This window comes from Lynx rufus, unplaced genomic scaffold (genome assembly GCF_022079265.1).
Source record: "Lynx rufus isolate CCGP_SWC_20201006 ecotype Redwood Valley unplaced genomic scaffold, mLynRuf1.p SCAF_10, whole genome shotgun sequence".
Lineage (NCBI taxonomy): Eukaryota > Metazoa > Chordata > Mammalia > Carnivora > Felidae > Lynx > Lynx rufus.
Window position 1 is genome coordinate 6217052 of NW_025814824.1, and position 144179 is coordinate 6361230.

At 40.1% G+C, this 144179-nt stretch overlaps 3 protein-coding genes across 4 annotated transcripts; 2 read left to right on the forward strand and 1 right to left on the reverse strand.

The window, feature by feature from the left end:
• Positions 1-34858: 34858 nt before the first annotated feature.
• Positions 34859-56273, reverse strand: CD274 (CD274 molecule). Its single transcript, XM_047101252.1, has 7 exons — positions 56146-56273; positions 51015-51070; positions 49793-50134; positions 41203-41490; positions 38951-39061; positions 37195-37254; positions 34859-35530 (listed from the first exon to the last, which is right to left on the reverse strand). The coding sequence occupies exons 2-7, from the start codon at positions 51064-51066 to the stop codon at positions 35508-35510; spliced, it is 876 nt and encodes a 291-aa protein (XP_046957208.1). The 5' UTR covers positions 51067-51070; positions 56146-56273; the 3' UTR covers positions 34859-35507.
• An 11742-nt stretch (positions 56274-68015) lies between these two features.
• PLGRKT (plasminogen receptor with a C-terminal lysine) lies at positions 68016-113258 on the forward strand. 2 transcript variants are annotated; one of them, XM_047101274.1, is made up of 6 exons: positions 68016-68109; positions 69283-69382; positions 71228-71314; positions 108349-108479; positions 109057-109166; positions 112867-113258. In XM_047101274.1, exons 3-6 carry the CDS (start codon positions 71234-71236, stop codon positions 112986-112988), a joined length of 444 nt encoding a protein of 147 aa, XP_046957230.1. In that variant the 5' UTR covers positions 68016-68109; positions 69283-69382; positions 71228-71233; the 3' UTR covers positions 112989-113258. The 2 variants fall into 2 exon arrangements, with proteins under 2 accessions (XP_046957230.1, XP_046957239.1); XM_047101283.1 differs by lacking the exon at positions 68016-68109 and adding an exon at positions 68850-69007.
• An 18661-nt stretch (positions 113259-131919) lies between these two features.
• On the forward strand, positions 131920-137409 carry LOC124527966 (prorelaxin). Its single transcript, XM_047101263.1, has 2 exons — positions 131920-132188; positions 136985-137409. Exons 1-2 carry the CDS (start codon positions 131981-131983, stop codon positions 137320-137322), a joined length of 546 nt encoding a protein of 181 aa, XP_046957219.1. The 5' UTR covers positions 131920-131980; the 3' UTR covers positions 137323-137409.
• Positions 137410-144179: the final 6770 nt, after the last annotated feature.

A 144179-nucleotide genomic window follows, 5' to 3' on the forward strand; every position in this document is an offset into this window, starting at 1 on the left:
GCATTTATCTAATATTTTCTCGTACTCTCTCCATGACGTGCCTTAATTGGTTTTCTTCTGAAAAAGCAGCCTTCTTCTTTCTTCCTTGTTCTTTCAACTGCATCCGTTAAACAAGAAGGAATAAAACTTGTATTGGCTACAAATGGGACTGGCTGTCTGTGGAGCGCGCAGCCAGTCCCATTTGTAGCCAATACAAGTTTTATTCCTTCTTGTTTAACGGATGCAGTTGAAAGAACAAGGAAGAAAGAAGAAGGAAGACATCCAGATGGCCAACAGGCACATGAAAAGATGTTCAGCGTCGCTCCTTATCAGGGAAATACAAATCAAAACCACACTCAGGTATCACCTCACGCCAGTCAGAGTGGCCAAAATGAACAAATCAGGAGACTATAGATGCTGGAGAGGATGTGGAGAAACGGGAACCCTCTTGCACTGTTGGTGGGAATGCAAATTGGTGCAGCCGCTCTGGAAAGCAGTGTGGAGGTTCCTCAGAAAATTAAAAATAGACCTACCCTATGACCCAGCAATAGCACTGCTAGGAATCTACCCAAGGGATACAGGAGTACTGATGCATAGGGGCACTTGTACCCCAATGTTCATAGCAGCACTCTCAACAATAGCCAAATTATGGAAAGAGCCTAAATGTCCATCAACTGATGAATGGATAAAGAAATTGTGGTATATATACACAATGGAATACTACGTGGCAATGAGAAAAAATGAAATATGGCCTTTTGTAGCAACGTGGATGGAACTGGAGAGTGTGATGCTAAGTGAAATAAGCCATACAGAGAAAGACAGATACCATATGGTTTCACTCTTATGTGGATCCTGAGAAACTTAACAGGAACCCATGGGGGAGGGGAAGGAAAAAAAAAAAAAAAAAAAAAGGACGTTAGAGTGGGAGAGAGCCAAAGCATAAGAGACTCTTAAAAACTGAGAACAAACTGAGGGTTGATGGGGGGTGGGAGGGAGGGGCGGGTGGGTGATGGGTATTGAGGAGGGCACCTTTTGGGATGAGCACTGGGTGTTGTATGGAAACCAATTTGTCAATAAACTTCATATAAAAAAAAAAACAAAAACAAAAACAAATGGGACTGGCTGCCTATTCCTCAAGGATGGGGCTGTGTCTGTGGGAAGCCAGACTTCCTCTGGGGACCTGCTTCTCCACCCACAGCTCTGGGTGTGTGGTTTCAGGGGAGATGCCTGCTCTTACCTGACCTTCTCCAGTTACCGTGATAGTCTAAAGAAAGGGCATAGGTCCCCCGTGTGGCTCTCAGAGTTTAGTGTCTTCAAGATCCCCACACCATCCATCAGAGTTCTGCCTGTGTTGAAGGGGGAGACCCACTCCCCGCTGTATCTCTCCCTCTGTGCTCTAAGCCCCCTCCCTCTCTGTCCACCTCTTCCCTCCACTCTTTCCTCTGGGCTCTTGCTGAGCAACTGAGGTTTGGGGGGACAAAAAGACTCATCTCAAACCCAGAGAAGGGCTGGGAGTTTTGACAAAGTTCCCAAACGAAACTCAAACTGGAATCTCAGCACACTTTACTGCCTCAGAAATCCATATGCCTCAACGAAACACCGGAGGGGTAGATACCAGTGTTAACAGCACATTTCTGGGTGGAGGACTTGCAGGTGATGTTTTAGTTTCTTCTTGTGACTTCTATTTTATTTCCTAAATAACTTGCCATGGACACAGATGACTTTTGTAAAGATGTGGAAATAATCATCAAAAATCAGTAATGGACAGTACAGTTCAATTGCTAACCAACAGCAACAAGAAATCAGTTTAAGAACTTGGCCAAGGGTTTATGTTTGTTTCCAATTTATTTAATTTAGTGTCGTTCTCTTTATCACAAAAGATCCCTGAGGCATAGCTGACATGCAGAATACAGACCCCTCCATGTTGCATTGATACTTACTAATGGAAAATTAGAACGTAGGTCACAAATACTGCAATATGATAAGCATAATAATGACCTCACCAGTGTCTACCACCAGTCTCCAAGGCCTCCAAGGTCCATTTCATAGAAGGGAAAATTGAGGCAAAGAGAGATTGTTCTGCTTTACCAGGATCACTTTGTAAATGCAGGGCAGAATTCACTTCTATTTTCTTCCCCAGATATTTTCCTCCAGATGCAGTGTATATAATGTAATGTGATGTAAATGTTCATGTAAAGCATCTAGAAGAGTCCTTGTCCAATAGCAGGAGATAAATCAGTGTTAACTGTTCGAGATCCAAACAACAAGTCCAACCTTTCCCACCCTGCTCGACCTTATAGAGAAAAAATAAAAGAATCCAGCCTAAGAATGAGAAAAAAAGTGCACCCAGGGTTTTGGAGAAATGAACAAAGACCAAGAGCTTGGGAAGGGGTGAGAATTTCAAGGAGTCAGGAGTTTATCTGGAACTAGCCTTAGCAACCTCCCCAAAGTCAGAAACCAAGGTTTTATTTTATTTTTTTAAATATAATTTATTGTCAAGTTAGCTAACATACAGTGTATGTTACAATGTGCTCTTGGCTTTGGGAGTAGATTCCCATGATTCATTGCTTACATACCACACCCAGTGCTCATCGCAACAAGTGCCCTCCTCAATGCCCATCTCCCATTTTCCCTTCCCCACCCTGCCCACCATCAACCCTCAATTTGTTCTCTGTATTTAAGAGTCTCTTATGGTTTGCTTCCCTCTGTTTGAAACTATTTTTTCCCCTTCCCTTCTCCCATGGTCTTCTGTTAAGTTTCTTAAATTCCACATATGAGTGAAAATATATGATATCTTTCTCTTACTTATTTCACTTAGCATAATACCCTCTGGTTCCATCCATGTTGTTGCAAACGGCAAGATTTCATTCTTTCTCATTTCTGAGTAGTATCCGTGTGTGAGTGTGTGTGTGTGTGTGTGTGTGTGAGTGTATACATCTTTATCCATTCATCAGCTGATGGATGTTTGGGCTCTTTCCATAATTTGGCTATTGTTGAAAGTGCTGCTATAAACATTGGGGTACATGTGCCCCTCTGAATTGGCACTCCTGTATCCTTTGGATAAATTCCTAGTAGTGCTCTTGCTAGGTCGTAGGGTAGTTCCATTTTTAATTTTTTGAGGAAACTCCACACTGTTTTCCAGAGTAGCTGCACCATTTTGCATTCCCACCAACAGTGCAAGAAGGTTCCGGTTTCTCCGCATCCTCGCCAACATCTGTTGTTTCCTGAGTTGTTAATTTTAGCCACTCTGACCAATGTAAGGTGGTATCTCATTGTGGTTTTGATGTGTATTTCCCTGATGTTGAGTGATGTTGAGCATCTTTTGGTGTGTCTGTTGGCCATCTGGATGTCTTCTTTGGAAAAGTGCCTATTCATGTCTTCTGCCCATTTCTTCACTGGATTATTTGTTTCTCAGGTGTTGAGTTTGGTAAGTTCTTTAAAGATTTTGGATACTAACCCTTTATCCAATATATTTGCAAATATCTTTCCCCATTCCGTCAGTTACCTCTTGGTTTTGTTGACTATTTCCTTTTCAGTGCAGAAGCTTTTTATCTTGATGAGGTCCCAATAGTTCATTTTTGCTTTTAATTCCCTTGCCTTTGGAGATGTGTCGAGCAAGAAATTGCTGAGGCTGAGGTCAAAGAAGTTGTTGCCTGCTTCCTCCTCTAGGGTTTTGATGGTTTCCTGTCTCACATTTAGGTCTTTCATCCATTTTGAATTTATTTTTGTGTATGGTGTGAGAAAGTGGTCTAGTTTCATTCTTCTGCATGTTGCTGTCCAATTCTCCCAGCACCATTTGCTAAAGAGAATTTTTTCCATTGGATAATCTTTCCTGCTTTGTTAAAGATTAGTTGGCCATACATTTGTGGGTCCGGTTCTGGTTCTCTATTTTATTCCATTGGTCTATGTGTCTGTTTTTGTGCCAATATCATACTGTCTTGATGATTGCTGCTTTGTAGTACAGGCTAAAATCCGGGATTGTGATGCCTTCAGCTTTGGTTTTCTTTTCAACATTACTTTGACTATTCTGGGTCTTTTGTGGTCCCATATAAATTTTAGGTTGTTTGTTCTAGCTCTGAGGAGGATGCTGATGCTATTTCAATTGGGATTGCAGTGAATGTGTAGATTGTGTTGGGTAGTATCGACATTTTAACAGTATTTGTTCTTCCAATCCATGAGCATGGAATGTTTTTCCATTTCTTTGTGTCTTCTTCAATTTATTTCATAGGTTTTCTATGGTTTTCAGCATACAGTTCTTTTACCTCTTTGAGCAACTAAGGCTTTGATGTGTGTTGATGTGGAATGTGATGAATGGCAATGATGGCTAGCCCCCTCTCTTGAAGATGGAGAAGGTCACAGGCAACTGGAGGCAGAGAGAGAGGGGAGGAGACCACCTGGGGCCTCCCTGGAAACCAGTCTTCCTTGACTCATGATGAGTCCAGGGACTGGAGGTCGGCCTCTAGTGACCCACCTGATCTCTACCTGCTAAGGAAGACCTTGCCTTAATATGAGGGAAGGGAAGGTGGGGAAGGGTGTTCTGGCCAAAGCAACAGAGATGGGTGTTTATTTTTAGAAGGAACGAGGTCAAAGTTTGGCTCATTCTCTGAAAGCAACTCAGATAAAAGGGAGGTTTATTTTAAGTTGAATGGGTTCATGGAAGCTACTGATGAAGTACTTCCCCAGGCCATCTCCCCTCAGTTGACTAGTAGGGAAGAAGTTCCTTTGAGATAGCTCCTTGTGGAGAATAAAGTTACTGAAGTCACAACTGTCAGACCTCAGTAAGGGGAGTCTCTGAGGCATAGGGCTGAGAAATGAGGGTGGAAAAGGCAGAGGTGGGAGAGGTTGAACTGGTCAACTTTTCTTTTCTTTTCTTTTCTTTTCTTTTCTTTTCTTTTCTTTTCTTTCTTTCCTTCTTTCTTTTCTTCCTTCCTTCCTTTTTCTTTTTTTCTTTTTAAGTTTATTTATTTATTTATTTTGAGAAAAAAGGAGAGAAAGAGGTCATGCAAGCAGGGGAGGAGCACAGAGAGGGGGAGAGAAAGAGAATCCCAAGCAGGCTCAGGCACTGTCAGTGCACAGCCTGATGTGGGGCTTGAACTCACAAACCCTGAGATTAGGACCTGAGCCAAAATCAAGAGTCAGAAGCTTAACTTGCTGAACACCCAGGCACCCCTTCCACCAGCCTTTCAAATTTAAAACACAAGAGAGGGATTCCAGAGACCAGAAGGACCTTCTGGGGTCCTGGAGGGGATATGTACTGTTCTCTTCTCCTCTCATCTTTGGGAGGGAAGAAAGGGATGCTGGACATCCTGAAGTTTGAAAGTGCTCTTCATAAAATGTAACACCTGCTGCTTGCCTGGGGTTTCTGAAGGTGAGAGGTTCCCTAAAGTACCCCATTTCTGGGATGTCAGAAGGGCTGTGGGGTTGTTTTCAGGGATGATGAAAATGGAGGCACCCCTCATCCCAGGCCTTCCTGCCCTCAGTGGCCATTAAAAACTCCATGGTTCCTGTGGCCTCAAGGGACACAGAAGGGGGATAAGCCACAGGCACAGGGGTCCTTGGCCTTTATTAGAGTACCATCACTGGCCTGACCCAGACCCATCCTGGGGATATTTGCCTCTCTCACTCCAAGAGAGCTGACCCACATGTTTACCCTGTTCCTGGAGTAGGGGGAGATTGAAAAGGATGTGAGACTGGAATTTCAAGTGGAACTGGGCTCTGGCAGTTCCCCTAAATGTTAATCGTAGAGTTACCATATGACCCAGCATTCTACTCCTAGGCATATAACCAAGAGAAAATGAAAATGTATGTCCATACAAAAAGTGTACCCCAATGTTCCTAGCAGCATTATTCATAATAGCCCCCAGTGGAAAGAGCTCAACTGCCCAGTAGCTGATGAATGGATAAATACACTTTTGTGTATCCATCCAGTGGAAAAGAATTCAGCCTTACAAGGGAATGAAGTACTGATTCAGTCTATAGTGTGGCTGAACCTTGACAACATCATGCTCAGTGAAAGAAGCCAGTCACAAAAGACCACATACTGTATAAGTCCACAGATATGAACTGTCTTTAACAGACAACCCCTAGAGACAGACGGTAGTTAGTGGTTGCTGAGGACTCGGACTAGGAGGGGATATAGAGGTGTGACTGCTAAAGGGTATGGGGTTTCATTACAGGATGATGAAAATGTTTTAAAATTTATTGTACTGATTGTTGCACAACTCTGTTTATATACAAAAAACCGTTGAATGGTATATTTTAAAGGGGTGGATTGTATGGTATGTGAATTATATATCAGAAAGTTGTTAAAAGAGCTGGAACTGAGCTGAGTCATAAGTGACCTGTGAGGTATGAGATTGGACTGAGATACGATGAAGGTTTCTCTCTACCCATCAGGCAGGGGGATGGGCAGGAAGGCAGAAGGCCTCTTCACCATGTAGCCTAGGCAAGCTCTTCAGAGGGAAACCAAAGAAGGGAAGGGAGAGACAGCCCTGACTAGAATTCTGGTCCTCATTCCAGTCCCTTCTGCAGACTGGCCTGTGGTTTCAGTGTCAGGTCTGCCTAGGTAGCTGGTAGAATTACCATTTTTGCTCAAGTGGCCTCCATTACATCAGACAGTTCTAATAACACAGAGGAGCAGCGGAGCTTGAGATCCCCTTACTGCTACATGCTGACATAGGCATGGCGTCATTTCTAGGGTGGTTTTGGGGGAAGGACAAGGTAGAGACAGTTAAGGAACTAAATTGTCTACGTGCATCCCAACATTCCTCCATTTTCCTGGTCTTGGCTCATCTCTTGAGGGACAGAGGGAGGCAAGAGTGTTGGCCCCAGACATTGAGGCCTGCTCTGAGATGAACCTGGTGTGGTCCCAGGAACTCAGGACTGAAGGATCCCCAGAACCAGCTTAAAATTGTGTACCCATTTCAGTGTGTGTGTTGGGGGTGAGTTTTTTCCCACACCAACAAGCAGTTCTTGGATACCAGCTGGGTGTCCTACAATTCAACTCAATTCTGACACTATCTACCCAGAGGTAGTATCAGATTCTACAGGTAGAGGGGTCAGTGATACAAGGCTGTCCCCACTTCACATACCAGTCACAAGTGCAGACTGTCACCTGTGCTTCTGACTGACCAGCTACTGATCAGAGGTTCCCACCACCCCTCCTTGGGTCTGAGTAATTTCCTAGACAGGCTCACAGACCTCAGGAAACCAATTTACTCGCTAGATTACTAATTTATTACAAAGGATATTAAAAACACTAATCAACATCCAGATGAAGAGATACAAAGGGTGAGATCTGAACAAAGGCCCTCCTGTCCTGAGAGAGTTTGAGCCCAGCACAGTGGCATATAGAAGCATTCTGACGCCACAACCTGGAAGCTCTTTGAACCTTTTCCTTTTTTTTTTTTTTTTTTGATTTTTAAAAAATGTTTATTTATTTTTGAGAGAGAGACAGACAGAGTGTGAGCAGGGGGAGGGGCAGAGAGAGGGGGAAACACAGAATCCGAAGCATGCTCCAGACTCTGAGCTGTCAGCACAGAGCCTGACATGGGACTTGAACCCCTTGAACCGCAAGATCATGACCTGAGCCAAAGTCAGACACTTACCCGAATGAGTCACACAGGTGCCCCTCTTTTGGGATTTTAGTGGCTTCATTCCATAGGCATGATTGTTGGTTGGAATCATTGGGCACTGGTGATTGATTTAACCTCTGACACCTCTCTATTGTCAGGAGGTCAGGGCGTTAAAACTCCAAAGTTCCGTGTCTCTAATCACTGGTTGGTTCTCCTGGAAACCAGCCCCAAACTTAGGTGCATCCATAAGTCACCTCACTAACATAACAGAAACACATTTACAGTCCTTATCACTTAGGAAATTCCAAGGTATTGAGGAGCTCTGTGCCAGAAACAGAAACCAAAGGCCAAATGTGTATTTCTTTTAGAAATCATAGCATCACATAGCCCTTTCGTCCAGGAATTCCCTAACCACGGTTCACCACAACTACAACAAGGTCCCAGAGTGGAATGGAGGAGGGAATCTTTCTCCTGAAGTCTAGATTGGCATCCTTTGCCCTTAGAGATCTTTAGGAGGAGACGCAGTGCCTGGTCAAGTGGAGGGGACACCTAAACTCAACCTCAGATAAAGGAAATAAGAAGTTCTCACATTGACTCTTGGTTTCAACTCCATTTAAAAAAAGAAAAAAGAAAGTGAAATGATTCATATTTTCATCTTTTCAAATACAGTCAGAGACAGGAGAAGACAGCTGACTCACGTTTTGAGGAGACTGACCCATATCAGTTTTTCCCAAACCTGGCTGCACATCAGAATCCCCTGGGGAACTTTAAAAACATAGAGGTGCCTGGACACTCCCCCAGACCTTTTGATTGAAAATCTCCATGGTTGAGGTGCAGAGATATGCATGTTTTTGAAACTTTGAAAACAGCTGATTTTGATGTCATCAGCATGCCCTAATTGATGGCTCAGCATTAGAGAATCCCTAGGTTTGATTACTTTGTTCACCACCACCCTTGTGAAGAAAAGTGAGTAAAAAGGAGGAAGAGAAAGGGAGAACTCCCCGGCCAAAAGTGGCTATTTCAATATGTGCCTTGTATCTGTCTATGTTTCTTGGATTTTCTTTTGTAAGAAAAGCAGATATCAGGATCCTCGGTTTACCCTTGGGGGGGGTAATATGTAAGCATTCAGACATGAGTTACTCACCTAACTCGTGGCATGTGGGGATTTAGAAGCCATAGTAATCGCAGAGAGGTGAGACTATGTGTAAAGTAGACATTAGTTGACACAGAGGGCAGAAACGTTGAATCAGCCTCTACTCCCCACTAGCTGCTCTGAGGGATTGTGGTAAAATGCCTGAAGAACGAGATGGAGTTTTGTAATATTTTCTAACTTAGATAGAAAGCCTAGTATTTCTTGGAGCACCTGGGTGGCTCAGTCAGTTGAGCATCCAACTCTTGATTTCAGTTCATGATCTCACATTTCGTGAGTTCGAGCCCCATATTGGGCTCTGTGCTGACAGTGCAGAGCCTACTTGGAATTCTCTGTCTCCCTCTCTCTCCCTGCCCTTCCCCCACTTGCTCTCTCTGTCTCTCTCTCTCTCCCAAAATAAATAAATAAACATTAAAAATTAAAAAAAAAGAAAGCCTAGTATTTCTTGAATTAGGTAATTCATATAAAACAGGGCCTGCTGGTGCCTTTTGCATAAGTGGCATGTTAAAAATTAGTGACTTCTTTATTTAATGAACATTTCTATTCTGATTGTGGTGCCAGACAAGGTAGAAAACAGAACACTAAAAATAAATTCAGATGCAAGCATTGCTTTCCCAGACTGTTACTCTGATAGCATAAGGCCACATGGCCATAATTTCTAGTTATTCACTCTTATGGTCCTGGCACTGGGGATGCAGAGGTGCTCAAGACATTGTCTTTGCTTTGAGGAGCCATGTCCAGTGGGGAGAATGACACATGAACAGAATTACTGTAGAGAGTGGTAAATGCAGGCACAGAGAACGCCCAACTCAGCTGTCTTCTAGCCTGTCTTGACGACTTGCCCATTGAGGGACCCAGGGGCCTCTCAGCCTGAGATAGGATGTTGGTGATGACAGTGGGGGACAGTGTAAGTGCCACAACAGAAGTAGCTCCTAGGTCCATACATGGTACAGAGGGGAGTAATGCATTGTAAGTCAGGAGGTCTAAGAAGTCTTTCTTATTTCACGAAAGAGGAAATTGAAGTTGAGAGGAGGTAAGTGAACAGGTAGCCAATGGGAGGCTGAAGACCCTTCAGAACAATAGAGGAAGAGGATGGAGTGCTACTCCTATCACCCACTCACCCATTCTCAGACCTCCCTGCAGATGAAGAGCAGGTGAACTGTCCATGGAGCCGCACACGGGTCATGATCAGAGACCTCTGCCCAACTCTCTGTTTCATCTTGTACCAGCCCTGAGACCTTGAACAAAGGACTTTCTCTCTTGGTATCGCTTCATTATCTGTAAAACAGGGGTAAATGTCAAATGTAGAATGTTGTGTAGATTAAATGGTTTGAGACATGGAGAGTGCTTAGAACAGAGCCTATTAACACGTAGTAAGTTCTCAATAAATGTTATTTATATTATTCTTATGCTGTTACCTGGTTGGTATGGTCAACCCAAGATTGTATTCATAAAAATATGATTAAAACCTAGCTCTTTCTTTTCCCCTCAGAATTAAAATGTAAAAAGTTTAGTTTGTTTTTTCAGATTGCAAAATGACACATTATATCATTGCTAAATATATTTTTTTAAAGAAAAGAGTAAAGATTACCCAAATAGTGTGCCTGAGTGGCTCAGGTGGTTGAGCATGGGACTCTTGATTTTGGCTCAGGTCATAATTCCAGGGTCATGGGACTCTGCGCTGAGTATGGAGCCTGCTTGAGATTCTCCTTCTCTCTCCCTCTGCTCCTCTCTCCTGCTCATGCACTCTCTCTCTCTCTCTCCCTCTAAAAACAATAATAATAACAATAAATTAAATAAATAAATAAATAAGATTACCCAAATACACCTGAGATAATCACTAGTATTTTGGTGAACATAATTTTCTATAGCTCTCTGGACACACATGTATGTATGAATGCAATTTTAATAAATGCCATTATATTAAGATGCTGTTTGTTCACTGAACTTCTTTTATCACTCATCAGAATTGCCATGGGCATCTTTCCATGTCAACAATTATAGGTCCCATGATTACTTGTAATGACTCATGAGTATTTCATTGCATCACTACACCATAATTTATTTAAGGCATCACTACTGAGAACCACTTAGGTGATTTCCAGTATTTCTGATATTATAAAACAATGGAACCACAAATGACCTCACCTATGTGTATATATGACATGGGTCCTTGTCTGATTATTTCCTTGGAAAAACCTGCTGTAAGTAGTCTGTCTGCATCAAAAGGTATATACCTGAAGACATGTGTCCCAGGAGAGTAACACATATTGTGGAAAAACAGACTGGCTGGTCATCTGTCTTGACAGTACTTACATGAATGTGGCTTTTGCCGCAATTCAGGACCTAGTTGTGGGAGTTGAAGTGGGCCAGTGGTGAGTTTGTGGGAGGGCAAATATTCGGAGGCAGTCCCCGCCCACAAGTTTCAAACATGTTCCTGTGCCAGCAGGTAATTTTTCAAGCCTGAGAAGGGGCTCAGTGGGAGAATTTACTGACCTCGTTTGGCCACCAGGGCCATACAATTTCTTTGAATATCTGGCTTTTCCAGGAAATCAGACTAGGAAAGTTCATTTGTCTGAAAAATGTCACTTAAATTTTGAGGAACTTGCTGAGGGTATAATGTCCAAGGGTATTTTGCTCCAATCATGTTTGGGGAAGATTTTTCCCCAGCCCCACACTTTCTTTATCACCTGGCCAGCAATCCTGGGCCTTTTCCCTAGCAAACAGAGCTGAGACGTACAGTAAGAAGGATGAGAGGTGGCCATGAGATTCAGCACCTTCTACTGGCCAGAGAGTAATAAAAGATGAGTTGAGTATGGGAAGGAATTGGACATGGGCTGGACTGAACAAGACTTGGGCAGTCAGATGGGCTCTTCTAACAGGTGGGTGAAGGGAAAGAAACACCTGGCACTTCACCTTAAACCCAAGGTCCACCACTCCACACACTGCGCTCCAGCCTCTTTTCCTGACATCCTCAGATCCTGCTCTAGGGTGGGGCATTCCATCACACAGGCTTGGTGTGGGAGAGGAGTGATCAGGAAGAACTGGTGGGATGAGCAGTCTACTCCTACTTGTAGTAATTCCTAGCTGAAGAGGAAAGCAGCGATACAAGCTAACCTTCACGGCGTTCTAAATGTTGTTAGGGCAGTTCCAAGTGCTTTATGTGTATTAACCCAATTAACTCTTACAACAACCCTAGAAGGTAGGTATGCTCATTGGTATCATTTTATAAATAGGGAAACTGAGGCACTGAGAGGGCAGACAATTTTGCTGAAGGACATATATTGAGTAAAATGGGAGAACTGAGATTTAGCCCCCATAGTCTAGCTCCAAGTTCTTTTATTTATTATTGCTCTCCTTTGTGTTTGTAATAGTGAGCATCTCTGATTCTATCTGCAACCAGACACTCCTGAAATAATCAGAAATATATATATATGTATATATATATATTTATATTTATATTTATAAGAGATAACCTTAAGAGAAACCAATGGGAGCTCTCGAGCCTGTTTAAAGTGAGACCTCTTAAGAGTATCAAACCTGGCAAATAAAAGGGGATTGAATGGAGCCCCTCCTGGCCTGGGATTATAAAAGAGAACAAGATCTTTAGGGACAGAACCATGGATTCTAGTGGCAGGAATTGTGACATTATCTGACAGTGGCATGCTTTGCATTAAAAGTAGGGGGTATGTTGACATTTTTGCTTCTACTCTTTGTCAGCTCTAGTTCCTTTACTCTTCCCCTCCTGTTCTCTCTGTCCCTTTCTTCATAGGCGGCAGCTACTTTGTGTCCAATAGACATACGCGTTATACGCGTTATCGATCTCTCTTGCAGGCAAACACTCTGTGTGTGTGTCTATATATCTTTATATCACCTATGTATACACACATATGTTTCATACATACAAATTTATCTCTACAAATTGTTAGTTTTCTAAAAATATTAAGCAATCAAATTCAACAAACCATTTACTCTATATACTGTATGCCTAAGGTAGTTAAATTATTACCTTAATGCTCAATAGAACAGGAAAATAGTTGAGTCAAAATGAGGTACCAAAGGCTGCTAAAGGCCCAGCCAGACATGATACTAAGGATGAAGAGACATATATTCTGGGAATATAGGAGTGGACCTAGTGGACTGAGTTAGCAAGCTGTGGTGTGCTGGCTGGGAAGGAAGGAAACTGGGCTAGCCAGGAGGGCTGAAGAGAGGGAGAAATGCATGTTCATTATGGATACAATGGCCAGGATATTCACTCCCTGTCCGTACCCACACTGGGACAGTCAATGCCTCTTGTCCCCTAGCAAATTGAAGGATCATCATGGTACTTTAATTTGCCAAAAGCTGACTTGCAACAGACATTTGCTATATCTTTTCAATAGATGTCTGTGTGTGTGTGTGTGTGTGTGTGTGTGTGTGACATTATTCATTTCCAGTAACTTCTTGAAGTTCAAACCAGAGCATTCTCATAACCATCCTGACTTTGAGGAAGTAGTCTCCTGTCTTACTTCCCTCTCTCCACGTTCACCCCTTTGTTCCCCAATTTTAACTCCTCTCTTTATAGCCACCAAAGTTGAAGCTTCCCTGACTGTCCACAGAATTCCCCAGTGACTCTCTTTCATGTAATCTAGGAGAAATATCAGAGAGAAACTTCTTTCTGAGCTCCATAATCTACATTTATAAATTGTTCTCAAGTAGCAGTTTGGGTCCTCTGGACCCACTTTCTCTAGAAGTCCCAACTGTCTTCCCAATTGACTACCCAGAAATACCAAACCTCTTGAGAAATAATATTTATTCTTTTTTTCCTAATGTTTATTTACTTTTGAAAGAGAGAGAGAGAGAGAGAGAGACAGCACGAGTGGGGGAGGGGCAGCGAGAGAGGGAGACACAGAATCTAAAGCAGGCTCCAGGCTCTGGCTGTCAGCACAAAGCCCAACGTGGGGCTTGAACTCAAGAACCTCAAGATCATGACCTGAGCCAAAGTCAGATGCTTAACCAACTGAGCCACCCAGGCGCCCCAACAATATTTATTCTTTCTAAGCAATATAATGAATCACTTTTGGAACAAAGAAGGATCTATATCCCAGGATTGTAGAATTATACAGAACATCCAGAAAGAATTTCAAGCTGTTCACAAGGCTCTCTAACATACAACAAACAAGCACAAATGGAAAGTGGGTCAAGAAAGGGTAGGGAAAGAAGAATAAAGCCCAAACCACGGAGTCTCCTCTTCTTCCTGGGCACAAGCCAGGAATGCATGCTTCCTGTCAGAATACACAGGCTTGCTGTGGTTGAGCTACCATCTGCTTTTTTCCAGACCTTGACACCCATCACCTGATTGTTCTCCCTGCTTCCATGTCCCTACATTGTAGCAAAAGTGATCTCATAACACAAGCAGGATCAATCATTCTCCTGCTTAAAGCCTTCAGCAATTTCCCATTGCATTTAGAATGGAAACCAAACTCTTGACCATGCACTCAAAGTCCTATATGGCTAGCTTTCCAATTTCATCTTGTGCTTTTCTCCCTCTTTCATTTGCTACTCTCCTGTCACTCTGGCCTCCCTTCTATCCCTTGATCATGTCAAGCTCAATCCCACCTTAAAGCTTTTGTGCAAATTGTACATCCTGCTGGAAGTACAACAACTTTTGTGTGGCTCAGTTTAAATGTTACCTTTTCAGAGAAATTCCTTCCCTATTCATTGTCTGTAAAGTCATTTCATGACTCTTAAATTTTATCTTGGTCTTTTTATTATTTTTTTTTAAGTTTATCCATCTATTTTGAATGGGGAGAGAGGGGCAGAGAGAGAAGGAGAAAGAGAATCCCAAGCAGGCTCTGCGCTGTCAGTGTGGAACCCAATGTGGGGCTCAAACCCACGAACTGTGAGATCATGACCTGAGCCAAGATCGAGTCATTCTCCTGCTTAAAGCCTTCAGCAATTTCCCATTGCATTTAGAATGGAAACCAAACTCTTGACCATGCACTCAAAGTCCTATATGGCTAGCTTTCCAATTTCATCTTGTGCTTTTCTCCCTCTTTCATTTGCTACTCTCCTGTCACTCTGGCCTCCCTTCTATCCCTTGATCATGTCAAGCTCAATCCCACCTTAAAGCTTTTGTGCAAATTGTACATCCTGCTGGAAGTACAACAACTTTTGTGTGGCTCAGTTTAAATGTTACCTTTTCAGAGAAATTCCTTCCCTATTCATTGTCTGTAAAGTCATTTCATGACTCTTAAATTTTATCTTGGTCTTTTTATTATTTTTTTTTAAGTTTATCCATCTATTTTGAATGGGGAGAGAGGGGCAGAGAGAGAAGGAGAAAGAGAATCCCAAGCAGGCTCTGCGCTGTCAGTGTGGAACCCAATGTGGGGCTCAAACCCACGAACTGTGAGATCATGACCTGAGCCAAGATCGAGTCAGATGTTTAACTGACTGAGCCACCCAGGTGCCCCTACCTTGGTCTCTTATTTATTGGTATTGTTGCACTTATGTAGTCATTTATTTGTTTATTATGTATCTCCACCTTCACTCCCAGACCCTCATCCAGATTGTGAGTTCCACCAGGCAGGATCCAACCCATGTATGTTTTGTTCTTTCCTATATCTTCAGTATCTAGCTCAAAGCTTGCCAGGCAGTAAATACTCATTAAATATCAGTTGAATTAAAAAGTTAAATTTGCTATAAGTTTTCCAATCCAATGTTGGACAGTTAAACAATTACTAATACTTCTAAGGTTGATGGTAAAACAAAAAAACTTCTCACTTGAGGAAACACAATTACTTTGGCATTAAGATCAAAGGGAAATTTTTCCTAGAGTTCCTTAGAAAGCACATTATGTAATGACGTGAACAATGTCCTCATCCATATTTTTAGAGTATATTCAATGACCAGTTTCAAAAAGTGCTTTGTTAAAACAACCTCAATAGAGGCCAATGACATTATAGCTATTTTAATTCAATGTAGTCTTTTCTTGCTGGGATACCAATACTAATTTGGTCTTGATGTTCAGCTGTAGCCAACACTGATAGCTCTCCCTCCAAATTCATAAACTCCTTTTTCCAGCTAGATTATATGTCCCAGCCTCCCTTGCAATTGGGTATGATCTTGTGACTGAATACTAACCAATGAAATTCTAACCAATGAAATTCTAACCAATGAAACCAATTCATAAAAACTTTCCACTGAGCTCCTCTATATTCTCCTAGTTTAGCAAGCTGTATGGAGGCCCCCTAAGGAAACCTCAGAAACCACATACTGAATATAACAGGGCCATTATCCATCTGAGTCCTTGATTGACTACACAGAGCAGACTGCCTACCCAGTCAGTATCTACTGACTCTGTCCTTTTCTTATAGAAATTTTACCCCATGCCTATGGACAGAACATACATATTCTTCTACCAGCTCATGTTCAGCATTTACAATGTGCTTGAGTTTTCTTACACGTATTAGCTCATGTAATTATCCTAACAGCTCTCTTGATTCAGGTACTATCATTGGCTCCATTACACACATCAAGAAAGAAAGAAGTACAGCAACTTAACTAAGGTCAAAGAAACAGGAAGCAGCAAACCCAGAATTCAAACCCAAACAGCCTAATTCTACAGTCCCTGCTCTCAATCACTCTCCTACCCTATTTTCTAACAGAGTTTTATTAAACTCTTTGTTGACATAGGTGCCAACTAATTAACTAAAGCCAAACGTTAGTCTTCAGCCATGCTTGTGATCCCTATGTCCATTGGAAATACGTTAATACTTGGCATGAATTATTGTGAGTCAATAAAACACTCTCCCAACCACTGTCCGGTACATATAAGTGTAATCCTGGATGCAAACTATGTCTGGGTTTCTTCCTTTTGTTTCTTCAGTCTCTTACAGGGAGGCAGAGGCAGTGATAAGACTGTGTGAGTCAGCAGGGGAAAGACGATGGAGTAGAAAAGCATCAGGAGTTTGTTTTCCCACCTGGACAATAATTACAGTCACAGAATCTGTCTGATACAACTATTTTGGAACTCTGGAATCTATTGAAGACTTGCAATTTCCAGGGGAAGGCATGGTAAATTGCAGTTAATTTTGATACATTTCAGCTCATAGCACAATAGCAGCTGCCTATTTCCTACCCCTACTCCTATGGCAGGAGGCTAGCTATGCACATATTCCTGGAATAGCCCACACACAGCTTGTGGGAGCCAGGGCAGGCAAAAAAGGCCCTATTCTCCAAATATTGAGGATTTTTGCTCTTATCACTGATTGCTGCATCTAACCACAGAGGTGCAGACAAAGAGGCAGTGGCCATTTTTGTTGCACCTCCTCTCATTGCTGCAATCCCCTCCCCCTCCAGCTGACATGACTTCCAGGGGACTTAAAGGGTCAAAGCCCTTTTTCTTACTATCCCCTAAAACTTCACATTTTTCTCTTTTTTCCCTTTGCGGAGCCAGACAACAAAGACTAGGACATTTGTAACTGCAGATATGGGGAAATTTTTAAAGTGACTGCATATGGCCAGAGAAAGGAATAGGTTCATAACAGACCTGAGAAGACCTTAAGTTTACACCTTGGTAAAATTGGCACAGATTCTTGGCACAGAGACAGACTACAACAATAACAACAACAGCAACAACAACAAAATAAAAACAATATACAAAAACCACAACAAAACAGCAAACTCTAGGGAACATGGAGAATCTTATTTCTAGAGTTAACACATTATTAGATTCAAATGTCTTATTTTCTACCAGAACAACAACAACAAAAATAAGGCATACAAAGAAACAGGAAAGTATGGTGCATTCAAAGGAAAAAATAAATCAACAGAAACTGTCCCTGATAAAGACCTGATGGCAGATCTACTAGAAAAATACTCTGAAACAAGTGTGTTAAAGGTGCACAAAGAACTAAAGGATGATATGGAGGAAGTCAAGAAAATGATATATGAACAAAATAGGAAGACTGATAAGGAGATAGAAAACCTAAAAAGAAACCCAAAAGAAATTCTGGAGCACAAAAGTACAATACCTGAAATGAAAAATTCACTAGAGAGATTCAATGGCAGATTTGAAAGGGCAGAAGAAAGAACCAGTGAACTTGAAGATAAGACAATGGAAATTATCAAGTTCGAGGAACAGAAAGGAAAGACTCTGAAGAAAAGTAAACAGAGCCAAAGTGACCTGTAGGACACCACCAAGTGAGCCAGAACATGCATCACATGAATTCCAGAATGAGAAGAGACAGAGAAAGGGGCAAAGAGAATATCTGAAGAAATAATGGCTGAAAACTTCCCAAATTTGATTAAAGACATGAACATAAACATCCAGGAAGCTCAATGAACTTTCAGTTCTGAACTCCACTGAGACACATTATAATCAAACTTTTGAAAGACAAAGACAAAGAGGGAAACTTGAAAGCAGCAAGAGAGAAGCAACTCATCACATACAAGTGATCCTCAGATAAGATTATCAGCAGATTTCTTATCAGAAATTTTGGAGGCCAGAAGGCAGTGAGCCGATAATTATTACTACTAGACTTGCTCTGCAAAGAAATGCTCAAAGGAGTCCTGCAGGGTGAAATGAGACAACAACAGACAGTAACTCAAAGCCATACGAAGAAATAAAAATCTTGATAAAGATAAATACACAGGCAATTATAGAAGCCAGTATTATGGTAACAACATTTTGTACTTCCACTTTTTGTTTTCTAAATGATTTAAGAAATTAATGCACTTAAAAGAATTATTAGTTTATGTTTTGGGGGATACAGTATATAAAGATATAATTTTGTGACTTCAATAGTCAAAACGGATGGGGACAAAGTTGTAAAGGAGCAGAATTTTTGTATGTTACTGAAGTTAAGGTAGCATAAATTCAAATTAGAGTGTTAGAACTTTAAGATGTTAAATGTAATCCCATGGGAATCATGAAGAAAATAGCTATAGAATATACACGAGAGAGAGAGAGAGAGAGTAACTTAAGCATTTCCCTACAAAAAATTAAACACAAAAGAAGAGAGTAATGCAGTAAATGAGGGACAAAAAAAGCTATAGGTTATATAGGATATAGAAAAATGACAAAATTAAGTCCCATCTTATCCATAATTACTTTAAATTTCAATGACTAAAACTATCCAATCAAAATACAAAGATTGACAGAATGGATCAAAACACATGATACAACTGTATACTGTCTATAGGATACTTACTTTAGTTCCAAAGGTACAAACAGATGGAAAGTAAAAGGTTGGAAAATATATTCCATGCAACTAGTAATGCAAAGAAAGCAGGGGTAGCTATATTAATATCAGACAAACGGACTTTAAAACCAAAAAGTTTGCAAGAGACAAAGAAGGACATTACATATTAATAAAAAATTAATACAGCAAGAAGATATAACATCCCATTTACAATAGCATCAAAAAGAAAAAAATACTTAGGAGTTAACCAAGGAGGTTTAAGACTCACAAAATGAAAACCACAAAACATTGCTGAAAGAAATTAAATAAGACACAAATGGAAACACACCCCATGTTCATGGGTTGGAAAGCTTAATATTGTTAAGATGTCAGTGCTACCCAAAGCAATCTACAGATTCAGTGAATCTCTATTAAAATCCCAATGGTATTTTTTGCATAAATAAATAAAATGCATCCTGAAATTCATATGGAATCTCAAGGGACCTCAATTAGCCAGAGCAATCTTAAGAAAGACCAAAGCTAGAGGACTCACACTTCCTAATTACAAAACTTACTACAAAGCTGTAGTAATCAAAACAGTACAATATTGGGGAAAAGGCAGACATATAGGTCAGTGGGATAGAATAGAGAACCCAGAAATAAACCCCTCAACATATATGATGAAATAATTTCTGGCAAGCTTGCCAAGACCACTCAGTAAGTAAAGGACAGTCTTTGTAATAAATGATACTGGGAAAACTGGATATCCACAGGCAAAATAATGAATTTGAACCCTTATCTAACACCATATACAAAAATTAACTTAAAATGTATCAAAGACTCAAATGTAAGAGCTAAAATAATAAAACTTCTAGAAGAAAACATAGAGCAAAAACTTGATGAGATTGGATTTGTCTTGAATATGACATGAAAGGCACAGGCAACAAAAGAAGATGTAGACAAATTGACTTCATGAAAAATTTTAAATTTTGCACATCAAAAGACAATGTAAACATTGCAATAAGGCAACCAATAGAATGGGAGAAGCTATTTGCAAATCATATATCTGATACGGGATTGATATCCAGAACTCCTAAAAGTCAACAACAATAAAAGCCTGATTAAAAACTGGCAAAGGGTTTGAACTGACATTTCTACAAAGAAGATAAATGAATGGCCAGCAAGCACATGAAAAGATGTTCAACATCACTAATCATTGGGGAAATGCAAATCAAAACCATAATGAGATACCACCTTACACCCTAGAGTGGCTACTGCCAAAAAAACAAACAAACAAACAAACAAAAAAAAAAACAAAAAAAAAAAAAACAGAAAATAACACGTTGGTGAGGATGTGTAGAAATTGCCCTTGCATACTGTTAATGGGAATGTAAAATGAAATGGTGCAATCACTGTGGGAAACAATATATCAATTCCTCAAAAAAATCACCGTATGACCCAGCAATTCTAGTTTTGAGTATATGCACAGAAAATAATTGAAAACAGGGTCTCAAAGAGGTGTACCCATGTTTATGACAGCATTATTCACAATACCTGAAACTTGCAAGCAACCTAGGTGTCCCATCAACAGATTGATGGATAATCATAATATAGTGTATACATTCAATGGAATATTATTCAACCTTAAAGAGAAAAGAAATTCTGACATATGCTGCAACCTGGATAAACCTTAAAAACATTATGCTAAGTGGGTGCCTAGATGAGTTAGTCGGTTAAGCATCCAACTCTTTTTTTATTTTTATAGAAATAGAACATTGAACTTCTTTTTAAAAAAATTTTCTTAACATTTATTTATTTTTGAGAGAGAGAGAGAGAGAACGAGCAGGGGAGGGGCAGAGAGACGGAGACACAGACTCCGAAGCAGGCTCTAGGCTCTGATCTGTCAGCACAGAACCTGACATGGGGCTCAAACTCACGAACCGTGAGATCATGACCTGAGCCGAAGTTGGACGCCTAACGACTGAGCCACCCAGGCACCCCGTAGCACCCAACTCTTTATCTCAGCTCAGATCATGATCTCACATTTCATGGGCTTGAGCCCCACATTGGGCTCTGTGCTGAGCATGGAGACTACTTGGGATTCTCTCTCTCTCTCTCTCTCTCTCTCTTTCTCCCTCTCTCGCCCTCCCTGCTTGTGCTCATGCTCTCTTTCTCAAAACAAATATTAAAAAAAACCCCAAAAACATTATGCTAAGTGAAATAAGCCTACCACAAAAAGACAAATAGTGTATGATTCCACATATACGAAATATTTTACAGTAATCAAAATCATAGAGACAGAAAATAGATTGGTGGTTGCCGGGGGCAAGGGCAAGTGGGGAATAGGGAGTTACTGTTTCATGGGTACAGAATGTCAATTTTTACGATGAAAAGGGCTATGGTGATGGATGGTGGTGACAGTTGCACATGAATGCATTTAAAAATGTATACTTAAAAATGGTTAAGATGGTAAATTTTGTTATGTATATTTTACAATAAAAAAAAGCAATAGCATGATCAGAAAAAAAAAAAAGATTGTAGGAGTTAGGGTGAGTATCTGCTGGTGAGGGTAGGAAGATGAGCTTGAACTGATGACTCACCAAGAGGTTATCTGCACAGGAGAGAAATAAACCCATTTATTTGCCTCAGTCCAGCAAATCCGTGTGCCACAGCTTGGAGAAGATTTGAAACACAGCCCTATAGGATCTTTTGATCTTTGAATCACTATAATGATCTCGCTGAATTAATACATTTACAGAAAGTCTTGCTGCTATTGCAAATTTTGATGATGTATCAGACATGAAGCCTGGACCCTGCCAGATATCCTGCATATGTAGCACTGCCTCAAACCATTACCTTGTCATCATTATGACTCTAATGGGATGCTGCTTGTTCAGTGGAGTAAGGGGTTTCTTAAAAGGCAGAGATTGTCAAAGTGTGACCTGGGGGCTAACTCTTGTCTACTGTTTTTGTAAATAAAGTTTTATTAGAACACAGCCATGTTAGTTTGTTTGCATATTAATTATAGCTGCTCTTGCACTCTAATGGCAGAGTTGAGTAGTTGCAACAGAGATCACATGGCTCACGAAGCCTGAAATATTTACTATCTGGCCCTTTACAGAAAATTTAAAAATGCCTACCCTGTTATAATGGAGTAGGGAGAAGAAAGGATAAAGGGATAGGTTGGAGGCTCATTGTGGGGATCTTGAGTGGGGAGGCCAAGGTGTTCAGACCTTATCCTTCACTCAGGGAGGAGCCACCATAATACTAAGAAAGTGCTGTGATGACAGAAATATGTTTAAGGAGAATTCTGGTGACTTTATTATAAATGCTGAGAAAATGGGGGCTGAAACAAAAGGCAGGGAGCATGGTTAGGAGGAAGCTTACAATTACCTAAATTGAGGTGATTAGGGTCTGGGGCAGACACTGTTGGTTGTCTACCACCATTCAAACCCCCATCTTCCACTGTGGCAAGGCCCCGACTTTGTTAAGGTATCTATCCTCATGTGACCCAGAAAAAGATGGTCTCATCCCTGGCTCCTGGGTAAATCCTTGCCAACAATTGGTTTGGGGGATGGGCATGGGGCCTGGTCGTGGCCAGTGAGACACACGAGGTGTGGCTGCTCAGTGTGGAATGTGGGACTACCACAGCTGTCTTGCTACAAGCTTGCGTATAGAGTCAACCCGCCACCCCCACCACAGAGTGAGGCCAAGAGAATTGCAGAGAAATAGAGACAGAGCCATTCTACATGTATATTTCTTGCTGAGATAATGATCTTCCTTTTGTTTAAGTCAATATGAACATCCTAATAGAAGGGCCAAGAGAGGGCAGTAATTGTGAATTCACAAAAGAAGAAGTTGGAAGAAGAAATTCTGTGAAAGGAGATTAGGTCAATATTGAAGCTGAGCTATGAGAAAACGGAAGAGTAAATATGGCCCAAAGGTTTTAGCTCTGATGACTGGGAACCTTAATAAACCATTAACAGAAAGGCACAAATGATGGGCATGGCCCACCGTTTCTGTTTTAGTCTATTTCCCTGTGAGGCCAACAGACATCCCAACAGAGGATCTGCTTTGCATATTGCTACATGACTCTACCCAAACATGTGAGTATGAGATAAAGTTCATTTGACCCTACAATATTGTAGCTGTCAGCAAACATTCTAGGAATGCAGTTATATACACTATTTATTTTTTATTATAGATGTTTAAATTATAACAGAAAGGATGTATTGTTTTGTAGTAGTTGTTAGGTTGGGACAAAATCATTTCCTTGTAGAATTCAAATACCCATTTTTTTAGGGTGAGAGTGCAAAATATTTTTCTAAAATTAGGGTGCAATAAATTTATAGTAGGAAAAATTCATTTAAGTATACATAGATAAGTGTACCTTAATTTCTTTATTATAAAAAAATACATTAAATCCTATATTCGTCTGCTTTTAAAATATTGCCCAAAGAAGAGAAGATATCCAATAAAAAAGTCAACGATGAGTTGCTTTTATACTTACAAAGAGACAAACACATGCAGAGAGAAAGAGTCTGAATAAAGATTTGGGGGGAAGGGGGAAGGGAAAACAGTAGGAGAAACAGATGCATTGTCTTTTCATCATATAAATACCCACAGGATGAAAACCTTGGTGGGTGCCATGGCCTGGCTAGAGCTACAGATGAAAACCCACAACTCAAGTGTTGCCCTAATACAAAGAGGCAAATTTCAAACTCATTAATACTGCTTTAACAAAATTTTCTAGACAAAAAATGAGTTGATCAATGTACTAGAATAGAGTCTATGAACAGATAAATAGATATGTAGACAGAGATACAGTCAATTGGTTTATGATAAAGGTGACACTGCTATACAGCAAGGGGAAAGACAGTCTTTTCAGTAAATAGTGTAGGGACAATTGGTTATCCATATGATTTTTAAAAATGTGGGGTGTCTGGGTGGCTCGGTCAGTTAAGTGTCTGACTTTTGACTTTGGCTCATGTCATGATCTCATGGTTGGTGAGTTTGGGCCCCACATTCGGCTCTGTGCTAAGAGCACAGAGCCTACTTGGGATTCTCTATCTCCCTTCCTCCCTCACTCTCTCTCTCTCTCAAAATAAACATAATAATAAAAAAAAATTTTAAGTGTTTTTTACTCGACTGAATGCGAGTGGGGGAGGGGCAGAGAGAGAGGGAGACACAGAATCCGAAGCAAGGCTCCAGGCTCTGAGCTGTCAGCACAGAGCCCGACGTGGGGCTCGAACCCATGAGTGTGAGATCACGACCGGAGTCGAAATCGGATGCTCAACCGACTGAGCCACCCAGGCGCCCCAATAAACACTTTTTTAAAAAGTAGAAATACTTTTTATGACGTGATATGCAAAAAATTAATTCCAGAAGGACTGAAGATCTAAATGTGAAAAGTAACAGTAGATATTTTAAAAGAAAACGTGGAAAGAGGTCTTCATGACCTTGGAGTAGGCAAACTTTGCTTAAATGGGACCCACAAAAAAGTAAAGGGAAAATTGGTAAATAGGACTATGTAAAATTAAGAGCTTTTTGAATATCAAAAGACCCCACTAAGAGAAAGAATAGGAAACACACAGGGTGAGAAAATATCTGACAAAGGACTTATATGTAGAATCTGATAAGAATTCCTACAAATCAATCATAGACAACCTAATAAAAAATGAACACAACACTTGAAAAGCCCCTTCATGGAAGCTGATTGCCACATAGCTCATAAACATGAAAAAGAGCTCAATTCCATCAGCCATCAGGACAATGCAAATGAAAACCATATTTGATGTGTCTACAGATTTACCAGAATGCCTAAAATAGAAGCAACAAAATGCCAGATGTTGGTGAGAAAGTGGAATAACTAGAGTTCTCACACACTGAGGCTGGAAATGCGAATTGGTACATTTCCCAACATGTCCGCACTACGCCCCAGAAATCCCACTCTTACGTATGTCTATATCTTGATGGCCCGGCAGTTGAACTTACCAGTTATACACTGAATAGAAATGAGCTCAAGGATTCATCAAAGACATACACTAGAATATCTAGAACAACACTAGTCAGATTATCCCCCATTGCCTGGAAAAACAAAACTATACAGGCAAACAGACATCTGACTGCTTCTGGAGTTGTCCAACCCAGGTAGGTCCCAGTGGTTATAAACTCTGAAACCTCTTCATTAACATGCCTCCAGGCAGTCTTTGGCTGCAGCACAGCAGGGAGTGTAAGAGCATGGGATCTGAAGCCACACTATGTTTGCATCCTGCAGCCAGAGTTTACTGGACATCTGATTTTGGTTCCGTTATCTAAACTTTCTGTTCCTTCATTTCTCCATCTGTCAAGAAAAGATGATAACGGTAGTTTCCTCGTAGAGATTTTAGGTAGACTAAATGAGTCAATACACACAAAGCACGGAGAATATTGCCCAACATATAGTAAATGTTTTATAAATCTTAACACTATTGGGGTGCCTGGGCGGCTCAGTCGGTTAAGCGTCCGACTTTGGCTCAGGTCATGATCTCACAGCTTGTGGGTTCCAGCCCCTCATCGAGCTCTGTGCTGACAGCTCAGAGCCTGGAGCCTGCTTCGGATTCTGTCTCCGTCTCTCTCTGCCCCTCCCCCGCTCATGTTCTGTCTGTCTGTCCTTCTCTCTCAAAATATAAACGTTTTAAAAAAAATTGTTTTTAAGTCTTAATACTATTTATTAAACCTCTGTCATATGTCCCAGTGCTCTGATATGGCAGAACTCATACAACTACAAAAATACCACATTTGGGTTAGAATCAATGAGGCCACAAAATTCACAAACTCTCCAAGGATTGAGAAAATATAACTTACGTGGTAGAGAGGATAAAGATTGAGTTCAAACTGCTTTAATTATTTTCTGGCGATTCAGTGGTTTCTCTAACACTGTTATTTGTGTCTTTTGTTTTGGGAGGAGGAGGCGGCTCTATGCCCATAACTAATGATAATATGCTTCAATCGTGGTGTTTTTAAGGGTAGTGTGGATATCGGGCTCATCTCTATATTCTTCATGAAGCCAAGTAGATACAGTAGGCACTAAATGCGTGTTTGTTCAAACAAAGAGGGCAAGTTCTCATTGATGGTGTATTTGTTTCTCTTTAGTTAGAAACCAACAAGGGTCATTGTTTTGCTATATTTTGTTTTCAGTTTGACTGAAGGATAGACAGAAATATTTAACTTGAGGTGTAAAAAGAGGAATTACTTTCCACTAGAAAACAGCTTGTTCTGAAATTACCAAGAAGTGAAGCATCTTTCTTTAAAAACAAAACACGGGTATCCAAATAAACATTTTCTAAACTGTCCCTAAATAAGTTACATTATCCTATGCAAGTAATTTCTGCTTTACGGTAGAGTTCAGCATTTACTGACGTGAGAGATTCAGATGCATCGAAAAGGGATCAATGCCAGAATTTTAAATGGGCAAATTGAAAAAGAAAAGAAATTGTAGTCAATTGTAACATAATGAAAAACTCCAAAATTATTACGATGACCATCAACCCAACACAACTTTAATTCAGTTATTTTACTTTATAGAAAGAAAAATGAAACATTTTAACTTTAATTTTTTTTAATTTTTAAAAATAAGTTTTAGTAATATATACAAAATTAATTTTGATTTAAAAATGGTTTTTGAAGTTGTCCATTACCAATACCAGTCTGGTTGGATTTATAGCTCCTGGACTTTAAAATAATTTAATAAGTAATTTCTTGGTATTGATACTATCAATACACAAACTGACTAGACCATCCATCATGCATTAGATACGCTGTTGCATTTAGACCTCACTCTGTTTTACCCATAAGGAAACAAGACTCATGAAATTAAATCACATACCCAAGTCACAGAGTTACTAAGAGTGGAACTTGGGTCTGACTCCAGGTTTCTACACAATCTCTCACTTTTCCTAAGTATATGTACATTTCTCAGTACAGCTAGATTTTTTTTTTTTTCAGTTTTTTACCTTCCACAGTCACCCAGGATGAAGCAACTTTTAGAACAGTGGTAAAACAACAAAACGTGTTTGTTGTTTTTGTCTTTGTTTTTGTTTTTCAGTTTTCTCCTACATGCCTGAATCACTTTAATCAAGTTTTGAAGTCCCCAAGCATCTTCTGTGTCCTAGAAAGAGGCCACTTTGTTGGATCTCATACATGTTAGCATTGACAACTTGTTTCTGTCTTGCTGAGAGAGGTAGTTGACGGATGAAGCTTGCTCTCAGACATTTGTTGTTGCTGATTTAAATTTTTTTCATTATTCATGCTTGATGTGGCATTTTCTTTAATTCTCACAACAAAAAAAGATTCTTCTAGTCAGTTTCAGTTATGCAAGTTTTGTTGTCTACTGAGTAACTTCTCCATAATCTTTCATTTTTCACAACTGCAAAGCACTGAGGTGGAAACAGCTTTTTGTGTCTTGTGAAAGTCTGGGTGCTTGGTCTTGGGGCAGACGGCCAAACCTTCCCAAGGAGAAGCCAAGATCTGAAAGGGGAAACCTAGGTTTGGGGGATTTTGATAGTCACCAATAACCCCCCAAATGCTGGCCAAAAGTTTTACCTTGCAGTTATGCAGAAACTTCGCTTGTGTTAAACTCAGTTCTTAGACTGGATACATATACTGGAATCTTTCTTGCAAATTTCCCCAAGATCCAAATGTTTTAGTGATTTCATATCAAAAGAAACATATTTCATATCTATAACACCATAAACAATGGGTTGATTTGTTCTACTCATTTTTTTTTTTAACAGTATCATATGGATCTAAACCCACAGTCAGAGCCCATAAGTAAACTGATCATGCTTTTCCATAGTCAAGCCATACTGGGAGTGAAACCAGTGAAAACTGGGGAAAAGGTAAATGAAAGAAAATAATTCAGTCCGGATTGAAAATCCATTGGTGGTTCAATTTAGTTGTTTAAACTCCCTCACCTCTGATGTTTGTATTTAGTCTTACACATTAAGGAGAGTTATCATTTCTTACAAGTAGTACTTGAAAGTTCCTAGAAGGCAAATAATTGAGCTCAGATTTTAAAAATTATAATTTATTTGGAATAGGTAATATGTTCACATGATTCAAAGTCAAAAGGTCCTACCAGTAAGATTCTCCCACTAGGAACCCACTATGCCACTCCAAAAACAACCAGTCTTATCAGCCTCTTATGCATTCTTTCAGATATACATTTTTTGCATATACATGTAAATATGTATCTCCATTTTTTCCCTTTCAAATAATACAAAATTTATATCTGCAAGGATACATAGTGTACATAATATACAAACTAAGTGTACCCAGTATACATACTAAGTACCTGGTGTACAAAGTGTTCATAGTATAAATGCACACATAATACAATGTACAAAGTGCTCATACTATACTGTTCTATATCTTCTTTTTTCAATTTAACAATAACTATATGTCAGAGATATGTTTCATATCAGTACAGAAAGAACTTCCTCATCTGTTGATGTGGCCGTCTAATATTCTCGTTTGGATGTGACACCCCATTCATTTAACCAGTTCCCAAATGATGAACATTTGGGTTATTTCCAATGTTTTGCTATCACAAACAAAGCTGAAATCCTTTCAGCTTTAAAACCCTTTTTTAAATCAAAATTAATCTCATATTTATTAATTCACATATCCTTCACAGTAAGGATACGTGAATATCCTGACACATATGTCATTTTTCACATACGAGAATAGAACTGTAGGGTAAATTTCTATAAGGGGAATTCCTGGGTCATTTATCATTTTGATAGATATTGCCAAATTATCCTTTTCAGAGATTGTAGCAATTTACATTCCCACTAAAGTGTAAGGGATCACAGATTTTCTTCCATTGTTAAATTTATCTAAAGGGGAAAGGGGAGGGAGATAGGGGAGGAAGAGGAGGATGACGATGACGACAAGGAGGGGCAGCAGCTGCCCTCACTGCTATGGCCTGGATATTTGTGTCTCCTCAAATTCACATGTTGAAATTCTAACCCCCAAAGATGATGGTCTGAAGATGATGGAGCCTATGGAGGGTTCTTGGGTCATCAGGGTGAAGTTCTCATGAGTGGGATTAGTGTTCCTATGAAGGAGACACCACAGGGATCCTCTGCCCCTTCCACCATGTGAAGAGACCACTAGAAGGTGCTGGGTACAAGCCAAGCGGAGGATCCTGACCAGAAGACAACCATGCTGGCCTTGGCTTTGGTCCCACCTTGACCTGGGACTTCACAGTCGCCAGAAAGGTCAGAAATAAATTTGTTTACCAGTCAGCTGCTCTGTGGTATTTTGCTATAGCAGCCTGAACGGACTAGAAACACACACCATCAGACACAGGCATCTTCTCCATTCTCCAGGGTCCAAGTTGAATCTGGCCTCATTGGTGAAAGTTTCTGGCACCAATGATTTCCTCCTTCTTCTCCTTTATAATGTTTGCTGTCCTCTCTTCTCACTGTCCTGAGACATTTTCTTCAATCTCATATTCTCCAACATTTGAATTATGACTTAATTCTTCTTGAATTTATGTATTATGTCTTCAGTTAGACTGTAAGCTTCTTGAAAGCAGTGGCCACATATCACATCTTTGATTCCTTTGCTATGCCTTGTAAATGCCTGGCCTAGAGAAGTTGGCCAATGAGTAGTTGTGACCCACAGATATGGTTGTAATGGAACTGTGAAGAAACGTGAGTGGAATTTCAAGTATTAAAGTGGCACTTGCGGGGTGCCTGGGTGGCTCAGTAGGTTAGGTGTCCGACTTCGGCTTGGGTCATGGTTTGTGAGTTCGAGCCCCGCATCAGGTCTGACAGAACGGAGCCTAGAGCCTACTTTGGATTCTATGTCTCTCTCTCTCTCTCTGCCCCTCTCCCACTTGCATGCATGCTCTCTCTCTCTCTCAAAAATAAAGAAATATTAAAAAAAATTTTTTTTAAAGTGGCACTATATCTCATCTTTGGCATGGGCTGGAGAAGGGAAATCAACCCCTAGACTACAAAGAGGGAGAACAGAGGTAGAGGGAAATACAGGAAGCAAAATCAGATTAATATGTTAAGATTTGCCACAATCCTGACACAAAGCCTTCTTCTGGTAAACCCATTTACTTCTTGAGAACTTTCCTTCCCCAAAATGGAGGCACCAGAACACCGTCCTAACTCGGTTTTGCCACCATCGTAGTCATCCCCAGGAGTCTCAAGGCACTGGATCTGAGAGTGTGATCCTTCAGCTGGTCTCCAGCCCGGAGATGATGCAAGATCAGATTCACCTCCCTTTACCTTCCCTCCAGCCAGGATGTGGCTGCCTATTGTTTGAGGCGTAGCCTTGAAGGCGGTGTCCCTTCTGCAGTGCCTAGGGTCTTAACATCTCATCTCCTCTCCCTATCTGGATCATCCCCAGATTTGCCACCTGGCCTGAAAGGCCCTACTGAGGGGCTGAATCCTGAGGCCTGCATGAGACTTAACTCCACACCAGACTGCTGCCCATCTCCCCAGCCTTGACTCTCATTTTCTGCAAGAGATCTAGAAAGATCCAGAAAGATCACACTGACTAGGAGGAGGAAGATGGGGATCTGTTTTTTCTTCAATGGAGACAGAGGTTCTGAACTTCTGCTCCATTTAATTCCATTCTTCTATACTACAGAATCTGCAATCAGATCATAAATTGATGAAAAATGGAGCTAAAATATAATAACGTCACAATTAAGAAACCAAGAAGTGTAGGGGCACCTGGGTGGCTCAGTGGGTTAAATGTCTCTCTCTTTTTTTATTTTGAGAGAGAGAGAGAGAGCAGGGGAGGGGCAGAGAGAGAGAGCAGGGGAGGGGCAGAGAGAGAGAGGGAGAGAGAGAATCCCAAGCAGGCTCCATGCTGTCAGCACAGAGCCCGATGAGGCTCGATCCCACAAACCGTGAGATCATGACCTGAGCTAAGATCAAGAGTTGGATGCTTAACCGACTGAGCCACCCAGGCGCCCCAAGCATCTGACTCTTGAGCTGGGCTCAGGTCACGATCTCACGGTTCGCGAGGGCAAGCCCTGCATCGGGCTCCACGCTGACAGTGAGGAGTCTGCCTGGGATTCTCTCTCTCTCTCCCCTCCCCTACTTGCACACTCGTTCACACTCTCTCTTTCTCTCTTACTCAAAATAAATAAATTAAATGAGAAAAAAAGAAACCAAGAAATGTACATTTCAGCCAATTTGGCCACTTATTCTCCATTCGAAATTATGTCATAGTAGTCTTATATACACTACTTTTAAATGACCACTTTATATTTTTCTGTTGAGGGAAAAGACATAAGTAAATAATCAGCAAGAATTACAATAAAAACTGTTGCTTGGTATATCTCATCACCAGCCCATGGCATTAGATGAGCTAATATAATCCCAGTGTCTAGCCTGAAGTACGTGCCCAATAAACGGTAATTATCATGACTTTTAATGACAAAACCTCACCACTAACAATTGTTTCAGTTTCCTCAAACTTTAATTTCTTTTAAAATATAAGTAATTCTGAGAATATTTAAATTATAATAAGGGTAAGTTGGTTTACTGATTTCCTTGAAACTCTGGAGGCCTGGAGCAGGGAAAAGTCATAAAAATGGAATGCATCTGTCTTCACAAATATGGCCAGGGATAGCAATTGTGCAAAAGTTAACTCTGAATTCTAACTTTTAAAATAGTAATAATCTAAGTTTTCTAAAATATTTAGATAAAAATATATTTGGTTGGGGCACCTAGGTGGCTCAGTCGGTTAAGCTTCCGACTTTAGCTCAGGTCATGATCTCACAGTTCGTGGGTTCCAGCCCCACGTTGGGCTCTGCGCTGACAGTGTGGAGCCTGCTTGGTATTCTCTCTCTCTCTCTCTCTCTCTCTCTCTCTCTCCACCGCCCCCCCGCCCCGCTGATGCAGTCTCTCTCTCAAAATAAATAAATAAACTTAAATACTACTAATAATAAATAAAATAAAACTACAAATCTTTTTATGGCCGCATCCTAGACCAGGCTTTAATCCTCCACTTGACTTCACGCTAAGATGTCTCACTTCCTTTTCAGAATGTGAAGACTGGAATACATCCAGCTTTACAGGCATTGGCCTTCATGCCCATGTTTACTGTCCTGAGAAGAGGACTCTCTGAGAGGAAAGCCCCTTCAGTTTCCTTATAGCTGTCTGTTTTGTTTTTTTAGAGAGAGTAAGCACAGGCAGGGGAGGGGCAGAGAGAAGGAGAGACGGAATCCCAAGCAGGCTCTGTGCCATTAGCACAGAGCCCAACGCAAGGCTTAAACTCACAAACCTTGAGATCATGACCTGAGCCAAGATAAAGAGTCTCAGAAGCTTAACCCACTGAGCCACCCAGGCGCCCCTCCTCATAGTTGTCTTGAGGACCACTCCCTCCCTCTCATCCTCCCTCCTCTCCTCCCTCCCTCAGATCTTCAATTTGTGTGACACAACTTTGACTCTTTTCTTGGTATTGTCCTAAAAGAAGCTATCGGGTAAGAGAGAATGAAAACTTTCAATACATCCTTTTTAAACAAATAATTCTCTTGATCGATTTCATCACACAGAACTCAAGAGTATGCAACATAAATGGCAGCTATGAAAAAAATTACTAGGAAGGTAGCTGCAGATATTCTAAGCAACTTTTCCCACCAGGATATTAAACTGGATGTGGTTTTATAAAACCTAGAAAACAAGAAAATGGACAGGCTGGTGCACCGAGGAACAAAATAAATATTTTATTAAATTAATGCAGGTGTAAATAATGACAATTAAAACGCAGAACTAAGTATCATCTCTGCCTATGTCTTTTACAGTGAAACACAAGACAAAGATATAAAGTGCCTTACAAATCTAACACCACAAGAAGGCATTAACATTTAGGAATGGAGTGAACAGACTGTCCTCCAACTCAGCCAGAACCCTCTCGTGTACCTCACACAGAGGATACAGTCACGCAAACAACGGATGCTGTACAAATGAACGTGTACAACAAGAGAACAGAAGGAGTTCTGTTCTGTTGGAGATTCTGTTTCTTCAGCCTTGACATGTGGCAAAGCAAAGGTTTTCCTTGTTGATTACACAGGTAGATGGCGAAGACAGAAGGAATACGCTGGCGCCTCCAGAGAGGGCATGTAAATTCAAAGTTTTGAAAAGCAGTATCTTGGATCTGTGTAGTGATGAGAACTGGTAGGACTCAAGGGTTCAGGCACAGCTCATGGGCCTTTTCTAGCACAGGTGAGAGTCAAAGTACACTACTGGAATTTCAAAAAAACAAAAACAAAACAAAAAACAAAACACAATAAAACCCACTCATGTAGTTTTGCAACTGCAACATCAAAATCTAGTTTATACTCAAGAGAAAACAGAGAGGAAAAACCAAGTTCCACACATGATTCGGTCGTAGAGAATTAGTATTAAAGTCAGCCCTTAGGACTAGGTTGACCCAGTGTACCCTGGAGAACCCAAGGGTTTCACTTTGAGAAACACAACATAAACCAAATCCAAACTCAGTCACAGAGCACTCAACAAATGCTGTTGTCTAAATGTGGATGAAGTAATATTTAGGATGTACTAAGTCTTAGAAAAGATACTAACAGGCTATGGAAGAGATGATCTAGAAGCAAAGAAGACATGACGCCCGGCCTCTGGGAAGTTCACATTGGTTCCAGCCGCTACATGAGGAATAATATATTCAATAAAAATAGCAAAGTGCACAGCAAGTGAATAGTGTGTTACCACTTATGTGAAAAAGAGAAAGAAATAAAAGACATGCTTTTCATACATATTTCTACATATATTCAGAGATGGTCTTTAGAAGACCACATAAATAAAAGGCAGGGATGGTTGCTTCTGCAAAGGAAAACTCGACGGCGAGAATGGAATGAAGACTTCTTAATGTCTTCTCTTAGATCTGAATTCTGAATCACGGAAAGATATGAATTCAAAATTCAACAGCACTTAAGTAAAAAGAAAGAACTGCTAAAAATAATACCAACACGATATATATCGACATCAGACTGCAGGGCAAAGGTAAGTAAATCAGAGGTAAATACAATGACAGAAAAGAGATTCAAGAGTTATCGTCCACAATTTTTAAAAATGCTGACTTCTCCTCATAAACTAAAATCACTTGGATTATGAAAATGTATTTTCAGCTTCTGAGGAACACACTGACTGGCATCCCTCCTTTTGGCGGCTTTTCCAGACTCTCCACACCGTCGCGGTCTTCCGGTACCTTATACTATGACGCTGCACTAAGTTGTAATAATATATTCTCTGACCCATCTCTCCTCGATGCCACGAGCTCCTTGAGGAGAGCTACTTTGTCCGCTTCAGTCACGGCCTGGCAAAGTGCTGGACGTGCAAGGGCACTTCCTAAATGTCTCTGCTGAATGAATGAAGTGCTTAAAGCAAAACACAGCCCTCAACTGTCTTCTAAAAGGCCAGTGAGTGACAGCTGTGGAAACCTCAGCTGTGATATTTACTGGCTCGGGCCAGTTACTTTATCCCTCCTCTCCCTCCACCGTGAAATGGGGGTAGCAACGGTGCCTAGCACAATACAGTTGTCACAAGCATTACGTGACATTGTGTGTGAGGATGCCACATGGCTGTAACGCTGAGAGGTAAAATGGAACAGACACTGCAGTAACATACCTCACCTTAAGGTGTGAGAGTAAGAGTTTTCAAGTCAACCAAAGTACTGGGGGGCTAAATAAGGTAATATCCTATACAAACCATCAGTCCATTCTCTATGCTTCCTACGTCCTGGTAGCTGTGGTGGATACCAAGCACTTTATAAATACTACACGCCTTGGGGCACCTGGGTGGCTCAGTCAGTTAAGTGTCCGACTTCGGCTCAGGTCATGACCTCATGGTTCATGGGTTCCAGCCCTGAGATGCGTCCTGTGCTGACAGCTCGGAGCCTGGAGCCCGCTTCGGATTCTGTGTCTCCCCCTCTCTCTGCCCCACCCCTGCTCACCCACTGTCTGTCTGTCTGTCTCTCTCTCTCTCTCTCTCTTTCTCTCTCAAAAATAAAGAAACATTACCAAAAAATTTAAAAACACTACACATCTTATTGAACACACCCAAGTCACTAAGCAGTTTAGTTCCATGGCAAAATTTTAACTTCCACCATAGTATTCCTTCAAAAGAAATCACTCACAACCACAACCACACTCACATGACAAGACTCCACACACTCAAAATAAATAGAAATAACATACTTAAATATTGCTGCAACACTGGGGCTCTCAATAACACAGACGACAAATAGAGATGCTGGTGAAGCCAACGGGCACTTCTGTAGGAACTGACCACTAAATCAGGGAATCTCAACTTGTTTTCCTAGGATGAGCGATGGACAGTTTGGAAGTGTCCTCTCTCTTTCTCAGGTGTCCGTAAGTCTGAGGCCCCAGTCATGCTGAGGCCACAGGGTTTCCTGGCAGGTGACCCCTGCTTACACCTTGCTTTGTTCTCCTCTTCTCTCCTGGCTTCCACTTTTCAGTGCTTGGGCCTCTCACATCCGACATCATCTGCAGTTCGCCTGGCCCTCCGCATTCCTCTGGTCATGCTTACCCCTGACGAGCCCAAACCACAGGCTGAGAATCCCTGCTTTAAGATCAGGAATTTCAATGCTGGATTACGTCTCCTCAAATTGTAGATCTGGAAAGTGATCGTGAGAAACATAACTCATGGTTGCTAGATGATATAATAAATTTGCAGTAAGAGAAAGAGGCAAATTATGTTTATGTCCAGTTACCTCTGCAGTATAAAGGGTGATCAACCATCTGGTTTGCCTAGGTTTGTTCTAGTTTTAAAACTGAAAGTCCATGTCCTGAAAAAGCCCTTAATTCTGGGCAAATTGAGAGGGATGGCTGGTCACCCTAAGATGCTCCAAAAGTTCACTAGTTTTACAAAACAATTGAGTGGGATGGACAGCATAATGAGACCTGCCTGGGCTTATCCAAACTAATTTAAATTCCTTTAAATTTGGGTTTGTCATGAAGTTTCATTTCTATCTGAATTAGAAACAATTAGAGGGGTGCCTAGGTGGCTCAGACAGTTAAGCATTAGACTTTGGCTCAGGTCATGATCTCGTGATTCATGGGTTCGAGTTCTGCATCGGGATCTGTGGTAACAGCTCAGAGCGTGGAGCCTGCTTTGGATTCTGTGTCTCCCTCTCTCTGCCCCTCCTCCACTCGCACTCTGTCTCTGTCTCTCTCCCTCTCAAAAATAAACATTAAAAAAAATTTTTAGAAAGAATTAGAAATCTTAATATAACTTTCTTCTTAGTTCAGGGATGCCTGGGTGGCTCAGTTGGTTAAGCTTCCAACTCTTTTTTTTTTTTTTAGTTTTTTTTTTTCAAAGTTTATTTATTTTTGGGACAGAGAGAGACAGAGCATGAACGGGGGAGGAGCAGAGAGAGAGGGAGACACAGAATCGGAAACAGGCTCCAGGCTCTGAGCCATCAGCCCAGAGCCTGACGCGGGGCTCAAACTCCCGGACCGCGAGATCGTGACCTGGCTGAAGTCGGACGCTTAACCGACTGCGCCACCCAGGCGCCCCAAAGCTTCCAACTCTTGATTCTGGCTCAGGTCATGATCTCAAGGTTCATGAGCTTGAGCCTGGGCTCTGGGCTACAGTGTGGAGCCTGCTAGGATTCTCTCTCTCAAAATAAATAAAATAAACTTGAAAAAAATAAACCTTTCTTCTTAGTTCAATCAGCTGGGTGAGGTCTTTCTACCTTTTGTCAATGCAGACATTTGTGGTGAAATGAATGTTAGTGGACAGGTTAAGAGTAAGGATCAATGGTCAGGCTAGCAGTCTCCAAAGCCTGATTTTTGTCAGGTATGTGTTCTTGGGCAATTTACATGATCTTCTTAACCCTATGTTTTCTCTACTATAAAATGGGGAATATTCCAGTCTTTATCTCTTTGATTTTGTGGGGGAGAGATTAAGGAACTGCCTATGCAGTTAACACAGTGACTGCTACTCAAGTTCTCTATCATCTATCCATCTGTCATCCATCCATGTAACTCAACTTGGTCCCCTTTTGCAGGGAGGTGTTAGGATCCAGAGCAATAAAAATTCAGCAGAGAGAAGTTACGTCCTCCTGCCATCCCCAAAGCTGTGGACCAGGGCTGTTCCTCAGTCTCCTGGCTGACAGTGAGAGGAGGCCCCTTATCGCAGGTGGAGGTAAGGAGGAGCCCGTTGCTCTAACAGCCAGCATTCTTTACAGTGAGGGGAGATTATAGCTGATGGCTTTCTTCTTGTTAACTTTTTGTTTCTTTTTCCTTCAGCTTCCTCACCCCTGCTAATATTCTTACCATTTTGTTTCTTTGAGTTCATATCTGTGGCGTCACATTTTTCCACATCCATCGTTCGCACTTCAAAAAAAAAAAAAAAAAGAAAACAACAAATCACATTTATCCCCATATAACATAACTCTACATCCCATGCAGTGACTCAAGTTTAAATTCCAGGTTCTTAGGAAACATTTTTAATCCCCTAGGAAATCTGGTAGACTTCCAAATTTATTCCATGGGTTCCAACCCCTGAGGTCAATTCAACAGTTTAGGGCATATTCTTTTGCTGCTAGATTTCTTTCTTTTTTTTTTTAAGTTTGTTTGTTTGTTTGTTTAGTTGTCATCTCTATGCCCAGTGTGAGGCTCAAACTCACAGCACTGAGATCAAGAGTCATATTCTCTCCTGACTGAGCCAGCCAGGTGCCCTGCTCCGAGATTTTTTTTTTTAGGAGTATATACTTTTATTCTCCATCCTTCCCTCAGAGATGGACCATATTCCAAGGTACTTTATTATACACTAGTTTTCTAGTCATTCCTAATGCCAAAAATTATTTTTCATGGGGAAATATTCAAAATGCAAGGTGGCAATAGTCACTTCCTTGGACAAATCAACTCCATTTCAGGGTCATCATATCATTGAAACTTCATCCTTACATTCTGGCTCATTGTCTCAGTTCTGTTAAATACGTATTCTTTAGAAACAGCTGACCTCCACTCAATTACACCACTTTCCCGTATCCACTCACCCTATTAAGGGGTTGTGGGGAATTTCTCAACCACCATTGGAATTCCCTTCCATCCTCCACTTCCCTATTTGACCTCAGATAATTCTACACACAGATCATCATTGGATCCCCTGGTATACTTCTCAAAGTATTGGGGAAATGTCTACTTTGAATCATCTTAAAATGGGAGGAAATTATTTGAATAGATTCAATTTCCTGGATTTTAATTGTTCCCATGGGCAAATAGAGAAACACATGCAAATTATTTCAAAAACTATATAGCACCCTCAGCCAGAAATCTTATAAAATACTCTATGGTAGGAGTATCACAGCTCTACAGGAAAAACTATCTTTATTCCTTAGGGTGCCCAGAAACCAACTCAATACAGCAGTACAACTAATGCAAGACTTAAATTCAACCGAAACCGACAGGTATTTTAGCTTTTCCTCTCCTACTCTAAGTCTGTGGTTATTTGCATGATGGAAAGAAATTGTATGATGCGTGGTCTTCTTCACCCTGTGTACACACCCATTCTCCCGCCCTCACCCCCATACACACGCTCTTCACCCAGCAATCCTGCTCGGCCTCACTGCCATCTCTACTCAACAGTGGAATGTCTTTGGGACACGCTGCAAAGGCAAATCAGGTTTCCCTGCAGCCGTGATCCAACTGTCACCCCCTTGGAAATGCTACTTCAAGGGCTCACTGCCATCCTCAATGTAAGCAATGGTGCAGAACAGCGAAAGGAGCAGGACTGGAGTAACGCATGACACACAGGTTCGCACGCTAGCCCAGCTAAGACCTACTTTGCATAACTGAAAGCTGGCCTTAGAAGTGAACGCTAATAGAAAGGCAGCATTTTAAAAATCATTGTTTCCTAGTGGGGCCACCACTAACATTTGGGGCGGGAGGGCCCCCTGCTACATGGGACTATCCTGCACATTACACAAGACTTAGCAGCCCTGGCTCTGCCTACAAGAGCCACTGTGACAACAGCCCCCCATACGCTTGCCCATATGCCCGGTGGGCACCACTGCAATAAAAGATATACCATCTTGTTTCTTCAGACAGAAAGTGACAGCCGGGACCACGACAAGAAACAACAGGATGGCTCCCAGAGTCATGAAGTGAGTCCTCTCATTTGCTGGAACCAGAAATGGTTCTGAAAAACAAAAGAGAAAGAGAAACTAAAGATAACATTTTGACGGGAAGGGGTCGAGAGAATAATTATCCTTGAAGTTTAATTCAGATTAGCTTGAGGTGGCCAAAAGTGCCAGGCCAGCGAGTGGCCAGGACAGCGAGATGCCTTCGACATGAGAATGGGAACAGCACGGAAAAGAGAAAGAAGCCCAGGCTTTGGACAGACGGGCCTGGAGTTCAATTCTGCTGCCACTCCCTAGCTTTGAGGTCTCAGGCAAATCCTTTAACCTGCCCACAAAATGGAAATGATAATAAATTTATTGCGAGGCTAGCGTTTGTGAAGTGCTCACCACAGCAGCTCAGTACCACCTGGGAGCCTCATTATTCTCCTCGCATTCTTTAATGCAGAAGCCAATGGCTTGCTGTACATGGAGATGGGACATGAAGGCTACCTGGTCCTGGCAGAGAGCTCCTGCCTCCCCGTACATGTGGCCGCCACCAAAGGCCATTTCAGGCTACCTTTTATTTCTCAGTTTGAACATCTCGGGCCATCCAATCACTGGTACCTGTCACCAATCTGTCTGGGGTTCTGTGCAGGAGGAAAAGGGGTTCCCTCAGCACATGATGCTCAGATACTGCTAATTCCCATCTCCTAACCATTAGGCATGATCCCTGACGGCCTAATTCAAGCTTTAAACCACACAGTGGTCAACCTTTCTTTAAGAGCTTACAGTTTACAACCTGTTTATATCTATTTTATTTCAATCTCAAAGTAAGTTGAGTTAGGCATGTAAGATATTAAAATAAAATCACAGGTTATAGATGAGGAAACAAACACCAGCAATTAGGCGAGTTACTGTAAGCCTTCCCACAAATAAGCTGTCATAAAACAACTTTTAAATGGCAGGAGCCCATGAGAGCAGCCCCTACCAAAGTGACTCATAACCCAGTAAGAGCATCTTTTTAAGTTTCTAAACTTTTTTTGCTCTTTTCATTCATAGGACCAATCCGGTATTAATTACCTTTTCCTATTGTTTGACCTTTCCACCTAATTTCTTAGTTTTTTTTTTTTAAGTTTATTTATTTACTTTGAGAGAGAGAGAGAGAGAGAGAGAGTGAGCGCGCGCAAACTGGGGAAGGAAGGGTAGAGAGAGGGAGAGAGAATCCCAAGGAGGCTCCACAATACCAGTGCAGAGCCCAAGTGGGGCTCGAACTCACAAATCATGAGGTCATGACCTGAGCCAAAACCACGAGTCAGACGCTTAACCAACTGAGCCACCCAGGCACCCCTCTTAGTTGTTTTTTCTTAAGTAACTGAAGCTTTACTGATAACATCTAGTAGAAGAGGGGGCGTTGAGAAGTGCTTCTCAGAACACCTCTGGGGTTACGTTAACATCGTACTCTCCTGTCTCTCTCTAAAGGTCTGAGCCTCTCACCTATATCCCACCTTACCCACTTCTGTAGGGTAGTAAGGAAAACAATAACGGAGTCTGTGCAGGCAAGAGTCTCAAATCCCTCTCACACGCTGTAGCTTATTTACCCCTAGGATAACCCTGCCTGACAGGTTATTGCTGTAGAGGGAGCGTGACACATGCAGAAATTGAGTCTCTTATGTCTTACGTGCTCAGCAGACTGCTTTGAGTTGGAATGTCATAGACTATATCTGGGGTTGGGGGACAGATGGGGAGAAATGACCTGTACCATTTAGAATAGGATAGATTTCCATTTGCTTGCTACCAGAGAAACCCTGGAAAGAAAGGAGCAGCTCTGATGTGCTCAGATCTGGACTCCTGAAACCCTGCCTGTGTTGAGTCTTCCTTTCAGATACTCCCCCAGACCCCCTCAGCCACAAGAGCATTTCCTACATGGAATGGGGTTGCCTTATCTGTTTAACTTTTCCTTTTCCTGGAGAGCCTGAATGGTGTCTTACTTTTCTATGAACCCTTGATAACTAGAACATAGGGCGTATTCAATAATATTTGCTGAATGCTTATTAAATAGCAATAGACTCAGATGAGTGGAGGTGAGGAAGCATTTTTTAAATATAGTGTAATACATGCATTCATCTATTTAACACATGAATGCCTACAGTGAACACGCATCGTGCTAGAGGCCAGGGGACAGCAATAGGCACATTTTAGTTGAGACATTTCAGAATATTACCTGGGATGACCAACTCAGCAGTACTGTTTCCCTCGGGATTTGATCTTTGAAGAAAAGTGCAGTAGAAAATCTCGTTAGCCGTTGTGTTGATTCTCAGCGTGCTGGTCACATTGAAAAGCTTTGTCTCCATGTTGGAAACAGAGATGATGGTTTTGCCATTCAGGACTTGATGGGCACTGTTTGTCCAGATGACTTCAGCGGTCGGGTAACCCTCAGCCTGACACATTAGTTCATGTTCAGAGGTGACAGGATCCACAGAAATTCTTTGGTTGATTTTTCGATATGGGGCTAGGTCATGAGCAAAAAGAAGGCAGGGCTTTTATTTAGGACAAAACTATGTATGTAGCTTGGTGCTGTCTACATTAGAAAAAGTATCAATTCTGGCTGGTTCTCAGAGAAATAAGCTTAATGTTCAGATGTCTCAGCAGTGGGGAACCCTGTTAGTTCTGTTTCAACTCTTTTTTTAAAATTTTTTGAACATTTATTTATTTTTGAGAGAGAGACAGAGAGACAGAGTGTGAGTGGGGGAAGGGCAGAGAGAGAGGGAGACTCAGGATCTGAAGCAGGCTCCAGGCTCCGAGCTGTCAGCACAGAGCCCAATACGGGGTTTGAACCCATGAACTGTGAGACCGTGACCTGAGCTGGAGTTGGATGTTTAATCGACTGAGCCACCCAGGCGCCCCTCCTTCAACTCTTCTATTCACAACTGGGCTAAGTTTGAACTTACAGGAACAACTACCTTGCCATAAAAATTATATTGCTTTTATTTAGACTTCAAGTAAATGTACAGGTTAATTTAAAGAGAAATGTCTTCCTGAAACCAATAGTCTTTCTATCCAAATATAAAGTATGTCTGTCCATTTACTCAAGTCTTTGTATGTTTCTCAGGAAAGCTTTATAATTTTTACAAAGGGCCAAACTATTTCTTCTTAAATTTATTCCTGGATATTTTCTTTTTGTTGCCATAAATCTATCTTCATAACATTGAACCTCTTCAGCTGGCCAGCACAGTTTTCTTAGACTTTATTTAATAAACAGAAAATCTGATTTTCATGTGCCACTCACTTTTTTTTTTTTTTTACTATTTTTCTTCTTCTTTTTTCTAAATATACTTTATTGTCAAGTTAGCTAACATACAGTGTATACAATGTGCTCTTGGCTTTGGAAGTAGATTCCCATGATTCATTGCTTACATACAACACCCAGTGCTCATCCCAACAAGTGCCCTCCTCAATACCTGTCACCCATTTCCCCTCCCCCTTCCCCCTATCGACCCTCAATTTGTTCTCTGTATTTAAGAGTCTCTTATGGTTTGCTTCCCTCTGTTTGAAACTATTTTCCCCCCTTCCCTTCCCCCATGGTCCTCTATTAAGTTTCTCAAATTCCACATATGAGTGAAAACATATGATATCTGTCTTTCTCTTCCTGATTTATTTCACTTAGCATAATATTCACTTTTTCAACTGTAGGTCAAGGATCAGAAATTAGGTATGAAAAAGAGCATGATATCATTATAAAAACTGCTATGTGTTCCTGATACTACTTTTTAAAGGTGAAATTTATTTTTGATACTAAAGTAGTTTCAGATTTACAGAAAGATTTACACCAAAGATAATGCAGAGTCCCTACATACCTATCACCCAGTTCCCCCACTGCTGACATCTTACAGTACATTTGTCATAACTAAGGAGCCAATGTTAGTACATTACTATTAACTAAACTTCACACTTTGTTATATTTAACTAGTTTTTCCCTACGGTCCTTTTTCTATTCTAGGATCTCATCCAGAATTCCATATTATGGTACTTACTTTTTTGAACATTTTTATGCTATTCTTTATTTATTTTTAAAATCTATTTATTTGAGAGAGAGAGAGAGAGAGAGAGAGAGAGAGAGAGAGAGAAAGAAAGGGAGAATCCCAAGCAGGCTCTGTACTGTCAGCACAGAGCCCCACATGGGGCTCAAACTCACGAACCATGAGATCATGACCTGAGCCGAAACCAAGAGTTATATGCCTTAACTGACTAAGCTACCCAGGTGCCACTATGCTGGCTATTTTAATAAATCATTTAAATAATTATTACACTCAAGATATAAAGTTTAAATTTTAGATCATCGATTAAAATTTAGCTCATCAGTTTAGGACCCTTTTAGGATTAAGATACCATGTGTACTGACTATTCTAGTAGATTGTTTAGTCTATTTACATCACCTAAGACCTTTATTCATGTTTTTTCATTACAAGCATGGTAACGAGCCATTATTATGCTGGTAATCTTTATTTTATTTCTAATGCTTCAGTGAAATCACTAGCGGTTCACCCAGAGCCTTAACTTTCCATTCCTTTACTAAAGGCCTAACAATGGCTTTGTAAGATATATTCACAGAAATTTGATACAAAACAACCAGAAACAAAACTGAAATAATGATGTGATGTTTTTGTGCTCTTAATGAAACCACAAATAGAAACACTGGAAATCAACATAATGACAATTTCAAAACACATAAAGAATGGTTCTCATGAGTACTTGGGTCCTCAACATTGTATCTGTTATGTTCAAGAATTCTTTAAGAAAAATAAATCCACTGGGGCACCTGGGTGGCTCGGTTCTTGATTTTTGGCTTGGGTCATGATTTCAGGGTCATGAGACTGAGTCCCACGTCAAGCTCCGCATTGGGCGTGGAGTCTGCTTAACATGGTCTCTCTCCCTCTACCCCACACACTGCTCTTGCATGCGCTCTCTCTCTCTCTCTCAAAATAATAAATAAATCAATCAATCCACTGATTATATACCTCCTGCAATAATATTACCATAAGTTTCTAGTTCACATAGCACAGAGCTTGATCTCTGGACAATTTCAGTTTCAAGAGTAAAATCACAGATAATGGTAAAGGATTAGAGGTAAAAAGTTTGCTTTTTTACTCTTCTATTATAATTTTTAATGGAATAATAAAGGAGAATGTTGCTTCATGCTAAGAAAATGTATAAATGTGGTATACCTCTAAGTGCCGAATAAATAAGTGCATTGGTTCTACTCATGGTTAGATATCCATGGTATCAGTCTCTAAAGTAGGGCACATGTATTTGGGTATAAGAAGAAAATATGAGAACTTCCACTTATACATATTTTTATCATAATAATTAAGAAATAATCTAAGCTTAAAGCTTTGCTAATTGATACTGGGGCTTGCTTCATATGCCACATGAGGGTCATATGGGAAGAGGGAGGTTTTACAACACCAAAGGGAGAATAGTGACTCATTTTGGGCTTATTATAGATTATCTAATTTTAAGTAGACTGAACCTGCTTACAAAATGAACAACTAATTAAAAGTTTCTCTGCAGAGAAACTGAAGATGGAAGATAATACTAAGAATTCAAGCACAAACCACAAGGAAGTGGCAGGAATGACACTTTATGAAGTTAAAACAGTAAATGCCTAATTGGACCTGACAAGGTGATGGTTTGAAAAACCTAAAGACTGTAGATAATGCTGCTATAAATACTGGGATACACGTATACCTTTGAATTAGTATATTTGTATCCTTTGGGTAAATACCTAGTAGTGCAATTGCTGGAGCATAGGGTAGTTCTATTTTTAACTTTTTGAGGAATCTTCATACTGTTTCCTACAATAGCCAAATTATGGAAATAGCCCATATGTCTATTGAGTGATGAATGGGTAAAGAAGATACGGCATATATATACACACAACACACTACACACACACACACACACACACACACACACACACCAGAATATTACTCAACCATAAAAAAATAATGAAATATTGCCATTTTCAATGACATGGATGGAGCTAGAGAGTATTATGCTAAGTGAAACAAGATGGTCAAAGACAAATACCATGATTTCACTGGTATGTGGGATTTAAGAAACAAAAAAAAATGAGCATAAAGAAAAAGAGAGAAGCAAACCAAGAAACAGACTCTTAACCTATAGAGAACACACTGATGGTTACCAGAGGGGACGTGAGGGGAGGTGGGTGGAGGGATGGGTGAAATAGGTGATGGGGATTAAGGAGGGCACTTGTTGTGATGAGCACCTAATGTTGGATGTTAAGTGTTGAATCACTAAATTGTACACCTGAAACTGAGAAAAACCCTCAAGATTGTCAAGACCATCCACTTTGTTAACAATGAACTTCACCTTGAAGTATTAGCTAATGATAGTGAATCATCATAATTAGCGACGCATTAAAAATATGGTATGTTAAATTTTTATTCCATCCTTTAAAATTTTCTATTTTTGTACATATTTTTAATGTTTGTTTTTGAGAGAGAGGCAGAAAGAATGTGAGCAGGGGAAGGGCAGAGAGAGGAAGACACAGAATCTGAAGCAGGCTCCAGGCTCCCAGCTGTCAGCACAGAGCCCTAGGTGGGGCTCAAACCCACGAACCCTGAGATCATGACCTGAGCTGAAGTTGGATGCTTAACCGACTGAGCCACCCCAGAGTCCCCTATTTTTGTACATTTATGGAATTCCCAATGCAGTAGGTTAAACCATATGAAATTAGCGATGTTCAACTTCTTTTACCTTTTAAAAAAGTCAATTTCTTATGCTATATCCTTTATATTAGCACAAGTACATCCTTTATATTAGCACAAGTACATCCTTTATAACTACACACACATATTAGCTAATCTACTTTATTGATGGGGTAGGTTATCAAAAACATTTACAGACTACTGGTTTACTAGATATAGAGCACACATGTGCTAATCCAGTGGTCATATCAAGACCAAGAAAAGTTCACAGTAGTTTTGAAGTCAATATACAATTCCATATATACCCTGGAGGGATAAATACAAGGGGTAAAACCTGGTCATTAAGGACAGAGACTTAAGAGCTAGATTACCTGAGTTCAGAACCTGGCTTTACCACCTAATAGTTGAACTTGGGTAAATTACTTAATTTCTTTAGACCTCAGTTTCTTAAAAATATTTTTTTCAATGTTTTATTTACTTTTGACACAGACAGAGACAGACTGCAAGCAGGGGAGAGGCAGAGACAGAGACAGAGGGAGACACAGGATTCAAAGCAGCCTCCAGGTTCTGAGCTGTCAGCACAGAGCCTGATGCAGGGCTCGAACCCACGAACCGTGAGATCATGACCTGAGCCGAAGTCAGACGCTTAACCAACTGAGCCCCCCAGGTGCCCTGGAGCTCAGTTTCTTTATTCATAAAATGAGAATCACACCATACCCATCACTGAATCCAAGATGGCATCTATTGAAAGACACACTTAGATTGCAGAGATAGTCGAATATGAAAACATGCATCCTCCTACCCCATGATGGACCTCCTACCCCATAGAGTCATTTGAGGATTAAGTGAGTTAAATAGGAAAAGTGCTTAGGACAGGGCCTGGGATGCAATAGCTACTACATGCGTGTCAGTTACTACTAGGACAGCTACTAGACCTGCTGCTGCTCCTCTCCTTACTACCTCTATTTAAGTGTCCTCAGACAGTCTTCTTCAGAAAGTACTGACAATTCCTCATGAACAGACTCAGAAATAAATTTTCACATATTCAAACTTGTTCATGTTTCAAAAAGGTTAGGCTTATCCTATTTGAGGAAATACTTCATTCATTCATTCAATAAATATGTTTTTTATGTTCTTTTCATGTTTGTTTATTTATTTTGAGAGAGAGAGAATACGAATGAATGTGTGCATGCACAAGAGAGCCAGGCAGGGCCAGAGAGAGGCAGAGAGAACCTCAAGCAGGCTCCATGCTATTAGCACAGAGCCCACCGTGGGGCTCGATCTCATAAACCATGAGATCGTGACCTAAGATGAAATCAAGAGTCAGATGCTTAACAAACTAAGCCACCCAGGCACCCCATTCAACAAATATTGTGTGTGTGTGTGTGTGTGTGTGTGTGTGTGTGTGTGTGCATGTGTGTTCTTGTCACACCCTTCTTGTATGCCAAGTCCTAGGGATAAAACAGTGATTAAACAAACCAAAATCTCTGCCTTTGTGCGAAATATATTCAAGAAAGAGGAGAGAGATAACAAACAGAACAGGCACATTTATATGATGTGTTAGATGGGGATAAGTATGTTCTGTGATACATTAGATGGGGAGGAACACTACAGAGAACACCTAAATGGGGATGGCTGGTGAATCTGGGGGGAGAAATGGGGTTGGTGGGGAATGACAACATGAATCCTTGGTTTGTATGAACAAATGAGCTTTATCAGGGTAACTATATAATAATTGAGTTAATCTAAAACTAAACTCTTACACATTTCAGTTTTGAAATGCTTCCCCTTTAAAATCCCAGGGTGAGTAAACTCTCTGTGGGAAAGCTGCTGTTAACTCAGGTCGACAGTGATGGGGAGAGGAACCTGACAGCATTACTGTGAAATCATTTGCATATGGAGATGACTCAGGAATTCTAACCTGCTTGAGTTGTGAAGCTCATGAAAGAGGACATTTCCACGAATGACTCTGCCTCAGTGCATGCGAAGCTTGGTGGCTGGCTTGCTCTCAAGCGTAGTTCAACTCAACACCCAAGACCACTTGTGTACAGATGACAAGAGGGATGGGACTAGGGTGCCAAATTTAGTAATTTATAATACAAAATGGAATGGTCAAAACAAATCAGGGTGCCTGGGTGGCTCAGTCAATTGAGCATCCGACTCTTGATTTCAGTTCAGGTCATGATCTCGCAGTTCATGGGATTAAGCCCTGTGTTGGGCTCTGTGCTGACAGCATGGAACCTGTTTGGGATTCTTTCTCTCTCTCAAAAATAAGTAAATAAACTTTAAAAAACAAAAATAAATCAGACCCTCAAACCTGGATGTTCATCTGCTTTGTTCCATTAGGAACCCCTCCTTGGAAAAACCATCAAGGCTATAAGGTTTTCTATTATGTTGAACCATAGCAAAGGAAGTCACAGATCAACAAGGGACATTACAGAGCCCAGAGGACCTAAAAGAACACTCACACTCGCTACAGGACAACTGTTCCACTCTCTGCATACCCCCTAATGGCTGATGAGAGACCTCTTTTCTGGAAGCAGAAATTTATACCCTATACTTCCTTTTACCTGACCATAGGGTTTTGCTCTTTTTCTCCAACCCAGATCCAGCCATGCTGGCCATTCATGGGGCTAAGTCTTGATAATTTCTTCAATGCCATGAAACAGTTAGTGCCTGATATTTGCTGACAGACTGAAGGAAAGTTGAAAATCCCAACCTGGGATCTCACCAGCTTGCTGTTCTGGGGACGTATATGGTAAAATATAATGAAAATTAGATCTACTTCCCAAGACAAGTGACATCTTCTTGACAACAGTAGCACTAATTGGGCCAGAATCAGAAACTCAGTAATGTGCCATAAAATATATGCATTTCTCCGAATTCCTACAAAATTTTGATTTTGAGTTTATAATGATCAGTTATCCCTTTATGATAAATATAAACTTTTTCTACTTATAAAATTGATCTTCCAATGGAAGGTGGGTAAACCAGGAATGGAAAGAGCAAGGAGGGTAATGATTAGATTCTGGTCACATACTAAAAGATCATCATGTAAACAAAAAAGGCAGGCAGATAATCTCAAAACTATGACTAGAGAGAACAGATTTCAGCTTAGTATCAGATAATAATTTCAATAAGCCTATGGACAGGATGTTGCTGTGGAAAGCATGTGAGCAAAAGATCCCTTGGGGGAGATTTCTGTTCTTTGGGAGTTTGGATTAGTTTCTCTTACTTGGGATCCTTTCATGTTTCAATTCTGTGAATCTAAACAGTGAAAGCAGTAGGGGTCAAGTAAAGTGTTGAAGGTGTTTTCCTTTTCTTAGCTAGTGGCAATGCAAAACTTTGAACCTAAGTGACCTGATGACGTATCTATGGGTCAGTACCCAGGAATTTGATATTCACAGTTCCTCTGCAACACTCCAAGATAACAGTGGTACATATTTTCAAGATGAATATATGCCCAATGAGCCTAGTTTACACTGTCTCTGAAGAATAGTTTCCTTTGTATTTGGTAGGATTATTTTTTGCCTACATAGACTGACTTCAAGTCTTTCTGAATGTAAACCTTATAGTGGGGTTTGTTTTTAACATATTAATTGGGACCTGACACAGAGAGGCATAAAGGAAGGAAAATGATGGCAGACTTCATAAAATTTTAAGAAATTATAGTGGAATAAAAAAATTCCTGGAGGGACACACGAACAGTGGTTGCCATCTTTGTGTGCCATGGAAAATGGCAGTGAATGGAGGAAGGGCACTTTTGTAATTCATTTTACTCCCCTCCATAGTATCTGAATTATTTGCAAATACATATATTACTTTCACAATAATAAAAAAATAAATACTAGAAATTTATATTTAGGAGAACTGAAAAAGGGCCCTGCCATGTTTGGCTCTAGATTCCTGGGGGCTGTTGAATAGGAAGTGTTCCCATAATGCTCCCTGATGAGTGTGTGAAGGAATGAATGAACAGACTGACACCATGGATATCGAGGTCCACTTGCAAGAAGGAAATGTTCCCAGCACCAGGACACGGTTTTCATCAAGACTGGGCCCTCTTCACCTGGGGACTACTCTTACCATGAACTTTCAAAGTAATCCGCTTATAGTCAGCACCGCCATAGCCAATCAAGCAGCAGTAAACCCCGGCATCCTCCAGGGTCACGTTTGTGATCTGAAGCGCGGCTTTCCCCAGGAAGAGCTGGTCCTTCAACAGCTGGGCCCTCTGACTGTAGCTTCTGTGCTGAACTTTCAGGTCTTCCTTCCCTTGCACAAACTGAATGATTTTCTTATCCTCCATTTCCCAGTAGACGATCAGTGAAACCAGGTCTAATTGTTCTTCTACGGGGAATCTGCACTCCATTGTCACATTGCTGCCGTACTCTACCACATACAGGTCCTTGGACACTGTGATCGTAAACGCTGAAGAGAAAGATGATCAGTCTTCAGAAGATGGGAAACTCCTCAAAAAATTTGCAGACTGATGCAGGGTTTACAAACACTTTATCTGGTCACTTATGTGATCATTATGTTCAAGGACTTACTTCCCTAAAATACATATTTTATCTAGTGGCTTTGGAGCACATTTTGGAACCCTAAATCTCATCCATGAGTGAGAATAGTAAAATCCACTAAACAAGCTGCTGTCCCCAAATCATAAACCTGTATTACTGTAGAAATATGACATGGTGATGGTGTACTTATAACCAGGAAGACTTGGTTTCATACGGATACCCCCATAATGTCCTTTGGTTGGATACCTATTTACCTTCTAGACAGTCTGAATGATAGATTCCAACAGTCCTCTTTTCTTACTGTCCTAAACTCTTGACCAGCTGTCCAGCCAGAGGTACATGGGTATGGAGATTTAGGGAGGGTCTCAGAAGGATGCCAGTACTGTGTTACCCTGGCACTTTCAACGTATACTATAATTCTTCTGTAGAATATACTCACTGGGAAAAGCAGGTTGCAGAGGAAGGTGGATATAACGATCCTGTTCTTGTTTAAAATAAATGAATAAAAGTACATACATAGACCATTTCCCCAGATATTTTCAGGAATTATCCCTGGGAAATGGATAATGGGTAATAGACAAATAGCTAATGGATAAGTTTTCTTTCTTTCAGTTTGACCATATTCCCCGTATCTTTGGCCAATGAAATGGGTTTATGAAATAAAGAAGGAAAAACAGAATGTTCTCTAAAAAAAAAAAATGACATCCATTTAAAATAATTATTTTAGTTTTTAACTTATGGTAAAATATTTCAAATATAGAACCTAATGAAACGATCTGGTGTCTTACCTTTCAGCAAATGACAGTAGGCCATGAATGCAAAGACACTAAATATCCTCATTTTTCTGGAGTGACCGAATTATGGAAAACACAAAAAGAAAAATGCTTTATTCAATGATGACAGGTCTTGGCAGTTCTCACTGAAATAGTCTTCTGATAACCAGACAATGCCTGATTCATAAATGTGGAAGTGCAATAGGGAATTTAGAAGTTTAATACCTTTACTTAATATCACAGTCATATAAAGCAAAATGGAAAAAAGTTACTATGGTGAGAATCTTTATTTATTATTATTTTTTTGTTTCAGAAGTTGAATTCAGTGATTCATCACTTACATATGACGCCCAGTGCTCATCCCAATAAGTGCCCTCCTTAATGCCCATTACCCATTTAGCCCATCCCCCCACGCAACATCCCTCCAGCAGCCCTGTTTGTTCTCTGTGTTTAAGAGTTTCTTATGGTTTGTCCCATTCTCTCTTTTTATCTTATTTTTCCTTCCCTTCCCAGAATCTTTATTTTTTATTTTTTATTTTTTTTAAATTTTTTTTAATGTTTATTTTTGAGACAGAGAGAGACAGAGCATGAATGGGGGAGGGGCAGAGAGAGAGGGAGACACAGAATCGGAAGCAGGCTCCAGGCTCTGAGCCATCAGCCCAGAGCCTGACGCGGGGCTCGAACTCACAGACCGTGAGATCGTGACCTGAGCTGAAGTCGGACGCTCAACCGACTGAGCCACCCAGGCGCCCCGCTTCCCAGAATCTTTAAATGTAATTACAAGGTCTGAAAATAACTTATACTAGAACTCAAAAGACGCCAAGGAGAAAATATTACACTAAACCCTCTCAACTATTTCATGTTTTTTCTGCAGTGGAACATATCTGGAAATCCAAACCTGCCCTGTGAAAAATTTCAAAGGAGAGTCTGACTTCCACACCTCCCACCTTTTAACTCTTTTTTTCCCCCTCCATGGCACCTGAATATTTTCATCCTACCCTTAACTACTCAAGCCTTCCATATCACTATCCCAACCATGCCACTTCTCTCCCAGGGGCCATCCTTCTAAATCTCCTCTTCTGTCCTTCACTTATTCCAAATTATAAATCCTGTTCTCTCAATAAAATTGGTTCTACAAGTAGCAGGAGTGAGAAGGAGAAACAGTAGGCTCCAACCAATTCATACTAAGATGTTAATGACTCACAGTCACTCTTTCTATTCTTTATTAACACATTCTCCCTCTTGTATTATACATGTATTTACACACTTTGAGAAGTCAGTTTTCCCTCTTAAGGTCTCTTTGACCTCTTGTATACATACAAAAACTCACAAGTGATCAATTAATCTATGTTACACATATATAAGACAGAAGATTTAGGCTAATACACAAATAGCTCCTAAAAATCAGAAAGAAAACTACATACAACTCAACAGAAAATGAGCAAAAAGTTCTAGCATACAGGTCAGAGAATAAGAAGTACAAGTGACATATACACACAGGAAAGAATGTTTAATCTCAACAGTTTTTTTAAAAGTATAAGTTTACATTAGGTACTATTTTTCACTTATCAACCTAGCCAAAATTATAAAGATTCCTAATATTTAGTGTTTGTAAGAAATGGACAAATGGGTTTTCTCACTAATGGTAGGAATGTGAAGTTATACAACCTTTTTGGGATGGCAATTTGGTAATGCCCATTAAAAATTTAAATGTATAGGGGCGCCTGGGTGGCGCAGTCGGTTAAGCGTCCGACTTCAGCCAGGTCACGATCTCGCGTTCCGTGAGTTCGAGCCCCGCGTCAGGCTCTGGGCTGATGGCTCAGAGCCTGGAGCCTGTTTCCGATTCTGTGTCTCCCTCTCTCTCTGCCCCTCGCCCGTTCATGCTCTGTCTCTCTCTCTGTCCCAAAAATAAATAAACGTTGAAAAAAAAAATTTAAATGTATATATGATATATGAGCTCTCACCTCCTCTCCTAGAAATATATCCTACAAGAACACCTACATAAACAATACATGTTAACTGATGATACTACTAACACTAGCCCCAAACTGGGGAATACTCCAGAAAGCCTAAAGGGTTAAATAAATTTTGTTATAGTCATACAATGTAATACCATTAAGGATAGAATTGTAGTGACTTTGCAAAGCTGTAGAACATAATTTGCAGAGCAGTATATGTAGCAGAAATCTACTGTAGTGAAAACAAAGAAAAATCTGTGTGTGTGTGTGTGTGTGTGTGTGTGTGTGTGTGTGTGTGTGTTTAGACATAGGAAATACCCAGAAAAATCCATACCAACACGCTGATGGTGATTATCTCTAGGAGTGAAATCAAAGGGATGATAAGCAGGTTTTCACCTTTTTATAATTTTTAAAAGAAAGAATGGGAGAAAAAGAAAAAAAAAGTAGATGATCTTACTAATGATTTCTTTGGTGTTTCTGTGTGCACATTTTCAAATAAATGGATATGTTTCCCTTTATTTATCAGAAAAACATAAAAATGAATTTAGTGAAGCATTTCATCCTGCCAACCTGCAGAATGTTTGTGAGGCAGAGTAGCAGAAGGGACAGAACCCTGGAACCTCAAGCATCAGAGTTGAGGGAGAATAATGATATTTATTTTCCTGTTTTTTTGTTCATTATTAGAATAATATAAACACATTGAAGAAAATGAGAAAAGAAGGGAAAGATCACCCACTATTCCATTACTTTAACCTGAGAAACAATTGCTAATGCCAGGAAGTATTTTTGGTGTCCAAGTGCAGTGGGGTGGGGGTGAGGATTGCTGGTCTCCAAGAATGCTGTCTTTGAGCATCCCACAAAGCACAGGACAGCCACCACAGCAGAGCAGTGTCTAGGCCAAGCTGTCAACAGTGCTAAGACTGAGAAACCATTATGAGCATTCTAGCAAATATTTTACCTCTAGTCCTTTCCCCTATGAATTTTTTTAAAAACAATTATAACCTTATCCTACATTTAACACTCATTTTTTTTCATTTAGTATTATAATACAAACATTTTCCATTTTACTGAATGATATTCATAAGTATCTTACTGTTTCCATAATGGTTACTTCCCCTATAGTTAGGCATAAGATTGTTTAAAAATATCATACATATTTGTGTATACAGCAAATATCTGGGAAGTGCCTACTGTGTGCTCAGCCCCATGCTAGGTCCTAGGATAGACTTCCCCCAAGTGGAATTGTTGGTCGAGGACAAAGAACATTCTGGGACACTTGGCTGGCTCAGTCGGTTAAGTGTCCAACTTCTGATTTTGACTCAAGTCATTATCTCATCGTTCATGAGTTTGAACCCCACATCAGGCTCTGCACTGACGGTTTGGAGCCTGCCTGGGATTCCCTCTGGAACATCAGGGCAGCTGGTCTAAGAGAACACTGACATCTTCCTCAAGTAAGAAACTATGATGGTATATCTGGATTCCCCAACAAGAGCATTCAAAGAGCAAGGAAATTTGAAGTAGGAAAGAAATGATGGTTCATTCTGGATGGGGAAGCAGGTTTGTGCCTGGGGAACTCAGTATAATCCTTTGGAACTGATGCTACCCCCTCCATCTCCCAAGGGTAGCCAGGGTAGGAGGAAAAGATGGAAAAGAATTCAAGCTTCCTTTCTCAATAAGTAGGAGTAAGCAGTGTCTTGATGTCTGTTTGTTTTAGAGTTTCCTTTGACTTTTACCTGATGTAAATGAACTATAATTTGATTTTCAAAAAAAATTTTTTTCCTAGAGTTTGACAATGTAACTCCAAAATGAAAATCCACCCCATCAATAGATCAAGAGAGTTGACCTATTAAACCCATCTAAACCCTGTGCCCAACTCCCTTCCCTCGGTCACCCTGAGACCCTCTTCTATGATTCCCAGGTGACTTCAAATCCCAGCAGTACTTCTGTGGCTTCCTGTAAGACTACACTCTAACTACTGTCCTGTAACCTCTGCCTACTCTCTTCCACAGAAAAAGGCTAATTTTTTCTTTAGACTATCATAGTCCTTAAAAACTGCTGGCAACTTCAATGGAAAGTGGCACTATCCTGAAGGTGATTTTTCAATTTGCCCCAAAAGGTGGCTCAGTGGGTTGAGCCTCTGATTCTTGATTTCGGCTCAGATCATGCTTTCATGGTTGGTGGAAATCGAGACACATGTCAGGCTCTGCGCTAATGGTGCGGAGCCTGCTTGGGATTCTCTCTCTCTGCCCCTACTCCACCCCCCAAATAAAATAAACATTAAAAACTTAAAAAAAGGGCTTTAAAATATTCAGGCTCTTTGCCTAAGTAGTTAAGCTTACAAGAGTTTGCCTGAAGGAAATAATCAGCAATATCCCAGAGATTTATTTACATTCAAAGATGTTCACTGAATGGCTAAGATACTTAAAACACTGTAAATAATCTTTATGTCCAGAATGGGGTATTAATTTTGCCTGGTTACCCAGTAACATGGAATGCAGCCAGTAAAAAAACTGTATCTACATGTACACACACATATACATACACATATATACACATACATACTGTGAGTATGTGTGGGTAGATATATCACATTTTAGAAGACTGTTTAATCCACAGAAAATCATACAAGGTATTTCTTAGATGCAAACAAGGTGAAACAATGTGTTATAAGACAAAGACCATGATCAATGTGTCCAAAGGCTCCATTTGGAGCCTGCAGGTCTCCTGCAGGTCCTCAGCGCAGGCAGCGCGAAGAACTCCTATTGAGGTTTCCTGGATCTTACAGTAGGAGGCGATCCTTAGGAGATGCTGCAGGTGTACGACGTACTCAGAGAGCAGCTGAGGATGGACGAGGACCCAGGTGTCCGACCTCCAGCCTAGGAATTTCCCCCCTAGACTCTGCTACCTAAGTCAGGACCATATTCAGGAACGCGCGGAAACTTATACTTACAAAACTGACATGAGGCAAAACTGAATCCCACCTGGCGAAAGGCCAAACGTTTTAGCTTTTCCTATTAACCTATGCAGCTGATCTGCTCTATTGCCCCATCCAACCAGCAACGCTTTCCCTCGTCCGCCTCCCCTCTCCATTCCAAAGGTCCACAGAGCATTTTTTAAAGCGCCAACCCCAACCGGGACAGCCAGCGAATCCCGCGGTGGGCACCCCATGAGGGAAGGACGCTCCCTACCTGCCGGCGGGGAGACTGGCGGCGCCTCCGCACGCGGTGGCCCCGGAGCTGCTGCAGCAGCAGGTGGCGCGGGTTCTCGCGCTAATGAGCTGGCGGGGGGCGGGGCGGGGCGGGGCTCCGCCCCACCCGGCCGCAGCCCCGCCCCTGAGACCGCGGCGCGCCCTTCGTCCTTGATCCGTTCTCTAGGCTGGGCTCGTAGTGGGGAGTTAGCGGTTGCGTTCTAGGAGAAAAAGTAGAAACCGAAAGCGAAAATAGAGGCCCGGGTTCTTGTAAATCAGCTGTTAAAGAGAAAAGCTTCCGCATTAAAGCAATCTAATAATTCCGACCTATTCTTTTAAAACAGAGGTTGAAAAAATAAAACAAAGTTTGAAAACAAACTGACGTCTGAGCTGATTACAAAGACTTCAGACGGCTTTTATTTTAGGAATCCAGACACCTGACGTTCTGCCCATCAGGTTCCCCCCACCCCCCAACCCCCACAGCCTTCCGATAAAAGCTTTTCACAAGATGGTACATCTTGTCGTAGCTGGATGTAATTCCACAATACATACGAAGTAAAATGGCAAGCCCATATGGCTTTGGTTTTTATTCTAGAAAGTATGGGTGTGTGTAATAGGAAATATACTTTTAATACGTGAATTTTGAGGACTTCCTCAAAGTTCCTCGACATAATGAAACTTAGGTTGCTTTGACATGAAAAGAACTTCCCATCACCGGTTACATCTTTTAAGAATGCTCTCGATCCCTGCTGTCTTGCCATCCTTGGGGGTTCAGGTTAGGTTAGCACATTCTAGGCGAAGATAAGGAAAACCCTCCAGACCCATGGAGGAGACTAGCTAAAAACCATGTGAGTCACACAGAGGGTGATGGCATAATTTACTTAAGCGTTCCCCATTGCTGGACTTGTAGGTGCTTCCCTCTCTTCCTCCTTCCTTCTTCCCTCCCTTCTGGTCTCTCTCTGTCTCCCTCTCTTTGTAATTTTAAATTGGTAACCTGAACTCTTCATTGTTTTGACTTTCCTGCTTATTTATTTCAACTGCAATTCAAAATACTGCATAACGGATGAATATCAAGATGTCCATTGCCTTGGTTATGGCATTTGCTTCCCAAGTAAGACTTCACATTCTCAAGAGTATCACGTTTTTATTCTTTAACCTAGAAAAATACTGAGGATGATACTGCCTTAAAAATCTGGTAGAGAGTGTGAAATTCTCTTTAGCCTCAATCAAATTGTGAATATACTTGGAGATTCAGCTGAGATGCTCCCTCTTTCAAATCTCTTTTTGAGGCCACATAGTGGAATACAGCAGTATTATCCCAACTTTGTCTGATATTTTCTATTTTATCTTTCATTTTTCTAAAAATGAGAGTTAAGACCCAGGACACAAGATTTCATGACCTGTGAGTGTGGTCATGACTATTGTGTGAGGAAAAAAAGAAAGAAAAAAACTGTCTCTAGAGCCACCTGCTGCTAACGAGCTAAGTTATCCTGAGCAACCAATTCACTGAGTAGTAGTGAGGATTAAGTAATATCCTCTTAGATGGCCTCTATGATCTATGAATAATTTTTCAAACTGAGAGGAGGGGGGAGGGAGGGTGTTTAGTTTATTGTTTGCTTTACTAAGGTGATGTCCAGGATCTACATAATGATCAACAGAGAAGGCAGAGAGTGAATGGAATCTGTCTTTCTCTGAACTCAGTGATGGGAATGGAAAGTATTTACTCAGATTGCTGCTCAGTGATTTACATATTAGTAATTTGATGATTGCTGATCTTATTCATCTTCCCCACCTGTTTTCACCCTTCAGCCATTGATTTCCCATACAGCTTATCAAGGTTCTTAATGAAGTTTTTGGTACCTTCTGGAGATATTAAAAAACAAACAAACAAAAAAACCAGGATGTGTTTAGAAAAAAGGAGAATTTATCACTTCAAAAAATATATGAGAGTCTGTATGTTACTATACTGGAATTAAAATTAAAAAACGTAAAAATATACATGAGAATCAAAACAATCCTGACTTTGTGATTTGGGTAAAGTAGACGGAGAAGTGCTGAGACAGGAGGAGACCAGTGAGAAGCCGAAGGTGTGGGATGAGACATCCAGATCATCTTCAGTATTGCCACATCCTTTCTCGCTGCTCTTACTCTATTCATTTTTAGAGGAAAAAACTCATCATTGCCAACGTGCCATTTCTCAGCGTGTTTCTAAGGTTGACTCGCATCACAGTTGACTTGGCGTAGGTGTTTAAATACAGAATCCAGGTCTCTGCTGAATCCAGTTCTCCTGGGGCTGGTCTGGACATGCACATTTCAACACCATCCCTGGGTGGTTCATGTGCACACTAAAGTTTTGAAAACTGATGGTATAATGTTTAAGGAAAAACTGAACCAAGAGTTCTTTGCAAGTGCAGACGTAGCACCCTTTCCTGTAATTTGGTTAACGAGTATCAGTACCACCCTTCACTCTAGTTCTGCCTATCCCACTTCCACATTTGCCCTTAAAACGAGAGAGATGACCTTTGTTCTGTTCTTAAAAGGAGGATAGACTGTAGGTTCTGAACAACTGGGCTTGAAGTGCCATTAGCAATTTCCTGGTGAAGGAGCAATTTCCAGTAAAGTTTCTTGATCATCACAAACAGAATAAAATAAAGAGACTTTAAGAATATCAACAACCTGCTTGGTTTGCATTGAAAGTTTACAAATGCATTTTATTACTAGATAGAGAGAATATCCAAATGTGTCTCCACGTTCTATTTTTGATTGTGTGCAACTGTAAACCACTGCCCTGTTATGCCCATCTCTCTCTCTGTGTCCCTATCTGCCAACTCCTTCCTTCTGTTGGCTTCCTCCTTCATCATCTGTTCATAATCTGTACATCTGTGCCAAACAGATTTCATTGATAACACTTTGCCCTAGTCACACAAGTGTTTAAAATACAGCAGTAATTCACACACGGGGATGGTCAGAGAGAAGCAGCTGTCATCTCCTGACACCCATGTTCAGATGCTTCTCTCACTTTACACTGTATTTGTCTCCTTCCTCCCTGTCCTCAGCTGGGGATGGGCTGGCCAATTGAAGAGTTCTATCTAGCCTTCAAAGGGGAGCTCCCATGCTGTGGGCACTTGAAAACAAAGATGAGATCTCCAACAATGTCCCCTGTCCTCAGGAATTAATAAACCCACAGAAACACTTATGACTTGAATCAATGCTGTGGGACTTTGGGACTCTATGGGAAATAACTTAGTTCTAAGGTATCTCAATAAATGAAGGCCACTAAAAGTAAAGTTTACAAGTGGGAGATACCCTTTTAGAGGATACTAGAAAATATTCTTTATTGATTTAATATCCTAGACTAAAAATTACGTAAGTGAATGTTATACAAGTCAGTCCCCTCGGAGTCATTTCACTTGATTTAAGGGCATGATTTAGTTCCAGTGTCTCTTGTAGAATTGCCTCCAGAAGTATTATCTTATACTCACATTGAGATTTAAACCAAGAACTATGTGAGTTCTCAATACCTAAAAGTCTTCAAAGCCTCTCCTTTGAAGGAAATAACTGATTTTTCTTCTCTGGTCTGAATAAGTGCTTATTCAAAGGTTATAGTCACATCCAAGTCACAGGATTGAGAACCTACTTAATCTGCCACTCCTGACTGCAGACTCATCATAAAAGAATGAGAAGTAGTTGTTTTTTTTTCTTTTCCCCACCTTTTACTGAAAGGACATTAAGGCCTTTCTGTTTTGAGAAAGAGAGATGGGCAGGGAAGATAAGCAGTTTCCCCATCACCCATGAGGGCTGGCCTAGGTTTGGGTTGGAAAGGTAGTCCTAGTTTTGCTTCTGGTGCAGTAGGGTTGGTATCTGTCACCCTGTATTTCACAGACTCCAATAATTCTGGAAATAACCCTCATTTGATTGGTTTTGGTAAAGGGGATAATTGATGCCTGCTGTAACCACAAACGATTTAACCCAGTTAGGTCATCATTTTTCATGTGTTTATGGAGGGCAAGAGGAAGATGGGGAGCTGACATGGGGAAGAATACATTCTAACGTTGAAATGCTTGTTCCCAGATTCACTTAGAAGAAATCAATGGGACTATGGGAGGCCAAGTGGTACAGCATTTCCAGGGATGCTTGCCATGGGAACAACAGAAACAGAATTAAGACTGAGGTCTGGGTGATTTTTTGGTGTCCCTGGGTAGCACAAACATATGCTGTGCCCTTCTTGTGAAGAGTTGAAAAGGAAAGGTAATAGATAATAAAGTGGGTCACCTTATTCATCAGAGTTCAGAGACTGTTCTCAAATTTTTTTTTATTTATTTTTTATTTATTTATTTATTTTTAATTTTTTTTTCAACGTTTATTTATTTTTGGGACAGAGAGAGACAGAGCATGAGCGGGGGAGGGGCAGAGAGAGAGGGAGACACAGAATCGGAAACAGGCTCCAGGCTCTGAGCCATCAGCCCAGAGCCCGACGCGGGGCTCGAACTCCCGGACCGCGAGATCGTGACCTGGCTGAAGTCGGACGCTCAACCGACTGCACCACCCAGGCGCCCCTGTTCTCAAATTTTTAAAAAGGGTATTTGTGCTGATTCCTCAGGGGTGCAGGAGGCTGAGAGTCACAGGCGGAGAACAGAGTCATGTGAGCCACATGGGCTGGAGAAAGAGGAAGTCAACCCGGGTCTAGTCTAGTGGTCTTTTCATAGTCGAGAAGAAGGAAGAAGGAGGAGAAGTATAAATAGGTACTGTGAGTGGAAAAAAATCGGGAACGAGAGAAATATATAGAGAAGATCTTGGAGTGTGTTAAACAGGCTGAGGAGAACGTTTGCAGGAAATTCTTCAGTAAGCTTATGTATTATTTTTCAGTATTTCAGTTGTCAGTTTATATTTCCTTAGAAAGCCATTACATGCTTGGACTGAACCATGTGAAGCCTTGGTTTTATTCACTTTACACTCTGAAATATAATCACCCTTCGCCCCTGCTGAAAAAAGCTTTCCTTGACTCTGCTGCCCCCTTAAATTACTGTCATCTCCGATTACGCCATCTCAATGGCACACCTCAGCAAACTATATCATCACTTTCTTCAACTATCAAATTAACAAAACAAAAAGCAATCATTATAGTAAAGATTAATATAGTAAGACATAGATTTTGTACATGTCGGACACTGTCTTGGTAATTTCCATATATTAGCTTCCTTAAGTTTTATCCTATGAGGAGGGTACCGTTATCACCCCTATTTCAGAGATATGGATACTGAGGCACCAGTGCTTAAGTAACTTGTGTAAGCTTCCACAGTCAGAAGTGGCACAGCCAAGGTTTAAACCCAGGCACTTTGGTGCCTAAGCTCTTAACTACTATACAAGTGTGCAGTGAAATTGGTATCCTTGCTTACTGCTGCTGGCACTGTGCATTTGTTCAACCTCAAAAAGTGAAAGAGGCAACTGGGTGACTCGGTGGGTTAAGCATCTGATTAGAACTCAGGTCATGATCTCACGGGTCGTGGGTTCAAGCCCCACGTTGGGCTCTGTGCTGACAGCTCAGAGCCTGCCACCTGCTTCCGATTCTGTGTCTCCCTCTCTCTCTGCCCCTCCCCCACTCTCTCTCCCTCTCTCAAAAATAAACATTAAAAAAATGAAAAAAAACCTGAAATACACTTGCTATCTGACCCAGTAATTCCACTCCCATATATCTATATCTGCATCTATATGTATATCTACATCTATATCTATATCTGCCTGAGAACTGTTCATAGTAGTGTTACTCATAATAACAAAAGATAGGGATAATATAAATATTCATCAATTTAAAAATTTTTTTAATGTTTATTTATTTTTGAAACAGAGACAGATCGTGAGTGGGGGAGGGACAAAGAGGGGAAGACACAGAATCTGAAGCAGGTTCCAGGCTCTGAGCTGTCAGCACAGAGCCCAACGTGGGGCTCAAACTCATGAGCCGTGAGATCATGACCTGAGCTGAAGTCAGAAGTAACTGACCGAGCCACCCAGGTGCCCCCAAACATCCATCAATTTTGAACAGATAAACAAAAGACGGTACACCCACACATTTGCATATTATTCAGCCATAGAAAGGAACGAAGCAGTATTATATGCCACAACTTGGATGAAACCTGAAAACCTGATACTATGTGAAAGAAGCCAGAGTCAAAAGACCATATACGTTGTAGGACTCCATTTATGTGAAATGTCCAGAATAGGCAAATCTATTGAGACAGAAGGCAGATTAGGAATTGCCAGGGGCTGGGGGAAGCAGGAGAACGTACAAAACTCAGTGATGTTCTCTGTTGGTTCAAATGTATAAACATGTTCCATGATTCAAGTGTAAGGTTGTAATTTAGACCGTGTTCCCCACAGCTTGGGAAACTGTTCCAGAATAGCTTACTACTGAAGAGCTTCTGGCCTCAGCCCACAGTGTGTACCTAGATGCCTTCCTTCACAGACCGAGGCTCTTGGCTAAACCTCATTCTCAGATTAATGGAGAAATTCATAGTCCTTGGGAAAGCATCTCTGTTAAAAGGAAATACTACCATACATACCTTGAATTTTCAAAAATGTTGTTTGTTTAAAAACTACTTTATGGTATACAGGGAAATGGTGAATAATTTTATGGTCCTGGGGGGAAGGACTTTCAATGAGTTGAGGATTTTACATCAATTCTAAAATATGTGTACTACTCAACTTGGTATTTACAATCAACATATTAAATGGTTATATATATGAAGCTGTTTATCACAGTGTTATTGACAGTAGCAAAAAAAGAAAAATCCAACAATGAAAATTGTATACACACTTGCAGAAAGTCATACACCTTTTAAAAATGGGACATATGGAGGCACCTGGGTGGCTCAGTTGGGTAATTGTCCAACTCTTGATCCCAGCTCAGGTCTTGATCTCAGGGCTGTGAGTTCAAGCCCCGTGCTGGGCTCCGTGCTGTGTGTGGAGCCTACTTTTAAAAAATGGGATGTATGAATGCTATCGAACATGAAAATCATGCTACCATGCAAAATGATTAAAAGCACCTATTTGTGTGTGTGTGTGTGTGTGTGTGTAAAAACATACAAACATTCAGTAATTCAGACAGTTATAAATAATACACATACTCATTAAAGTTGTATGTTTGTTTTTTTTTTAAGAGAGAGAGAGAGTGGGAGATGGGAGGAGAGAGAGGGAGAGAATCTTAAGCAGGCTCCACGTCTAGCATGGAGCCCGACACAGGGCTCAATCCCATGACTCTGGCATCACGACCTGAGCTGAAATCAAGAGTCGGACACTCAACCAACTGAGCCACCCAAACACCCAAAGTTATATGTCATTTGATACTGAAATAATTTCCTTTAATCCTCTTACCCGTATTCCATTGTGTTCAATAACTATACCTAGATTTCTCTTAATTCCAAAGGTATATATTCTATGGTCACTTTTTCACTTCTATCTTAAAATTGTGAACAATATTGGGGCACCTGGGTGGCTCAGTCGGTTAAGCATCTGACTTCGGCTCAGGTCATGATCTCGTGGTTCGTGAGTTCGAGCCCCACATTGGGTTCTGTACTGACAGCTCAGAGCCTGGAACCTGCTTCAGATTCTGTGTCTCCCTCTCTCTCTCAGCCCCTCCCCTGCTCATGCTCTGTCTCAATAATAAATAAACATTTAAAAAAATAAAATTGTGAACAATATCATACATATAAGAGTATAATGTAGGTATATCGTTTGAAGTGCATCCATTGGGTTTCCACTGGGAACTGGAATTCTACTCGGTTCAACTGAAGAGATGTTAATGAATACACTATTTAAGAGGGTGTGGGTGAGATTAAGAGAACCATGAAGTTGGGCCTGAACCATCAACAACTAGCAACCGTGGGAAGTCCATACCATCTCTGCACTAACATGCAAAGGAGGAAAGCATTTCCGGAGCTCCATGAGCTAGAGCCACAGAAGAGAGGCCTCTGGTCAAGAGTTCCAATTGTGGAAGGACCCAGCCACTACTAGGTCATCAGTCCCAAACAGAGAAGGAAAGTAGAAAACATATCCTACCTCTTTCCTCCTGCTTCCAGTCTCCTCTTCAAAGTGTCCAAACCCAAATGGAAACAAAACGAGCTGTGGTGAGCCCAGGTGATACTCTCCAAAAAGATCTGCCTCTAGAGGCATAGAACAGGGAAGGGGAGGAAGAGTGGATATGAGGAAAGGCAAACAGAAAACCCAAATGGTCTGCCTGTTTTGCCACTCAGCAATTATTCTTGCCATTGATCAGGTGAAGAGAAGCTCATCCCCTACACATGAGAATCAGAAGCCTACCAACCACTATACTGCTTTGAGGTGATGTCAATTTGGGTATACTTTGACCTAGAAACTAAATTGTAATATTTGTCTCCACCAGCACTCTTGACACAAGGTAACAAGGAAAGAGGGGCAAGGAAGAAATGATTAACATTTTACATGTCTGTTTGTCTCAACAGCTTGTTGCAAGGCTAAAATGGATAATTATAACTTCCTACTTCATTTATGTTTCCCTTGCCCTATGCGGTTCCTTTGTAGATCAGGAATTTTTTGCCTGGTGTGGTGATACAACATTTAATTTCTGCATGTTCTGAAATTTAAGTGGTCTCGGGGCACCTGGGTGGCGCAGTCGGTTAAGCGTCCGACTTCAGCCAGGTCACGATCTCGCGGTCTGTGAGTTCGAGCCCCGCGTCAGGCTCTGGGCTGACGGCTCGGAGCCTGGAGCCTGTTTCCGATTCTGTGTCTCCCTCTCTCTCTGCCCCTCACCCGTTCATGCTCTGTCTCTCTCTGTCCCAAAAATTAAAAAAAAAAAAAAAAACGTTGAAATTTAAGTGGTCTCGACCTTATCAAGTTCCTGCAGTTATTTAATGACCATTAGTACTGCACATGGGAGTATTCAGATATGTCCAGTGAATCTCTGGTCATCGTGCAGAGTTCTCCTTGCCCTGATTGTATAGCTGCAACCCAATTTCTCCTTGGTAATTGGGATCAGTTATCCCAATTCCATCACAGTGAGAAACCAAAATGATGAAGGGGGCAGATCCAGCTTCCAATTCAATAGAACCACAGCTGAGTCCTGTGGTAGAAACATTACTTTCTTTTGAACTAGGACTTCCAAAGATGGTCAAAGTTTGTAGAAATGGTGTGCTGGACATTTTCCATTTGTCCCAGCAGTCTTTGTGCCTAGGAGGCTGACCTCTAAAAACTGCATGAGCCTGGTTTCCTCATCTTTGGCTTTGGGGTAGATCCAGCTAATGGAAGACCTCAGCAGGATATCGGAGCATGAGAGGACACAGACGGGCCTTTCTTTTCCACCCTGTCCTCAATTGGAGCTGAGGGTGTGGCAGTGGCTCCAATGACATAATCTCACCCTGCTGGGCTAATGGTCAGTACTGACTGCCTTCCTCTGCTGAACAGCATAGCTTCTGTTGGGTAGCCCTCACCTACAGCCACACCTGTGGCTCTTGCCTGGTTTTAGTAACTGTTCCACCCCTCTGGCCCCTTCTGCTCCCAACTATTGCTGGTTATGACTGGTTATTGAATACAAACTATGTGCCAGACACTGTGAGAATTGCCTAAATACATTATGTCATTTAGCCCTCACAGTCCAATAAGTTCGAAGGCTTTTAGTCCTATTGTAGAAATAATATAGTTTTAGAGATTTATGGAAGCGACAGTGACAGAGTTTGACATAGAATCTAGGGGTCCTTATGCTAGGGTCTCTGCACTCAAATACTATTCCCTGCTTCTTTCATCAGTTGATATCCTGCCTTAAAGAATCGAGGTTCCATATGGCTTTGCTCCTGTGGCACAAAGGATACCTTGACAATACACCCGCTCCCACAGTTGGGAACATGAATGCTGGTAAGATTTCCCCATCCAGCCATTCAACAAACAGCATCTGGAATGTAGGACCCAAGCTCCAGAATACTAAGGGTCAGTGCTGACAGCATTAAGGCAAGCCTAGGAGGTTGGTTTGGTGCTTACTCACAGGGAACAGGGAGCTTTGTGTCTATTATTGTGCAGTACCATACTATTGTGCAGTGACAGGATAGACAGCCCAGAAATAAACCCCACATTTATATGGCCAATTAATCCACAAAGGAGGCAAGAAAATACAATGGGGAAATCAAAGTCTCTTCAACAAATGTAGCTAGGACAGCGACGAAACCGGGTTACTTTCTTACACCATACACAAAGATAAACTCAAAATGGATTACAGACCTAAATGTGAGACATGAAACCATAAAACTCCTAGAAGAAAACATAGACAGTGATTTATTTGACATTGGCCTTAACAAGGGAAACAAAAGAAAACAAACTACTGGGACTACTCCAAAGTAAAAAGCTTTTGCATGGCAAAGGAAATCATCAGCAAAATAAAAAGGCAACCTACTGAATGGGAGAAGATATTTGCAAATGATATATCTGATAAGCAGTTAATATTCAAAATATAAAAAGAATGTATACAACTCAACGCCAAAAGACACAAACAGTCCAATTCAAAAACGGGCAGATGACCTGAACAGACATTTTTCCAAAGCAGACATACGGATGACATGTGAAAAGACACTCAACATCACTAATCAAGGGAAATCAAAACCATGAAAATCAAAACCACAATGAGATATCACCTTACACTAGTAAGAATGGCTAGAATCAAAAACAAAAGAAGTAAGTGTTTGCAAGAATGTGGAGAAAAAGGAACTCTCATGCACTGTTGGTGGGAATGCAAACTGGTATAGCCACTGTGGAAAACAGTATGCAGGTTCCTCAAAAAATTAAAAACTGAATTACCATATGATCCAGTAATTACACTATTGGGTATTTCCCCAAAGAAAATAAAAACACTGATTCAAACAGATATATTCACCCCTATGTTTACTGCAGCATTATTTACAATAGCCAAGATATGAAAGCAACCCAAGTATCCACTGACAGATGAATGGACAAAAAGATGTGGTACACACACACACACACACACACACACACACAGGAATATTACTCATCCATAATGAGATTGTGCGATTTGTAACAGTGTGGATGGAGGTAGAAGGTATTATGCTAAGTGAGACAGGTCAAAGACAAATATCATATGATTTTACTTATATGTGGAATCTAAAAAACAAAACAAATGAATACACGAACAAAAGTAAAAACAGACCCATAAGTAGAGAAGAAACCAATGGTTGCCAGATGGGAGGGGGGGTAAGGGGATGGGCAAAATGGGTGAAGGGGAGAGGGAGACACAGGCTCCCAGTTATGGGATGAGAAGTCACGAGGATGAAAGGGACAGCCTAGGGAATATAGTCAATGGTATTGTAATCCGGTTGTATGGGGCAGATGGCGGGTCCATTTGTGGGGAGCACGGTATATAGACTTGTCAATCACGATATACACCTGAATGTAATGTAACATTGTGTGTCAACTATACTTAAATTAAAAAAAAAAATGCAACTGTGGATCATATGTTTAAGTGACAACCTCTCATCAGACACATTCTTTTCTGGAAAACCGACCCAACAGTGTGGTTGACACCACTTCTGGAGAGTAACAATGAGATGGCTCCTTAAACTCTTTAGAAGCTCAGCTGGGCGCGGGAGCAGGGATTTCTCTCATACATGGGTCACTTACAAACCTCACTGAGGCCTCTTCGTCCCCTCAAAACCTGACAGCTGAGCCGCTGTTGGTTTGAATTTGCCTCTTTGATCTCGCCATTCTCTCCCGGGCACCCGGCCGGACACAGAACACTAGGCCTCGGGCAGGAGAGGGGCGTCTTTCAGGAAGCCAAGGGCTGCGCTGATTGGCTAAGCCTTGGAATCACTGTCAAGGCCGTCCAATCCCGAGGCTCCGCCCGCCAAGTCCCGGTCAAGTCTCGGTGGAGGGGATTCCTGGCCTGGAGGCCTCCGCTGCGATTACTGTCCGCACCTCGGCCGCCGCCTGCTGCCCAGTGAGTGAGCGCTGGGCCCGCGGGACTGGCCGAAGGCTGATGGGGAGGGGGGAGTCCGCGCGGCCGCCTCTGCCGGCGACGAGCTCCGGGGTCCCGGGCTTGCCGGGCAGCCCGGGGCGCCCGCTCCTCGGGAGCACCCCTCGTTGGCTCTCCTCTCGTCCTCCCGGGTGCTGACCGCTAGCCCCAACCTCGTTTCGAAAGAGCGGGCTCTCCTCGCAAGGAACCCTGGCTTCTCCAGAATCGATGTAATCGAGCTGGGAAAGGAGGCAGAGCATTATCCGCGGAAATCCGCATACCACTGCAGGAAATACCCAAGTTTCGGCATTTGGGTCCAGGGAGGGCGGGTGGAGTTACCATAGGGAAAACCTCCCGGAAGCTGTGGGTTCTGAGCTGGAATTCGCGGGGGGGGGGGGGGGGGGGGAGGGGGGGGAGTGACTTAATTTGAGAGGGATGCAAAAACGTACAGGAAATTATTGTAATGTGCCACTAGTCTTACATATAGGTAATGTACCATTTGATCAGGAAATGAATCAGCACAGACATTTGGATAACAGGTCACGCATGGGTCATGAATCTTTCTTTCTCTTTTTCTTTCTCTTTCTTTCTTCTTTCTTTCTTTCTTTCTTTCTTTCTTTCTTTCTTTCTTTCTTTCCTTTCTTTCTTAAGTAAAATCAAATCATAGTTCCCAGGGGTGACAGGAGTAGGGCTGCCCGGAACTTGCAGCCCCTACCTATTCTCCTCAGATATACCTCTTCCCATCTTAAACGATGGCATAGCTGAGGGCCTGAGGCATTGAAGAGCCCTTTCTAAGGTCTCAGGAGTAATCAAAGGAAAAATGAAGGCAGAAGGGACCCGAATCAGCATTCTCAGCCCCTTGAGACACACTGGTATCTAAGCTGTAAGTGGTAAGACATTTGTCACCAGTGATAGTTGTAATTTTTGAAAGACACCTTATTCAATTTGGTGAGTTCAAAGTTATCCCTATTGCAAGATCACTCTTGCTTATTTTCTGATAAATATTTTGTGAATGGGAGAAAGCTGAAAGTATTCTGGACACCTTAAGGAACCGCTTAGATTTTGGACAATGCCTTTGTTAGGGTGGGGACGGAGAGGAAGGTTGAAGATACTGAACTCTGGGACATAGTTCACAAGGTGTGGTACACTTATTTTCAGGTGTGGGTTCCCTTGGGGACCACAGGGAACTTCTTCATCCTGATTGGATTCTACATTTAACCCTTGGGAGCAAGACCAAGAAACTGAGGCCCAGGAACAGGTAAGTCTATACCCTAGCCTTCCAGATAGTTTCTCCTCCCTAGATGGCTGATGTGAGCACTGTCTCTCCACTTCAGGAGAGATGCCACCCCCTTCTCAACAGGGGCACTGCAAGAGACACAGTTCTATAATTTACAGGGTGAGAGTGTGTGTGTAGGAATGGGATTAGAGGACAGCTGTTTTCTTCATAAATGTTTGTAACATATGTAAAAATTCAATCATCTACTCCTATGTGCAGGAAAAAAAAAAAAAAAAAAAAGAATGGCAAGTGACCTAAGCTTGATTTCTCTTGTATCACTCATGTTCTATGAAAACATTTATGGGAAAAAGACATCATGGGGACTTCCAAGATGGATAATATATTGCTACTTCCTTCAAGCAAGTTCTGGCCTGCTGTTGCAGACAACTGACTCGGGGTGCCAAAGTTCAGAAAAAGGAAAGAACTTCTGTTACATCTCCCTACCCTCAGTGGATGGCCTCTGACTCTCTGGACAGGGGACGGAGTGGGGCTGTGGCAGAAGGGAAGAGAAACCTCATGACCTGCCTCTTCTCTCCAGTGAGTTGTTCAGCCTCCTATGCCCAGCACTGAGGCTGACTCTGGCTCTGAGGTCCCTGTAAATCAAGAATGCATCTTTGGCAAGAATACAGGGAAGTCACTGAAGTCTGGCTTGGAGTGCCCACTCGCCTGGAACCTAGTTAGCAAGGATAACTATTCTACCACCTGGCACAAAATTCCCTCCCTCCCCCAGCATCTTCTCCCCAGCTAGCCAGAACCCACTATTTCATGATAAGGCTGTGAAAAGCATAAGCTCTGCTGGGTTTCCTACAGAAGAGTGTGGGTCCGTTGGAAAGCACTGAGGCTGGTCGGTCCGACATGAGGTTCACAACCTGCTTGGTAGCCTACCAAAGAGAATCAGCACTATTATTGAGGGGAGAGTGGTGGTAGCTCCCCTAAGTTTTTTCAATCTTCTGAAAGTAAAATTAATAATAAACCGAAGGCCTTCTGTACCTACCCAATTGGATTAAGAACAAAAAATTGAAATTTTGGCTCCCTAGAAGTGATAGAGCACTTAAGAACTTCCCAAGCATGATAAATAAGATAGGCAATACCATGTATTCATTTAAAAATTGCTTTTCCCAGGACATTTAAGTGTCATTATGTTCTTCCCCTCTTGAGACCTTCAGTAGAAGCTGAAGAGAAGAAAGGTGAAGCCAGAAGAGGATGGCCAAGGGATATCACCAGTGGGTGACACAATAGGGGTATATAGGAGAGGGCCAGGGATCACAGGAAGAGTGTTGACATAGTGACCTGGAAACACCTAAAACTTCCTAAACACAAATGCAAGGAGCACAGAGAAATCTGTCTTCAAGGTGTCCTCAATGCATCTTCTGAATCATCCCTTCTCAGAAGCAAAGTTTCTGTCATCCAGTTGTATAGAAGGTCTATACAACTGTCCCTCACAGAAGAGAGAGTGATCTTTTAGTTTGTTTGTTTTTAAGTATTCAGTTCTTCAAGATTTACAGTGGGAAGCAAGATCAGGAAACATGGAGCTGTATACCTATAGAGAAGGAGGAGATTCTGAAATCGTCTTCGTTCAGTCAGCTGGTCGTAGGCTAGCAAATGTTGGCCATGCTGGTTAAGTTTGCCCAAGATCAGACAGCTACTTAGAAGAAAGGACTGTAATCCACACTGTGTTCCTAGCTCAGAATTTGATTTTTTTTTTTTTTTACATTTTTGTATGGTATCTGGTATCTGGTATTTGTTATATGGACAGTCCAAAGCATCCTATATGAGGATACATGTAGGATATATCATTTTAAGCCTCATTGCTTTTTTACATTTTAGGTGAAGATGGGGTTTATATTCTCAAAATCTATGAATGAAAACATGAAAAACCAACAGGAGTTTATGCTTATGAATGCTCGACTCCAGGTACTTTTTCAAACAATTAAGTTTTTATGTTGTTACAGTGGTTAAAGTTTCTATGACATACTCCAGCAGTATTGTTCTCTTTGGCCCCAAAAAGTAAAATGCTCATGGGCCTCTATCCTCGGAGCCAAGATGAAATGGATTACTAATTATCTGGTAAATGGGCGTGTTTAAATCTCCAGTCTAGATCCTAGTATAAAAATTTCCATACCAAAGGAAGACGTAACTGCTTAGAGTATAGGGGAGGTAGAATGATGCCCCTCTCCTCACCAAATATGTGCATCCTAACCTCCTGTGGATATGTTGCCTTACATGGCAAAAGAGACTTTGAAATGTGATTAAGTTAAGGAGTTTGAGCTAAGGAAGCTCCTGGGTTATCCTGGATTATCTGGATGGGCCCAATGTAATCACAATGGTCCTTATAAGGGGTAGAGATGGGGCGCCTGGGTGGCTCAGTCAGTTAAGCATCCGACTTCAGCTCAGGTCATGATCTCGCAGTCTGTGAGTTCGAGCCCCGCGTTGGGCTCTGTGCTGACCGCTCAGAGCCTGGAGCCAGTTTTGGATTCTGTGTCTCCCTCTCTCTCTGACCCTCCCCCATTCATGCTCTGTCTCTCTCTGTCTCAAAAATAAATAAATGTTAAAAAAAAATAAGGGGTAGAGAACAGAGGGTCAAAGTCAGAGAGAAAAAAAAAAAGATTTGAAGATGCTACACTGCTGGCTTTGAAGATAGAGTGAAGGGCCAAAGAAGGAATTCAGGTAGCCTCTAGAAGCTGGAGAAGGCAAGGATGTGGATTCTTTCCTAGAGCCCAGAAGGAACACAGTCCCACAGCCCACTTGGGATTTCTGACTCCAGAACTATAAGATAATAAATTTATGCTGTTTTAAGCTTCAAGTATAATTTGTTATAGCAACAATAGGAAATTAATACACACTGTGAAAACTTGACACTGGATTTAGACATAGGCTGATAGCAAAGTAGAAGTAGCAAAGTAGAAGACTGTCTAATTGCCTGATATTGTCTAACTGCCTAATTGTCAGGAAGTATTATGAAACGTTGTAAAGGTTTGACTGAAATTATTTTCCTAAGGTTTCAAACAAAGATCTCTTGGCTTCTGGGGTTCATTATGGCCCTGGGGATAGAAGGTCCTACTGTGAGGCAGTATGGTGAGTGATTAAAAGTGAGGACTAAAGACAGACCAGCTAGGTTTGAATCCCATCTCTACCCCTAACTGTATGACTTGTGCCTCAGCCTCCTGGTTTATAAACTGGAGGTAACAGTATCCCCTTCACAAGGTTGCTTTGAGGATAATGATGGTCGTGTAAAGAGAGTATATGGGACAATGCCTCAAGTCCTCAAAACAGTGTCTTTCACTTTATAAGTATTCATGGTTGCTGCCATGATTGCTATTAAGAGTGTCCTGTGCAGGACAACGATTTCTTTTGGGGGAATGGGACAATTTAAAGGATGGAAACTGAATTTTTGTAACACAGAAAAGTGGCCTAGGGGAGATTAAACATTAGGCATATGAACCAGCCAAGAATGTCATATGCCCAGAGGGTCTTTTGTCCAAGATCTTTGGAAACTATAGATTTTTACATCCATTCCCTTGAAGTCAGGATATGTGAAGGGTGTGGGATTTTATCCTATTTGCAAGATAACAAATTAGCCTGTTACTATTTATTGGACGCTGGCAGAATACAGGAGACACTTCCATCAGAGACAGAGGACTTCGCTACTCATAGCACAGTAAGCAGCATGAGCTTGAGGTTGGCATGAGTTTTCCCTGTGCCCCTCAAGTCTCAAGAGGGCATGCAGGTTGGCTTAATTGGATGCTGAGGTGGGTACAGTGGGTTCGGGACACAGCGGAGGAACAGTGAGCTATGGAATCTACTACTTTTACCGTGACTGGTCAGCCAGGCTGCTCTTAGGTAAGCCTTGTTGCCTCATTTCTCAAGGTTTCTCACCGCAAACACAACCCTGAGTAATGGCCCATGTAAAGAACAGTCAGACCCTATATCCTTGGCCTACCCAGCAAAAAGTACAGGAATGGCCATGCAGTTTGATTCTCCCAACACGTGTTTGGTTAGGATGATTAGTTTTTCTTTGTTGATCAGGATATACTTTATTATTTATCTTTTAATTTCAAGGAAGGATGATAAAAAGAATGTAGATCAACACTATTAAAGCAGCTTTCCACCTTAAAGCTACTTGAGTTCTGATCTTAACTGGGACAGGCTAGAAAGAAACATAATCTGTAGAGATTTTGGAAGATTAGGTGGGTCCTCAAATATTTCCTGTTTAAAGGAATTAAACTTCTAACATCTTTCTTAGGGTTTAGAGCTATTCTTTTATCGAAAAAAAAAAGTATCACAAAACATTTGATACATTCTAGAGAATATATTTATAAGTTATGAAGCATAATAAAATGAGTACCGATGAACCCATTACTAAATTGAAGAATTTTGTTATCACAATACACCTGAAGCTACCTACAGGTTCCATCCTATATGTTGAGTGAGCCCAAACAGTTAAAGCCAGTCTGGAATTGACCTCATATCCCAGAGCCCCTGGGACTGGGCAGGACTCAGAAAATGTAAGGAATGGGCCACTAGGGTAGAAGATTTCTTGTCTTTGTAAGTTCTTTAAAATATTTTTAAAAATCCCAGTTGAAACATCATATGTACTAATGCCTTTAGCCCATGACGGCATGTCTTTTGGTGCTTTTCCTGTTTGATGGCATCTCAATAAAAGGGGTAAAGAGAAGAAATAAAGCAAAACTCTTATTAAAGAAAAGCCTAATGACTAGAATACTTTTCCCAGTTTTTTTTTCTTACTTCTACTTTTTTTTTTTTTTTTGGTAAAAAAGGAGATAAATAATAACTCAATCATTCCATATTATTGGGTGTTTTTTTTTTTCATTCAAGGAAAAGAACAAGAATTAGAGATTCAGCTACATCTCATACCAGTGCCCAGGTTCTTAACTGGCTGTACATTCTACTCACTCAGGGCTTTGGGATATTTAGGTCCCACCCCAGACCAATCAGATCTCTTCCTGGCCGGGCATGCTGTCACTGTTCTAAGCTCTCCAGGAGACTGTAATGCACAGTCTAGTTTGAGGTCTTTGCCCTTCGTTTTCCATGATGCTACATAATTATAATCAATGATTGGCAGGGATTTAACACAATGCATATTGGAGATGGAACCAAATAGTTTTCAATTTAAGTAAGCTAATCAGGAAATTAAATCAGTCACTGGAGTCTGATTGATAAGAATTTGTAAAAGACTTCAAATCAGAAAGGTTTCTCTTCATTACAACTTTGGTTCAAGTTGAGCTAGAGGGGATTTATACTACTAGTTAGAATGATGTTTTCATATCATCAGCAAACTTCAGTTTCCCATTGCTTTGTTTAGCATCTCTTACTCATGATGGTGGCTATACTCAAGTAAACGAAGTATCAAAGAAAAATGAATACTTTCTTAAAATGCCATTAGATGGCATACCTAAACTAATTTCATATCTCTTGAGTGGCCAGAAAAGCATTTTGATATTCTATAACAGAATGGAAACTGAAAATGGAAAGCAGAAAGAATGAGGGAAGATTCCATAAGTCTTTGCTGTGCTCTAGAACTCTGTAAGCAAAGCAGTTATGATCCATGTAAAGATAAGTCAGGTAGTTTATTCACCGTTTACTGTGTATAGACAACAAACTCAAGATTTAAAAAATACGTGATTGTATGTCTATTGTTAGTTTGGTGTTAAAGAAATGAGGTATAGTTATAAACCAAAAAATACATATTTAATATATATAAAATAATGTGCTGTATGCTAAGCAGGACTCAGGAATGCCTAAGGTATGTGCTCTATATTCAAGGAACTTATCATCTAAATTCAAGGAATTTATCATCAAGGGTGAGTCATGCTGCAAATAACCAGATGTTTGTGTGTATGTATGTGGTAAGCAGAACATTGACTCCCTAAAGATGTCCACACAGTAATCTCTAGAACTGTGAATGTATTATCTTGTGGCAAAATGGACCTTGCAGATGTGATTAAGGGAACAGACCTTGAGATGGGAAGATTATCCTTGGTGATCCATGTGGACCCAATCTAAACACACAAATTCTTTTTTTTTTTTTTTTTTAGTTTTTTAATGGTCATTTTTGAGAGAGAGACAGAGACAGAGAGAGAGAGAGACAGAGAATGAGCAGGGGAAGGGGAGAGAGACAGGGAGATACAGAATCTGAAGAAGGCTCTGGGCTCTGTGCAGACAGCTCAGAGCCTGACGCAGGGCTCGAACGCACGATCCGTGAGATCATGACCTGAGCCGAAGTCAGATGCCACCCAGGTACCCCTAAACACACAAATTCTTAAAAGTGGAGAGGTGAGGACAAAAAGAGAGAGAGAGAGAGAGAGAGATAAATACCAATGTGGAATTTAAGAAACAAAACAAGTGAGCAAAGAAAAAAATAGACAAAAAAATAGACTCTTAACTGTAGAGAACAAACTGAGGGCTACCAGAGGGGAGGCAGGATAGGGAGGAGTGAAATAGGTGAAGGGCATTAAGAACACACTTACATGAGCAGTGAGGAATGCACAGAACTGTTGAATCACTATAATGACACCTTAAACTAACATAACACTGTACATTAACTACACTGGAGTTAAAATTAAAGAGAGAGAGAGAGAGAGAGAGAGATGTGATGTTGCTGGACTGCAACATGGAGGAAGGGATCCCCCACAAGGAATGCAGGTGGCCTGGAGAAACTGGAAAATGCTAGGAAACAGATTCTCCCCTAGACTCTCGAAAAGGAGATTCTTGCAGACACCTTGATTTTAGCCCATTCGCACCTGTGTCAGACTTCTGATGTCCAGAAGTATAAGATAGTAATTTGTGTTATTTTAAGCCACTAAGTTTGTAGCAATTTGTCTATATAGCAGCATGGACTCTGATAGGATTGTTTCTGCAACATAAAACATAATGTATACTCAATACATGCTTTTTCAAATATATAAAAATTAGAACAGCAATAACTATTATGAGAACTTTCTGAAATTGCTTAAACCCCTATAACTCCCAACAACCTGCCATTCTTATGCCCTCTCATCTGTTTTTTGTTTTTGTTTTGTTTTTTTTTTTTGAGGTGAAAGCTTCTTGAAATAAGAAGGGCTTAATGTTCTGAGGAAAACAAGAGAGTACAGTGTCTGCTTGGTAGACAGTCTTGTGGCAACAAGGAGCCCAAAATGTAAAGTAGGGAGTGAAGAGGGAGGAAAGCAGCCAACTCTGTATGTGGAAGGACGAGCAAGTGGGAGATGGTTCCAGAACCAGAAGTGGCCAGGAAGTACCCTGACTAAAAGATCACCATGTCAACACAAGCTCACCAACTTAGATTTAGAACTCTCTTCAACTTACCCCTCTGAAACTCATTGTGGCCAGTCCCTATCCCCATTACCTTTGTCCCTCACTCATGATTATTCTTGAGGTTTATTTTTATTGTGGTAAAACACAAATAATATAAAATTCATCATTTTATAAAATTTTTAAGTGTTTTTATTTTATTTTTGAGAGACAGAGACAGAGACAGAGAGAGAACAAGTGGGGGAAGGACAGAGAGAGAGGGAGACAGAACCCAAAGCAGGCTCCAGGCTCTGAGCTGTCAGCACAGAGCCCAACGCGGGGCTCGAACCCACGATCCATGAGGTCATAACCTGAGCCAAAGTCCGATGCTTAACTGACTGAGCCACCCAGGCGCCCCTAAAATTCATCATTTTAAAGTGTACAATTCAGTGACATTTACAATGTTGTGTAACCATCTCTGCTACTCCATAACATTTTCATCAAAAGGAAACCCCATGCCCATTAAGCAGTCACTCCCCATCACCCCAATCCCTGGCAACCACTAATCTGCTTTTGTATGGATTTGTCTGTTCTGGACATTTCATATAAATGGAATCATGCAATATTATTTTTTTGTCTGGCTTATTTCACTTAACATAATCTTTCCAAGGTCCCTCTATGTTGTAGCATGAGTCAGAGCTTTATTCCTACTTATGGCTAAACAACATTCCACTGTGTAGATACACCACATTTTGTTTATCTGCTCATCAGTTTACAGACATTAATATTTCCACTTTTTGGCTGTTGTGATTAATGCTGCTATGAAAATTCTTATACAGGTTTCTGTTTGAACATTTGCTTTTCAACTCTTGAGTATATACCTAGGAGTGGAATTTCTAGATCACCTACTTTTATATTTAACTTCTTGGGGAACCACAAAAATGTTTCCCTTGGTGGGTGTACCATTTTACATTCTTACCAAAAGGTATGTCGGTTACTATTTACCCACTTCCTTGACAAAACTTGTTATCTTCCTTTTTCTATTCTTTTCTTTTAATTCTACCCATTCTAATGGGTTCGAAGTTGTTTCTCATTGTGGTTTTGACTTGAAATTTCCTAATAACTAATAACATTTTTTCACAGACGTTTTGGCCATTTATATATCTTCTTTGGAGAAATGTCTATTCTGGTCCTTTGCTCATTTTTATTTTTTTATTTTTTTATTTATTTTATTTTATTTATTTATTTTTTCAATATATGAAATTTATTGTCAAATTGGTTTCCATACAACACCAGTGCTCATCCCAAAAGGTGCCCTCCTCAATACCCATCACCTACCCTCCCCTCTCTCCCACCCCCCATCAACCCTCAGTTTGTTCTCAGTTTTTAAGAGTCTCTTATGCTTTGGCTCTCTCCAACTCTACCTCTTTTTTTTTTTTCCTTCCCCTCCCCCATGGGTTTCTGTTAAGTTTCTCAAGATCCACATAAGAGTGAAACCATATGGTATCTGTCTTTCTCTGTATGGCTTATTTCACTTAGCATCACACTCTCCAGTTCCATCCACGTTGCTACAAAAGGCCATATTTCATTCTTTCTCATTGCCACGTAGTATTCCATTGTGTATATAAACCACAATTTCTTTATCCATTCATCAGTTGACGGACATTTAGGCTCTTTCCATAATTTGGCTATTGTTGAGAGTGCTGCTATAAACTTTGCTCATTTTTAAATTGGGTTGTTTTTGTTTTTGACTCTGCAGGAGTTGCTTATACATGATGGACACTAGATCATCATCAAACAAGATTTGCGAATATTTTCTCCCATTCTTTGGGTTGTCTTCTTACTCTCTTGACAGTGTTCTTTCATGAATACAAGTTTTTAATTTTTGTGAAATCCAATTTATTTTTTCTTTTGTTGCTTGTACTTTAGGTGTCATATCTGAGAAACCATTGTCAAATCCAAAATCATAAAGATTTGCTTCTGTGTTTTCTTCTAAGAGTTTTATAGTTTTAGCTTTATATTTAGGTTTTTGACCCATTTGGGGTTAGTTTTTTATATGGTGTGAAGTAAGGGTTCAACTTTACTCTTTTGCATGTAGATGTCCAGTTAGCAGGAGGCTCATTCTTTATGAACATAAAGAAGTCAGGCACTGCACAGTTAAGATTAGGAGTCACATACTAAATCTGTAACTGACTCAGATGACGAATCTGTTCATCAGGGTTCAGGCTCTCTGAAAAGAGCATCTTGGCCTATTAGTGGTCTTCAAGTACCTGAAGTTCAAGACAGTGACAACCTTCCAGTTTCTTTTCTACTAAAGTTGAAATGGATAGGAATAAGTTAATTTAACTACATTATGAAGGATTCGGTAAATACATAGAATACAATACATTAGTTGACTTTTAAAGAGGTTGCTAAAAATCTTCAGCAAATCTCTTTAAATGTGGGGCAAAATATTAATCACTTAATGGAATCACTTAGAGGAGTTAATGAAAATAGTTATGATTTCCTATATTCTGTCCATATTCAGGAAGGGTAGGAAATGAAAGTGAAATAATGAGGTCATTGATGCCACAGGTACTTATCTCTACAAAGGAAAACAACTAAATGACAAGGGTCAAGCCACCAAGCTGATCTTGTGCTACCTAGCCTTTCCCTGCTGACATTGGGTCCAGGACCCTTCAATCAGTTCTCTAAAGGGGACACAATGGTTTTAGGTTTGTTCACAAACTTAAATGAGATCAATGAATCCAGTTATAGACTGCCAGAAGGCTTTTCTTTTTCTTTGCTTCCCGCAACTATAATTCTGTTTCATAAATCTGATCAGAGTGAATTTTAATTCATTTTTAGTTTTTCATTGCTTGAACAAGGGTGGTCACTTTACTTATTTATTAACTCAGTAAAGCATGTTCTGAATGGCCAATATATACAGAGTCTGGGACACAAAACTTAATTAAAAAATGGTACTATAGCTTTAATAATTTTGTTTTCTCTATAAATCTTCATAACATGTATTCTTTCTCCCTCTCACCCTACCTTACTCTAAAAATAATTTAATGCAGGCTTGCTGTTAAAATCTTTACACTTCTCATATGTGTCTTGTTTCTACTTCATTTTCTTCCTTAAGATAATTAAGAATGTGGGGCAGCAGGAGGAGGAGAATTTTTAAGAGACCAAAAAAAAAAAAATCCCCTATAAATATCTCTAATAGTTAACATAAGGGTAACAATTCAAACTGTCATTATTCTTCAATAATCTTATTAAGTACAAAATAATAGTGAAACCAAATTTTAATAAATGTTTTAATTTAAAATAATTTTAGGGGTGCCTGGGTGGCTCAGTTGGTTAAGCATCTGATTTCAGTTTAGGTCATGATCTCATGGTTAGTGAGTTCAAGTCCTGAATCGGGCTCTGTGCTAACAGTGCAGAGCCTGCTTGGGATTCTTTCTCCCTCTCCCACTCTCTCTGTTTCTCCCCCACTTGTTGTCTCTCTCTCTCTCTCTCTCTCTCTGTCTCTCTCTCAAAAAAATATGAATAAACTTTAAAAAATAAATAAATAAGGGGCACCTAGGTGGCTCAGTCAGTTAAGTGTCCGACTTTGGTTCAGGTCATGATCTCACAGTTCGTGGGTTCAAGCCCTGCATTGGGCTCTGTGTTGATAGCTCAGAGCCTGAAGCCTGCTTCAGATTCTGCCTCCCTCTCTCTGCCCATCCTCCGCGCATGCTCTGTCTCTCTCTCTCTCTCTTAAAAATAAAGAAACATTGGGGCAGTTGGGCGACTGACTTCAGCTCAGGTCATGATTTCATGGTCCAGTCGATGGGTTTGAGCCCCAAGTCAGGCTCTGTGCTGACAGCTCAGAACCTGGAGCCTGCTTTGCATTCTGTGTCTCCCTCTCTCTCTGCACCTCCCCCACTCGCACTGTCTCTCTGTCTCAAAAATAAATAAATACTTCTTAAAAATTAAAAAAAAAACATTAAAAAAGAACAAGATTAAAAAAATAAAAATAATAAAAATTTAGATTTACAGAAAAATTACAAAACTAATACAGAGAGAGTTTATGGATAGCCTTCATTTATTAGCTTCCTCTAATATTAACAATTTATAATATCAAAGTACAATGATCAAAACCAGGAAATTAACATAAGCACAATAAAATGAACCAAACAACTGATCTTTTTGATATTTCACCAATTTTTCTTCTAATGTCCCTTTTCTGTTCCAGGATCCAATCTAAGATCTCACACTGCATTTAACTGTTGTGTCTCCTTAGTCTCTTCCAATCTGCAACAGTTCCTCATTCCTTCCTTCGCTTTCATGATAAGTATTTTGGATAAGTCCTGGTCAATTATTTAGAAGAATTTATTTTACTTTGGGTCCTTTTAGTGTTTTCTGACAATTAGATTCAGGTTGTGCACTTTTTGCTATTATTCTTAAACCACAGAATGCTGTTGTGTCTTTCTCATTGCACCGTATCAGAGGATACCTGATGTCAGTATGTCTTATTACTGGTAATGTTAACCTTGGTCACTTGGTTAAGGTGGTGCCTAGCAGGTCTCTCCACTGTAAACTTACTATTTTTGGTTTTCTAATTGATAAATACCTTTGGGGAGATACTTTGAGACTCAGTTAATATCTTGGTACTACTCACACTTGTGTCCATTGATTTCCGCACCCATTGGTGGGATCTTACATGCAGCAATTATTACTGTAGTATCTGCCTAGTGGTGATTTTTGTATCTTCTTCATTCCATCTGTATTTGTTCACTGGAAAAGCTGTTCCTTCTTCACCCAAATTATTTATAGCAATATGGTCTCATGGGCATTTTATCCTATGGGTTATAATCTAGTACCACCATTATTTACTTTATGGTTTAAATTATTGTCTTGGCTATTGGAAACTCCTTCAAGTTGGCTCCTAGGTCCTTTTGACATACCCCAACGTTTTTTGAATATTTTTTTTATTTTCTGTGATCAAAAGATAGTCCATATATATTGTCCCTGTCCCAGGTCTGGAATTAACCACTTATTCAAGGAGTCCTGGTTCCTCTTATTGGAGAATAGTACTTAGAAATCAAGACCTGGACTCTAGATGTGTTTGTTGCTATGGTCATTGTTCCTGGACCTATTCAGCAAAGACATGTACATGTACTAACCCATGCACATACACTAAACCAGGAGTTCATGCTGATATCTCTGATCAATCCATTATGACGCCTCATTCTAGTCTTTCCTTATCCTCATATGTTCTTTATCAGACAGTGAGAAACCTGGCTGTTATTTTCCATAATATATTCACTTCACTCCTAGTAGACAAATAAAATAATTCTAAAATTGCCAATATATACCCCGGTGAGAAACAGATTCACTAACTAAAGTACATTTTTTGTTCTTTTCCCCTTTACAATAAATATGCATTCAAAATACTGTTTTCCTGTGAATTGGGTTAGTTCTTCCTGGGCTCCTTCAGAATGGTTAGGTTATTCATTTGCAATATTTATACTTTATATTCTCCCTATGTCTGGTCAGTTTTAATTAGTTGTAGGGTAGGGGGATATATAAAACATAACTGTGTTCTACTAATCAAAGCTATACAGCAAGACACGCTCCAAGAAGGGTATCTCCCTCCTCATTCCAGCTAACCTATTCCCACCCCTCTCTTTTATATAGCCCCTTCCCACATTCAACCTATAGGTGCCTAATTTCTCTACTCTTCAATTATCCTTATTGCACTTCTTTTGCACAATAAACTGATACGTGCATATTTTCTTTTGTCTCCTTCTTTCTTACATAAAGGGTAGTGTACCAATGATACCCTTTTATACCTTGCCTATACATTTAACAGTATGTCACTCCAAAGCTGTTCAGAGGTTTTTCTCATTTTCTTTAATAGTTGCATAGTACTCCATTGTGTGGGCAATATTATTTATTCAAATGATGTATGGGCACTGTATTAGTTTCTTACTGCTGTGACAAATTTGTTGTAGCTTTAAGTTTATCCAAACTGGCTTCTATCTCTTACAATGAGACCTATTATGATATAAATACAACAAAATACTACCTATTTCTACACAGCCTTCCAGCAGGGATTACCTAGAGTGCAAAAGCATTTTTCTGCTAGGTTTCAGTCCTTCCTAAAAAGTTCTTCATTTAAGGGGCGCCTGGGTGGCTGAGTCGGTTAAGCATCTGACTTCAGCTCAGGTCATGATCTCACGGTTTGTGAGTTAGAGCCTCGTGTCTGGCTCTGTGCTGACAGCTCAGAGCCTGGAGCCTGCTTCAAATTCTGTGTCTCCCTCTCTTTCTGCTCTTCTCCCACTCATGCTCTGTCTCTCTCCCCTTCAAAAATAAATATACTTAAAAAAAAAGTTCTTCATTTAATATTTTTAAATGCCTTCTAGATGTTAAGAGCCTTTAAATGTAAAAATAAAAATAGCCTTTCATATGTGAAAATGTTCTATTTAAATACATTTTTTGGTGTTGCTGTTAGTATTCATAAACCACCCAGAGACAGATTCATTTAGAATTACAAAGTATGATTGAAGGTATTATGTTAAAGAATACAGCCCTAGTGCATTTCTTAATAATACATGACCAAGTAAAAAACCCACTTTTGGGGGGAGTCAATGTGTACATGAGGATTTTTTGGGAAAATGAGAACCATGCAAATCAGGAATAAGAAACCATGTCTCCATTTGGTCCTTAGTGCCTATTCCAAGAGATGGGCTTCCAAATTATACTGCAGAAGGACAAAGGAAAATGCAGTGTGAGGTAGTGAACACAGATTATCACACAGAGAAATGTGCACTGTTCTAAAGATGTTCTTGAATATAATGTTTTCCTCTCAACTTCTCCTACATTATGCTCTGCTCCCTGATGCATACTTCTTACTTCCTGACAATCGCTGCCTCTCCTCCTCTTATTATGCTCTCCTCCTCTTATTCCCTGTCGATCGCTGCCTACATTATGCTCTCCTCCCTGATCCATACTTTCTTTTATTTTATTTTTTATTTTTTAAAATTTACATCCAAATTAGTTAGCATATAGTGAAACAATGATTTCAGGAGTAGATTCCTTAATGCCCCTTACCCATTTAGCCCATTCCCCCTCCCACAACCCCTCTAGTAACTCTCAGTTTGTTCTCCATATTTATGAGTGTCTTCTGTTTTGTCCGCCTCCCTGTTTTTATATTATTTTTGTTTCCCTTCCCTTATGTTCATCTTTTTGTCTCTTAAAGTCCTCATATGAGTGAAGCAATATGATTTTTGTCTTTCTCTGACTGACTAATTTCACTTAGCATAATACCCTCCAGTTCCATCCACGTAGTTGCAAATGGCAAGATTTCATTCTTTTTTTTTTAATTTTTTTAAATGTTTATTTATTTTTGAGACAGAGAGAGACAGAGCATGAACAGGGGAGGGTCAGAGAGAGGGAGACACAGAATCCGAAACAGGCTCCAGGCTCTGAGCTGTCAGTACAGAGCCCGACGCGGGGCTCAAACTCACGGACCACGAAATCATGATCTGAGCCAAAGTCGGCCGCTTAACCGACTGAACCACCCAGGCGCCCCGATTTCATTCTTTTTGATTGCCGAGTAATACTCCATTGTATATATACCACATTTTATTTATCCCCTCATCCATCGATGGACATTTGGGCTCTTTCCATACTTTGGCTATTGTTGATAGTGCTGCTATAAACATGGGGTGGCATGTGTCCCTTTGAAACAGCACACCTGTATCCTATGGATAAATGCCTAGTAGTGCAATTGCTGGGTTGTAGGGTAGTTCTATTTTTAGTTTTTTGAGGAACCTCCATACTGTTTTCCAGAGTGGCTGCACCAGCTTGCATTCCCATCTGATCCATACTTTCTTACTCCTTGATGATCACTGCCTATGTTATGCTCTGCTCCCTTATCCATACTTTCTTATTCCCTGATGATTGCTGCCTACGTTATGCTCTGCTCCCTGATTCATACTTTCTTACTCCCTGATGATCACTTCCCTTATTTCCTAATGAAATTGCTCCATGTTTCTGTGGAGGTACCTATAGAGACATGGTCAGAACTGTGGAGGTATCTACAGGGACACGGTTAGAACTGTTGAGGTACCTACAGAGACATGGTTGAACTGTGGATGCATCTACAGACACGGTCAGAACTGCTGACCAAGCTTTCAATGACTTCTGGATTAAGTAACTGACTGTGAAGCTCTCTTGCCAATTATTGGAAACAAATTCATATCATGCCTCAGAGTAATGATCACCTAGTCAAGGTAAGATTCACTTCTTCAGGGGCGCCTGGGTGGCGCAGTCGGTTAAGCGTCCGACTTCAGCCAGGTCACGATCTCGCGGTCCGGGAGTTCGAGCCCCGCGTCAGGCTCTGGGCTGATGGCTCGGAGCCTGGAGCCTGTTTCCGATTCTGTGTCTCCCTCTCCCTCTGCCCCTCCCCCGTTCATGCTCTGCCTCTCTCTGTCCCAAAAATAAATAAAAACGTTGAAAAAAGAAAAAAAAAAATTTAAAAAAAAAAAAAAAAGATTCACTTCTTCAGACACGTGTTTTTATAGCTTACATAATTAATTTCACCCAAGCCTTAATAAAAGTCTGTCCTCTGCCCCTGATCTCTGCCCTCGGAACCAGTAACACATCAGAATGTGGTTTGCAAAGAGTTCAACCTTAGGCTCTATCTCAGGCAAAAAGGGAGTTGATTAAAAAAACAGGCATGTTTAAGTCAGTGTTAGAGGGAAGTGATAGTGAATTTTGTTTGCAGCATCTAATGTGCAGTTCTTTTTTGTAAATGGAAAGTTACTTTAAAAAAACTCCTTATGAAAGAGTCCTCATATTGGGAAGGTTCATTCGGTTATATTATTTCCAATTATTTTCCCCTCTTCCTTCATTTCCTTACATCTGAACCATTCATTTTTTCCCCTCAATGACTATGTTGAAAACCTCATAAATATATTTTGCCTCCTCTACTTTCTCTCCACCTTCCCTTCCCAACTGATCAGCAAGTAAATGTGGATTGCAAGTTCTTACTTCCCAAGGATTTAATAAACCTCAGCCACTACATCAAAAATTCTAGATCATTAGCCCTTTCAAAATTTTTGAAAAATTGACTTAACAAAGATAAATATAAATAATGTTCACAGTTCTTAAGAAAGGGATATATGTGGGGCGCCTGGGTGGCTCAGTCGGTTAAGCGTCCAACGTCGGCTCAGGTCATGATCTCGTGGTTCGTGGGTTTGGGCCCCGCGTGGGGCTCTGTGCTCACAGCCCAGGGCCTGGAGCCTGCTTCGGATTCTGTGTCTCCCTCTCTTTCTACCCTTCCCCTGCTTGTGCTCTCTCTCTCTACCTCTCAAGAATAACATTAAACATAATAGTAATAAACATTAACATAATAATAAAACATTAAAAAAATAATAATTGCCAATTTTTACCGAGTGCTTGTTAAATGCCAGCCATTATTCTATACATTTTATGTATTCTCTTATTTTGTTTCATAATAACCTGGTAAAGAGACCCTATTATTATGACCATTTTATAGATGAGGAAGCTGAAACCCAGAGAGGTTAAGGAGCTTGTCTAAAGTTACGCAGCTGGTGTGGAGTAGAACCAAGATTCAAACCAGGGAGTCTGACTACTTTTCGCACTTTTACATAACCATATTTGTCTCTCCCTGCTTCAATTATTCATTCATAAGACATACACAAAATCCAGGGCATTAACCAATATAAGAATGTAAGTTAACCTTAAACAATTTGGCTTATGCATATCTATGTAATAATTACACAGTAGTGACATAGTAAATGGGAAGCACAAGTAGAAGTTTTAAGATAAAATTTAGGATAAGCTGTGGAAATAAGAAATACACCCTTCTGGGACTTATTGTCAATGACAAGTTACATAAGCATATCAACCCTAAGCAATTACTCAGAATTATATAGCATCTTTATTGTTAGCATCTATGACAACTTGCCAAGTATCACTTAATTTATCCCAAGAGGCCCTCCCTGGAGCAGTCCCGAGGAGAGCAGATTATATAATTTATCACAATGTCTAAAATATAAATGGAGAAAGGAAAAAACAAAGACACTGAAAAATCAAGAGGTTTGTTCCAAAACGTGCAGACTGTTTAAGTCTCGTTTTGATTAAACCCTAGTACCCGGCATTGTTGTTGTAAGAGATTTGTTGCCTTTCCTTCTGGACCTCATAGTGCAGATAACAGAGCTCTAAGTGGTGTGAAGTTCATTGCTGCCCAGGCCAGGCCAACTCCTCACCTCTGTGCACCCTTGCAGCAATGGAGATTGGTGTCGGATTACCTGATTGAGGAGAATGTGCCCCTACCCCCTTGAGCCTGGTAGCGGTGGGAAAGGGGAAGGTGCATTGAATTATCTGTGAGGCTTTTCCAACCAAGCCTCCTTCCCACAGATTCTCTACTCAACCTAACAAGTGGCCAGCTTTAGGGTGTCTTGGCTTACTAAAAGGATGAGGACAGCTGAGCTGGACAAAATATGAAAAGAAATGAACATACCAGGGTGGCTGTGGGACTGCCCTTTTTTCCTCATGATTGAATACAATTAAAGGCCAACCTTACCTCTGCTCCAAGGCCACAGACCCTGCCTTTGATTCTGGAGGACAGTCTCAGGAATGTGTGCCACTGCTCACAGGGTGATGAGGAGAAGGCAGTGCTGAATCAACACCGAGTTTACCGCTGCTTCTGACCAAAGACTAAGGAATAGCCATTGTGACATCATCTTTTACCCAACAACACAATTCGTTACATGTGACAAACTAGTTTTGTGGAGTTTTCTGACATAAAATCAAAGTGCGCTGCCCTCATGAAAAATATTGTGATAATCTAGATAAAATTAGTATTGCAGTTGGTTATGACTTCCTTCTGTTATCTTAGCCTTTTCCCCCCCAGGCAATGTTTTTGGACATCTTGGCTTTTTTCTGTTTCACCCTGAATGATCAAATGTCAAAAATTGCAAATGCTTCAATGATAAGTAATCTTATTTTGATTTAGCACAAATCAAAACCATATTGCATCACATAAAGTTGTGTTAAATCAATGATTATAGATAAACTGAATGATGCTTTAAGCACATACAAACATTTAATCTTTGGAGCCAAATTCCAAGGTCTTTTGGTGGCCAACATAAATTCAGCCAAGTATTTTTCTGTTGGTATATGCTATATATCCTTTATTTGTTTTTCTTAGAAAATTCTGCTACTTTGATATTTAGAGTAGGGAGACCTAGTAGGGCAAAAGAACAAATATCTCCTTTGCAACAATTTTCTGACAATTAGCCATTATAGTAGTCAACAGAACTTTTTTTTTAAGATTTAGTCTTTTTGAATTTCAAAGACATTTAAAAAGTTCTCTCCTGAAATGTTCCTGTTTGACATGATACAGGGAAGGCAGCACACATGTAGATTTGACTGCCATCACTACACTTTATTTCCAACACCCTGGACTTGCCTTTTTACACTTACTGTCTCTCCAAAGATTTGTGAGGTAGGTGTGTAATCGCTGCATCTGATGGATTGAGGTAACTGCTGTGTAGAGTCCCACATCTAAGACCAGAGAGCTAATACCAAAGGCCTGAGGTCAGAGTCTGGATCTCCCTGGCTCCAAAGTCACAAACCCCACCCTTATTTGGTGAATTATGGAAGGCCGCCAAGAATAAACACTGGAGAAGAGAGGCGAGGATGGTGTACTGGTGTTCGCATTCTGCCCTTGGATCCTGTGGGAGAGAGCCCAGGTAGGAAGGGTCTCCAGGCCCCACAGCTACCTCTCTGAGTCTCTGCCTAAGGCCCCTCCGTTTGGCCTCTCCTGTGATCTTCAGATTCTGAAAATGGTCTGGCATCAGTCCGCCTTGGCCAATTCTGTCAACATGTCCAGATCTTCCCTTAGCACTCCCATGGTTTTACAGGTTAATTTTACATGGACAAAGGTAAGCAAAATAGAGACATAACTAGTTTATGAAAATATAAACTCAACTAGATACAGAGTGTGCTGTTCCTGAGATCCTAAGCCAAAAAACATCCTGGCCTGAGGCAGATGAAGGCTGGCACCAGGGTTTCAGAATCTTCTAGACAGCCTGTGTTGGTTTTTTCAATGAGTATCTAATCCAGATGATACCTTCCTGGTGCATCTGGCCACATTCATCAACCATCCTGGGTATTTTACACTTCAGGCCCCTGGAAACCTCACCTTTGCTCCTCACTCCTCCTTGACATTTCTCTTCGTCACTTAGGTTTTCCTGAAGCACATTCTCATTGGGACCTCCCAGGGTCCCTATCCTTCAGAGGAGGTGAGTTGCACGTACTGTGAAGCAAGTCCCTCCACTTCATATTTGTAAAGGCTTTAGGTCACAAAGGAAGGCCATCCTACCCTGGAGTTCATGCCAGAATCCCTTCTCTCTGAGGGCCAGAGGCAAACTCCCGTCACTTCCTATTTTCTCTCTGGTATCACTCTGGATGACCCACTAACATTCTATCCCTTTCTAAGAGCTTGTAGAGAGTGGGTCATCTGCAAAGCAGAGACGATGGGTACACTTAGGATTAAATCCTCAGATTTTTCCTAGATCAGTTTATCCTCTCTGGCCACCTCCCCAGGTCCTCCTTGATGACTCATTACTCAGATGTTGTCAGGAGAAATTAAAAAAAATCCTCCCAGAGTCTTTTAATCACCCCCTGAAAGCACATGGCAGTTGGTACAGACTGAGAAAGAAAAATGTACCCCTGACAGTTAGGCCCTGGCACTACCAGTTAGGCCATGGTGTTCTCCTAGGGAACATAAGCAGCTTCAGAGAGCACCACCATCAGACAAGACCACTCTATAATCATGTCAGAAAATAGACAAAGAAATGGACATTGTCCAAACTACAGAGATGACTGGGTGACCCCCTGCCCCATGCTGACTAATGTGAGGGCTGCTCCTTCTCTATTTACAACTTGCACATGCTTAGTTCCTGCCACCTTCTAGATAAGAAGACTTAAAATATCCAGTCATGGAATTATTCCCACTTTCTGACAGCACTCAGTCCAGATGATCTCTGAACCTTCCCCCAAATTATTTAACACAAGTCCATGTCCTATAAATCTCTTCTAATAGTCTCTTACTGAGACACCCCACACTTCCTATGGTATGTTTCTCTTTCGCTGCAACAAGTCAATGAACTCTACTTTTTTTACTTTACTTTTCTGGTGGTCTTCAGCAGGAGGAGCACTAGGATAAGATAATAAATACCTAATGCTTATTTAACATTTTCTCTATGCCAAGTACTATTCTAAGCTCTCGGAACATATTAACCCCTGTAATCCTTGTTACACATACTGAGATTGCCACTATTACTATTTCCATTTTGTAGATGGGAAACCGAGGCACCAGGAGGTTGAGTAAGTGGCAGACCTGTTTCCCAGAAGAGGAACACTCCATCACAAGTTTGGGCAGTCTTTAAACTATGGAACAGACAAGAAAACACTTCAGTTCTCCATGTTCTTTAGGACCAGGGTGATAGAAGGCTAGACTAGTTCCCTAGGACTATATACTTGCTAATTTTAAGCCAAAACTTGGAAAGTCAGAGGGAAAGAGTAGGAGAGTGACCTCATTTCTGAAGAATTTTTATTTTCTTCACTGCAAAAATATGATCTCCTGCCAAGAATAATGAGTTTATATAGGTTTTAAGGTATATTCCCCATGATATTCTCCACATAGCCTGTGATATTTGAGTGTTTACCAATGTGACAGGCATGGTTTCAGATTATCACTAATCAACAGAATTAATATCTCAGGGCTTGGCTCACTCGATTTCTCAACAACTCTTGATACAGTTGATCACTGATCACTCCCTCCTTGAAACTACTGTCCTCAATGCTGGGAAAGCCTATCTCCTGGTTCCCCTCCTCCTTCGCTAATGAAGCCATCTCAGTCTCTTCTGCCTCCTCTGCTCCCTGTTGCACGTTCCAGGAGTGGCCCTGGCTCATATCACAGTTGTCTTCTCTGTCTGTGCTCATGTCATAGGGGATCTCGCTCAATCTCCTAATTTCAAATACCACCTATATAACTGATAACTTCAGATTTATATTTCTACCCTAGACCGATCATACGGTCTACTTGACGTCTCTACCTAGGTGTCCATAAACACCTCAAACATGTTCAAACCACACACAATTCCTTATTCTTACCCCACCGATCCCATTCTTAGCCATCAGATCTGCTCATCCTGGCAGCTTCCCCATATCCACAAGTGCGACCACCATGCTGTGCTCAGGCTTCAAACCTGGGGTTACCTCTTACTCTTCCCTTTCTCTCACACCCCATTACCCAGTCCATCAGAAAATCACTTTCAGCTCTAAGTTCCAAAATATCCAGAATCTAACCACTTCTCACCACCTCCATTGCTACCACACTGCTCCAAGCCTCATCTTTGGCCTCCATTCGTGCTATAGCCTCCTAACTGTTCCCCTACAACTTATTTCCTTCTTATACTGAAGCATGTCATAGACATAGTGAAGTACACAAACCCTATGTATACAGGTCAATAAATTTCTACATATATTTATACCGGTATAAGTACCACCAAGATCAATATATAGAACATCTTCAGCCCTTAGGAGGCTTCCTCCTGCCTCTCTCTCCCTCTCTCTCTCTCTCTCTCTCTCTCTCTCTCTCACTGCTTAAAGGCAACCATTATCCAGACCTCTATCCTCATAAATTAGTTTTGCCTATGTTAATGCTTCATATGTATGCAATCACACAGTATGCATTCTTTTGTCTTTTTTTCCCATTCAATATTATGTCCACATTGTTTATTCATATTGTTGCTTGTAGCCATAATTCATTTTTTCCAGGCTTTGTAGTATTCAATTACACAAAACCACGATTTATTTATCCATTCTATTGTTGATGGGTATTTGGATTGGTTCCAGTTTGGGTCTATTATGAATATTGCTGCTATGAACACACATGCTCATCTCTCAGACTGGTCCTGTTAAAGCATCAAATCACACAAATTCCTGCTTATAACCTCCAGCAGCTTCCCATCTTCTTCAGAGTAAAAACTAAAGTTCCAGCAAGGCATGTGAGAAACTGAATTTTGAATTTTATCTTATTCTAATTAATATCATTAATTTCAAGTTAATATATTGCTAGTGGCTACCATAATGTACAACACACCGCTACAGTAACTCTGGATGTCTGGCAGGTAAAGCAATTTTCAAAATAGTTTTTTCTGGCATATTTTTCATCTAAGTAAATTTACAACAAGCTTGTGAAGTTCACTAAGATAATTCCTGATAGGATTCTGGTTGGAATTTATTCTTGGGTATTATATAGTATTTATAATATTATGAATAGTTTTTAATGGTTTCTGGCATATAAACATTTTTAATTTTTGTATGTTGAGCTTATATGATCTTATATTCAGCCATCCTGCTAAATTATCTTGTTGATTTTCATAGTTCTGGGGGGGGGGCTTTTTTAGTCATTTTTCAACTTATTTTCTCAAATCTTATAAATAATCATTATCCATTTGTTTTAATTCCTGCTTTTACTGCACTATGGTTAAAAATGGTCTACGAGATTTTTGACTTGAGAATTTATTGGGATATTTTATTGTGGTATAATACAATGTTCACTAAATATTTATAAAGAATATTTTCCTATGTTTATTGGGCTATACACGTATACATAAAATTAACTTGTTAATTTAGTTGCTCAAATCCTCAATATTCCTACAATTTCTTTTTTTAAAGTTTATTTATTTATTTTGAGTGAGAGCGGGAGAGTGGCTGAGACCACCTGAGCCACCCAGGTGCCCTAAATTGATTTTCTATTGGATTTGATACAGGGAGTGCTGTCTTCCTCCAGACTCAGAATTAATGATGCCAATATCTTTCATGAAAACTCATGCCTTTCCCTTCCTACCACACTGTCTTTTATGTGGCCTCCCCCCCCCCCCACTGTGGGCTGATACTAAGCCACTATTGCTTTTAATACTTCACATCTTAGCTTGCTTATCAGTACTATCAAATCAGGTTTTAGTTTTCAAAAATGAGGTCAGTGTGAATAAACATCCCATCACAAAAAATGTATCTCTTTCTCATTAAGCAGAAACATTCATGAGGATTATAGAAGAACATTTTATTTTATTTTATTTTTTTCCCAACATTTATTTATTTTTGGGACAGAGAGAGACAGAGCATGAACAGGGGACGGGCAGAGAGAGAGGGAGACACAGAATCGGAAACAGGCTCCAGGCTCTGAGCCATCAGCCCAGAGCCTGACGCGGGGCTCGAACTCACGGACCGCGATATCGTGACCTGGCTGAAGTCGGACGCTTAACCGACTGCGCCACCCAGGCGCCCCTAGAAGAACATTTTATAACACAAACCTCTAATTACATTTATGTTTATGTTTCCCAATTTGACCTCTCCCTGTCTGTGGCTATTCAGTTTGGGTTTTTACTTAGCATTATATTGCAGGAGGAATGAGTATTTCTGCAGGGATTTAACAGCAGCAAATCGAAGATTTATTGGTTATGACTGGGTCAGGCTCACCTTTCTGTAGAACTCTTAGACCCATACACATCAGAAAAGGACAAAATGTAAAAATAACAATTTCTTCCATTTCAGGAATTAATGGTTATTTTCTTATAATAATGAAATGGTATTTTATTCTTAAAATCACATGTGAACATGAATATTGGAAGTATTATTTCCCAGAAACAGGAAACTAAATAATGGATTCTTTCTACAGCCTACTTCTGTCTTTATACTGAAATCAGGTTTAAATAAGAAACTTCCAATATAAGGTTTGCCAAAAATTCATAAGAAATGGAGATGACCTACCCCATGAATTCTTCCTATTAGCAATTATGTCGCTATATTAACTTTCTGATATTAATTGGATTCTGATTTTAGTTATTGTGCAAACGTATTTTCTTCTAAATAAAAGAGTATCCAGATTAACAACCATCCAAACTGAGCTCCCCAAATACCCTGTAAAAAATGGTGATGGGCTGATATCTGAGCAATGTTTTAAAGGAAGGCAGATCACTTCAACTCACCCTCTTGACCAAAAATTTAGTATGGTGTATATGGCACCTCTATAGGGCAAGTAAGCATCTAATACTCAAGGACAGTGATATTAGTATCAGACATAAGAAAACTTGAAGAAAATACAGAAACATTTACTGAGCAAAAAAACCCAATATTCTTCCCACCTCTTGCCACTGCAAGGAAAACCTGGTGTGTTTTGGTATGAGAATAGAAAAATATGGAATATAATGCTTGAAAGTAATGATTTGTGAAAAGGAATATATACATATATATACATATATATATACATATATATATATAAAATGCTAAACAGTTTTTCCTTTCTTCTTTTATAAATGTAAAGATGGAATGTTTTATTATAAAATTATTTATAATTTTTTGCATCTGACTAGAATTATTCCTTACCAAGTGGTTCAGATGTTTTTGAATAATTTACTGAGAGTGGAATACAAAAGGCCTTTTTAAGATACAGGAAGAATTACGAAGTCAGGCGACTATATAACCACATATCTTCCTTATTTTTTATAATGATTTAAAATAAACACATGCTGGGGCACCTAGGTGGCTGTCGGTTAAGCATCCAACTTTGGCTCAGGTTATGATCTCACAGTTTGCGAGTTCGAGCCCCGTGTCAGGCTCTGTGCTGACAGCTCAGAGCCTGGAGCCTGCTTCAGATTCTGTGTCTCCCTCTCTCTCTGCCCCTCTCCTTGCTCACGCTCTCTCTCTCTCAAAATTAAATAAACAGTAAAAAAAAACTTAAATAAACACATGCTGTCATTTACCTATCATGACTAATGCTGAAAGGGTAGTCTGTCCCATTTCTTTTTTTTTTTTTAAACACCTTTGCTGAGGTATAATTGACATAGTATAAAATCCACCCATTGTAAGGATTCAATTCAGTTATTCTTAGTACATTTATAGTGTTCTGCAACCATCACCATAATCCAGTTTTAGAACATTTCCATCATCTCCAGAATTCCCTTGTGCTCATTTAGAGTAAGTCTTGGATCCCAACACCCAACCTGGAAAATCACTAATCTACCTTCTGTCTCTATAGATCTGCTTTTTCTAGACATTTCAAACAAATGGAATTCTACAGTACTGTATCTGTCTGGCTTCTTTCACAAAGTATAATAATTCTGAGTTTCATCCATGTTGTAGTATATTTCCTCCTCCGAGGGAATTTTAGAATCAGCTTGTCAAAAAAAAATGTTTTATTTATTTTTTAACTTTATTTATTTATTTTGAGGGGGAGAGAGAGAGAGAGAGAGAGAGACAGAGAGAGGCAGAGAGAGGGAGAGACAGAATCCCAAGCAGGCTCCACGCTGCCAGTGAAGAGCCTGATGTGGGCTCAAACCCATGAATTGTGAGATCATGACCTGAGCCAGATTCAGGAGTCACAGACGCTTAACTGACTGAGCCACCCAGGTGCCCCTGTCAAAAAAAGGTTTTAAAAACTCCTGCCAGCCAGGTGGGAAAGTCTTTGCTCAGCATAGCCTTTAATGTCTCTTGTTTCTTGCTTGGATTCTCCATCTGCTGAAGTATTTTGGAATAATTATTTTAGATTTAGAACATTTCTGAATGTAATAAAACTACATGAAAGTACAAAAGTACTTTTTATTGGATAAAGACCTTCAGTTTCAGGATTCCCTGAAGACATCAACATGTAGGATTAGAAGCACTACCATTGAGAAGACAGAAAGGAAAATAAATAAAGAATATCTACATGGTTATAGTTGTATTCAGTGTGGTTAGTGTTATCTTTTTTTTTTTTTTTACTTCTCTTTTGCTTTGGCTCATATCCTGAAAATAAATACTTTGCAAATTTCCTGGCTATCATGGTAAGAGGTGTTAAACAATATTATTCTCCATTTTATTGTGACTGTAATAGCGTCTCATTAGACCAAAGTCCTGTATCTGACAACTTCTTGTCTGGCCCATGATGAGGAAACAAGGAGAAATCACTTAAAGACAAAAGAACCAAATAATTATAACAATTGTTATTAATAATTATAACAATTATATTTATATACAATTGTATACATATAATATATATAATTATAATAATAATTGTAATAAGTATAACATACTCATAGGACGTCCCTATCATGTCCTCATTAGAAATTTATGTACTTCTACTTTATACACAGTTCTAACAAGCTTTGCTCTCTTACTGCCCCTAAGACAATCAAAAGCAACAGATCATTGAGAGGGACAGAAAGAGAAGAAAGGGAACCAGGAGACACTGGTGCTTAGAAGAGGATTTACTACTAAGAGTGAGAAATAAGCACTTGATACAGGAGGGGACAGAAAATAGATGCAGAGGCCTGGGACCACTCAGCGAACTATGACAGCACAGCTGGATTACAGCCCAGGAGAGCTAATGATGAGTCTATGTCTTTACTAAAAGAAGGTTCCTAATGTTCAAACCTAGAAAAAGGTATGTAACTACTAGCTAACTAAATTCATAAATAAACAAACAACCAAACTACTTTGGTTTGCTATATTCTTTATGAAGGCAGCAGCATTTATACCATATACTGCAGTAAAAGCAGTATATACCTTTTAGACAAATGTCTGTTAAAATGATTAGAAATCTTTTGCAAATTTCTTGCTAGAAGGAGTATATTTCAGTCCTCAGGATAATGCTTTTATTTTTTATTTATTTTTATTTTTTAATGTTTATTTTTGAGAGAGAGAGAAAGAGTGAGAGTGAGAGAGAGAGAGAGAGAGAGAGAGAGGATGAGCAGGAAAGGGCCAGAGAGAGAGAGGTCGACAGAATCCAAAGCAGGCTCCAGACTCTGAGCCATTAGCACAGAGCCTCACACGGGGCTTGAACCCACAAACTGCAAGATCATGACCTAAGCTGAAGTCAGAGGCTTAACTAACTGAGCCACCCAGGTACCTCAGGATAATGCTTTTAAATATGAACAGATGATTCCTAATATTGCTGAAAATGTAGCATTTCTGCATTTCTTATTTTTTGGCCTTTCCTCATCAACTGACAAAAATTACGATGCTGGGCTAATCTTTGGGAGATTGCAACCCCATTCATAACTAGATATTACAACATTTAAAGTCCATACTATAAAGAAGTTATTGATTATTGTTGGGTTAAGTTACATTTGCAGTAAACTAAACATCTTATGAATTAGGTTGTATAAAACATTTTTCTATTACTCAATGAACATGGGACTTATTATCTGAAAATAAATGGTACGGAAGATAGGTTTCACTGAGAACAATGGATCAACAGTCCAGAGAAGGAGCTTGCGCCCTGCCAACTACTCATTTGGCAAACTTGCACATGCCTTTTAACCTTCTTGAGCTACAGTTTCTTCATCTAAGAGGTAAAAGAAAACCCAGTACAAACAGAACTACAGATACAGGCAAGTTACCTAATCATTCTTACCCCTCAGTTTCCTCTTTTGGAAAAATGGGGATGTTTGTTACCTCTGCCAAACAGACTGTTACAAGGAGTAAATGGCTCAATAACAATTAGCTTTTAGGAATCATATTGTCACTTGTGTGCAAATTTTGTCTTTTTCTCCTGAAACATATTTTTACTTCCCTAGGCTTCAAGATTTACAGAAATGTATTTCCATCTGATACTGTGTAAAGCTGCTTCTGCTCTTCCCATACAAATATCCTTTCCTCCACCAACCACAGGCATGTTTAAAAAAAAAAGATGCTCGGGGCGCCTGGGTGGCGCAGTCAGTTAAGCGTCCGACTTCAGCCAGGTCACGATCTCGCAGTCCGTGAGTTCGAGCCCCGCGTCAGGCTCTGGGCTGATGGCTCAGAGCCTGGAGCCTGTTTCCGATTCTGTGTCTCCCTTTCTCTCTGCCCCTCCCCCGTTCATGCTCTGTCTCTCTCTCTCCCCCAAAAATAAATAAACGTTGAAAAAAAGATTCAAAAAAAAAAAAGATGCTCTATATACATAATTTCTTTTTAGCCCCATAAAAAAGTAAACCCACGGGGTAGATACTATTATTATCCCCATTTTACAGATGAGAAAACTAGAGCATACATATGTTGTGACTCACCTAGGTCACAGGGCTGGGAAGAGATGAATGGAGTCCCATCTAGAAAACTGTAGGAGGCCAGGCTGACCAAAGCTGGGAGGGGCTGCAGCAGACAACAAGGTTAGGACATCCTGGGGCACAGATATGGTCTGAAGGACCTGGAAAACTGAGCAGAGAGGCAAAAATAGAAGCATTAGAAGTTTTCGAGCAGCGGAGCACCAGGGGCAGAATTGATATTTTCAAATAATCAATCTTACAATTTTGTATCTATTTTCTAGGCAAATAATAGCAACTAACTTTTATTTAACCCTTATTAAAGCTCTGCTCTAGACCTCTGCATGTCTAGAATACTTATAACAACTCTAAAAGGTAGGCACTGTCATTTGTTCCATTTTACAGATGAGAAAACTGAGGCGCAGAAAGATGCAAGAACTCACCAAAATCCAGACAGCTTGCAAGTGATGGAACTAGGCTTCCCTGGCAGGCAGCCTGGCCCTGGTGTCTACTATGGCCTCGGTGCCACAGTGCTTTCGTTAATAGACATGTACCGCAGTCTAGACATATAAGGCTAGCAGGGGAGGCAGCAAGAATGGAGAAAAGGGGAAATTTTGAAAGAAAAGTGGGTGGGATTTCTGGACTCACTAGAACTTGGGGGGAACAAGAAGGAGAGTAAGTTGAACATGAAATAAAAGTTTTCATTCCCCTGGGAGAATCACGGCGCCTCTGAGGAAGACAAGGAGCTGGTCTGGAGGAACCACGATGGAAATGCAGGTGGTGTTGAATTCAGGGTAGTGCCAGGAATGCTAGAGAGATGGCTGCAGCTGGCAGCATTGCTCAGTGAGTAGACAGTGAGGGCCTCCTGCAAAGATAAACTCTCAAGTCAGGAAAACAGGTAAACTCTCCAGGGAAGAGAGAGCGAAGAAAGGAAAAGAGTAAGTCTCTAAGTCTAGGTAACCACCAAGGACAGGAGATGAGAGGAAACAGCAAGACGAAGAGGCTAACACATACCAGTGCCCGTGGCGCACCAGCCCTTGCAAATGTGCCATGGGATGTAGGAGAGCAGCCCTGTAAGGCAGCTAATGTTGCTCCTGGAGATAGAGGAATTTGAGTTAAGGCATTCAGGGGTCTTTCCCACAATCACACAGCAAGTAAGTGATGTAACTGGAATGTGAACCTAGTCCATGCAATCCCAAAGTCCGTCTCTTTCCATAAACAAAAATGTGTGGAAAGCGGAAAATGCCTGACACAGGTGAAGGCTGGTGGCTGGTGTCTAGGACAAGGGTGGCAGGACACAAAGCCCTAGAGGTGAACCAGAATAGGATTTTAAAAGGCTACATCATGTCTAGGAACTAAAGAGCCAGTGGAAGTTTTTCAGCAGGAAAGTAATATAAGAATCGTTTTAAGACAAGAATATAAACAAATATAAAAAGAGAAGTATTAAAAAATGGACAGGATGGGGAAGAAACTAGGACCAGAGAGCAAAGATGGCGGTAACGCTGTACTTTTTTTGATGAGTAATGATGCTCTGGGCTGGAGCTGGAACAAAGGCAGCACGGAAGAAAGAGACTGGATTCAGGAGGTATGCAGAGATATTATGGTAAGACCTGCCCATCCCTCTCCCAGGGGAGGTCCCCAGAAGGCAGCTGGAAATAGGATCTACCACTGAAAAGAGTTCTAGGATGGAGATTTAGAATTCAGAAGTCATCAGGAAGAGATGGTATCACCAGGAACTGGAAGACCAAGAGAAGATGACCAAGCAGGAAATTCTGGGGGCAAAGTAAACAAATAGAGGATTTGAAGGACCGTTTCTGGAAAAGGCTCCAGTGCTCATCTGCTCTTACGAGTTTCCTTTTCCTTTTGTATCCTGTCTACAGAAGGGGAGCAGGTCTTGACCTTTCAGAACTTCCGTTGCTGCCTGTTCTGCCCTCATCTCGAGCACAGACACTATCTTCCTTACAAAGCCATGGGCTGGCTTTGTTCTCTCTCAGGGAGGGATCCCAGAGCCCCAAACCCATGCCTGTGCAACAGGACAGGGGAGGTCACATCTCAAAGAAATGTTTAGACAGTCAAGTCTGCAGACCCTGGTCATTATTTGGAAGTGGTGGTGGCTCCTGGTTCTCTGAGAAATCCACTGTGGCACTGAAAAGGGCGTCTTGTAAGGACCATGAAATGCTCACATTCAGAGAGTGGTAGTTACCGAAATCACTTAGGAGAGGGGAGCATGAAATGCTGGTAAGAAATTGGAGGCAGTGAGTTGTTGAGGTTCTTTCAAAGAGATTTAAACAGAATATTCAGGTCAGTCTGTATCCCAGGTCAATTGAGAGCTCTTTATGCAATCTTTCTAAAATTATGGCATCAAATATATGGAAAGCTAAAGGTTTTTCAGATGATGATCATATACCCTGCCATTCACCCCTATTTTCTATACTGACTTGATACTTCAGTATACTTAACAGTAGACTGAAAATTTGGACTTTGGGACAGGCAGGTCTGGGTTAGAATCCCAGGTCTGCTATTTAATAACTGAGGCCACAGGGAAAATCACTCAAACTTTGAACCTCAGTTTCCTCAACTGTAAACTGAGATAATACCTCCTGTGGCCGTTAATATTGACTGGATTGTTTAACTTCTGTTCCATTCCAACTCCCTTATCAAGTGCCTGTGGATACAACAAAGGCTGGAAAAGTCAAAGGCAAGTTTCCCAGACTCCCTTGCAGCTGGGTTTCATATCTAACCTAGTTCTGCCAAGTAGGGCATGCCTGAGGGAGACTCTGGAGGTAGACGTGGGCGGGGTAAAGCTCCAAGAAGACACTGGATCTTGTAGTAACCACTGTAGAAGTGACTGGTATTTTGGGAATGTGGAGGTGGAGTTTCAGCATTTGGACCCAAGTATGTGACAGGAGACAGTAGCTGTGGGGTTCCCCCAGAAAAGTCCCATGTTCTGGCCGAGCATTCTCCTGGTTGTGTTGTTCCTGACAGTACAGAATGCAAACTGATTTTCACTGCTCCCCCAGAAATTCTTAAGCTGCTAAATACCCTGCAATAATTGTCATTTTGTTTAAACTACTAGTTGGAATGGATTCCCTTTTTTTCAACTCATAGACCAACCTCATAGGGTTTTGTGGGAAAGGCAATGTATGTAAACTAGTACAGTGCTTAACACCTCATGAGCCACGTTACTATTATTAGCGAATCGTATGTCCTCAATCGTATGTCACAATTAGCGAATCAGTGTCCACAATGAAGTAAAAATAAGCATCCTGCAATTTCTTAAGGATTTTCTGATTTTATTTTTGAAATATATTTTGGTTCTAAGATTCTTAGTTCTACGTATTATAGAGGTTTTAGTTTTGTGCACAGTTAGGATCGACAAAGTGAAACATTAATTATCAAACTAAGAAACATGTCCTGTTTAAAATGAGGAAAACCAGGATAAAAGAAAACGCCCATATTGTTTTTTACTTAAGTTGTGGAACTGTCTTCAATTTCAGTACCAGACACAGTTAGGAGTGATCTTAAAAGACTTTTAGACAATGGCTGAGAAGGTCAAAGGTCTTTTGTTCTTTCCCAGGCTCTGCTTATCTTGTTAGCATCTTCTGATCTCACTGGGGAGATCCATAACTTAACATAGAAGGTTTTTGCCAAATTTGCATTCTTATCTTTTATTTAGGGAGACCTTACTGTTTTCAAACATTTGAGAGTAAGAATGGATTTAATTGTGTTTAATCTTTATTGGAAGATATGTAACAAGATGCTGTGAGCAAAGCTTTTAAGCTTCTAAATACTACTGTGATTTTGTTTATGTTCAATTACTTTCATAAGTCATTGACCAAAAAAACAGTAGTTTTTAAAAAAAAAAAAAAACTTGAATTTATTACTCATTTTCCTTTCTGGATTCTCCCCAAACTATTTACTGGATGTTGAGCATTTAAAATATCTGTAGAGCAGGGCACCTGGGTGGCTCAGTCAGTTGACTCTTGATTTCAGCTCAGGTCATGATCTGATAGTTCCTGGTTTTGAGCCCCACATTGGACTCTGAGCCAACAGTGCAGAGCCTGCTTAGGATTCTCTGTCTCCCTCTCTCTCTGCCCCTCCCCTACTCATTCTCTCTCTCTCTCTCTCAAAGTAAATAAACAAACTTAAAATATATCTATCTGTAGAGCCAATTAAAGACAAATCTACTTGTTACAGTTTTCATTACAGATGCTTCATGTTAGCAATCTTAGTTTATGTTCTATTTATCTGAAATTCTGATTTTGCTTTTAGTTTAGGGGGTATCAATGATGTCCCTGTTAATTTAACAAAGGCCCAGACAAATATGAAATATTTACAATTCTGATAAAAAAAAAAAAAAAACTTCTTTTGTGACAGGACACATAGAATTCTTTTTGGCATTGCCCAATTAAGGAAATAAAAACACAACTTTTCTGTTACTTGGGAATATATTATGCATAAGTTAAAAGGCCACTGGAAACTAAAAAGACAGAAGTAACTGAATTTTTTCAAGATTGGTTTAATTATTTCTCAAAAATAGAAAAGGCTCCTTTAGAGAAGTGTCTATTCATGTTTTCTGCCCATTTCTTCACTGGGTTATTTGTTTTTCGGGTGTGGAGTTTGGTGAGCTCTTTATAGATTTTAGATACTAGCCCTTTGTCCGATATGTCATTTGCAAATATCTTAAGACATCCAGATGGCCAACAGGCACATGAAAAGATGTTCAGCGTCGCTCCTTATCAGGGAAATACAAATCAAAACCACACTCAGGTATCACCTCACGCCAGTCAGAGTGGCCAAAATGAACAAATCAGGAGACTATAGATGCTGGAGAGGATGTGGAGAAACGGGAACCCTCTTGCACTGTTGGTGGGAATGCAAATTGGTGCAGCCGCTCTGGAAAACAGTGTGGAGGTTCCTCAGAAAATTAAAAATAGACCTACCCTATGACCCAGCAATAGCACTGCTAGGAATCTACCCAAGGGATACAGGAGTACTGATGCATAGGGGCACTTGTACCCCAATGTTCATAGCAGCACTCTCAACAATAGCCAAATTATGGAAAGAGCCTAAATGTCCATCAACTGATGAATGGATAAAGAAATTGTGGTTTATATACACAATGGAATACTACGTGGCAATGAGAAAAAATGAAATATGGCCTTTTGTAGCAACGTGGATGGAACTGGAGAGTGTGATGCTAAGTGAAATAAGCCATACAGAGAAAGACAGATACCATATGGTTTCACTCTTATGTGGATCCTGAGAAACTCAACAGGAACCCATGGGGGAGGGGAAAGGAGAAAAAAAAAAGACGTTAGAGTGGGAGAGAGCCAAAGCATAAGAGACTGTTAAAAACTGAGAACAAACTGAGGGTTGATGGGGGGTGGGAGGGAGGGGCGGGTGGGTGATGGGTATTGAGGAGGGCACCTTTTGGGATGAGCACTGGGTGTTGTATGGAAACCAATTTGTCAATAAACTTCATAAAAAAAAAAAAAAATAGAAAAGGCTCCAATGGAAAAAAATGCAATGAAAATAATTTATAGGACAATGTCATTGCCTTCTTTGAGCTCTGAAAATATTTTCTGCATCCAAGTGAAATTTAATCACTTTATTATTGTATTAAGGGGAAACTTGCATTAAGTGGTCTGTGGAACTTTATGTAATTGTCCCTTCTGAAACTCAAGAGATTGATAAATTACTGAGGTCAGTAATTTTGTGACTGTTCTTAATATTTTTTAAACAAAGAGGGGTGCCTGGGTGGCTCAGTTGGTTAAGTGTCTGACTCTTCATTTCAGTTCAGGTCATGATCTCACGGTTTGTGGGACTGAGCCCCTGCAGCTGGCTTCTCTCTGGCAGTGCAGGGTCGGCTTGGGATTCTCTCTCTCCTCTTTCCCTGCTCATGTGCTCTCTAAATAAATAAATAGATAGATAAAGCTTAAATATATATTTTTATATAAAATATAAAATATATTTTATTAAATTATTTAAATATAACAATTAAATATATTAATATGTTAAATATATATTTATTTAAAAATATATATGTATAATATAAATATATATATAAACACAGAAACTGAAGAATTAAAATACACAAGAGGGGGTTGCCTGGGGTAGCCCAGTCAGTTGAGCGACCGACTTGATTTCAGCTCAGGTCATGATCTCACTGTCGTGAGATGGAGCCCTGTGTCCAGCTCTGTGCTGGGCATGGGGCCTGCTTGAGAGTCTCTCTTTCTCTGTCCCTCCCACACTTGCCCATGCACTCTCTCTCTAAAATAAATTAATTAATTAAAATTAAATAAAATACACAAGAAAGAGCAGATATAACAGTTTTATGAATGTAGTCAGGATATGGTTTCTACTACTATGTACAATTAAAAAAAATTTTTTTATGTTTATTTATTTTTGATAGGGAGAGAGAGACAGAGTCAGAGCATGAGTGGAAGAGGGGCCACGAGAGAGGGAGACACAGAATCCGAAGCAGCTTCCAGGGTCTGATCTGTCAGCACAGAGCCTAATGTGGGGCTCAAGCCCACAAACGTGAGATCATGGCCTGAACTGAAGTCAGACACTTAGCCGACTGAGCCACCCAGGTACCCCTATTACAATTATTTTTAATAAGCTAGTTCCCTTTTATTATGTTCTCTTTAAAATGAATTGTGGTTCTATAACTGTTAAACTAGTATCAGATAAACCTATAAGAACATTAGAGTCTGAAGTCATAAGCAGTAACATTCTAATTTCAAACTGTTTTGTAAAGCAATACCAAAAATAAGAGACAAAAAAAACCCTAGTATTATAAAAAGATCTAAAATTCTTTTAAAATAGGATGAAGAATTTTACATTTATGATTTGGGTTAAAAACTGCTAAGGAGGGGTGCCTGGGTGGCTCAGTCAGTTAAGCATCCAACTTCAGCTCAGATCATTATCTCACGGTTCATGGGTTCAAGCCCTGAAGCCTCTCTCTCTGCCCCTTCCCTACTCATGCTCTGTCTCTATCTCTCAAAAATAAACAATAAAAAAAATTTATTTTAATTAAAAAAACTGCTAAGGAAACTTAATGTACATGTTCTCTTTTTCTCGTATTTCTTATGTGTCAATATTTGGGGAAGAAGGGTGAAAATGAATGTACATTTATTTACATGATGCCTATTATTGGTAAATTAATAGAATTATCCCTTATGGCTGCTGAAAAAGTTTGTTAATAAAATTCATTAATTAATTTGAAGTTTGAAATGTATTTAGATCTAGGCCTATGATTTTAAGCATAATTTATGAAGCATGAGATAATTAATAAACTTTTAATTGATAATTAAAATTATAGCTCAGTGATGTCTTTCATCAGGAATTTTTTTGCCCACAGAGAGGGTATGCATAGATTTTTTTTTAATGCTAGGCTCAGAGTTTATTGTAGATACACAGTCTTACTGATTATCACAATTTATGATATACAGAGATGAATGCCTCTATTCTTATTAGAAGAGACACATAAAATAAGATTTGTTTATAACCATTTTTAAAATAAACTTAAATTTTAGAACAGCTTTAGTTTTATAGAAAAAGAGGACAGGGGCGCCTGGGTGGCTCAGTCAGTTAAGCGTCTGACTCTTGGTTTCAGCTCAGGTCATGGTCACACGGTTTTGTGAGTTTAAGCCCTGCATCCAGCTCCGCTCTGACAGTGCAGAGCCTGCTTAAGATTCTCTCTCTCTCTCTCTCTCTCTCTTTCTCTCTCTCTCTCTCTTTCTCTCTGCCCTTCCCCCACTCATACTGTCCATCTCTCTCAAAATATATAAACTTATCAGGCTCTGGGCTGATGGCTCAGAGCCTGGAGCCTGTTTCCGATTCTGTGTCTCCCTCTCTCTCTGCCCCTCCCCCGTTCATGCTCTGTCTCTCTCTGTCCCAAAAATAAATAAACGTTGAAAAAATATATATATAAACTTAAAAAAAAAAGAGGACAGGGTTCTTGAATACCCCATACTTAGTATACTCTACAGTTAATATCTAACATTATTTTAACTGTCACAACTAAGAAATTAACATTGGTATATCACTATTAAATAAATTCCATATTCAAATTTCATTAGTTTTTCCCTAATTTCCTTTTCTGTCCCACGATCCCATCCAGGATGCTTCATTACCGTATACAAGGCGATTCACTCTTTGTGCGTGAAGTTTAAAGGTCTTTGGCAAATGCAGTGTCACCTTTCCACCACAATAGTGCCATACAGATTAGTTCCACCACACTTACAAAGCCCTCTGTTCCCAATCTTTTGAGAATTCCCAGAGGATCAGTTTTCAGACTGATATTTCAGCTTGATCTTTGGTTGGGAAAACCTAGGCTGTGAATTTTTTCAGGCAGTGGTTCTCAATCCTAGCTGCACACTGGAATTACCTGGCAACCTTTAAAAAATATTAATGACTGGTCCTCACTCCAGCTCCTAGTTTCACTGGTCCGGGGTGTGGGCCTGGGCATTGGGATTTTGAAAAGTTCCTGAGAGGCTCACAATGTGCAGGTACGTTTCAGAACCACTGATCTTGTGTTCATCTGTTTCATGACTGGATTCAGCTGCATTTTGATAACAACACAAATGATTAATTGATGCATCTACATCATTTTGGGGGGGAGATGCTATGAACTGTCATGTAAGTTTTTAAGTAAGTAATATGGCAAGGATGCATTTCACATGCTAACTAATCATGTACACAAAACACTCTGGCTGGAGGAGGCTTTTCTGCTGTTATTTCCTGTCTGATCAACCTGGGCAGCTCCAGGTTATTTCCTCGAAGGGTATTCAGCCATGTTTCAGGTTGGCTTGACCATCATCTTTGGACTCCAGGATGCTGCTAATCCCCTGATATCCAGCCACTTTCCCTACCCAGCACGTGGTTTATGGCCCCTGCCTGAGTGTCTGTTAAGGAGTCCCCAGGCTCGAGGTTTTGTGGACTATCTGGTAAGCCCAGACCTGCCTTCAATTGTCAGCTACCTTCTATGACCCTCTTCAGGTTGACACAGGAACCCTGCAAACATTCTCCATACCCCCTGGCGGCTGAGGAAGACTCAGTGGCCTCTCTCAGGTCTGCTCTAAGCCTAGATCTGCCTTGCAACCATTTCTGCTCCACTTCAGTTGCCCCTTGCCAGAATTCCCAACGGAAGATAGGCCCACAGGTGCACTCTGGGGATCCCCAAACCCTAAATCCATCACAACCCTCCAGAGTTTCAACCCCTAAGAGGGGCCAAGGAGCCAAGCCCCATCTTTAAATCTAAAATCTCCCTTTCTTCTTCTGGTTCCTTCTTACAGTAGAAAGGCAGCAAGAAGGGAAAACTGAGTCACGTTCTCATTCCTTCCCACCCTATGGTTTACATCATGAATTCTATGCTTGCTGTCCTCTATGTTCTGCTAATGATACACAGTGCCAAGATTTTAGAATTTATTTTATTTATTTATTTATTTTTTTTTTTTAATTTTTTTTTTCAACGTTTATTTATTTTTGGGACAGAGAGAGACAGAGCATGAACGGGGGAGGGGCAGAGAGAGAGGGAGACACAGAATCGGAAACAGGCTCCAGGCTCTGAGCCGTCAGCCCAGAGCCTGACGCGGGGCTCGAACTCCCGGACCGCGAGATCGTGACCTGGCTGAAGTCGGACGCTCAACCGACTGCGCCACCCAGGCGCCCCAAGATTTTAGAATTTAAAAAACAACTTTTCTCTCCCAAGAATCTGACTTTCTTGGGGCGCCTGGATGGCTCAGTCGGTTAAGCATCCGACTTCAGCTCAGGTCATGATCTCACGGTTCGTGGGTTTGAGCCCCGTGTCCGGCTCTGTGCTGACAGCTCAGGAGCTGCTTTGGATCCTGGGTCTCCCTCTCTCTCTGCCCCTCTCCCACTCCCGCTCTGTCTCTTGCTCTCAAAAATAAATAATAAAAACATTTAAAAAAAAAGAATCTGAATTTCTCAAAATAATGGGCTGTCAGACAGTTGCTTCTCTTGTTTTCTAAATATCCCTTCAGAAATCCAGTCTCCTTCTGTGCTCTGGGCTGTATCTGCTTTCTGCTCCAATGAAGCGAAAGACACTGACTAAAGTGACAAAGCACTTGAGGCAAAAAGAAGATTATGGCAAAGAAAAATCTCTATTGATGTCTCAGAGTAATACCCCTCTACAATCATATCATAAAACGATACGGACCTGCTACATCAAGTGAATGTCAATTTGCAGCCAGATAAATTTGGAAAGCAAAATGATTTCAATGCAATTTCTAATAATGGCCAATAAGACGTACTTGCATTTAAAAGCACATAGATCTTTCCTCACAAGTGACAGAATAGGCTGAACATCTATTTTAGGGTTGAATAAAAGTTCCAGATCACATGCATTCAAGACCTGAGGACACAGAAGAAGAATATCATATCCAGTCTGTATATATATTCCAGGAAGATTTCACTGCCAAGGTGACAGCTGTGGATAGCTGTCCAGAGGAACTTTAGTCAAAGTCTATTGAGATTAAAAAAAAAAAAAAAGACGAATAAAAACAAATGAAGAATGAAAATCCCTTGGAAGAGCAGATTATTAACTCTGTGCTCCAAATCAAAAGATGAGTAACCAGACTTTGCTATTTGTTTCTTCCTCAGCTGGAAAGACAGCTAATGATGCAGAATGAAATGAGAGAAAGGCAGATGGCTTTGCAGATTGCTTGGTCTCGAGAATTCCTCAAATATTTTGGAACTTTTTTTGGCATTGCAGCCATCTCTTTAACAGCTGGGTATGTTTGCTATTTACTTTAAACTTGTCGTAAGTAATTTACTTATTTTTTCTTTTGACATTACATATTATCATAAAGTTGACCAAGACAGGACTTTGTTGCATACAATGTATATGTAAAAACAGTAATCCCTTATAGCTTAGTCCTTGGAGATAACTGTAGAACCAGGGTAGAAATAGTTAATTCTACCTCTAGTGTCTCAGATTTCTTCTATCCTTTTCTCCATTTTATAAGTTACAGGACTGACTTGATACCGACATAGAAGAAGTCCTCTGCTAATTTATCTCCACAATCCATAAGGGGGATATAGCAATACTTAACCATTTTTTAAATGATTAATCTGAGCCTCAACGTCAAATAAAGACGAGCAAGTCATAGACTCTGCTCTTGAGAATTGCAGACTCTGGGGAGAGATTGTGGGTAAGAAAATTCTATTTCTGTAAAATACTCAAATGAACTAAGTACCTTCTAAAATGGAAGACATTCGTCCAAAAGCAGGTAACTTTTTTTCATTGAGTATGGAGATAAGTATTTACAGGCCATTCTTGATATTTATTCTTTTTTGTTCTTGAACCAGAGCAATAAGAAGGAAGAAGCCAGCCTTCCTCTTCCCTATCATTCCATTAGGCTTTGTCCTCACCTACCAGTATGACTTAGGATATGGAACCCTTCTCCAAAGAATGAAAGGTCAGTTTTTGATAAAGCAGAGTCTATTTCTGATTCATCTTTTGGTTCAAGGATCCTCTCCTTATGGTCCCTTCATTTATGGGCATTTTGACAAGACCCCTCTCTCTGAGCTTCCAATGACCAACATATCTGCTCCCTCTCACAGCAGTGTGCTAGAGTCAACTCATACCAGCTCACGTGAACTATCAAATTTTCAGGAATTTGTAAGCTGGTTGTTAAATACAGTCATTATTAAAAATTTAATTATATAAACTTATAATTAAATAAATTATAAAAATAATATTAAATTCTATTAAAAACAATGGTAATATATACTCAACTTATCAGTTTTTCATTATTTTACTATTATCAGTACTCCTAAGTTATGTGTATCTATTTTATGTGTATCTACTGTATCTGCATGGCAGAAATGCAGATACAATATACAGACACAATAAGATACAGATACAACCCTGACTTCAGTGGCATCCCATTGGTAGCCTGAAGTTGGTCATGGTGGGAATATTTACACATGGAAATCTGCAAACACCAAATCAAGGCTTGACTTACTATTTTGTTGATTGTCTAAGCCAGGGGTTGGCAAACTATGGCCTGCAGGCTGGCCACATGTTTTTGAAAATAAAGTTTTATTAAAACACAGACATGCCCATTGATTTCTGAATTGTCTGTGGATATATTCCCATTACCACAACAGAGCTGAGTGGCTGCAATAGAGACATAAGGTCCCACAAGCCTAAAATATTTACTGTCTGGCCCTTTTAAGAAAGCTTGCCAACATGGTCTAGACTGAAGGAAGTGAAGAAGAAAATGTTAATACTGTAGATTGTGCTTAAATGTTTGTTGTGTCAATGGCTATTACACTGTGACTAGCACAAACAGTTGAGGAAATATTCTCCCAACATTTAAAAACTGTTATCTGAAAAATAAATAAAGTAAAATAAAATAAAAACTATTATCCGATTCAGCTAAGTTGTCTATATCATTCTCAAACAAATAACATTCCAACATATGTTACTGTTTCCACTTTTGTCCTACTCATTAGTATAAATGAAAATACCAACAAACATTCATGTTGGAATTATACTCTCTCATCAATTACAACTATAGATTAGCTATGAATATAATATTTCAGGAAAAAAACAATAAAAACATTCTGAGAATCAATTTGCTATGGGAAATTTATGATAAAGTATACAGAACATTTTATTTTTTTTATAAATTGTGTGCTACATTTATTTTATATAAGTAAAATTTATAATAAACTTATGTTCATAATAAACTTACATGCTTTTTTTTTTCCGGGAGAGCTGATTGTTAAATAATCACCAGCACCATGCTGTTCTCACAGAACTCTGGATTTTATTGCCCTAGAAAATAGCACTGCCACTGTCCCTTCTTCTTGAGCCTTTGACCCAGAGCATATTCCTCTCATGGGCTCTGTGGGCACATCACTGTCTCTCAAGCTCTGTGGGGACTGATTTGGTACAGGAAGGGAAGAAGTATAGGAAGGTATTGGAATCAGGGAGTAGAACTTCTCTTTCCCAAGCCTAGAGAGATACAAGGGTTACATGTTCTTAAAAATTCCCATTTGAAGATGGAAATACATTTTCCACACAAAAACTCTGCAAAAATGTTCCCTGGGGTCAAGCATTATTGGTATCATATCATAGTTCAGCTATATTGTGGGCTAAATAGTTTTTTGTTGATGGCCTAGAAATTTCTTGATTGCATTATTACTATGGGAAAATGAATTAAACACTGACCTACAAATTAAATTCTGGAGTGCAATCTCATTTTATGCAGGAGACTAACTACACAACTGATTTACCAATGTTAAAGCTCATTTCAATAACCTACTCAGTTTCATGCTACTCATCTGCTTAAGAATTCATTAGTCTGATTTTGCAAGATGAGGAGCTCTGGAGATAGATGGTAGGGATGCCTGCACAGCATTATGAATGTTTTTAATACCACTGAACTGTACGACTCAACATGGTTAAGACAGTAAATATTATATGTATTTTACCACCATAAAAAAGAATGGGGGGAAAAAACTCACTAGTCTTGAGTTCAATTGTTTCATTGTTTATATGGACATTAGAATTCTCAGCGCCTCATAAAAATTAATATGTACTATTAAATGTCAAGCCTGTTACACAGCATTCACTTGAACATATTACTAACAGAGAACAAGTTTATTTTCTAAGAACATTGTGATTGTATGTTTGGGAAGTAATTTTATTACAGGTCCATCAGAATCCACAGAACATATAATTTTAAAATTTCAAGACACACTGTGGGAATTTCCTGTTTAAAAAAATATATATAGGGGCACATGGGCAGCTCGGTCAGCTCTTCTCAGCTCAGGTCTTGATCTTACGGTTGTGAGTTAGAGCCCCATGTTGGGCTCCTCTAATCTACCAGGAAATGTGCCATCTTCAAAAGTTTAGGTTATAACATTTAGCCCTGTTAACTAGTGATGACCCAATATATACAACCCTTGTTTGACTGAATTTATCATCAGCCTTTCTGCAAACACATGGTGAGAATTTGCAGTATGTGAGGCCCTATCACATGGAAACATCTAGTATGTCATCAAAGGCTTATCTAATTACATATAATTTATAATGATTTTTACTTACTACTTAAGACAGAGGCAAAAAAAAAAAGATGTTTGCAGATGGTTGAAACATTATAATTTGAAAATTGTAAGCCCACCCTCTTGGGCCTGGGGTACAAATTAACTGTGTGCTAAAATAGAGGTACTTAAAGGAAACATTTGCCTTCTTTCCCAAGGAAAGTTTATAGAATGTCAACAATGTAGATTATAATTTTTTTAATCTTGCTAATTAGTCTTCAACTGGGCCCAAGACAGTACTAGCTGTTATTTGAAAGAGGAATTGTTTATAAAAATGTATATTCTTGGGAAGCCTGGGTGGCTCAGTTGGTTAGGCGTCCAACTTCGGCTCAGGTCCTGATCTCACTGCTTGTGAGTTTGAGCCCCACCTAGGGCTCTGTGCTGACAGCTCAGAGCCTGGAGCCTGCTTCAGATTCTGTGTCTCCCTCTCTCTCTGCCCCTCCCCTGCTCACGCTCTGTCTCGCTTTCTCTCCCTCTCTCTCTCAAATATAAAAAATAAAACATTAAAAAAAATTTTTAATGTATATTCTTGTGTGTATGTCTGTATACAGACTAAAGAACATTTAATATTATTTTGGGTATAAGTGGTTTCAGGTAAAAGATTAGCTTTTCTGAAAAGGTAGAATTTTAATAAGCTTTATTTTCTCTTATGTGTGTCGCTTATATATTAAGGGCAATATAGCAAAGACTTTTTGGCTTCTCCATCCCAAACCCCTCCAAACACAACTAAGGCTTACCATCCTGACTTTCCTTCAAGGGACTAAGTATTACACGTGGTATTCTTTTTCTTTTACATTTTAAAATGCTGTCTTCTATCAAATAAAATCTATGGCATATCATTTATCTCTGAGTCTTCAGAATTCCTTTCCTCCCAAAGGAAAGAATGGCCTTCCTTTGGGAGTTTCCTTCCCCTAAGGACAATGGGTGAAACATGTGAATGTGAGATTTAGGGGCATGCCTCCAACACTGTTACAGCTTGTCATTGCGATATAGCAATTTGGCCTTCTCACAAAACACTAATGGCCATTTTGTCACCTTGCATATTTCTGTACTTTATTTAAGGTGAAGCTGAGAACATACTGGAAACAGAAAAGAGTAAGTTGCAGCTGCCAAAAGGAATGATCACTTTCGAAAGCCTTGAAAAAGCCAGAAGGGAACAGAGTAAATTCTTCATAGACAAATGAAATTATGTTTACCCACCGAATCTCAAAACACATCATTGTTGACTTGAACCATGGTTTTTACAATTTTTAGATGCTTGAGATTTTGATATAATGGATTTTATTTTAAAATATTAAAATGCAAAATGGGTTTTGTTAAATGATTTTAAAATAAAATTTATAACATTCAACACAAAATTATGGAGGTACTCTAAATAACTTATTTCCTATATATGTGTATTACAAATATCTAAATGTATAATTAATAAATTATGTTGTTTTGAATTTCTGGAAGCAAATGTCCTGCTGCTCTCATTTCTCTGTCACACATGTTCCCTATCACATTTCTCTCCCACCAATACTTCTTTTATTTGGATTTGTCGATTGTCCTGTCTCTACATGATAGAAAACAACTAATGTTAATGACTAACATGAATATTGTACTTATTATGGCCACTTATTTTTTTGCATATATTATTGTAATCATCCCAACAATCCCATAAAGCAGGCATCATTTTACGGCTGTGGAAACTAAGACACAGAGAGCTTAAATTACTTGCCTAGAGCCATATAGAGACTTGAATCTAAATGGTTTGGCTCCAGTGAATATGCTCTAAAAGGCCTTGAAAAGGTTAGACCTTTAACACATTCTTGCCAAGCGAAGACAGCTGTGAAAGACAAAAGGTAAACACAGTCAAATGATGATTCAGGACAGAGCTGCTAAAGAGGTGGCAATGAGGGGAGGTTGATTAGGATCCTACCTTTTTACTTCCACTCACCAGGAAACCTATACTCATAAGATAACCCTATTTAGCCCCATTCCTACAGTTGCAAACCCTACATATATTAGAATAATTACAAAGATATTTCCTGATACCTACTCTGTATCAAGCACTATTGTAGGCCCTAGGGTTACATGAGTGAATGAACAGACAAGGTTGGTGCATCTCAGGCAAAGGAATGTGTTCTAGTAAGGGGTGGAAGAACTGAGGAAAGGAACAAACAAACATGGAGATAAACAAGACCATTTCTGATGGTGATGAATGCTCCAGTAGAAATAAAACAGGATGATTAACAGAGTGATTGGGAGCATGTGGGGAGGGGGGACTATGGATCTGGGACAGTAGGAACTGCCTCTCTACAGAGGTAACATTTCGGCTGATACTTGAATGGTGAATTAACCAGTCCTGTGAAGAGCAGGTAGGGGGACAGGGAAAGGATCTCAGCAAAGGGAAGAGCCAGAGGAAAAACTCTGAGACCTGGCATGGCCAAAGAATAGAAAGGCCAAGCAGAATAGGAGGAGATGAAATCTGAAGGGGGAACACAAGCCATTGTTATAAACAATAGTCATTATACTCAAGCAACTGACCACATATCAACATATGGTCCTGACAGAATCATAGTTGTAGAGAACGTTGGGTGAGGTCTTAAAGGATGCACTGAAGTTCTCCATGAAGGTAAGGAGGTGCAGAACAATGACATGCTGGGCAGAAGAAGAGGCTTGATTAAAGGCAAGACAGGATGTCACGTCCAGGGATTTGCTGCTGGTTCGATTTGCCTAAACTGGGGGGTTCCTCCTGTGAGGGACGTGTTAAGAAATGCACTTGGAGGCACAGATTATCTCTGGAATGGCTTTGGGTTTAAGGAATCTGCATCCTGAGAGTAATGGGCATGAAAGATCTGCACTGGGTTTTACTGGAATTAGTCACTATAGGGGGAAGATCCCAGAGCCCATGCAATGAAGAACGGCAATAGTCCACCCAAGTACTGGCCAGGGCCTGAACTAAGGCTGTGGCTTTGAGCATAGGTTCAGGAAAGTGACACAGAAGAATAGCAAAACTGGGAAACTAGTTTGAGTTTGTGGAGGGAGAAGAAAGTAAGTTCTCTTCATTGAATCATTAGCATGGATTTCCTGGAGGACACGGGAAAGTAGTGATTAGGAGGCACACTGGTGGTCTAAAGGATGCTTAACATCTAGCACTGGTTCATAGACCATGCCAGAATCTGGAATAGCATTTCTTTTACCTTAAATTCAATCATTCTGTCCAAACATTCCTGACAGGGCCCACCGAGAATGGGCTTAAGTGTCCTGCAAAGACTGACTGGCTAAAGACCTTACACAAGATGTGTGTCAGTGTGCAACACATCAGGCTGGGGTCCCTCTGGACCACCAGGACATTCATTTGTATTGGCCTCTCACCCTGGCATTAACCCTGAGTTCGTTAGTAATTATTACTCAATAGAACCTCTGCTAAACACACACACACTCACATTTTTGTTTGTGCCTATGGTGGGGCAAAAATCAAAGCAGAGCTATTAAATAAAGGCTTTGCACTTCAACTGTATTAAAATATATTCCAATTGTCTTTTGTATTACTGATTATCCAATGCTTTTCCCCTTATTTATTATTAAACATAATAATATTTATATTATGAAATATAATAATATTTATAATTGAAAGGACATTTTTGCTCTGACACTCGAGCTGTTAGCCATTTATGTTAATACTTGCACTAATTACTATTATTATTATTATTATTAAATTCTGATTACCAACTAGACATCTGACATTTCTTTTTTTTTGAATTTTCTAATTTTTTTTTATGTTTGAGAGAGAGCATGAGCTGGGAAGGGGCAGAGAGAGAGGGAGACAGAGGATCTGAAGTGGGCTCTAAGTTGACAGCAGAGAGCCCGATGCAGGGCTCAAACTCACAAATTGTGAGATTGTGACCTGAGCCAAAGTTGGACGCTCAACCAACTGAGCCATTCAGGTACCCCTAGACATCTGACATTTCTAAATACTGAACATGATGTGGTCTTTGTTCAGGTAGCTTATATTTACAGATCTTTGTGATATTACAAGAAGAATAAGGAAATTGTTGTAAGAAAATATATTAGAAGAAAAATAAGAAACTAAGGTCTGATTATAAGCAAAGATTTAGAGATTTGAATAAGGGTAACCTCACCCAGTGTCTTTTCAGTGATTAGAAACAAAGCTGGGGAAAATCTCATCCCTATCCTGTGTGGCTGTTCATCTTCCCCCAAGACACTGCAGACCTAACCAAAGCAATGCAGAGACTCCCTCAGCTTCACGTGGAGGTTAAGTCGTGGTGGGAAGGAAATAAATACGGGCCCCAAAATTTTCTGCACCAGAATGACCCTTCTTGGATATCAAATCACTTTTTTTTTTTCAACGTTTATTTATTTTTGGGGGAGAGAGAGACAGAGCATGAACGGGGGAGGGGCAGAGAGAGAGGGAGACACAGAATCGGAAACAGGCTCCAGGCTCTGAGCCATCAGCCCAGAGCCTGACGCGGGGCTCGAACTCACGGACCGCGAGATCGTGACCTGGCTGAAGTTGGACGCTTAACCGACTGCGCCACCCAGGCGCCCCTCAAATCACTTTATAATAATAAAATAATAGCAAAAACAGTTTATAAAATCACAGTACTTAGCCATTTTGAATGTTTTTAATTCATATTTAAATGAGAGAACTGGGGACTAAAATTACAGGCACTAAAATTACAAATAAACTAAGTTTATATGGTATTACACCCAACTCAGTTTGTGTTTGGGGGTAAAACTGAAGGGTCCTTTATGGTCCAGTACCTAACTTCACTTTGTAAAGATTATAAAAGTGTCCTAAATCTACTGAAAACAGTTTTAAATGACAAATACTGAAGTTATTGTCCAGATGTTAAAAAGAGAAGACCCTTGGAAATGGTCTAGTATAAGCTCCCATTTTTACATTTTCTCAAGAAAATGGAGGCCTTTTGTGATTTACCTAAAATTCCACATCTGGTAATGGTAGTTTGTACTAAAATGTTGGTGTTTTGAATTCCTGGCAGGATTCTCCCTGACTCTGAAAGAACAGTGACAATGAAAGTCAAAATAAAAAATATGCTTCTATAATATCATAGATACTCAGTCTCAGAGCCTTAGAAGAGGGGATTAGAAGGGCAGGGTTTAGGGCACCTGGATGGCTCAGTTGGTTAAGCATCCAACTTTGGCTCAGGTCATGATCTCATGGTTCGTGGGTTCAGGCCCTGCGTCGGGCTCTGTGCTGACAGCTCGGAGCCTGGAGCCTGTTTCGGATTCTGTGTCTCCCTCTCTCTCTGCCCCTTCCCTGTTCACGCTCTGTCTCAAGAACAAATAAACATTTTTTAAAAAATTAAAAAAAAAAAGAAGGGCAGGGTTTAGAAGAGGATGAGGAGGGAGCAGACTCAAATTACAAAGAATAATCTACAACCAATGTAATCTGAATGTGAGCAATCTGAAATTCATAATATATTTTATAGACTTTGACAATTTAATATATGCATGTTCAAATGTTATATTCTAGAGACACTAGCCAGAACCTAGATAGTGTTTCTGCTCCACTGTTCTGGGAAAGGAACAAACTCTTGTTGGGAAAATATTATTAAATAAAGCCCACTAGCCAGGGATCACACTATCTCTTGGCTTTGGAGTGTGTTTGTTCTGCAAGAGGGTTGGAAATATTCCTTAGGTTTGGCCTTGTGGATGCCTACAGGGGATTTCAGGAATACCTGCATTCTACTAACTGTACAGTTTGCAGAAAGTAGATTCTAGTATTCAGGGATGACTACCTAGCATCTCTGATGATTTTTCTAGTGGTAACTTTGGAATTTATGAAGACTGGAGCAGTGCTTGGCCTGCAGGTGCACCAGGAAGCCCAGACTGACTAGGGGCGGAGGAGAGAAAGTGAGAAAGGCCTAGAAAATAAGAAGGCCAAAAACAATGAGTAGTCTTCATGAAGGGATGAAGCTGACTCAAATGCCCCTCATAGTAAACAGCACAAAAATGGCTGCCAGGGGAGCCATTGGTAGGGGGAGTTGAGCCCCTCGGGGACCAAAGTCACCTGTGGGATTCTCTTGCAGCCCAGTTTATTTTGCTGTGCTAACTTGTTCCTCTGGCCACTTGGAAGACAGTAAGAAATGTGGCTGGGCAGGACAAATTCATCATGACTGCTGATAAAGGTAACTGGAAACCTATGTCACTGATAAAGACTCAATGGTGCTGCTAAGTCTCAGGTTTAGATGACATTTCTGGTTCAAATTTTTCGTCCACAGGTGTCACAGGATTGAATGATGGATTGCTAATCTCCGTTTATTTATTTTTTTCTTGGAGGACTTCCATTATGGCTAGCAGCACTCTGTGGATGTTTTCTGCTCCGCCTGGATGTGAGGGATAGGCAGACACTGACCCTGAGTTGGTATTGGGATTTCATTTGGTGTTAGAAGAACAGAGTTCAGGATGTGTCCACAATGAATTCATGTCCTAGAAAGGATTGGCAATCTGGGATTCTGGTTTGGTGAAGGTTTCAAAAAACTAGAAGGAAACAGTTGTTGAATACATGTGAAAGTCAATGGATCAGAGATACTAGTATACATTGAAATGTGTTAAGGGAGGTCTGTGAAAAGCTGTCAGAATGTCAGGATAATATGATTGGGATTTGAGGAATACAGGTGTTTTTTTTCCTTCTCTTCATACCATCCCCACACCATTAATTTACTGCTGATGAAGATGTGACTTGAGTAGAAGATAGAACCAATTCTATTCACCAAGGTGATTTTGAAAAGAGAGCGAGCTGGCTAGGGACCCAATATAGGTTAAAATACTCGACAAGTTCACATCTTCTTAAATTACTCCAGAGAAAAGTTGGCGTCTGGAATGCTTTCTTTTCCTCTTCAAGGATCTAAAACTTTTGAAAGGCTTCCAACTAATGCTACCTATTTCAAACTAGAAACAATAAAAAGACACTTGGGTTTTGAATAGAGTTTGAGCCTATGGATGGTTATGTCTCTGAATTCAATAACCATGGACTACGGACAGAGTACCGGACTGATCTTCCAGCCAGTTTCCTTGTCTGATCTGGAAGCTTAGGACAAGGCTGCCATCTCTGAAACAGCCTGAAAATCTAAGTAGGCAGGTAAAGGGGGTTCTGTTCAACTTCTAACTTTAGTAAGTTCTCTTCAGCAATTCAAGCAGAGACAACAATTTCCTACTAGGATTGTTTTAGGAAAAGAAAAAATTCAAATAGCCTCATGGATGATGGATAAGACATTCCATTCTCCCTCCCATTTCTTTTTCCTCAGAGATAATCACTTTTATCTCTTTTAGCTGTCTCAGTATAGGATCTCCCTGAAGCAAATTTTGCAATAGTGCCTTGAGCAAGTCATTTACTTGGGCACATAATCCCAGAAACTCTGGTGGGGAATTGGTGGAGTAAGATAGGACAGAGAAAAAAGCTAGTAAATGAAATCTTACCCAGGAAGTTACCTCTGTGGGCAACTTAACCCTGCTGGGGAACTCTGAGAAATGGTTCAGAATAACCCCTTCACCCAGAGTTATCTGACCCCAGAAATGCAAGAGCTGGGGTATAAAAACCTACTTTTGAGTTCATTGCTGGAGGGCTGTTCCCAGTCCATTATCTTTCCAGCACTTAGGGTGTTTTGGCAAAGTGGGCGCTGGAGGCCAGAAAACCTGGAGGCAAGAGATGCAGGTGCTACAAATTGGAAGTCAGATCAACTTAAACTGAAATGGCAAGGGCCAAGGGGAAGTAGTTGAAAACAATTCATATTTTAATACCAACAGTGTTACTTTAACTTTACATCTCTAAGTAACGTTCCAGTGTAGCTATTTCCTAATGTTCCCAACTTTTAAAAAATATAATTTCTTGACATATCATACAAATCATGAGGAATTGCTTTTACCTCTCCCACCTTATACCGTCTCGCCACAACTGCCACACACTTGCACCCTTCCCAATGATTGACCCATCTTTCCAATACTCTTATGTGATCATTTTGTTAGATCAATGTTCAGGGCTTACATTGTGATGATGACGACCACTTAGCAAAACTGTGCCACGTAGTAAAGTATACTACGTTCTCTTTCTTGTTTGGCATCCTGCTTTTCTGGAATTAGTAAGTCTAGTTGTTTCATGTGCTTAATGTTCTATATATTTATCACTTCTGTGGCCATGAACTCTTTGTCAGTTTCTCCCAAGACGTCCATTCACATCAGTTAGTCTATCAGTATCTCCTTCTTGAACAAACTTGCAGTCTCCTGACCTGCTCCCACCTGGACTGTCTTCCCTCTACACCTGGTACTCAGCTCTCCCTTCACCTATGGTAGGGGTTCTCTTCTCCTTATTCCTGTGTTGCATCTTTTGTTTCCTATACCCTATGTTGTGCTCCTTCATTTGCTGGAACTCATCCTCCTATAGCTTTCCGAGAAAGAGTAAATGGAGGAAACCTGTTAAGACCTTACGTATCTAAACTTAACAGTTCTTTTTTTTAATTTTTTTTAACGTTTATTTATTTTTTGAGAGAGAGAGAGAGAGACAGAGTATGAGCAGGGGACGGGCAGAGAGAGACAAGGAGACACAGAATCTGAAGCAGGCTCCGGGCTCCGAGCTGTCAGCACAGAGCCCAATGCGGGGCTCAAACTCACAAGCTGTGAGATCATGACCGGAGCCGAAGTCAGATGCTTAAGTGACTGAGCCACCCAGGTGCCCCTTAATAGTTCTTTTCTGATGCTTGATTGATGCCTTGACTGGGCACAGAAATTCCTGGTTGTTAGTAATTTTCCATCAGTATTTCTAAGAGATCATCTCATTTTCTTTTTGCACTTCTCAGTCTATTCGTCGATATCCTGAGCTGGGAAGCCTTCCATCACAGATCCCCCTCTTTACCCTGCTTGAGCTCCGACCACACGTGTTGGGCCACTCACCACATAGACAGATGTGCTCCTCACCCACTCACCCCACTCGCCTGCCCCACTGCGCAGAAGCCATCCTTAGCCAGTCAGGCCCACACACCTCTCACTAGGCCACCTTCCATTCCTTGCTCCCCCCAGTGTGGATGGCCTCCTTCACTCCTCTGAGCCACCACTGGACACCTCCTTTGCTCTGCCCTTCCTGATGGCTTTAGCATGGAACTATTCAGAAAGAGAAGGGAAGAAGAATGAAAGAACTGAATTTTAACATCTGTCATTTAATTTATATATTCAGAATTTTTGAAACAAAATTACTTTTAGATTTTATGTTAATGATATTGATTTTATAGGCTAGATCCTTTGTTTTAAATGTTTATGTTGAGAGAGACAGAGAGCATGGGTATGAGTGGGGGATTGGCAGAGAGAGGGAGAGAGAGAATATCAAGCAGGTTCTGCACTGTCAGTGCAGAGCCCTATGTAGGGCTTGATCTCATAACGGTGAAATCATGACCTGAGCCAAAAGCAACAGTCAGGTGCTCAACTGACTGAGCCACCCAGGTGCCCCTAGGCTAGATCCTTTTATTTAGAATTTGGATAGAGAGGTTTTCACTAAAGAGTATTTGTGTTTATTGGAGAAAAGTATCCCAGTGAGTTGTTTTGGCAATGTCAGTGAGCAGAGAGTAGGGTTTTAAGGCCAAAGCAACCAAGGAACAAAACCCCTGGTAACCATGGAACCCTGTCCTCAATAGAATAGGACTGAGTCCTGGGCCATCAACCAATTTCTATATGAGGTGTAGACACTTTGGAGAAGTGTATTGGCTCCTGAAATATTTACATATCTACTACTCTGCCAATTAATTGAGAACTTGAGTCTAAACACCAGCATTAAAGCAATATATTTTATAACTCACCAAAATATACTGTTATGCTCAATATGCCAGACCATTAGCCTCATAAATTTATTAAATGCACCACCATTTCAGCATTTATAATTGCTTGAATAATTCTAACAGTAGTTTTTAATAGCATATAATTTTAGTTATAAATGAGACTGTTCTGTTGCCTTAGTCCAGGGCTTCTTAACCTCACTACATTTGGGGCCAGATAACTCTTTGTGGTAGGGGGCTGTTCCATCTTTGTAGGATGTTTACCAGCATTCCTGGGCTCTGCCCACTAGACGTCAATAGCAAACCTCCTCTATCTTGGTTGGACCATCAAAGATGTCTCCAAATTATCCTTAGTTGAGAACCATTGCCTTGAACTGACAGTTCAATCATTTAGACTCTCTTTTTTTTTTAAGTGTATTTCTTTATTTTGAGAGAGAAAGAGAGTGAGGGCGGGGCAGAGAGAGAGGCGGGGAGAGAGAGAATCCCAAGCAGGCTCCACACTGTCAGCGAAGAGCCCAAGAGGGCTCAAACTCATGAACCATGAGATCATGACCTGAGCTGAAATCAAGAGTAGGACGCTTGGACCGACTGGGCCACCCAGATGTCCCTAGACTCTCTTTTATCTTTGTTGTAAATGTATATTTTTTCCCTTAACAGTGATGAATAACCATTACTGTTTAGCTTTCCAAGTATACAAAATTAACAGATGACTACTAAAAGATAGCCAGTGATGCTAGGAGCATAAAATGTCAATTTAAAAGGTACTTAGCTTATATTACAACATTTCCACTATTGGGTGTAACCTGATTGTTGAGTGGGCAAAACGAAATCATGTTTACAAAATTTCTCAGGAAACTGTAGTCAGTATCCAAGTGTTAACAGCCCAAGCTTTGCAGATTGAGTCTCAGTTTGAACCCTTCACTCCAGTGCTCACCAGACCTGAACATGTAACTGAATTTCTGTTCTTCTATCACTCAATTTTAATTTGGTGATACTAATATTACTCAGCTCAGAGGTTGCTGAGAGTGACAAAATGAGATAATGCAGACAAAGTATTTGGCAGATAATAGGCATTCAATATTTCCTAATACAACTGTTCTATGTCCAAAGCGTATTCCATGTCTGTTGCTGTTTTCACTCTAGTCTATAACTTGATGAGTTCTAATTGACAAAGGACAAGCAGACAGCTGACTGCAAACCCTTCTCTGTTTATCAATTAACTGTATACCCTATTTGTCAGAGAACTGACTATTCATTTTCTATGGACACAATGAACATATTTGAGAAATAAAACTAGAGAAAGTGATTTGGTCGGGGGCTATATTTGATAGGTGCATTTAGATGACACTTAATTAAAAAAAGGAATAAAAATTCAAATAACATTTAGTTATGCATTAAACAAATGATATTTATTAAAAAGAATAAAACTGAAATCAGGGCTGTAGAAAATCCAGAATTTTCTGAGTTATCTGGACCTATAGACAAGAAAACCTGAAAGCAGGAAAACAGGGTTTTCAGAGAAAACTGTGCCTTCTAGGGAAGTGGTCCTACATATTCAAAACAGCTGATTACTGGGTCAGATTCACTCATTCTCTGGAAGCAAGAAAGAAGATACGAAGAAGGTCTCTTCATTCATTGTAATTAAACGAGCAGATATTCTACACACACCAAACAGCAGGAAAAGCACCCTCATCAAAAATCAGTCAGTCACTTGTTAGAAACCACTGAATCATAGATGAAGAGAGCTCACAATAATACAGAGGCATAGAACTTGCCCTAGATTTTTCATCAGTTTTCTTCTCCACTAGTCAGCTTAGTTCAGAATGATTCCTTTTGTCAAATGCTTTTGGGCATCACCCTTACTTTTCAAAAAAAAAAAAAAAGAATCACATCTATCAGTCAATATTAACCAAGAAAAAAAGTAGAATTAAACAAACTTCACTTTATTTTTTTTTTAATTTTTTTTTCCAACGTTTATTTATTTTTGGGACAGAGAGAGACAGAGCATGAACGGGGGAGGGGCAGAGAGAGAGGGAGACACAGAATCGGAAACAGGCTCCAGGCTCTGAGCCACCAGCCCAGAGCCCGACGCGGGGCTCGAACTCACGGACCGCGATATCGTGACCTGGCTGAAGTCGGACGCTTAACCGACTGCGCCACCCAGGCGCCCCCCACTTTATTTTTTTTTACATGAACTAAAATTTTAATAATCACTGATGTGGTAGAGTATATTAATATTTTTGCCAAATACTCTTGTGGCCAGGATGAAATTCCTTTTCAGGACTGTCCTTTCCTTTTTTTTTTTTTTTATATGAAACTTATTGTCAAATTGGTTTCCATACAACACCCAGTGCTTATCCCAAAAGGAGCCCTCTTCAATACCCATCACCCTCCCTCCCCACCCCCCATCAACCCTCACAAACCTCACTTTATAAGAAGGGCAATTTGCAATTCTGTTCAACATTGTTTCCATAAAAATAATACTCCTTAAATATCAACAGAATTATATGTATTTCTAAAGCTTTAATATGTCCTCTCTCGCATGCTAATATGTGCTTGAGAATTGTTCGAGAATAGTTAGTAAAGATTATTCTGAGCTGTTTCAAGGTTGGTATAATTGAGCCAGATACAAGTAAATATAAAATATAACTTGTTAATCTCTTCAAATATAAGTGACATGTGATGTCCTTGCAAAATACAAGGTTAACACTAAAAATCAAGTTAGAAGGAATAAAGTATGATTATTTGGGCTTAATAGTCATGACTGAACACCTTTGTATTAATTTTTCACATGTTCCATTGTTAAAAGATCAAAGTAGAGTAATTACTGTGTTTCTATAAAACACTGGCTGGAACCTCAGACAAATTAGAAAACATATTCCCCTTAGCATACATACAAAACTGTTTTCCACCATATTAGCATATCCTTATAATACTGACAGTTCTTTACAATACATTTGAAGTATTGCATAACCCACTTAAGCTCAAGACTGGTATATTTAGGAATTCTAACTTTATTAATTTCTTCAGGATTGCATAAGTAACAACTTAAATAGCATTATTCCTAAAATGTTTCATCAGAGTTTTTGGGCAGTGGCTACATGGTAGTTTGTCAACTATTCAGCACACTGGAGACAACTAGTGAGCTTAAAAATACTGATGCCTAGTTCCCGCACTGGGATACACTAATTCAATTGTTTTAGCATGCAACATAATATTAGTGTTTCTTAAAGGACCCCAGGTGATTCTAATGTGTTGAAATACTGGGGAAACTTTGGGCTGGATTAAAGGTCCAGATTGGGAGTGGGAGCCATGGACCATTGGCTAATCTGAAGGATCAGTCATCTTAATGAAGAAAAGATTCTAGATTAAGGGTAATGGGGAAAAGGGGTGCCCTGGGGTAAGTCTTACACAACTGCCCAGGAGTTTGTAAAAATGTACAGATGAGTCAATGGGGTCCCATTCTATCAAGCCAGTTTGTAAGTACCAAAAACCCCCTCCCCTCCCCTCCCTTCCCCTCAACTCCCCTCCCTCCTTTCTTTCATTCTTTTATTCTTTCTTTCCTTCTTTCAAAATCATGCTATCCCAAAGAAGGACGGGGAGGATCACACTGAAAATGCATGTCTTTTAATGTTTATTTTTGAGAGAGAGAGAGCAGGGGAGGGGTAGAGAGACAGGGAGACGCAGAATCCAAAGCAGGCTCTAGGCTCTGAGCTGTCAGTGCAGAGCCCAATGCGGGGCTCAAACTCCTGAACCGTGAGATCATGACCTGAGCCAAAGTTGGACGCTTAACAGACTGAGCCGCCCAAGTGCCCCAAGACTTTAATTTACCATTTATTGGGTCAGAGCATCTATGCTCACTAAGATCTATTTTAGGGCAATTGGGTAACTTAGGCAAGGCAACAGTTCCAATGGTTAAAGTGAGACATACCTATTTGTTCTCCATTTCATATGTAGTAACCTCTGAGGATTATAGGGGGTACCATATTAATATGTAGTGGGATCCCCAGGTGTACCAGTAATTTGAGTCCAGTATTATGTCCATGTGGTACCAATCGGTAGATTTCAGAAGATGTTAAAATTAATTCAGAACCTGTGCTGTAGAAGTTTAAGAGCCAATAAATATGCTTTTATCTCTTTGCCATTTATATCATTTTAATAAATTTTAGACTTCCAATTGGGTCTAACTGTGGGCCTCAGTTTTTCTTTTTTTTCTTTTTCCTTCCCCTTCCCCTATAGCCAGGTTCATTTGTTTGTTTGTTCATTCATTCCTTCCTTCTCTTTCTTTCTCCCTCTCCCTTTTTTGGTTGGCTACTAAATATAATCTGGTGTCAGGGGGTGTCCTCTCTACCCCATGCTTATTTATAAATATCTTCCCCCAGAGTCTCAAGTATCATCAGGCTCAGTGGTCACCCCCATGGCAATGTTTGCTTTATAGGGTTTAAAGAAGTTTAAATGAACTCCTTTGCTGTGCCACAGGGATGCCACAGGTGTCTTTCCTTGTAACCCTGAGGATCAGGATCTTTGTTGTGACAATAGCATAAGAAGCAGCAGCAGCAGAAGAGGTATTTAAGGGTCCTGCTGTGCTGTCTGCTATTGGATATGTGAATCACAAGCCACCTATTGGCTTTCTTTTCTGCATCTCTCTCTCTCTCTCTCTGTACAATTTCTCTCAAAATTTTTCATCTATTTTCTAAAAAATACAATTTGTTGTCAAGTTAGCTAACATACTGTGTACACAGTGTGCTCTTGGCTTTGGGAGTAGATTCCCATGATTCATCGCTTACATACAACACCCAGTGCTCATCCCAAAAAGTGCTCTCCTCAGTGCCTATCACCCATTTTCCCCTCTCCCCTACACCCCTCATCAACCCTCAGTTTGTTCTCAGTATTTAAAATTTTCATATTTCCAACTGCAAAAAGTCATAGGTTTTAGTTTCTGTCTTGATCCAATCATCCATAGTGCAGACCTTCTGAGTGGTTATGGGAAAAGTTCAAAAGACCAGCAGCCGGCCACCCTCTTAGGTAACCATCTTCTCCTCCAGGGAATGTCAGTTAATCTCCCTAGGGTCAAGGTCCACATACAATAAGGTCTTTGGTCTATGGCTCAGATGGAAGCCATTAAGTTCCATGATTGTCAGATTAGCCCTTTGGCATGCTAGCAATCAGCAACACTAAGCAAAACCCAGGTATGCTGGCTTGGGATTTTGCATTAGGAGGGTGTTGACTTACTCACTCCTCTGGTATTTTGGCAGGAGCTGGTACCAAATGCTGCTTCACCTTTTCTTTTCTCATTAGCACCTGGCCACAGGCCTGCAACTGGGGTGCCATGCTTAATTCTCCCCAGGATGGTGGTCTCCTCCTTTTCCACAAACTCACAGAAAACCAACTCTGAGCCTGTCCCAGGGGTGCACAGTCACAATATCCACATGGCTGCCCCTAAGCTGTCAGTGATGGTCACCAGGATGCAGTGACCACACTGTTGTAGCTGGACCCTTGGTAAGTGGGACTCAAGAGATAATTAGTTAGTTTTCTCTGCCTTTACAGGTGGGATGCTCAGAGACCACCTGCCAGACAAACACAGGCCAAACCCAACAACATGTTAAGCTGTGGTATATTGTAAGTTAACAACAATTCTTATCGGGGGGACAAGAGCATTTTAGGGTTGGAAGAGATGGCAATATTCACAAAGACAAAAAGTGTGTCCAAAACACAAGCATGCAGCAACTGGCAGTTCTGTCTGAGGGGGCCTTTGCCATATCATGATGGAACCAGTCAGTTAGCCAAGAGGAGTTAGTTAAAGCTGACTAGGTGTCCTTAGTCATGAATGGGCCACCTCGTTCATGATCCAAATGTTTTAATTACCTCCTATTCACCCCATTGGTGAGGAAGGAAATTCTGCCCCAAAGTTACAAGGATGGCCACATACAACATTCAACACCCAACACTGGACAGCTGAGACTGTCAGTTTATTAGTCACATATACTCACGGCTCAGTGTAGGAGGACACTGCATGCCACACAAGGCTGAATGGGAGCTGCACTCAGAACACAGTAAACAGCCGGGGGCCATATGAGGCAGGCCTTGTAGTAGCAAGAGGGTGAGGTAAAACTGTAGTTACTACGAGAGTATGTGATTGGCTTCTTTGAGTAATTCCATGAGCTGGCAGGAAAATGAAACCTACTACTGAGGGATGTGTAAGAACTGTGCCTGGTTCTCTTGAGGAGAGTTGTTTGGCTAGGAGAGCCAGACTAAGCTGTGGGAGCAGAGTGTGGTGGGGAACTTGTGGTTAGGCCATTTAAGTCTCTCCGTTTCACCAGGTGTCAAGGCAGCATATAATGTTGGGCCTTAATTTTTTGCCCCAATATATTAATATTTATGGTGATCAATAAAACTAGCATATTTGGGGACCTATTATTGAGTGTCTACTATATGACAAGCATGTATCATCAGTGAACAAAACTAAGGTCCCTGTTCACAAGAAGTATGAAGTATACAAAGAGTGGCATAATTCTTTCTCAACATTCGCTTAGCACATACATTGTTGTTTGAGTAGAAATAAGAAAATATTGAAGTTACTTATCTCTTCTAATCTCTTAGAAAAATTTAGAGATTTCCCAAAGTTTTGCTGATAAGAGAACTTTCTGAAGATCCTAATTTCCCTTCAGTTTTTGTTTCAGTCTTCTTGATAAAGCAGCATAACCTGAAGTGAAAGCACAAATATCTAGAGTAGTTCCAAGGATGTCTATGAGACATAGCACTGATTTCTGATCACTACTCTTGAAAAAATACAAAGGTTTACCTCTCCTTCTTCCACAGATCCCAATGAAATGATGGAAGAAACATACAAAAACAGATCTGATGCACTACTTATTATCACGGGAAATGAGGGGGACGGTTTGCTACTGACACACCAGAGAAAACAATGAGAATTTGCTACAAGATAGAAAACTGGCAGAAAAAGATTAATGGTGAAATATAAAAGAGCAGAATCTCATGTCTCTAAAAAACTGAGTTTCTCTTAGAACCACAGGCTGATCCCAACTGGATGGAGGGCAGGCAGGAGACCATGAGCAAGGGAATTCAAGAAGGGGCTGTAGAACCTCAGAGGTTGTCTGCCACCTGGAACAAAGTTCTGTGACACGGAGATCCAACCCAGAGAACAAGGGCAGCACCCGGGAAATTTACAGCCTTGATAGGACAAAGATGCAGTCCCAGACACAAAAGGCAATTCCACAGAAACTGCCCTGGCCCAAGTCCCTTACCACCTCTTCCACAAAATCTGTGGAGGCAGGTCTCCTGCTCCCAGAATCTGCAGTCACTGCTTCTTATTAGATGACTGGCTTTTAAGAGGTACAAAGATAATCTGTGGTAAGCCATCTTGTAAAAGCACTCAAATGATTACTTCAGTCTTTAAAATATCTATCTCAAGTGCTACTAATATGTGCCTAAAACCCTCATGAGAAACTAATGAATGCAATCTTCATTTGTTTCTCATATAAAAAAGTACTCTGCTTGCACATATATTTATCAATTAGGATTGTGTTCTCTGTGAATAACAGAAGATCCTGTAACAGTGGCTTTAAGCCTAGGGAATCACCCGTTTAGATGTGAATGAGGGTAGCAGGCTCTTCCCTTTCTGGTCAGCTATGCTTAGCATGCAAGCCTTCCTCTTTCTGCTGCTGAAACTCATGGTCCCAAGATGGCCGCTGCACCTCTGGATCTCAATGTCCACTTTAGGACAAGAAAGGAACAAAAAAAGGCTTAGTGTCTGGATCAGAAAAGCAAAGCCTTTGCCAGAAACTTCCACTGCTTGCTTATGTTGTACTGACCAGAACTGTGTCACATGGACCCTGCTACCTACAAGAGACATGTGGAAACCATTTCTACAACTCAACAACCTCAAGAGTCGATCTATAGTTCCGCTTACCGCTTTGTACCTACAATTAAAGGCATTCATGTGTATCTATTAACCTTCACCATGCAGATTAATTCCAAATGGAGCTGGCTGCAGGAGAACCAGAGAAAGGGGGCTTTGGAATCCAGAAGACATGGGCAGGGATCCCAGCTCCAGCACTTACCAGATGTGTGTATGGCATACATTTGATTTTTCTCTTTTAAAAGGTTTCTTTGGGTTTTCTTGTTTTTTAACAACATGAAAGAAATGCCTTTTAGCCATGCCTACAAAGCCTGTGAATCCCACTGTTGTCTGTTACTCTTAACAGTAGAGTAAGCCCCCATCTGGCATGTGCGCTAGACAAACTTGTACAAGTTACATGACTACTCTCAACTTGCTTCCTCTCCCTGTAAAATGGGAGAATGGCCCTTTCACTGGATAACTGCAAGGACTCTACAAGACGACACAGATAAAGTAAAAATGCCCCTGATGACTGAAAGAAAACCAGCCTCAAAGCAGGCTAGTAAATCCTTTTATCTGTTGTTTTACTGAAGATGAGAGCCAAGGATACAGGTTTTCAGATTACTCTGTGGAACTGCCCCAAGTTTATTAGATACAGGGGACTCTACATGCAAAAGAAGAAAGGGTGTGCGTGCTTGCAAGCAGTTCTCCAAGTCACAAGGACAAAGACAAGTCACAAGGTAGAATTTGTTATGGTCGTAACAATTAAGGTTTTTTGACTTCCACAGAGACATGTGAAAGACCCTTAGGTCATCTTTATACATGTTTCTATCATATCTGATTGTTTAAAAATTTTGCTTGCATGCCTTTGCTTAACTGGTTTTCTGGCTCTTCCTGTATTTAATTGTTCCTTGAGGTCATCTGAGATGGTCACAGGAAGCTGGTATCAGTCACCTACTACATTTTTAATGCACTCCACCCCCTCCAAAGCTACCCTCCCCCCCAGAAATTTACATTTTACACAAGCAATTACTTTGGAGGGCAGCCTTGCAAATGGATTATTTTTTGCAATGATTGTGAACCCACAAAAAACCCTTCAAACCTCAGTTTTGAGAAGCCTCTCCCAAACTGCTTGTTTTAGCAAAAACCCATGTAAAAGCACTACCTCTGACCATCTCAAAGCTTTGGTCAGGGCTGGTGTGTGTGTGTGTGTGTGTGTGTGTGTGTGTGTGTGTGTGTGTGTGTTTTATTACACAATGCTTAGCATTTGATCAATGCCAAGTGGGTCCTGTTGAAATTAGCAGCAATCTAGAAATGAGAAATATTCTATCCCATAGCTGTATCTGTAACTGATTGTTACTACTTTAACCCAAAGCTACCCTAACTTCCTCCATGTCTCTAGTTTACCTGGTGGAACTGAGGTAATCTGAATACATTATGAACACAAGAAAATAAATTATTGAAAAAAAGAACCTATTTACACTTAAAAGTTACTGTCCATCTAGAAAGATTATTTAATGAGTGTATTATCTCAAACTGTTAAATTAGAAGCTCACTAAATACAGTAAACATAAAATACAGTAAAAAAATAGACATGGTTTCTGTGCTGTAACCTATATTATCAAAATATTCTTTCTAGAATTGTGGCATTTTTTGTTTCTGTGTGTGTGTGTGTTTGTGTGTGTGTGTGTGTGTGTGTGTGTGTGTGTGTGTGTGTGTTCTCCAGTCTCTAGGGATATAGAAACAATACAATCTGAAATTAAAATATTCAAGTAACTGGTTACAATTAGACTATCTCCCAGAAGAGTCAAGGAAAGTCAGTAGAGAAAGTGCACTGTAAACTTAAGATATCGTACAAACTTAAAGTGATGCATTGATAATTTTAATGTTTTTAACCAGGATTTTAAAAAAAGTCATCAGATATCTCTTTTGCTAGTAATTTTTCCATTCATTCATTGTATTTTTAATGACTGATATACCAGACACTATTCTAATGAACTTATTTAGATTAGGTTATACAACAAATGGTCATGCTGGAAAACTCTCAACTATGAGAATATGGGTGATTTCAATTTTATTTTTCTTGATATAATTTAGTGTAAGGGCCATGCATAACTTTATGATAAAAGAAAAGTTTAAATCTTGACTAACTTTACCTAAAGTATGTGAAATACTTTAAAGGTAAGAAAAGAAAACTATATACAGCTGCAAAAGATCCAGGAACAGAAAGATGGGCAAGTGGAGGAAAGTTGGGGAGGGTGAACGGAGGGCGGGTGGGGTGGGATAGGGGGTGGGGGTTTGGGGGGAGCGAAAGGGGGAATTCCAAGGAGGTGGGTGGGGAAAAGGGTGGGGCTTGGACCACTGACTCAGGTCTAAGTGGTCACCCAAGGGTTATAAAAGCTTGGTTGAACCTGGCCAGGAAAGCAGCCCCAAAGTCCAGCATTGGAACACAGGCAGAGACCGGTAGGCGTCAGAGGCTGCAGGCTCTAGCGGAAAGCAAACGCCCAGGGCAGCAGCTTTCTGGTCCAAGATGCTGCGCCTGTTCTTATCCCACCTGCTGGGAGTCTGGCTGCTACTGAGCCTACGTGCCAGAGAGATCCCAGCCCAGCAGCAGGAGGTGTTAAAGGCATGCGGCCGCGAGTATGTCCGACTACAAATCCGGATCTGCGGCTCATTGTCCTGGGGAAAGAACAGTCAGCAACACCGGGAACCTCGGCAGGCACCCGCCGCACTCCCAGGTGAGCGCTCCGGCCCCCGCCGCTCCCCACTTCCCATTGGCTGTGGTCGGGCTGCCGGACCGTTCGGAAGCGCACCCGCGCTGGGCGGCTCCAGACCGCGCTGGCTTCCCGCGCTTAGCCCTGACTCCGAGGTTGCTGATGCCTGAAAGTTTGGAATTTTCTCTTGCAATGTGCTTTTCTAGTGAGGTCGCACCCGGGATCTCACCAGAGGAAGTGAAAGCATCGGGCACAGCAGAGGCCTTTCCTGAGAGGCACTTGGTGCCCTTCACCTCCTGGCAGTCAGGATGATCGGGATGGGGACGAGGGGGAGCCACAGAGGTGGGTCTGTCGCCCAAAGACCCGCTGGAGTTGGGGGCGCACCTGGGTTGGACACCACAGTCAAGTCCGCAGGGCACAGAGCAGACGGTCGTGTGCGCTGGTTTGAGTGCCAAAGTGCATGGGACTGAACTCGGAGACCACTGCTAGGATCCTGGAGTGGTAAATATGAAGGGTCTTCTTAACAACTCTCCTCCTTTGCAAAAAATCTGGACTGTGGCCATCGAAAATCTCTTTTAATTTTATTTTTATTTGTAAATTTCATTGAAGGGGCGAGCCTAGCCCCCCACCCTCTTTGCAATGGGCCTTGAAGTTCATTTGCAAGAGAAGGGATTGAAGAGAAAGAAAAAGGCCTGATCCCCTACAGGAGAAAACCTGACCGCTCAGAATTGAGTACAGCTCAAATCTGGAATGGTTTAAACAAACAAACAAACAAAAACTTTGTTAGTAATAGTATTTAGAGAGATAAAATGGAACCTAAGTTTAAGTAGCAATACAAACTTTCATATCTAATCAGTGTAATGGGTTATATTAAATTCAGAAAAGGCAAGCTCAATTATGAATAGTGTTTTGTTTTACAACATGTATGCGATTTATGATAAATCACAACTATATTTTATAGGCTACATAATATATCCTATATTTAAGTGACCTTCACGTAAAATCATTGTGCACACTAAGCACATTTACTTCTCTTTTATGGGATTTAAAGTATGATTATAAAGCTATTTACTTTATTTTTCTATACTGTTGGTCAGAGACTGATTTATTTAATGCAAGTTTTTACATAATGCTTATATTCTACACTACAGAGTTTAGAAATTTACTCATTCAAAGTCGGCAAGACCAGACTGCATTGTGTTTCCTTTGTTAATTCACTTTTTCTGAATAAATAATATGCTCATATTAAAGACTGAAACATACACATAAATACAATAAAAAAATAAAAAACACAGATACTAAAGACTCTGAAAAAATACATGAATTTAATTAGAAAATGAAAACATCTACATTAAATGAGAAACTGACAGGCACTGTTAATGAGAAATGTATGGGCACCTGCCTGGCTCAGTGGGTAGAGCATGTGACTCTTATCTTGGAGTTGTATGTTTGAGACCCACCTTGGTGAATTTAAAAAATTTTTATAGTATTTTATGTCACAAATCTACTATATATATTTAACCATTCTTAGTGGACATTTAGGTTGTTTCCAAATTGTTACTTAAACACGATTTTCTGAGCACATTTAAATATAGCTATTTGGCCAAATTTCTGTTTCTGTAGCAGAGTATTGTGATTTTAAAGTTTTTTCAAAGGACTGTCTTCATTGCTACCCAGTACATAATTTAACCGGAAATAAACTAACAAAATATTGCCTGCAAGTGAAGATCAAGAAAAATGCTTAAATTACTAGGTAAGAATCATTTTGGAAGTACATATCAATCAAAATAACTTGTGATTCATGAGCTTATAAAACCTCTATTGTTTAGTTTTTGTTTTGTATTATTGTTAGCTAGCCATTTTTTTTTTACCAGAATGTATGCAGAAATAACACTCATTGCACCCCTTTAAAAAATAAGAGATATTTTTAACTAAAAGAGGTCTATGTTAGTAATTTTAGTCCAAAATCCAGTAATTAAGAGGGCCCCTGGGTGGCTCAGTTGGTTAGGCATCTGACTTTGGCTCAGGTCATGATCTTGCTATTTGTGAGTTCGAACCCCATATCAGGCTCTGTGCTGACAGCTCAGAGCCTGGAGCCTGCTTCAGATTCTGTGTCCCCCTCTCTCTCTGTCCCTCTCCTGCTTGTGCTCTGTCTCTCTCTCTCTCTCAAAAATAAACAAACAGTAAAAAAAAAAAGAGAGAGAGATGTTTATATGAATTCAGGTTGATTAGAATATTATCTTTTATTTACACTTGAGAAGGTAAAGCTGTTGATTGGAAAATGTTTCAAAATAAGTTTAAAAAATAATTTTAATAAAAGAGTGCAATCAGGCAAAAGTAGACAAGTGGAACTACATCATACTAAAAAGCTTCTGCAGAGCGAAGGAAATAATCAGAGTAAAAAGGTAGTTTATGGATTAGGAGACAGTATTTGCAAATCATATATCTGGAAGGGTTTAATTTCTGACATATATAAGGAACTCCTACAGCTCAATAGCAAAAAAGGTAATAATCCAATTACAAAATGGACTGAAGACATGAACAGACATTTTTGGCACAGAAGACATACAAGGGCCAACAGTTATAAGAAAAAAAGCTCTATATCACTATCATCAGGGAGATGGAAATCAAAACAACAATGGTATCACTTCACAGCTGTCAGGATAGCTATTATCAAAAAAAAAAAAAAAGACAAGAATTGTTGAGGATGTGGAAATACTAGTACCTTTGTATACTGCTGGTGGGAAAGCAAAGCAAAATGGTGCAAGCACTGTGGGAAACACTGGGGAGATGCCTCAAAAAACAACAACACAAAAGAATTCCCATATGATCCAGCAACTCCACTTCGGCATATTCATCTAAAACAAATGAAATCCAAATTTTGAAGAGATATTACCACTCCCACATGCATTGCTCACAATAGTCAAGATGCGAAAAAGAATGCCAAAAAAACAGTCTATGAATAAACACAACAGAAACTACAATTGTTTTGCCTAATTCATTAACTGGCATTAAGTATATGGAAAGTTACTAAAGTTACTATTAGTTTTTCTCTGCATTCAATAAGGCCCCAACTAGAGAAGGTTTAAGTTTGAGCAAGGAGAGTTTTATGGGGAGATTGAATTAAACTTGGGGTATCTTACTGAAGGAAAATGCAAAAACTTCTGACTACCAAAAAAATGGTACAAATTCTCATCTGTCAGGTTTAGAACATGAATGAGAATGAGCATTAGAAGGAAAGATAAAATACTAGAGTTTGTTTTCTTTCACTTGAAAACTCCCAACTATTGAAGTTTGTTACTGGCTGAAAGGAGAGCATGGAGACCCTTGCTAAAGAACTCACAGGAAAGGGGCCAGCCCCAGAGCATTCATGCCTGCCTGGGTGAGGGGGTGTGATTTCCTCTGATCAATAGTCATCAATGGTTACCCAGAAATCTACAGTCCATTGTTTAGATTTATATATCTTGGCTTCATTGTTTCCACTGTTTCAAGAGCCACACTTTATTAGTAAGCTGAAAAGGACAGTTGGCTGTCCATGAAGAACAGCAAGAACTGATACAGGTTTATACTATAATTTAAACTTCATCTGTGTCTCTAATGTTTCTGGTGCTAAAACTCTCAAAATTGTGTAAATGGAATAGGTAAGTTTAGGAGAGAGTCTCCATGACCAAGAGTTTTTTGAGAGCAGGAAATATGTTTCCTTTTTATTATATCTCTTACCTGGCAGTGCCAGAGACATGGAAACAGTCAATGCAGGTTCAACTGATCTAAGAAGAAAGATACCAGGGGCTCCTGGGTGGCTCAGTTGGTTAAGTGTCCGACTTCGGCTCAGGTCATGATCTCACAGTTCATGAGTTTGAGCCCCGTGTCGGGCTCTATGCTGACCACTCAGAGCCTGGAGCCTGCTTCAGATTCTGTGTCTCCCTCTCTCTCTGCCCCTCCTCCACTCGCTCGCTCACGTGCTCTCTCTCAAAAATAAATAAACATTTTTAAAAAATTAAAAAAAAAAAAAAAGGAAGACATCAGCTAGTTCCTGCAGGTTCCCAGTCCAAGTTCCAACCTTCTTATTTGCCCATCCTGGGATGTGTTTAAGATCAGACTCCCTTAACATGCAGAACTTGTGTGATCCACAACACTGGAACAAAAGTCATACAAAGTACATTAGTTAGTACACACAGCACAACAGATACCAATCTGTTCTTAAAGTCACTGGTATTTTGGTCACTGTTCTTTTAGCCCATTTCTCTAGTAAATGTAAAATACTACTGATTTGGAGTAAATACTCTGGAGAAAAGAAATTGTTAAATAGATGTATGAGGGATGTCAGAGACCAATATCTCCTTTTAGATCAGAGGAGCTGAAAATTCTGTCTTTTTACCTTTATCCTGAGGCAGTAATCTGCCACCATGGAATGTTTGAGAGGATTAAGTTAGAATTAAGTCAGAAGTTAGTAACAGAAGAAAATTAGTCAGGTAAGAAAAATTAATCTGGAGTCAAACTGAGTGTTTTCGATGACCAAGATGACTTCAGAAATGTCAGAGGGAGTCAAAGACTATGATGAAAGCATTAAGGGGACATGAAGAAAGACAGACACGAGGTCTGTGGAGTAAAGCAGAATCTTAGTAATGCTGTAGTAATTTAAGCCGCCCAACTATAATCTGCTAAATTGTTTAATCAGAATACTTATTGACTCTGTTTTGATGTTTAATTCTATTAAGACAATACTTTCTTTCATGTCTCTGCAAAATTTTATTTATTTTTTCCTGATGTTCCTTGAGTATTTTTCTCTACCCCCTCTTTTTTTTTTTTTTTTAATTTAGAAATCGTGTCCTCCTCCATCACCAGTGGTGCAGAAGCCTTGAATGGGATGTTGGAATACATTCCTGATTTGCCACAAGAGCTGAAGGCAACACTGTCTGAGAGGGAGCCATCATTCAGAAAACTACAACCTTCATTGAAGGATTCTAATCTTGACTTGGAAGAAGTGGAGAAAAGTATTCTTGGTAGACAAAATGAAGCTGGAGACCAAAGTCTTTCACAATCAGGAAGATCAAGGTTAGATGCACATTCTCGAATAAAGAGATCAGACTATATAAGATACAGTGACAGGTGTTGTAACGTAGGTTGTACCAGGAAAGAGCTTGCTAATTTATGCTGAGATGAAAGTATTGTGTATTTCATCCAGTGTTCACATGTATTCCTGACACATTCACTGATGGTTCTGTCACCCCACTGATTATTAAAATATGAGAAATCATTATTTTGTGTTTGGGTTTTTCATTTGGTGTGTAACAAAATATTCCTTGAATTATTATAGTTTGTGTTAATAATAACTTTTTATTCCAAAAAATATTTTTGCCTTTTAAATTAATGGTAATTAAATTGGGTTATTGCCTTTTTAATACTGTTAACTTAAAATGACATAATCTTTATCATTTTAAACACATATAATAACTTAAAAAATTTTAATAGATAACTTAGCAAAAACTTATGCTTTGCATTAGTGAATAAGGATAAGCCTATTTTTAAAATTTGTATTTGATAAATTATAATCTGTCACCCACTCTTTCTCCTCTAGACCTAATGCCCAAATGTTATTTCACTACTTAATATTAAACAAATTATTTTAATAGCAAAAGAAATAAAAATAAAAAATAACTCAACTTATACAGTGCCTAACACCAGGTACACAAAAAGGACCAAAATGTTTTTAGTGATTTTAAACTCAAATCAGATATACAGAGTCACAAAACTTGGACTTTTCTTACAGGTTTTAAAAGATGTTTGTGTCTTCTTGAACTATTAATTGCAAACAATCAGATTGGATACTAAATCCATTTAATTTAGTTGGATTTTTCAAACTAGGGTTCTTCTAATGTTACCATCTAAGACATTAAAAGTAAATTATTTTTTAAGAAGAAAAATGAACAGATATATAGAAGAGAGTGAACAACTGAGTGTCATATATTACAGCAGAACTGTTTAACAAGGGAACAAGCTTTCTGTTCACTGAGAATTTACAAGCCATTTCTATAACAAAATAACTGTGAAATGATATGAAAACTTGTTAGAATAGTAAGTTAACAAATATCTTAGTATTTAGCCAGTTCCTTTGACTTACACACACATACAGTTTTAGGTAGCATTTATAGAAAAGTACACTTAAATAGCAAGTTAATCTCTATCAAATATCTGTAAACAGAATTTAAAAATTTCTCCCAAATTTTAAATCTCCATAATGGTTCACCATAATGAGGCCTTTAAGGTTTATTAAGTCCTAACCAAGGCCACCTTGTAAAACTTCATAAACAGCTGCAGAACCTCAGAGGCTATAAGCCATTTTGGACAAAGCCAGGAAGAATGCTATCTGAAATGGGAAGTCCTTCAAAGGAGAACAATGGCAGTACCCAGGAAATTTACAGCCCCAACACATGAAGAGGCATTCTTAGATACAGAAGGTATCTCCCAAGACCCTGTCCTGGCCTGCATCCCTGATATGTACCTCCATAAAAGCCCTCGAGGCAGGGTTCCTGGTCTCAGAATCTGCATTCACTACCTCTGATGATATGACCACACTGTAAGTGGTACAGTCTATAGTGAACCAGCTACTATATACATTCAAATAATCAGTTAACATCTTCAAGATATCTAATTCTCATGTTACCAAAGTCCTCCTAAAACTCTCATGCAAAACTAATGGTTGTATGCTTAATTTATTTCTCACATGAAAGTTTTTTCATAGTATTCTCTAATAATTGTATTTCTATGGTGTTGGTTGTGATCTCTCCTTTTTCATTCATGATTTTATCTATTTGGGTCCTCTCTCTTTTCCTTTTGAGAAGTCTGGGTAGGGGTTTGTCAATTTTTTTTTATTTTTTCAAAAAAACAGCTCTAAATTTATTGATCTGTTTTGTTTTTTTGGATTCTGTATCATTTTTTTCCACGCTAATCTTTATTATTTCCCTTCTTCTGCTGGCTTTAGGCTTTATTTGTTGCTCCTTTTCTAGCTCCTTTAGGTTAGATTGTGTATTTGGGACCTTTCTTGCTTCTTGAGACAGGCCTGAAATGCAATGTATTTTCTTCTTAGGACTGCCAACGCTGTATCCCAAAGTGTTTGGACTGTCCTGTTTGCATTTTCATTTGCTTCCAGGTATTTTTTTTATTTTTCTTTAATTTCTTGGTTAACCCATTCATTCTTTAGTAGGATGTTCTTTAACCTACATGTATTTGGGGGGCATTCCAAATTTTTTCTTGTGGTTAATTTCAAGTTTCATAGCATTGTGATCTGAAAATATGCATGGTATGATCTCAATACTTTCACACTTATCAAGGGCTGTGTGATCTATTTTAGGGAATGTTCCATGTGCACTTGAGAAGAATGTGTATTCTGCTGCGTTAGGGTGAAATGTTCTGAATATATCTGTTAAGTCCATGTGGTACAATGTGTCATTCAGAGCCATTGTTTCCTTATTGATTTTCTGCTTAGAGGATCTGTCCATTGTTATAAGTGGAGTATTAAAGTCTCCTACGATTACTGTCTTATTATCAGTAAGTTTTCCTTATGTTTGTGATTAACTGATTTATATATCTGGGTTCTTCCACATTGGGGGCATAAACATTTACAATTGTTAGCTCTTCTTCATGGATAGACCCTTTAATTATATAATGCCCTTCCTTATCTCTTGTTACAGTCTTTGTTTTAAAGACTAGTTTGTCTGATATAAATATGGCTACTCCGGCTTTCTCTTGACATCCATTAGCATGATAGATGCTTCTCAGTCCTCTCACTTTCAATCTGCAGGTGTCTTCAGGTCTAAAATGAGTCTTTTGTAGGCAGCATATAAATGGATCTTGGTTTTGTTTTTGTTTTTGTTTTTATCCATTCTGATACCCTATGTATTTTGATTGGGGCATTTAGTCAATTTACATTCAGAGTGATTACTCAAAGATATGGATTTAGTGCCATTGTGTTACCTGTAGGTTTCATGTTCTTTGTGATGTTCTCTGGTCCTTTGTAGTCTTTAGTGCTATCCACTCACAGAGTCCCCCTTAGGATCTCTTGCAGGGCTGGTTGAGTGGTCACAAACTTCTTTAGTTTTTGTTTGTCTGGGAAAGTCTTTATCTCTCCTTCTATTCTGAATGAGAGTCTTGCTGGATAAAGGATTCTTGGATGCATATTTTTCCTATTCAGCACATTGAACATTTCCTGACACTCCCTTGTGGCCTGCCAAGTTTCAGTGGACAGGTCTGCTACTAACCTTATGTGTCTACCATTGTAGGTTAAGGACCTTTTGTCCATACCTGCTTTCAGAATTCTCTCTTTATCTTTGTATTTTCTCAGTTTCAGTTGTGGTGTTGACCTGTCTTTGTTGATTTTAAAGGGAGTTCTCTGTGCCTCTTGGACTTGGATACCTACTTCCTTCCCCAGATTAGGGAAGCTCTCAGCTATAATTTGTTCAAATAAACCTTCTTTCCCTTTCACTCTTCTTCTTCTAGGACTCCTATGATATGGGTATTTTTTTGTTTCAAGGAATCACTTAGTTCTCTAATTCTCCCTTCATGATCTAGTAAATTCCTTTTCCTCTATTTTTCAGCTTCATTGTTTTCCATGATTTTATCTTCTATTTCACCTATTCTCTCCTATGCTTCTTCCATCCTCATTGTCACTGTATCTAGTTTATTTTGCATCTCAGTTACAGCATTTTTATATTAATTCTAGTTCTAGGTCTTTGATCTTTGCAGCAAGAGCTTCTCTGGTGTCTTCTATGCTTTTTTCAAGCCCAGATATTAGTTTTATGTTATTCTAAATTCTTGTTTAGATATATTATTTATATCTGTTTTGAACAATTCTCTGGCTGTGATTTTTTCCTGAACTTTCTTTTGTGGAGAATTCCTCCATTTTGTCATTTTGGCTAGGTTTCTGTCTTTGTGTGTTTTAAAACCTGTTATGCCTCCCATACTTTAGAGTGTGACACATATTAATATATATATTAATATATTAAATATATAAGTTAATATATTAAAAAGGGGTCATACGCTGTCCAGGGCCTCGCACTTCAGGAAGTGTTTTTTTTGGTACATCTCATGCACTCTGTGTTGCATTTTGGCTGCTCTATCCCACTGACCAGTCCTCTGCAGAGTTCCTCCTTGCTCATCGTGGTTTAGTGTTTGGACCCTCAACCAGATGCACTTCAATTTGTTTGCTTCAATTTGTTGAAGCAATTTGTTGGGGAAAAAAAAAAGGAAAGGCAGTGGGGCCAGCTTGATCCCATAAAAAGTGAAAAATGAAAGGGGAGCCAGAGAATCAAAAAACCATAAGTCTAAGTCCAGAGAAAGAGAAAGGAAAATAAAGAATAAGAAAGAGAAAAGATAGAAAAAAAAATAGAACAAAAATTACTTGTCAAAAAAATTTATATATATATATATGTGTATATATATATACATTTATATATATATACACACACACATTATATATTGACCAACATATATATTGATCAAATAATATATAATAGTATATATGACATATACTATATGTTACATACAATATATAATAATACATAATATTGACATATATATATATATATATATATATATATATATATATACACATACACACACATACACAGGGAGAGAGAGAGAGAGAGGCACTAAAAAGAAACCAGAAACTATGAGCCTGATCCCAAAAGAAAAAAAGAAGAGGGAAGAAAGGAAAAAAAAAGAAAAACCAGCTGTCTGTTGGTGCCTGGGACCCGTGACTGTGCTGTTCTGGAGGAGAGGCCAGCTGCGTTGGGTCAGTCAGTCTTGCTCCAGTTGATAAGCAGTTGCCAGGCACGAAGGGGCGGGTTGGGTGTGTGTGTGTCCTGCCTCTGCTGGGGTCTGCTGCTCTCTGAAGTCCCACCATGTTGGCGTTGGGGGGGAAATGGCATCTCACCACTCTATATGGGGTATCTCAACCCACACTGTTTAGGCAGCCCTTACACAAAACCCGGGTGGTCAGCTTGCCCTGCTCCACAGTTCTCCCACGCCTTTTAGACGCTTGGTTGGGATTCAAAACCCAGCTTGGTGTAGCTCTCTCCCCTGTTCTAGAGTAGAGCCCCTCTGCCCTGCAGATAAAAGGCCTTTGGCTGGCACCTGCAGTGTCTTTTGTCCTGGGGGAGGCAATAAACCCTCTTCCCAAAGTACTCCAGGAAGGGGACTATTCTCTTCCAATGTGCCCGTGATCACTACTGTGCTCTATATACCTCAGACTGGCTCCCTCCTCCCCAGGAGCAGGCGCCAAGGCTCCAGCTTTGCTCCAGAGAAACTCCTGCACTTCCCAACCTCCAAGTTTCAGCTCCTAAGGTTGTTTGCGAATAATAAACTGGCACTCTCTGTATTTCTTGTTCCCCAATCCATGGTCCAGAGAGGTTTTCCTCTTGTGCTCATTTGATGCCGCACTTTCACAACTGCTCTCTCCCTTTTGTCTCTCCACAGAGACAAATTCACACACATGTGCCTCGATCCTGCCAAGCTGTCTCCCTCCAACTGTGGAGATCCTTTGTCACTGTGCAGTTCGATTTCCTGAGTGTTCCAAGTGATCTGACCTCAATACAGCCATGTTTGAGGTACAAAGAAAATCCCCGTCCTCCTACTCCTCCACCATCTTAACTTTCTGCCTCAACATTATTTTTTAAAGAAGTTTTCCGTTTACAAAAAAATGTAGCAAAAAGTACAGAGTTCCCATTTACCCCTCTCACTCACAGAAACAGTTTCCTCTATTATTAACATCTTGTATTAAGATCAGCAGTTTCTTCTTTTCTTTTAATTTTTATTTTAATTCCAGTTAGTTAACATACAAGGTTATGTTAGTTTCAGGTACACAATATAGTGATTCAACAATGCCATACATCACCTGCTGCTCATCACAAGTGCATTCTTTAATCCCCATCACCTATTTAGCCCATCCCCCCCACCACCCTCCCCTCTGGTAACCATCACTGTGTTCTCTATAATTAAGAGCCTATTTCTTGATTTCTCTCCCTCTCTTTTTTCCCTGTTGGTTGTTTGTTTTTAAAATTGCACATATGAGTGAAACAATATGGTATTTCTCTTTCTATGACTTACTTATTTCACTTAGCAATATATTCTCTAGCTCCATCCATGTCATTGTAAATGGCAAATTTTCATTCTTTTTTATGGCTGAATAATATTCCACTGTATGTATGAATGTATATTAAGGAGTGCACATATCCTTCTGAATTAGTGTTTTTGTATTCCTTGGGTGAATACCCAGTAATGAGACTGATGCATCATAGGTTATTTTATTTTTAACTCTTCGAGGAACCTCCATACTGTTTTCCACAGTGGCTGTACAAGCTTGCATTCTCACCAACAGTGCATGAGTGTTCCTTTTCCTCCACATCCTCACCAACATCAGTTGTTTTTCTGTGTTATTGATTTTAGCCATTCTGATAGCTGTGAGGTAATTTGTCATTGTAGTTTTAAACTGCATTTCCCTGATGATGAATGATTTTGAGCATCTTTTCATGTGTCTGTTGGCCTTCTGGACATCTTCATTGGAATACATGTACATTCATGTCTTCTGCCCATTTCTTAATTGAATTATTTGGTTTTTGGATGTTGAGTTTTATAAATTCTTTACAGATTTTGGATACTAACCCTTTATTATGTAAGTCATTTGCAGATATCTTCTCCATTCAATAGGTTGCCTTTTGGTTTTGTTGACTCTTTCCTTCACTGAGCAGAAGTTTTTTTATTCTGATGTTAGTCCCAACAGTTTATTCTTGCTTTTACTTCACTTGCCTCAGAAGATATATCTAGAAAAAAAGTTGCTATGGTTGATGTCAAAGAGGTTACTGCCTGTGTTCTCTTCTAGGATTTTTATGGTTTCAGGTCTCACATTTAGGTCTTTAATTCATTTTGAATCTATTTTCGTGTGTAAGAAAGTGGTCCAGTTTCTTTCTTTTGCATGTTGCTGTCCAGTTTTCTCAACACCATTTGTTGAAGAGACTGTCC

What these genes read in the sequence shown, in the direction of transcription:
- CD274 (XM_047101252.1), bottom strand. Translation starts at nt 51,066, where the DNA reads ATGAGGATATTTAGTGTCTTTGCATTCATGGCCTACTGTCATTTGCTG. An exon ending in GATTACTTTGAAAGTTCATG is followed by an intron (nt 41,491 to 49,792) that starts GTAAGAGTAGTC and finishes CTCATGACCTAG; the next exon opens with CCCCATATCGAAAAATCAAC. An exon ending in GAACTCAAAGAAACAAAATG is followed by an intron (nt 35,531 to 37,194) that starts GTAAGAATATTA and finishes ATCACTTTCCAG; the next exon opens with ATCTACAATTTGAGGAGACG.
- PLGRKT (XM_047101274.1), top strand. Translation starts at nt 71,234, where the DNA reads ATGGGGTTTATATTCTCAAAATCTATGAATGAAAACATGAAAAACCAA. An exon ending in GCCATCTCTTTAACAGCTGG is followed by an intron (nt 108,480 to 109,056) that starts GTATGTTTGCTA and finishes TTCTTGAACCAG; the next exon opens with AGCAATAAGAAGGAAGAAGC. An exon ending in CCTTCTCCAAAGAATGAAAG is followed by an intron (nt 109,167 to 112,866) that starts GTCAGTTTTTGA and finishes ACTTTATTTAAG; the next exon opens with GTGAAGCTGAGAACATACTG.
- LOC124527966 (XM_047101263.1), top strand. Translation starts at nt 131,981, where the DNA reads ATGCTGCGCCTGTTCTTATCCCACCTGCTGGGAGTCTGGCTGCTACTG. An exon ending in GGCACCCGCCGCACTCCCAG is followed by an intron (nt 132,189 to 136,984) that starts GTGAGCGCTCCG and finishes TTTTTAATTTAG; the next exon opens with AAATCGTGTCCTCCTCCATC.